At 41.5% G+C, this 144,179-nt stretch overlaps 1 protein-coding gene across 5 annotated transcripts; it reads left to right on the plus strand.

Moving 5' to 3' along the window:
* Positions 1–39,669: 39,669 nt before the first annotated feature.
* GPATCH2L (G-patch domain containing 2 like) lies at positions 39,670–91,862 on the plus strand. Of its 5 annotated transcripts, XR_004057266.1 has the most exons (11): positions 39,670–39,776; positions 42,131–42,802; positions 54,979–55,043; positions 60,164–60,340; positions 61,827–61,906; positions 64,947–65,014; positions 66,297–66,351; positions 69,117–69,202; positions 84,468–84,562; positions 87,101–87,217; positions 90,339–90,471. XR_004057266.1 is itself a non-coding variant. In XM_010382691.2 (10 exons), the coding sequence occupies exons 2-10, from the start codon at positions 42,141–42,143 to the stop codon at positions 90,494–90,496; spliced, it is 1,431 nt and encodes a 476-aa protein (XP_010380993.1). In that variant the 5' UTR covers positions 39,670–39,776; positions 42,131–42,140; the 3' UTR covers positions 90,497–91,862. The 5 variants fall into 5 exon arrangements, 4 of the variants coding, with proteins under 4 accessions (XP_010380993.1, XP_010380992.1, XP_030786186.1 ...); XM_010382691.2 differs by lacking the exons at positions 66,297–66,351; positions 87,101–87,217 and adding an exon at positions 66,201–66,240 and having other exon boundaries at positions 90,339–91,862; XM_010382690.2 differs by lacking the exon at positions 87,101–87,217 and having other exon boundaries at positions 90,339–91,862.
* The last annotated feature ends 52,317 nt before the right edge of the window (positions 91,863–144,179 follow it).

Raw genomic sequence — 144,179 nt, forward strand, 5'->3', positions numbered from 1 at the left:
TCATGGGTCAAAAATCTCCTCTCCCTGGCTTCTGATGTTGCCTAGCATGGACTGAGATGAGCAAGATGTGCCTTGGGGTTGTTCTCCAGCTAGTCCGGTGTTTTTCAATTTTTATATATTTTTAAGCAGTGGCACCCTTTGGTAAATTCTTTTTGCACAGCTCCAGTGTTGGGTTGGAAAAGGAGAGCTGCACAACTGGGGAGCAAGGAGCCCAGCCCTGTCCCCATTGCATATGTATGCATGCACACACGCACATGCATGCACGCACACACGCACATGCATGCACGCACACACGCACATGCATGCACACACACGCGCACATGCATGCACACACACATGCACGCACACACATGCACATGCATGCACACACGCATGCACACACACGCACATGCATGCACACACACATGCATGCACACACACGCACATGCATGCACACACACATGCATGCACACACGCACATGCATGCACACACATGCACGCACACACATGCACACACACATGCATGCACACACGCACATGCATGCACACACACACACGCACATGCATGTGCACGCACAGCACACAAACACTCTGCCTCTTCAGACAGGAATTCTGGAAAACTCTGGGTTCCATGGAGGGAGCTGGAAACCCTTGCCCTGTGGGAGGCCCCTCCTCATGGAGAGTCCTGAAGAATCTCTGGCTCCCTGTGAACAAGGAAACGCCACGTGTGGACACAATTCACTGGGCTCCAGGAAGGCAAGGTAGGGCCTCTGCCTGAAGACGCCTCAACATCATCATGGGCAGGCTGGGCAGCCAGAGGCCTGAATCGAAGCCAAAAGGAAAGTGGGCCATGGGTCCCCCATATTCCTTTGTCTTGAGTCCTCACAAAACACCTTTCCTCACTTCCAGAAAGGAAACACACCTTCAAAAGCAGGTCTCTGATGGTGAGTCTCAGGTCACCTGCCGGAGCTGAGGACAGTGTGTTTCTAGCGTCGTGATGAAGCCAGCCAGATAAAGGGGTTTGTCAGATGTGGGTGGATGAACGTGCATGTGCCTGTGCAGGTAGCTGTGGGCATTGTGTGTCTGTGTGCATGTCTGTGCATGTGTGTGTGTGCAGCTGTGCATGTGTATATCCATGCACTGTGTGCATGTCTATACGTGCATGTGTTTGTGTGTATATGTGTATATATCTGTGCATGAGTATGTGTGTTTGTGTGTGAATCTCAGACTTCTCAGAAAGGCCCTCCCACTTCCTCATGTTCCCCTGCAAGACTTTTTGTGAATTCACTGATTCACCCACTCATCCATTTGTAACTTCCTTCCATAGACTAAATAAGGAATCATAAAATGATGAATTGTAATTTTGTTAAATGCCATGGTGTCTTGAGACCATATAATGGGGGCACCTAATTGCCCATCATTTTATGATGTCACAAGCAAACAAGGTTTCTAGGAACTGTGTCTCCCAGATCGCCAATACCGTCGACTGCATCGTCACCTTGTTCCTGGCACTTTCCCAGGCACCTCTGCCTGTGCTCTCTGAGTTCTAGGCCCTTGCCCTCACACACAACTGCCTGCATTTATGCATATAACCTATGGCACTGGGCCACCCTCGAGGGCATGGCAGCACGAGGGGCTTTGTTCCTCTTCCTGCTTTTTTGCCACATCAGGCATACATGAGTCCCATCAGAGCATTCCTGTGTCAACTCCAGACGTGTGTGTGTGTGTGTGTGTGTGTGTGTGTCTGGATAGGTGTGTATATACCTCGTGGATATGGGTAGGTATGTTCTTGGTCTGAGGTCTGGGGGCAATACTGATGTCCTTCTGGGGAGCAGTGTGAGCAACTCCAGGTGTGTGGGTATGTCTCTGAGCATGCCCTGGGCCTCGACTCATTCTCAGCCCATCCCCAGAAGCCCCCACTGTGTTGTCCTGCCAGTAATTACAGCAGATAAACTGCTCCAGTCCAGGGCTGCTGTCCCCGGCTGGCTGCCAGCCGTGCGGCCCCAGGCTGCGCCGTGGGAGTCCATTCATTTTAATAAGAGGTACACCCTGTGTTATTAAGAAGAGTGTTTATTACTGTCGCCACACACTGACAGCAACTTCCATCATCGTTAAACGGCAGATGCGGGGAGAGTAGGGGGGCTGCGCACTGCAGCTTTGCAGAGGCACAGGCACAGCTGGTGAGGCTGGGGAGGGAGGAGCTGTCTCTCTCCCTCTCTTACCCCAGGACTGCCTGGCACCCCCTTTCCCAGACAGAATGGAGCTTCTGCTGAGCCTGACCCTGTTTGGGGTGAGGGTTGGGGCCAGCAAAGGGATGCAGGAGGGGACTCTGCTTGGCGTCTGCATGCTCCCCCAGAGAGGGCAAGGGAGTCCAGAGTTGGAGCTTGCTTCCCTGGGCCTGCTGACCCTACTCCTCCTGATGTCACCAAAGGCAGGCCAGACTTTTATTCTGCCTGGAATGTTCTGTCCTCCATAGGGATCTTGCAGTTTCAGCTCAATCTAAAGTAGCGCCACACCTGCCCCAACCAGCCTTGGGTTGGTCGAGGTTGCAGTGAGCTGAACTGAGATCACACCATTGCACTCCAGCCTGGGTGACAAAGTGAGACCTGTCTCAAAAAAAAAAAAAAAAAAAAATCAAGCCCAAACCTGGGTGGTGGGCTCCCTTCCCCTCGCTAGGGCACATGTGGATGCCAACCAGCCAAGGCTGATTGGTTCTTTCCATGCCACTGAGGAACGCTCCATGAAGAAGGGTGCCACTTCGGGCTCATTCACTGCTCTGTCCCAAGCGCAGAAAACAGGGTCTGCTGCACAAAGGTATCTCACAGACCTGTGTTCAACCACTGGATAAATGAAGCCCCTTTGACCTTACCCTTCCTGTTGTCTTTCAGGATGTCTGGGTGTGGACTGGGTTTATATACCTTAAGGACAAGTGTTGTAGAGTAGAAGAAACAACAGGGGATCTCAAACTTTCTCAGTTCTTAGCATCGTGGTAATTTTTTCATGGTGCCGTAAGTTTAAAGAAACTCCTGGCTGAGAGTAGTGGCTCACACCTGTAATCCCAGCACTTTGGGAGGTCAAGGTGGGAGGATTGCTTGGACTGGGGAGGTGGAGGCTGCAGTGAGCTAGGATTATGTCACTGCAACTCCAGCCTGGGCGACAGAGCAAGACCCTGTCTCAAAAAGAAAAATAAGAGAAATGCCTGAACATTATTATTATTATTATTATTATTATTATTATTACAAGTAACTAGGTCCAAACAACTTAAGTATTCATAACAATGAATTAGCCCTTTGAAAAAACAGCATCCACATTTGCCCCAGAGAGGGGAAGGGACCCCACCACCCAGGTTTGGGTTTGATTTTTTTTTTTTTTTTTTTTTTTGAGACAGGGTCTCACTTTGATGCCCAGGCTGGAGTGCAGTGCTGTGATCTCAACTTGGCTCACTGCAACCTCGACCTCCTAGGCTCAAGTGATCCTCCTACCTCAGCCTCCCGAGTAGCGGGGACTACAGGCATGTGCCACCATACCCAGCTAATTTTTGTATTTTTAGTAGAGACAGAGTTTCTCCATGCTGCCCAGGCTGGTCTTGAACTCCTGGGCTCAAGGGATCCACCCACCTTGGCCTCCCAAAGTGCCGGGATTATAGGCATGAGCAGCTGCGCTCAACTGAGCTTGATTTTTTAAAAAAAATTTAATTTAATTTAATTTAATTTAATTTAATTTAATTTTTTTTTTTTTGATACGGAGGCTCCCTCTGTCACCCAGGTTGGAGTGCAGTGGTGTGATCTCGGCTCACTGCAAGCTCTTCCTCCTGGGTTCACGCCATTCATCTTTCCCCAGCCTCCTGAGTAGCTGGGACTACAGGCGCCTGCCTCCACGCCCAGCTAGTGTTTTTTGTATTTTTAGTAGAGACGGGGTTTCACCGTGTTAGTCAGGATGGTCTTCGATCTCCTGACCTCGTGATCCGCCTGCCTTGGCCTCCCAAAGTGCTGGGATTACAGGCGTGAGCCACCGCACCCGGCCCCTAATTTTATCCTTTACTGTAATTACATAGCAATGAGACGTGTGAATCTGTTGAGACACAACCTTTCAGATTGGGCACTGCCACCCTCATTTTGGGTTCCATGTTGATTTCTATTACAACAGCCACCAGAAAACCACCTTCTCGAAGATATGGTATCACTGAAAAAAAAAATGTAGCAAGATCTGGTATTAACTTGTGAACTACCTTGAGCTAGTAGTGCCTGTGGTATTCAATGGCTGTTGAGTATTCCTGTGTTTGCCTGGAAAATTTAAGACATTCTAAATATCTCTGTGTGTGTGCTGCAGTGCCTAGGGTACCTTGGTACCTAGTTTGGAAACCATAGTGGTAGAAGGCCTGGTTCCAGTCCCTGCTTTTGTTAGCTTGTTGACATATTTATTTATGTAGGAAACACTTTAATAGTACTGATTCTGTGCCAGGCCTTGTTCTGAGAGCTGTACAAGCATTAACTCATTTGATCATCATAACAACCTCCTGAGACAAGTGCTACTCTGTGATGGTTAACTTCATGTGTCAACTTGGCAAGGCTACGCTACCCAGTTGTTTGGTCAAGCACCAGTCTGGATGTTGCTGTGAAGCTCTGTATTAAGATGTGGTTGACATGTAAATCAGTGGACTCTGAGTAACTCAGATTGCTGTCTCTAATGTAGATGGACCTCATCCAATCAGGTGAAGGCCTTAAGACTGTGGTTTCCTGAAGAAGAAACTCTCAAAACTGCAATGTAGAAATCCTGCCTGAGTTTTCAGCGTGCTGCCCTGCAGAATTCAGACTCAAGACAGCAACATCCACTCTTACCTGAAACTCCAGCTTGCTAATCTGCCCTACAGATTTCAGACTTGCCAACCTCCACAATTGCATGAGTTAATTCCTTAAAATCAATCAAAATCTCTCTCTCTCTCCTTTCTCTCTCTCTCTCTCTGTCTCTCTCTCTCCCTGTAGATATAGATATAGATAGCTCCTGTTGGTTCTGTTTCTCTAAAGAACCCCCACCTGACTAATACGTATTATTATCCTCATTTCTAGGTAAAGACAATGTTCAACTCTAACTAGCAGTATGGCCTTGGACAAGCCTTTTTCCCTTTAGGCCTCTGTTTTACCATGGCCAAATGTGGGCCTTAGGTAAGATGAATTCAAGGTTACTTCCAGGGCTAACATCTGCTTCCTCAGCCCTGGAGCTCGGCTGGCCTTTGCTGGGTCTCCGACCAAGACTGCAATCTTGCCAAGGATGCTGCAGTGGGCCTTGCATGTTGGCCATCTAGCAGCCATTCCTAGCCCATTTCTCCCTTGCCACCACTTACAAATTAGCCTAGATACTCTCGTTTCTAGCCACCCAAGTAATTAGGGGAAGTTGTGTGAACTTCTTCTGGCTAATGATATATTAGCTAATGATGTAAGTCTACTGGGGGTTTCTAGAAAAGATATTTTGTTTCCCAGCAGAAAAGTTTAGACAGAAGAATTCACTGGTTCTGATCTTTCCCCTTTCTTTGTGCCTCAAGGAAGGCCACGAGCCTTAGACCTGCAGCAGTTGGCTTGTGACTATGGGGCACAAACCAGCTGCTTAGGATGGCAAAACAGAGACAAGCACAAAGGTCCTTGATATATGCTTGAACTGCCAAACCAATCCTAAGACCTGCTGCCTCTGTACTTCTTGGTGTTCAGGCTGCACAAATCCTTATGGTTGAGCCACCATGGCTAAGTCCGTGCTACTTGTACTTGTTACTTGCAAGTAAGTCACAGTATTGTAAACTGATACCAGACCCTTCAAATACTGCTAGAGACCAAGGCTCAGCTTGGTGAGTGATCTAGGGAAGGGTCCTGACTGGGGAATGTTCCTTTCGGCCTTAAGAGAACTGAATTTACTCATTTTGATTGAGTCATGACTTTGACCCCAAAGAGAGAGCCACTAATACTATGATTTTCCAAATTCCCAATAGGTGGTGCCACATATTCTTGATCAGTAAGATTGATGCTCCGCAGGCAGTTTCAGAACAGTGTGCTTATCAGATAGATGGCTTTGGAGCTCATAGAAAAGTATGTGGGTCAAAGGGGCCTGCATTGCTCATCCCAGCCAAGCCTCACTTTCCTGTTTCGGAAGATTGATAAGGGGAATGTCAGAGACTTCACATTCTTATATTTTAGAGTGTTTGATAAAACCTATCATAATGGACTTGGGGCCTCATACAGAAACGTGGGTTAAATAATAACAGTTTCAGTTCACAGCTCTTTATTTATTTATTTATTTATTTATTTATTTATTTATTTATTTATTTTTGAGATGGAGACTTGCTCTGTCACTCAGGCTGGAGTGCAGTGGCACAATCTTGGCTCACTGCAAGCTCCGTCTCCTGGGTTCACACCATTCTCCTGCCTCAGCCTCCCGAGTAGCTGGGACTACAGGCGCCTGCCACCACGCCAGTTAATTTTTGTATTTTTAGTAGAGATGGGGTTTCACTGTGTTGGCTAGGATGGTCTTGATCCCCTGACCTCGTGATCCACCTGCCTCGGCCTCCCAAAGTGCTGGGATTACAGCACTGGGTGAGCCGCTGCACCCAGCCTCAGTTCACAGCTCTTGATCTATCAAATCCCAGTTTGTTTACCAAATATTTTCATATTACTTGCTGTGTGCTAGGCCTAAGAGCTTTACAAATATTAACTCATTTAATTGTCACGTCCATCTTATGAGATAGGTGCTATTACTATTCTCACTAAAGAGGGCTGATCATTGGATTGATGTGAGCCTAGGTGAAGTGTCTAGAGGCAAGCCACAGGACTCTGCTCTTAACCCTGTTCTGTTCAACCCATTTTTAAAATCAAAGACTTGGGGCTGGGTATAGTGGCTCATGCCTGTAAACCCAGCACTCTGGGAGGCCGAGGCCGGTGGATCACCTGAGGTCAGGAGTTTGAGACCAACCTGGCCAAAATGGTGAAATCCTGACTCTACTAAAAATACAAAAATTAGCCGGGCATGATGGTGCGCGCCTGTAATCCCAGATTTCCTGGAGCTGAGGCAGGAGAATCACTTGAACCCAGGAGGCAGAGGTTGCAGTGAGCCAAGATTGCTCTACTGCACTCCAGACTGGGTGACAGAGCGAGACTCTGCCTCAAAAATAAAATAAAATAAATAAAATAAAAGACTTGGATAGTAAGCATCTGGCATTTTGATCACAATTTTAGGACTGCCAACGCTGTCCTGTGTTAGATGATTCCAGTGGGCCGGAATGAGGCAGCTGAAACCATCAAGCTGAAATTGAATAGGGTTACATATAAAGCCATTCATTCTTGCTTAAAAATTCGTACCTTAAAAACACAGAAAAGGAGATGGTGGCTAACTGCAGCACACAGGAAGGAAGACATGGGTGTGTTAGTTGCCTGTGGATTCAGGGAGTCAAAGCTTCAGTGTAGTCACATCATATCAAATGGGACACCTGTTTCTGTGATGAAATGGGGTGCCCGGGGGTGGAGTGGGTAGACCCAGCCCCCAGTCTTTGCTGTTGACAGCACACATGAGATATTGGGTTCCAGTATCTGAACTACACTCCACAGATAAAGACTAACACATTAGAGAATGGTCAGAAAGAATCACCAGGATGGACAGGCCTCAAAACCATGGGAACTACGATGGGCAGTGGTCGTTTTGGCTCGAACCCCATTCCCCTTTGTTCTGGAAATAACTGTATGACTTCCCTTAGGAGATCCACTCCGGCCCTCTTTCCATGTCATATAAGTGTGGTCAATCCCAGGGGATGGGCGCATGACCCAGGCCTGGCTACTCAGAGACTTGTGACTTCCTGGCCACAGGGATTGGTTCAGGGGTAGACACGTAACCTAAGGCAAGCCAAAGAGAGCCCTACCCGTGGCTTCTGCTGGATTTACTGGGAAACAGGAGTTCTCTTCCTGCTGTGTTTGGTGAGCTGGCAGGATTTAGGCTGGGTCTCCCAGGGCTACCACATTAGGAGTGCCTGCCTGAGAATAGGGTCAATGCAGAGGAGGGTGGGGACCAAGAAAGGGGAGCAGGTTTCTGAAAAAGTTGTTTATACCCTTGCATGCCACAGTCCCTAACTCTGGATTTTCCCAGTTTCATGAGCACTAAGTTCCTTTTTTGAGTTGGCTTTTGGCCCCTGTGACTCTGACTGGCACAGCAGCTGAGCCTGTCTGGTCCGACAAAAGGGCTTCAAATTCTTAAAAGTGAAGTGACTTGCACAGGATGAGACTTGTCCGTGTGGATCCCAAGAGCCAGTGGTAACAGAGATGGAACCTCATGGACTGGGCTCCAGAGAGGTGAGAAAGAGTTTTCTAAGAAAAGAGCGCCAGCAGGTGCTGCAACACCCCATATTGAGGTTATCATGAAGGTCACTTGTGTGTAAGGTAGAGAATAGGACCCTATGGTCCTTGAACTCTGAGTTATGATGATTCAACTGTAAGTTTGCAGCTTGGTGTGGTGGGGAACATGATTCCCTAGACTCTTCTGGTGGAAAGAGGCAGATCTAGAATCAGAATCTCTGGGTTCTATCCCTTTCTTTCACTAGCCAGCTCCATGGGCTAAAGCAAGTCAGTTAACCCTTCAGACTCACACTCTCCCTCTGCCCAGGTTAGGGGAGTGCTCTCTGCTGGGGGTTATTGTGAGACTCAAAAGTAGTAAAAGCTGTAAATGGTTTGAGGCAGTTAATGCATGGGCAGACAGATGTTAGAGTCTGGCAAGAGGGAGTGAGGTGGAAAAGGAGATGCCAGAAGAATGAAGGGCTGAGTGGGACCACCCAGAAGTCAGACCTGGGCTTCAGGGGCTTTCTTGGGGTCATGCTTCTTGTGGAGAAGAGGTGAGTGATGTCAATGACTAGAGCTTGGAGGGAGGGTGAGATGGCAGGTATCTGTGGAGCACGGATTGTTGAAAACTTGCCCTGTCTGAGTATCTGCTCATTCTAATCTGATAAAACCACTACAGATCAAATATAGACAGACACTTGTGGGGCTATGTTTGGCTTATGGGCCCTAGTTTGCACCTCCTAGGCTAGACTCAGGGAGTAGGTAAAGAAGCACTTGGAAGCCTGCTGGTGTCTTGCAAACGAGTGTGTTTAAGGATAATCATCAACTCATGCCAACTCAAGGGTACACCCACAGAGGGGGATATGACTGCCCAGGCCAGGGTTCCAGGCCAACAACATTCCATTCTTTGCACCTTGGTGGAGACAGGTCTCTTCATTGTAATCAGTGAAGCTTAGAGAAAGGCCCCGATGAGTGCTGCACACAACCTGTGACATCATCCTCATCAGTGCCCTCTGTCCAGCTGGCTTCTCACCATGTAGGAAGCATCACACCCATGCCTGATTCTCCTGCCCTGTCTCCTACTTGGAAGAAGTTCCTGATTGAGCTCTTCAGAGAACCCCATCCAAGGAGGGGCTAGGCCAGGGATTGCTTTGCATAAGGCTGGTTCTCCTTCCTTCCCTCCCCTCTGTGATACAATAAAGCTGCCTAGGAGCCAGCATCTGTAGTCCTGCTGCCCTTCCCCATTCCACCCTCCCCAGGGACATTGGAGTGGACGTGACATTGGAACTCCTGTAGAGGCTGCCGGCTTTGGCAAGGTTGATTGGGACCCACATGTCAGCCTGGGCCACTTCCTCATCACCGTAACTCTGTGCCAAATAACAAGACCACGGGAATCTGCTAGCACAGGCCTGGGGAACGCACTCCATTACTCTCTTTTATTCTCTCGGGAGATTTATGTGGCCTATCTCCCTTCCCTTTGTCCACCTGCGAGGCCCTATAAGTCATGTCTTGGGGCTGACAGGTCACAGGGCCTGTGCTGCTGCTCTGTCAGAGTGAGTGATGCTGAGGGGTGATTAAAAGAGAGGAAGGGTGAGAGGTCAGCAGCAGACGGCATGATGGGAGTTTGGGATGTAATTATCACTCCTGTGACATACTGCTGGGCTGTTCTCCCCCTTCTTATAATAGATATACACACTTGGGTGCAGCTCAGAGAGAGGAGGAGGGCAGTGATGCCGAGAGATGCCGAGGACCTGCTGGAATGGGCTTTGTGTACTGGGCGTCACCGGTGAAGTTAGAGCACCAAGGGACCCAGCAGCATCTGTGGCCTCACTGGAGAGCAGCACCCTCCATACAATGAGATGTTCCCCAAAGCCCTCAGCACAAAGCCTGAGACACAGGAAGCACAGGTTACTGCTGTTACTGTTAATTATCAATTAGATCTGAGGGAGATTATTGGGGAAGACAGAGATGGGGCAAGCTCAGGAGGTAGCTGGGTGGGGCAGATGGGTCACACCTCTCTGACTTTACACTTTCGTGTGGTTTCCTCCCACAGTGAATCAGAACTGACCTATGACTTGCAGCCAAAGTGAGATTGTGCAAGGTCTGCAGATGGTGCCTAGGTCTGAAGAAACCTTACAACTTCTGCCTTCTTTCTTGAGTTCTAAGCCTCCATATAAAGAGGTCCGGGTCATCCTGCTGGAGAAGTCATGTGGCGAAAAAAGACCTGGAGGATGAAAGACTGCAAGGAAAGAGGAGTCCTAGTGTTCCAGCCATCCCAAGGGAAGGGGGCAGGCATGAGAAGGAGGACACTGGGGATCTTCAAGCCCAAATTGTAAGCCACACACTAAGTCCAGTCAAGCTGCATGGAGCAGAGATGAGCCATCCCAGCTGAGCCCTGCCCTGCCTTACCAACCCACAGAATCATATGCAATAAAATGGCGGTTGTTGTAAACCATGTGTTTTGGGAAGGGTTGCTATGCAGTAATGGAGTTCTCTTATCTGTGGTCCCTAGACCCATTCCTCCCTCTGTTCTTTGCCTCCTGCTAGGGTCCAGGGCTAGGACTCCTTTCTGGAGTAGATGTACCTGTACCAAATAGAACTCCCGCCTAGGGGTGTACCAAGGATAAGTTGGGGGTTAATCGTCTACCCTGACTGCAGGCATTTGGAACTTAGAGTAACAAAATATTTTTTCAGGGAGGAGAATTTTATCACTGGCATGGTTTAGAATTACTAGCAAATGGTAATAATAAAAAGCAGACTTTCAGTTAGTACTATAATTTTTTAAAGTTCCTTAAGGCAATGGACCCACTTATTGCCAGATCCTGGGGCAGACGGTGCTCACTGCTTCACCCTTGGGACACCACTGTTCTTAGTTCTTCCTCATGACCATATGAGCTTTGAGAAGAGAGAATTGGGACGAGGCCAAATCTGAAAATGGCCCCAAAGTCCAAGGTAAGAAAGACAGTAAGGGTTTTGGGGGCCCCTGTTCTATGCAGGGCTTTTGCAGGCATTGTTGCTTTTAACACTCAAGGAGACCCTGCCTGCATTTTAACCAAGGAAGACAGGGAGGCTTGCCTGAGTTGACAGAGCAATGAAGTGGTGGAGCTGGGGTGTAGACACAAGGCTTTTGGACTCTGGACTCCATGACTAGCAAGAATGGAGGGAAGTATGTTCCAAAGGCTGGGACATGCTGTACAAGGCTGGGGTTATGATGCCCTCTTCCTGGTGCTTTTCTGAACCAGCTAAGAGGTTTATCCCACTTTTCACAGTTACCACAAAATGTGAAATCTGGCTCCCCTCCCCTCCCTTTTAACAATACATAGTGCAGTGATTAAATGGTGTTGAATGACCTGAGTTGAAATCCTAGGTCTGCCTGTATGGTTGTGTGACCTTAGACTAGTTTTTCAACCTTTTTTTGCCCCAATTTCTTTTTCCATAAAGTGGGATTAACAAGAGTATTTATTGCATCAGAACTGATGGGGGACTCAAATGAATCAATATACATAAAGAACATAGATGCTGGCATATATCTGTAGTTACCTACAAATATGAATATCCACTACAGTGGGCACTTGAAAACTCTACAAATACTGTATTAGTCTCTGCTCATGCTGCTAATAGAGTCATACCTGAGACTGAGTAATTTAAAAAGGAAAGAGGTTTAATTGAGTCACAGGTCCACATGGCTTGGGAGGCCTCACAATCATGGTGGAAGGTGAATGAGGAGCAAAGTCACGTCCTACACGGTGGCAGGCAAGAAAGCGTGTGCAGGGGAGCTCCCCTTTATGAAACCATCAGATCTTGTGAGACTTACTCACTATCATGAGAACAGCATGGGAAAGACACGCCTCCATGAATCAATTACCTCCCACCAGGTCCCTCCCAAAACATGTGATCTACAATTCAAGATGAGATTTGGGTGAGGACATAGCCAAACTGTATCAAATACTAACTCCTTTAATTTTTCCAATGATCCTATAAGGTGGTTATTATCATCCTCATTTAATAGAAGGGGAGCCAGGACTCATAAAGGTTAATGACTCCCGCAGTGTCACACAGTTAGAAAGTGGCAAGACCAGGATTCAAACCCAAGTATACCTGCCCCCCAGACATGTGCTTAACATCTACACAGGGTTGTGCTCAGTAAATGTCAGCTGTTATGATTTTATCCAGTTTCCCTGAATACACGCCAGGGGTTGCTCTGTCTCTCTCCACTTTTCTTCCATGGGAATTATACTAGGGACCCCTTTGCATAAGTAATCACAGGAGAAGAAAAAGCAGAAAAGTTAAAGTGGGCACCATTTTCCACTCATCAAGTAAGTAAAATTTAAAAACTATGGTATCATCAAGTATTATCAAGAGTGTGAGGAAGTAGTACTTTCATACGTTGCTGGTGGTACTGTAAACTGTAAATCCTCTTTGAAGGGATTGTTTGGAAGGACAATTAAAGTTAAAACTGTGTATTCCTATGATCCAACAATGTCACTTATGGGTGTCTATCCTAGAGAACCACATGCACAAGCACACAAGACAACACAGATATTTTTATTGCTATCATAGTTGCCACTGCACTGTGATGTGATAGCAATAAACCAGGAACAGCCTAAGTCCATTAATAGGGATGGCTTAGCCTCAAATGGAGTGAAAACCATGTAGTGGTAAACAGAATTCTGAACGAAGAAAGTCAGTTGCAGGCCAGGTGCAGTGGCTCACACCAGTAATCCCAGCACTTTGGGAGGCTGAGGAGGGAAGATCACTTGAGGTAAGGAGTTTGAGACTAGCCTGGCCAACATGGCGAAACCCTGTCTCTACTGAAAATACAAAAATTAGCTGGGTGTGGTGGCACACACCTGTAATCCCAGCTACTTGGGAAGCTGAGGCAGGAGAATCACTTGAACCCAGGAGGCAGACGTTGCAGTCAGCCGAGATCGTGCCACTGCACTCTAGCCTGGGTGACAGAGTGAAACTCCGTCTCAAAAAAGAAAAAAAAAAGAAAGAAAGTCAAACAACACATAGAAAGTCATTTACATAAGAATAAAATGACACTGCAGCACAATAATATGTCTTTCCCTAAAGGGTATGCACATATGTATGTAAGGACATAGAAAAATCACTGGAAGGTTACGCACCAACTTGCTCACAGTGATAACCTCTGGGAGAACAGGAGGAGACCAAGACTTAAGGTTGGTCAAACATTATCGTTTTATTTACGTTTTATTTTTTAAATGATAATTTATTTTACTATTACTTTTATAATTAAATTTTAATATTAAAATGGGAAAAATCAATCAGGGACTGTGGTTTTCTGCAGCGTAGACATCAAAATTAGACAAGCCTGATGTCTTAGCCCATTTGGGCTACCATAACAAAATGCCATGGCCTGGGTGCCTTAAATGCCAGCCAGACATTTATTTCTCACAGTGCTGTAGGATAAGGCCCAGATCAAGGCATTAGCGTCTGTCTGGTGAGGGCCTTCGTGCTGTGTCCTCACATGGTAGAAGGTGGATGGGCAGGGCAAGAGAGAAACCAACTCCCTTCACCAAGCCTCTTTATAAAGGCAGCTAATCCCCTTGACAAGGCAGGAGCCCTCCTGGCCTAATCACTCCTTGAAGGCCCCACCAGTTAATGCTGTCACATTGGCAACACCTGAATTTTGGAGAAGACACATTCAAACTGTAACAAAGAGGATGACCCTAACCAAGGTTCCCTCCCTTCTGTCTTTCTACCTGTGCCCAGGAAAACTCCAGCAACCCCTTCCTCTAGTAGTAGTTTTTCAAGGAGGTAGGGAACCCAAAGGGCAGGAATTTGGGTTCGTCTCAGCAGCTCCAAGGCAGATCGGCCTGGAGTCAGAACTGGAGTGTGTGTGGGTTGGCAGTAGAGAATGTGCTCTGTTGAGAAGGTGAGAGCTTTATTCCCAGCACAGTGTGAGGCTCAGTGAAAGTGGGAAGGAGTGAACAAGGGTCTGCAGTGAGAGAGAGTGGTCACACAATCCACACATGTTAGTGCTGCAGAGGCCATGTGGCACAACAAGGAGAGCAGAGAGTATTTCCACCACAGAACTTTTCTTTCCAATAAAATCCTGCAGAGAAGCCCAGTGAATGACACAGACATAGGTGGAACAACTGAGGCTGCCCACTCCACCTCCTAGAGACCCTCATCAGTGACCCTTGCAGCATCTTGAGAGAACTCTCTAACAGTAGCACGGCTAAAATCCCTCCTCTCACTCGACAGTGCACTTTCCAGAAGCCTAGAAAAGAATAGCTCATTATCCAAGGAACTCTCCCCCTTTCCCACCAACCTTCTGGGTCCTTCATGGCCTGAGAAGTTTTGCTCGTATCTCACCCAGGTCTTCCTCTGATGAGATTTTGACCCTCAAAAGCCTCACCTGGACACTGGACACTTCTGGGTTGTTGGAACTGCTCTGTATCTTGATCTGAGTGGTGGTTGCACAAGTTTATTCTACAATGTACAGAGCAGTGCTGGATCCAGCTTACCCTGGTTCTCATCCACTCACATCTCTTCTAAACTCTGCATTTGGTGAGGCTATGTTGAGGTTTAGAATCAGCCATGATGGGAGTACCTACACCATGGAAATGGGCAAATGTTACATTTGGAGCTTTCTTCCCCATGAAGAGCCAGTTAAACATTTACCAGCACACTGCTGGATATACACATATATAATTATTCATTAAGCTGTGCACCGATATTTGCATACTTTTCTGCATGCACATCGTACCTCAATAAAAAGATCTGGGATCTCCAGACTGCAAGGTCCATGGCTGCAACCTAAAATTATTTATCGTCTGCCTTCTTTCTCTCAGTTCTGGGAGAGCAGGGGCCTCATCTGCCTCGTTCACTACCCAATAATTAGCAATTGCATGAAAAAGGAATATCTGTGATGCGAAGGAAGCATGGACCATCCTAAAGGTGTGCTCATTCATGACATGCCTAGGTTTGTGCTGCTGAGGGCCTAGGCTGCCCATGGGGGTGCCCACCATTGGTGCCTCTGCAGCCTAGAACTGTAAGGTTGGCATAGCTTCTTATCCCCACTAAACCTCCATATTTGGAGAACACTAGTTCCTTTTTCAGTCTCTACCACCTGAAATTCTATCTATCATCACCTCACCCACAAAATAGATATAATTAACTACTGTTTCCTCTCAAACTCTTTGCCTGTTTCTCTATAGAGCACTTAGCCATGTTTAATAGAGTTAGGAGGTCATGTCTGTTTCCCCTGCAAGACTAGAGGTTAAGAAGGACCACGTTTTATTTATCCCTGCATAGATGGGACTGTGGGGCTTACATCCATCAGACCCTGAACAGAGGCCTGTGGAAAGAGTGAAATGGGCTTCAAGAGTAGCAAGTGGGTTGGGTATAGTGAATCATGCCTGTAATCCCAGCAGTTTGGGAGACTGAGGTGAGGTCAAAGTCAAGGCTCGTTTGAGCCTGGGAGGTCAAGTTTAGGCTGCAGTGAGGTTGCAGCACTGCATTCCAGCTTGGGCCACAGAGCAGAATCCTGTCTGAAAATGTGTGTGTGTGTGTGTGTGTGTGAGAGAGAGAGAGAGAGAGAGAGAGAGAGAGAGAGAGAGAGAGAGTAGCAAGCAAGAGTAGGTTTGGAGGAAGAATAAACTGCCCCACTGACAAGGTCACACATTGTTGAAACAAGAGTGACCCTCCAGAAACAGGCCAGGCCAGTGTGCTTCAGGTTATGGACTTGCGTGGTGGTGGTGGCCAAGCAGCCTTTTGAACTCTTCTCCACTTCTGGGGCCCTACTACTCCAAAGCAGAGGATATGTGTGTGACTACTGAGCACAAGATCAGAAGCCACTTCACCACACGAGCTCAGACCTGAAGGATTTAGCCCACATCTCGTCTAGCTCTCCTTTCCAGAAGAGGTTTTGTTCTTAAACATCTCCCTGGTAAAGCGGAAAGCAATTAGAGGTGCTAGAAATGTTTTACATCTTGATTCAAGTGATGGCCACAGAGTGTGTATGTAAAATACCATTGAACTGTACACATAAGAATTGTGCATTTTGTGTGGGTTATACCTCAATGAACAAGTGTTCCCTGGTGTTGAGGAAGGCACTAGTTCAATGAACATCGTTGAGGAAGGCACTAGCCCAGTGAACATCCCTCTGGCTCCTGCAGGGGATCCTGTGCAGGCAGCCAGTGGAGACTGAAGTTGCTCAGAGGCTAGGCTAACCAGGAGAGAGAAGATGGAGAAAGAAAAACCATCCAGGGATTCCAGGGAAGACAAAGATGCCTGGGCTTTTGGGAAACAGGGAGGGTCAGGCGGGAGGAAGGTGTTAGCATTGAGGAAGCCCTGGGGAATGTAGAGGGTGGAAGGGAGCCTTGCTTGCCCGTGGGTGGGCTGGGCGGGAGCGCTGACCATGGCGCCTCAGAGGAGGGAGGGGGCGGGCTGGGGAGGGGGAAGACAGCGTGACTGTGTCTGATCTACAGTGACGAGTACCAATGTTAACTGTCACCTCTCATCTCCAAACTAAATCACACCTGGAATTGGAGGAGCCGAGGAGCTGATAGAGTCAGCCTCGCAGAGGCGACAAGTCAATCAGCACGGAGATGCCCGCGGAGACACCGGCTCCACGGGCTGGGCGCCTCCATTCATTCTGGGATTTACACTTGTCAGGCTGCCGCCTCGGGTGGGCAAGAGGAGGGGTGGGCAGGAGGCCGGTTTCACTTCAGCTCCACTTAAAATGGGATGACAAGCGGCTCTTCCCCAGAGGCACCACAGCCTGGGCCCATCACTCTTGATGTCCCTCCATTTCTCTCTGTCCTGTGGGTCATTCCCCCAGGTCAGTGGACTTCAGCCTCAAGGAGTTGGAAGAAGCCCAGCAGTCAGCAGATAGGGACAGATTGGTGGTCTCTCGGGGCAAGGGGTATTGGCTGTTTGAGAAACCTTTGTCTGAGAGCTTGACAAGAATTCTTTCTTGGTTCCCAGGTCATCTGTTTGGGAAGGAGCAGTGGGGCTTTGTGCAAAAGGAAGGATGGAGTCAAACTACTTTGGAGCAATACTATCGGTGGTCAGATGAAATGGAAAAGATTGTTGCTTTTTCTTTCATTCATTTCTTTGCTCATTCAACAGATGGCATTCAGTCGGGCTGCAGTAGAGTGCTAGGGGTTTAGCAGCACTGAGCCTCCACATCCTGAAAAGGGGGAGAATTAAAACAATTAGAACTTCTCAGGTTGCCATCTGCCACTGTCTTAGAATTAGTGAATGAAACTGCAGCTCCCCCATCACTTTCCATCACTGACCACACCATCATAATCCTCTGCACAGTCATTTATAAAGTGCTTTTTCACCTATAAACATAACTGTGCTAAGTGTTGTGCCAAGGAAAATGCCTAGAGATATAAATTCCAGATGGAGAAAAGCATATTGAGGTCCCATTGCTGTTTGAACATCTATTTTATTTTTGTCACCATGAAAGTAAGAAAACTTCATTCCACAAAATACGGAGCAATGGGGGGGGGGGGGAATCCCCTAAATACAAAGTTAATATTTTGATGTGCTTCCTTCTTGACTTTTCTCCTATATCTCTTTAACTTATTTTCTCAAAAGCCCCCAGTCCAGACCATGTACTATGTCAATGAATGTGGGGTCAGGGTAGAAACCTCATTTTTCTCCTCTGACCCCCATTCAGAGTGGCCCCTGAGGCCTTGACTTCATTCTGCCTTGTGCCCGGACACAGCAATGGTGATACAGGCATTCGGTAGGCTGATCTCTTAATCCAGATTGGTGTAGTCATTTGAAACTGAAAGCAGCTCCTTTTTATGTCGCCTGCTTCTCAGCATTAACTTCTCTTTGATGTAATTTTTGCTTCCGATGCTCTCTCCCTTCATGGGTTAGATTAGTGTGAAATTGGCCTGGCTCCTCTAGAGACTGCAGTGTTAAGCTTCAAATACTTGGTCCTTATTGGAAATCCTTAACCCACATCAGGGGAGAAAAGTGGCAGTATTACTTGGGAATGAGAGAGTGTGTGTGTGTGCGCGCACACGCGCACGAGTGTGCATGTGCTTACAAACACATGTGCAGGGATGGGTGTAGACTAAGAAGGAGAGAAGTAAGGGGAAGGTAGGGAAGGGGAGGTTGAGATTCTTCTCCATTTATTGAGTGCTGAGAATCTGCTCATCTTAATCTTAGCAGGAAGAGATAGGAATCGGTCTTAGGGAACTTGAAAACGTGATAATAAGGGTAGAAATCATGTTTAATTTGCTGGCTCTCTGGGTGGAGCTGTCCAAAAGTCTTGGTGCTGAAGGGAAGAAAGAAAGGTGCCAGTGCTGGAGAAAGTAACAGGGCTGTTACATAACCTAACCTACTTCGCTGGGGTTATGTCTGCCTCTATGGGTGTGGCACCTGGTTCAGATGTGACCTTGAGTTGCACACAAGACCTGGTTACCAACATTCTGAGAGGACTGGCAGGAGCCACTAGTCCTGCTCTTATTTCTTGTTACTTGGGACAAGAAATTTGACTTGGGACAAAGAATGGCAACTAATTAGGCCAGACTGCTGGAGGGAGGTACTCAACTGCAGGGGAGACTCACCTGGACAGGTGACCCAGGAGAGGGTTTCCTTCCACTTTTAAGGTATAACTGGGGGACCTCCTCCCGTGAGCAATTCTGATCAGCCCAGAAGGAAGAGACTGCACCTCCAACTTGCTCCCCCAGTAACACAAGCTCAGACCATCTGCCCCCAAATTCAAGTTGCCACCTGAGGACATCACTGGAGAACAGAAGTTGCCAGAGGTGGTTCTGATGGCCTGGCCAACAGGCCAGAGCTGTTCATAGAGGATATAATTGCCAAACTGTATGACCACTGGAATGTTCTCAGCAAACTTCAGACTCCCCGTTCAAAAACAGTTTACCTCCAAATATTTCAAGCTTGTTACCAGCCAACCTATACTTTCTCTCCGCAATCCCCATCCAGCTTTCTCTGCTCCACTAGCCTTGGCCTTTTCTTGTACTCTCAGCTTCTGCCTCAGTTTCTTTTCTTTCCCACAATGCCCCTTTTTCCAGCCTCAGCCAGACACCATATATCTGTGACCTTTCTTTCCTTTGCTCTGTTCTCTGTTCATTTTTCCACTCACCTGGATCTTCCACTTTGCCCCCTTCTTCCCCTAGCTTTGTTCCACTCGCCCCACTGGGGTGCCCCAGCCCAGCCTCTGCCTGTGGAAGGGCCTTGGCCCACCATGGCTTAGCCTTGTGCCTCCTTGTGCATGGGCCCTCCTCTCCCCTTCTTGAGTCCGCAAATCACTTCTCCCAGTGTCAGCCAGCAAATTGGTTTATCCTCCCCCCAACCCGGCTTTCATTACCTTGCCGAAATGAAGCGATATCTCCTCGGCGGAGGCTTCCCGTCCGTGCCGCCGCTGGCATAATAAATGAAGACAAAGTGCCGGCGGCATAGACCATCTCTCCCACCGCACCACCGTCCGCTGCCAGCTTCATTATTCGCTTAAGTTGCCGGAGAGAATTACTTAACCCTGACCCGTGTATTAGGGGCCTGTATTAATGCCGCGACAGGCGCCTCTTACGGCAGAGAACAATTTATTAGTGCCGAAACAGGCTGCTTTTCTCTGTCATTTTTCCAATCTGAGCTTTGAACACACATCATTAAACTTGTCTGACTCTCTCCCCTTCTCCATCATTCCTTTTTCATTTTTTTTTAAACAGAAAGCACCGTAAAGAATGGAGATTGTTCTGAAAATCTCCAAGTGCCTCTCCCGCTCTTTTCTCTCCCTCTTTTCCCTTTCTTTCTTTCTTTTCTTCTTTCCTAATTTTTCCCAGGCCTCCTTTTGGTCTTGATGTCTCTGCTGGTGGCTCTCCTGTTTTTGGAGTCTGGATATATTGGGAGGGAACATTTGGTTCTTGGAGGAGAATTCAGTTGTCCTTTGGGTGTGAGGTTTGGGGACAGGATAACCACAGCCCCCTTCCCTTGAGTCCTACACCAGCTCTCTCTCCCTCATATTCCTCTGCTTCTGTCTCTTTTGTGCCTCCAGCTGGGAGCATCTTACTTTGAAAACGGACATTGGGAAGTATTCTGGGAGCTAGAAGAGCTGGGTGTGAAGAAGAACTGGGCATGGTTTCCGTTTGTCTTGGCGAATGTCTCAGGTCCACAGTTGGGAGAGGAGGTCAGGAGGATTTGGAAACACCTAGAGATGGCCATTTAGTATCTGGAGCACCCTGAGCCCAGGTGCAGTGTCTGGCCACATCCCGGGAAGCTGGCCATGCTGCTGTGGCTACGCCACCACAGGGCCACCTAACAGAGTGTCAGTTTCCCCAACAGAGTGTCAGTTTCCAGGAGTTGTCATCTCTGGCTCATGTGGTTTTGTCTCAGCACCGGAGCTCAACCTGTAGCTTCCCCATTCTCCTTGGCTCCTGATCTTGGCTCTTCTGCCCTGGTATATGCCTTTGTCTCTAGCACCTGCTGCTACCCAGAGCCATTCATTCTCTGATGTAGTGCTTGCCACTCTCCCTTGTGACCATCTCCTGCCCTTTGTACTAGGGACACATATGGCCAGTGTCTCAGTTTGTGTTTCCCTGAAAACAGAACTGAGCAGACTTGGGTACAGATAGTTTGAGAGGTGACACCAGGTAGCAGGAGTGAGGGTGGGGTAAGTGAGATACGCCGATACAGATGCCAGTGAAAGTGTGTGCTCCCAAGAGAGCTGCTGCAGGCAGCGGGGCTCGACTCCACCAGGCCCTCTGAGCTGGACACAGAAAGGCCCCCAGAATTATCCTTCCAGGGTATTTATTCACAGACGTCTGTCCCCGATTGGCTCAGGGGGCATAAATGCACCCAGACTTCTGCACTGTGCTTGGTGTGTGTGTGTGGAAGGGGCTGTGTTGGAGGGCTGAGCACCTTCTCCTTGGAGAAGTTCCTGGGGCAGAAAGCTTGAGAGAAATATGAGGTCCTGCTTGAGGCGAATTGGGTTGGAACATGTTCCCATGACACTGACCAGCATAGCTACAGCTGAAATCACAAGTGGGTGGGGAGCATGTGAGGTGGGTACCAACAACATCCACCCTTGGTACCATCCCACGTGCCCATCTCCTCTCACTGTGTCCTCCCTCTCAATCCCCAACCGCCTCCAGCAGTTCTGAGCTCTGCAGCCCCAGCCTGACCGAGCTGTACACACAAAGGATATCACAGACCAGGCAGGGACATAAACAAGTGAGGCAGGATGGGGGCAGTAAACAGGAACTGGTGGGGACTGGTAAATCAGGGAGTACAATCACATAATTAAAATAAACACACTGAGCCAGAGATGGTGGCCCACGCGCGTAGTTCCAGTTCCTCAGGAGGCTGAGGCAGGAGGATGACTTGAGCCCAGGAGGGGTTTGAGTCCAATCTGGGCAACACAGCGAGACCCCATTTCTAACAAATCAATCAATCAATCAAATTAATTACTTTTAAAAACCACACGTGCAGTCTCTTAGACAAACATATTTGGGGGCTAGAAAATTTGACCTGGAGGGGAAATGACTTTTGCGAAGTTTTCAGTCACTTTTTTGCATTCTTCCCAACTCTAGTTGCTAGTGTTGGGGACTGTTTGAAAGTGAGTCCTGGGGAGAGGGGCTGAGAGGGGGCAGGAAAGCCCATCTACAAGACCAGTGGCTTTTCCCCCAACCCAGCCCTTCCCAAATTCCCACAGCCTCCAGATCCCTGCAACCCTCCCTCCCGCTTAGCTCAATAGCTCTTGAAAGTTCTCTAATCACCTCTCTGCTTCCTGCATTAATGAGCCTCTCATCTCACTGATGGCAATCAGAATATTTGCTTATGAAAGGGACACGGTTAATAACACGATTGCTCCCCTCCGCCTCCTTCCTTCCTCTCCTTCCCCCTCCCCTTCCCTCGCCCTCCACACAATTCTCTCAATTAACGATAGGCAGAAATTAATTTTTCCCCTCGATCGAAACAATTGCAGGGAAGTGGATTGCCAGCGTGGCTTCAGATAGGGACGGCTCCCAGCAGAGTCAAGAGAAAGGAGCGAGATGCGGGAGATAAGCAAGCTCTATCTGCAGGCACAGGACAGAGTAATACAAATGTTATCCTTAGAAATGTACTTAAAGAGGATATGTTTATAATTCGGAGGGGATTTTCGGGGGCTCTCCTGCCCTCCCTCCCTCTCCAGGGCACTCCACTCAACTCACTTCTGCATAGCAGAACCCAGAGTTTGTTGGGAATTTTGATCCTGTTGCCTCGAAATGAGTGGCGTGGGCCTGTGGTGAGAAGGGAGATCAGGTTATGCAGGGGGTCTTGGCTATGGTCTGAGCTCAGGGCTTAGGCCACCATTGATAGGGCTGTCTTTGTGGCCAATTGCCAAACACCAGGTGTCAGGTCTGACTGTTGTGTGGGCTTTCCAGGTGAGGGCCTGGCTTTTCTGCCATCTTTACCATCCCTTCAGCACCAGCCTGCACTCCTGGCATGGGCCTCCCTCCCAGCCCACTCCACCATCCAGGTAGAGAAGCAGAGTCCTGTGTGGAAGCCAAGATCGCATCCCAGCAAAGTGGGCTTAAGAACACAGACACTGAAGCCCGAAAGCCTGAGTTTGAATCGCAGCTCTGCTGCTTCGCAGCTCTGTGATCACAGGCAAGTTGCTAACCCTCTCTGTGTCTTGGTTTCCTCATCAGTAAAACAGAAACCACATCTACCGAGCAGGGTTGTTATGAGGATTCAGTGAGTGAATATTAGTAAGTGCTTAGAACATATCTGCCATGCAGCAAGGGCAAATGCTATTTAAACGTCTGGCAAACATAGATAGATAGATAGATAGAGTCTCACTCTGTCACCTAGGCTGGAGTGTGGTGGCATGATCTCAGCTTACTGCAATCTCTGCCTCCTGGTTGGAGCGATTCTTCTGCCTCGGCCTCCTGAGTAGCTGGGATTACAGGGGCCTGCCACTGCGCCCGGTTAATTTTTTTGTAATTTTAGTAGAAAGGGGTTTTCACCATCTCGCCCAGGCTTGTCTTGAACTCCCGACCTCGTGATCAACCTGCCTCGGCCTCCCAAAGTGTTGGGATTACAGGCGTGAGCCTTTTTTTTTCTTCCTTTTTTAAAAAGCTTGTACTCTTGTGGTAGTCAGAAATGTGTTGATCCATTGATTCCACAAACATTTACTGTACACCGGTCCTAGGGAGGACACAGACGTTTTAAAGATTTGGTAGTTTCTACACTTGGCTTATAAGCCACCATAGCATGGGCAGAATTCGCCATAATCACAGTGTGTGAAGAGCGCTATGGGATTTTAGAGAGATTCAGCCCGGACAATCAGGGTCGGCTTCACGGAGGAGGTGGTATCTGAGCTGAGCTTTGATGGATAAGTCAGGTTTTGGGAAAAGGTTGCTGCTGGGTAGGGGGCAGGAAGAACGACGTATCTAGTTGTAACGCCAACAGGTCAGGGGGGAAAGTTGGAGAACGGGGTGGGGGGAGGAAGAATTAGAGTGGCCCCTTCCATCATCGCCACCCTTCTGTGTTCACCCACCCCCGCTCCGTCCCAACTCTCCCTTCCTCTCCACATCCAGGAAAGATTAACTTCTCTTGGTGCGAGAAAGTTATCATTAGCCAAGAATTAAAAGAGTGATTAATGATGCGCCCTTCCCCCCCCCCCCCCCCCGCCCTCTCCCCAAGGCCTTATCTGGTGGCGGTGAGCTGGACAATGCGGAGGGGTGGGAGGGGGAAGCGAGGGCGAGGGAGAAAATGGAAAACAATAAATATTAAGTGCAAGAAAAAAGGGAGCGCAGCGCCGTTCCCACTTGTTAGATTGAAGGCGCCTCTCCAGAGGGGGGAAGGCTCCAAATTGCTAATTAGTGCCTGTGAAAAGGCCTGGCTCTGATATGCGCGCTGCTGAAAGGCCGGCGTTAATGAAGCCGCGGCGCGCCCGCTTCCCTTTGACTGGCCTTCATCCCTCCTCCGCGCCCCGGGCCGGCCCGAACAATGCGGCGGGGAGCGCAGGCTCCCCCAGGCCTCGCCGGGACGGCCGGGGCAGCGCGCGCGGGGGGCGGCGCGGCGCCGGCGAAATGTGGAGGGGGAGATAAGGCAGAGCGCAGGGAAGAGGCTCACTCCCAGGGGCCCAGGGAAAATTTGCAGTTATTATGAAGGAGATGAGACAGATTAAAAGCCCTTGTGTTCGCCGCTTTGCCCCTTTATTTAGTGGCTTCATCTACGAGATGAAAGAAGTTGGAAATGACTTTCTCTGCTTTGCGCGGCAAGAAGCTTCATGGCACATTTCTTGACTTTATTTCTTCTTTTGTTTCTCTCTTTCTTGCCTTTAACCCCTGAAAGGCTTCACTTTTCGGCCACAGGTACTTAAGGCTGGGAGGCAGGGACTGGCAGGGGCCTTTGCCGGTCTTTGACTTTTGTCTCCGAGGTCAATGGCTGAGGCAGGCAGGTGGTGAGCTTGCCCTTCTTGGAGGGCTCCAAGAGGAGGCTGGATGACCCATTTTCCAGATGGGTTGGAGGCTCCTGGAATGCCCTGGGCCTGTCCCTAGAGGGAGGTAGAGCGCTGTGCTTGAAAGCACAGGGACTCCAGAGCCACATCACCTGGGTTCAAAGCTACCCCTTTGGTAAGATCTTGGGCAAGACATTTAACTTCGCGGTGCCTCAGTTTCCCATCTGTAAAATGGGGATGATGATAATAATTCTAATACCCACTTCACAGGTGGAGTAGACACTGTGTGAATGTCCCTGATTTTTCATGCCTCTCTGTATCTATGCCTCTTGCTACTGCCTTTCCATACTGACTCTGGGCTTGGCCACTTGACTTGCTTTGGCCAATGTCAGTTACAAGGCTGATTCAAGCAGAGACTTGAAGAAGTGCTGTGTGTTTCTGCCTCCTCTCTTAGAATCCTACAACGGTTGTGAGAATATACTAGGGCTGCCCTCTGGTCATGAGAAAATGACTATGCCATCTATCTCAGGCGTGTGGGAGACATGAGGAAGAGAGTTAAGTTGTCCCAGACTAGGACATCCTAGAACATCCAGTCCCCAGCTGACTGCAGATGCAGGAGCAAGCCCAGCTAAGATCAGCCAAGCCTAGGCCAGGTAAGCAGAACTTCCCAGCCAGTATATGAACTTACGAGAAGTCATAAGTGAGCGCTGTTTTAAGCAACTAAATTTTAGGGTGACTTGTTATGCAGCATTAAATTGATGCCTAAAAATCAGGCATTGCTATAAACCAAACCAAAACCAAAATCAACTCTAACACATATAGTACTAGCTTTGGGATTAGAAAGCAAGTAGAGGCTAGAAAAGATGATAAAGAAACTGGCTAGGTGCAGGGGCCCACACCTGTAATCCCAATACTTTGAGAGGCCGAGGTGGGGGGATTGCTTGAGGCCAGGAGTTTGAGACCGGCCTGGACAACAGAGTGAGACCCCCACCTTTAAAATAAATAAAAAATTAGCCAGCCAGGCACAGTGGTATACACCTGTAGTCCCAGCTACTCTACTCAGGAGGCTGAGGTGGGAGGATCTCTTCAGCCCAGGAGGTCAAGGCTGTAGTGAACTGTGATCATGCCACTCATAGAGTGAGACCCTGTCTCAGAAAGAAAGAAAGACAGAAAGAGAGAAAGAAAGAAAGAAAGAAAGAAAGAAAGAAAGAAAGAAAGAAAGAAAGAAAGAAAGAAAGAAAGATAAAAGAAGGAAAGAAGAAAGAAAGGAAGGAAGGGAGGAAGGAAGAAGGAAAACTACTATAGTAGCCTAGAAAAGAAGGTGACCCATATTATGTCTAACAAAATAATAGGCAAAACTGTTGTCTGTGGTAATTCAGAAGATAGAATTACTTAATGAACTTGTAGATTTGAGCAATGAGATTTCCAGGTAGAAGGCTGAAAGGATCAAATGGCTCTTACTAACCAAATTTGATAAGGTACTCGGAGAAAGATGAGCTGAAGAAGAAAATGACCAGTTCGTTAACATAATTTAGAGGGAAAATAAAAGGCCCAGAACTTGCTGAATTGGAGCAATTTCGCCATCCTTATCCCCAGTTGTTCCAGCCAGTAAAAGACTCTCAGTGTACTATAAGACCTAAGACTTTCACTTTAGGCATTAATGGAATAACAGGGACTGTGTTTACCCTCTCACCTAAACAATTAAAGGAATACAAAAATTTCCAGCATCCTACAAGGAAAATTAATAATATATGGAAAACAATAAAAATTATGAGACACAGAGAAGCAGGAAAATACACTTATACAGAAAAATCAATCAATAAAACTGAACCAGAAATCACACAGATGACAGAACTAGTAGTCAAGATTAGTAGTTTATTAGTACGAACAGTAGATGATTGACTTGTAGAAAATTAAATTATAGCAATTATAACTATATTTTATATGTTTAATAAGGTAGAAAAATCCATGAGCATACTAAGGAGAGACAGGGAAGATATAAAAAAGCTCCAAATCCTGGGCACGATGGCTCCTGCCTATAATCCCAGCACTTTGGGAGGCTGAGGCAGGTGGATCATCTGAGGTCAGGAGTTCAATATCAGCCTGACCAACATGGAGAAACTCTGTCTCTACTAAAAATACAAAATTAGCCTGGCTTGGTGGTACTTGCCTATAATCCCAGCTACTCGGGAGGCTGAGGCAGGAGAATCACTTGAACTGGGGAAGTGGAGGTTGTGGTGAGCCGAGATCATGCCATTGTACTCCAGCCTGGGCAACAAGAGTGAAACTCTGTCTCAAAAAAAAAAAAAAAAAAACTCCAAATCTAACTTCTATATGAATACAATGTCTGAGATGGATAAACGTATTGGATGTGATAAATAACAGGTTATATACTGTGGAAGAAAAGGCTGGTGATTTTGATTTTGAAGATACAGCAGTATAAACTATCTAAAATGAAACAGAGAAAAAGAAAAATCCCTAAAAAACAAAAAAGAAAAAAAAAAAAAAAAGACAATAAGGAAGGAAGGAAAGAAGCAAGGAAGGGCAGATGAACAACTTAAAGTGACCTAATATATGTGTAATTGGAGTTCCAGAAGCACAGCCATACATTGGAGATATTGTGGTTTCAGTTCCGGACCACTGCAATGAGTAGTGGTCTATTTCAGTAGACCACTAGTGAAATAGTGGTCTAAATAATATTTAGAGATCAAAATAGCTTTTTTGATCTCTCAGTGCATATAAATGTTTGTTTGCTTTTTTGTTTTTGTTTTGTTTTATTTGTTTTTTTGAGACAGGGTCTCGCTCTGTCTCTGAGACTGGAGTGCAGTGGCAGGGTCACAGCTCAGTCTCAGCCTCCTGGGCTCAAGAGATCCTCCCACCTCAGCCTCCTGAGTAGCTAAGGCCACAGGCATGTACCAGCATGCCTGGCTACTATTTCTGTTTTGTAGCGGCAGGGTTTCACCATGTTGCGCTTGCTGGTCTTGAACTCCTGAGCTCAATCTGCTCACCTCAGGCCTACCAAAGTGCTGGGATTAAAGGCGTGAGCCACTGTGCCTGGCCGTGCATATAAAAGTTTTGTTGGCTGGGCACCTTGGCTAAAAAAGTTTTGTTTACACTATAGTGTAGTCTATTAAGTTTGCAACAGCATTATTTAAAAATGCAATGTACATACCTTAATTATAAAATATTTTATTGCTGCTGGGTGTGGTGGGGCATGCCTAAAACCCCAGCTACTCAGGAGGCTAAGACAGGAGGATCACTTGAGTCCAGGAGTTTGAGTCCAGCCTGGGCAACATAGTGAGACCTTGTCTCAGAAAAATACCACAAAACCTTTACTGCTAAAAAATGTTAATGATTATCTGAACCTTCAGGGAATTGTAATCTTTTTGCTGGGGGAGGGTCTTGCCTCAATGTTGATGGCTGCTGACTGATCAGGTTCAGGGTTCCTGAAGACTGGGGTGGCTGTGGCAATTTCTTAAAACAAGGTACCACAATGAAGTTTACCACATCAATTAACTTGTCCTTTCACAAAAAATTTCTCTGCAGGAGGTGATGCTATTTGATAGCATTTTAACCACAGCAGAACTTCTTTCAAAATTGGAGTCAAAATTCTCAAGCCCTGCCACTACTTTATCAACTGAGTTTATGTATTATTCTAAATCCTTCATTGTTATCTCAAAAATGTTATCAGCGTCGTTACCAGTAGTAGATTCTATCTCAAGAAACCACTTTCTTTGCTCATTCATAAGAAGCAACTTCTTATCCATTCATGTTTTCTCATGAGATTGTGGCAATTCTGTCACACTTGCAGGCTAGTTCTCTTGCTATTTTCACCACATCTGCAATTACTTCCTCTGTTGAAGTCTTGAACCACTCGAAGTCATCTATGAGGGTTGGAATAAAATTCTTCCAAACTCCTGTTAATGTTGATGTTTTTACCTCCCCCCATGAATCACAAATGTTCTTAATGGCATCTAGAATGATGAATCATTTCCAGAAAGTCCTCAATTGACTTTGCCCAGATCCATCAGAGGAATTACTATCTACGGCAGTTATAGCCTTACAAAATATGCTGCTTAGATAATAAGACTTGAATGTCACTTGAAATCACTTCTTAATCTATGGGCTGCAGGATAGATGTTGTGTTAGCAGGCATGTAAACAACATTAATCTTCTTGTATATGTCCATCAATGCTCTTGGTTGATCAGGTGCATTGTCAGAGCAGAGCAATAGTATTTTAAAAGGATTTTTAAAAATCTGAGCAGTAGGTCTCAACAGTTGGCTTAAAATATTCAATAAACCATGCTATAAAATAGATGTGCTATCATCTAGGCTTTGCTGTTCCACATGTAGAGCACATGCAGAGTAGATTTAGCATAATTCTTAAGGGCCCTAGGATTTTTAGAATGGTATATGAGCATTGGCTTCCATTGAAAGTCAAAAGCTGCATTAGCCCCTCACGAGAGAGTCAGCCTGTCTTTTGAAGTTCTGAAACCAGGGATTGATTTCTCTCTAGCTATGAAAGTCCTTAATGGCATCTTCTTCCAATAGAAGGCTGCTTTATTAACATTGAGTATCTATTATTTAGCACCACCTTCATCAATTATCTCAGCTAGATCTTCTGAATAACTTGCTGCTCTAGATCAGTACTTACTGTTTCACCTTGCGTTTTTACATTCTAGAGATGGCTTCTTTATCTAAACCTCATGAACCTACCTCTGTTGGCTTTCAGCTTTTCTTTTGCAGTATCCTCACCTCTCTCAGCCTTCACAGAGTTGAAGAGAGTTAGGGCCTTGCTCTAGATTTGACTTTGGCTTAAAGGAATGTTATGGCTAGTTTGATCTTCTAGGCAGAACACTAAAACCTTCTCCCTATCACCAATAAAGCTGTTTTGCTTTCTTATCATTCATTTGCTCACCAGAGTAGCACTTTTAATTTCCTTCAAGAACTTTTCCTTTGTATTCAAAAATTGGCTGTGTGGTGCAAGAGGCCTGGCTTTCATTTTGTCTTGGCTTTTGATATACCTTCCACACTAAGCTTAATCATTTCTAGCTTTTGATTTAAGGTGAGAGCTGTATGACTCTTCCTTTCACTTGAACACTTAGAGACCATTGTAAGATAATTAATTGGCCAAATTTCAATATTGTTGTGTCTGTGGGAATAGGGAGGTGTATTAGTCAGTTCTCACATTGCTATAAAGAAATACCTGAGACTGGGTAATTTATAAAGAAAAGAGATTTAATTGGCCCATGATTCTGCAGTCTGTGCAGGAGGCAAGGTGGCTTCTGCTTCTGGGGAGGCCTCAGGAAGCTTCCAATGGTGGAAGGCAAAGCGGGAGGGAGGCACTTCACATGGCTAGAGTGGAAGGAAGAGAGAGAAAGAGAGGGGCAGGGGAGGGAGGTACTATACACTTTAAAATAACCAGATTTCATGAGAACTCACTATCATGACAACAGCTCCAAGGGGGATGGTGTTAAACCATGAGAAACTGCCCCCATGATCCAATCACCCCAAGTAGGGCTCACTTTCAACATTGAGGATTACAAATGAACATGAGCTTGGGTAGCGAACCAGATACAAACCATATTAGGAAGCTTGAGAAAGGGGAGAGAGACAGGGAAATGGCCAGTCAGTGAAGCAGTCAGAACAGAAACAACATTTATTGATTAAGTTTGTCATCTTACATGGTCACAACTCATGGTGTCTCAAAACAGTTATAATAGTTATACCAAAGACCACTGATCAAAGATCACCACAACAGATGTAATAATGAAACATTTGCAATATAGTGAGAATCACCAAAATGTGACACAGAGACATAAAGTGAGCACATGCTGTTGGAAAAGCAGTGCTGATAGACTTGCTCAATACAGGCTTTACAGGGTTGCCACAAACCTTCAATTTGTAAGAAAAAAAAAAAAAGAAAAGAAAAGAAAAAAAAAAAAAAGAGTGAAGCACAATAAAATGAGGTATGCCCATACACAAAAAGTGGGAGAAGAAAAATATTTTAAGAAATAATAGCAAAAAGTATGAAAACTATAAACCCACAGATTAAAAAGCTCAATGATTCCAATGACAAGAATCATAATGAAACATTATGAAAATGACTCCAACACACATTATAAACAAATTGCTTGAAGCTAGTGATAAAGAGGAAATCTTTTTTTTTTTTTCCTTTTGAGATGGAGTCTTGCTCTGTCACCCAGGCTAGAGTGCAATGGTGAAATCTTGGCTCACTGCAACCTCCACTTCCTGGGTTCAAGCAATTCTCCTGTCTCAGCCTTCCAAGTAGCTGGGATTACAAGCATGTGCCACCATGCCCAGCTAATTTTCATATTTTTAATAGAGATGGGGTTTCACCATGTTGTCTAGGCTGGTCTTGAACTCTTGACCTCAGGTGATCCACCTGCCTTGGCCTCCCAAAGTGTTGGGGTTACAGGCGTGAGCCACCATGTCTGGCCAAAGAGGAAATCTTAACAGCAGCAAGAATACAAAGACAATATGTATAGAGGAACAAAGATAAGAAGAAAAACAGGCTTAATCTTTGTGATAATGTGAGCCGGAAGACAGCAGAGCAACATCTTTAAAGTGCAGTCACATGTTGCTTAACAATAGGGACAGATTCTGAGAAATGCGTCATTAGGTGATTTTGTTATACAAACATCATAGAATATAGTAATACAAGCCTAGGTGGTATAGCCTGCAACACATCAACATATAGCCTCTCCTCCTAGGCTGAAAACGTGTATAACATGTTACTGTACTGAACGCTGTAGGCAGTTGTAACAAAATGGTGTTTGTGTATCTAACTATGTCCAAATACAGAAAAAATACAATAAAAATGCAGTATTATAATCTTATGAAACCACCATTGTATATGCAGTCCATCGTTGACCAAAACGTCATTATGCAGCATATGACTGTCCTGAAAGAAAAACATTGTCAACATAGAATTCTATACCCAGCAAAGACGTCTTTCAAAAATGAAGACAATTATAAAGACTTTACAAGAAACCAAAGCTGACGGAATCATCACAAATGTACAAGAACTATATGAAACATTAAAAAAAAGTTTCAGACAGAAGGAAAATAATACCAAATAGAGATCAGAAGATAACAAAAGAATGAAAAGCACCAAAAGTGGTATTTATGAAACTATAAAATATATTTTCTTTAAAAAAATCTCTTTCAGTAATAATTGACTGTTTAAGAAATATAAATGTATTGCAGGATTTCTGTCATATGTAAAAGCAAAACATATGAAAACTGGTGGCGTTCAGGACACACTACTCCAAAATATAGCACTTTTGCTATAGAAGAAATAGCAGAAACAGGCCATAGAAACTAAAAAGAATTTCTCTCACTTCCTTTCCCCTGTAGTGGGCCATAAACCCAAGTTGACCTTCCCTGAAAATAGGTCAGAGGACCCTCATTCTAGAGGCATTCTCCCTATACCCGGAGAAAAAGAATGTCCTTATTCTCAAAGATGCAAAGACACCAAAAAGAATCTGAACAAATGGGCTTTGCTAAGTTTCCCCCAGTTTATTACCATTAGATCATATCCTTTTGTCTCCAGTCATACATCTGAATGACTGTCCATAAAAATACAGTTTTCCCTGTTTTGTGAGGTCTTCATTTCTGAATGCTCTTGTGTCAGGTAAAACTTATCTCATACATTTGTATGCTTTGCTTTTGTTAATCTGTCCTTTATTATAGGTGCCATAGCCACAAATGTCAAAATGATTATTGACAAGATTAAATGAAATACTGAATCTAGTCTTCAGCATGATTCTTGGCTTATAGTAAGATTTTAGTAAATGTTACTTCAACAAAACCCCCAAATTCAACAGAGTTGAGGAGGGTAAGTGAGAGAGCATGAGAGGCACGGCAAGGGAGGAGTTGGCGAACCTCTGTCCACTGCCACCTGCTTCTTGGCTGCTGCCGTGGGTCCCAGCACAGCCCCTCACTGTCCCCTCTCTTGATGTGCTTTATAGGAGATGTGTTTGTTATCACTGCTGCCAAGGAGTGCTCAGCATCTCTCCATCCCTGCATTCCTGTCTCCAGGGAAGGTTCCTATAATCCCAAAGAGAAGGCAGCAGGAGTACCAGGGGTAGGGGAAGAGGGCAAGTTGCCAGATGTCACTCATTTTCCAAGTAAACGCTAACACTTCCTGTCCTCCTTGGTGGACACTGTTTCTGTTAGTAACATCTCTCCAGTGGCTGCTGGAAAAACTTTCTGGAAAGCTTCCAGGATGTCTTGGATCTGTTCAGAGAAGATCTGAGCCAGGAAAAGGGGAAAATGGAAATAAATTATGGAGAGAGGATGAGGAATACATTCATTCATCAAATGTTTATTGAGCACCTACTATATGACAGGCACTGTTGTAGGTTCCAGGGGGATACAACGGTGAAAGGACAAATACCGTCCTTATTCTTATGAAACTTACGTCCTGGTGGGAGGCCACAGAGTACAAACAAATAAGTACCAAATAATAAGTGCCATAAGGGAAATATACAAGGTGCTACGGTTTAAATGTGTCCTTTCCAAACTTTAGGTGTTAGAACTTAATGGCCAATGCGATTTTATTAAGAGGTGGAGTCTTTAAGAGGTGATTAGGTCATGTGGGCTTCTCCCCTCATGAATGGAATTAAGGCTTAGATCAAAGAGGTTTTACAGAGTGTTAGCTCACTTGCCCTTCTGCCTTTCATCATGTGAGGATACGGCATTCCTCCCTTCCAAAGGATGCAGCAACAGGTCACCATCTTGGAAGGAAAGAGTGAACTTCATCAGACCACCAAACCTGCCAGCGCCTTGATCTTGGATTTCCTAGACTCCAGAAACTATGAGAAAATAAATTTTTATTCTTTATAAATCACCCAGTCTATGGTATTTTGTTATAGCTGCACAAAATGGATGATGGCATAGAAAGTACTTTAGATCATATTAGAAAAGGCCTCTCTGTGGAGGTGATATTTTAGCCAAGGCCTCAATGATGCTCTCAGGTGCAGGACAGCATATCAAAGCCCTGGGAAAGGTGGAAAAAGAGGATGGTGGTTTGGTACTGTGGGCACAGGGAAGAGAGTCAAGACCAGAGGCAGGCAGGACCCACATCACACCTAGTTGTGCAGGCCATGGTGAGGACTTTAGTTTTATTATAAGTGCAGGGAATGTAATAAATCAGCAGTGGAAGATTTTCATTTATTATTAATTATTTGTTTAAAAAATATATTGGGCTGGTCACAGTGGCTCATGCCTGTAATCCTAGCACTTTGGGAGCTGAGGTGGGCGAATCTCTTAAACCCAGGAGTTTGAGACCAGCCTGGGTAACATGGTGAAACCCTGTCTCTACAAAAAGTACAAAAATGGCCAAGTTTGGTGGCTCACGCCTATAATCCCACCACTGTAGGAGGCCAAGGCGGGCAGATCACTTGAGGTCAGGAGTTCGAGACCAGCCTAGCCAATATGCAAAACCCTATCTCTACTGAAAAATACAAAAATTAACTGGGTGTGGTGGTGTGTGCCTGTAATCCCAGCTACTAGGGAGGCTGAGGCACGAGAATCGCCTGAACCCAGGAGGTGGAGGTTGTGGTGAGCCGAGATAGCACCACTGCACTCCAGCCTGGGTGACAGAATGAGACTCTGTCTCAAAACAAACAAACAAACAACAACCCCCAAACAAGTAAACAAACAAAAGTACAAAAATTAACCGGGCATGGTTACGCATACCTGTAGTCCTAGCAACTCAGGAGGCTGCGGCGGGAGGATGACCTGAGCCCAGAGAAGTCGAGGCTGCGGTGAGCCATGATCGTGCCACTGCACTCCAGCCTGGGTGACAGAGTGAGACCCTATTTCAAAAAATATATATACATTTTTGTGGGGAGGAAAGAGGAGAGAAGTCTATTATTTCCTTCCAAGTGCAGGTTCTTTTTCAGCTGGGAATTTCCTCATTTCACTACGTTTGATGGTCAAAAAAGGGAAACTTCTGTTGACTACTCCCCTCTTTTCAGTAACTACTAATACTTTTGGAGCAGTTAATTTGTGTTGGGCTGTATACTAAACGCTTTACATCCATTATTTCATTTTGTCTCCATCCAAGAGACAGGTATGTACAAATATTGTCTCCATATTGCAGATGGGGAAGCGAAGGCTCAAAGAGGTGAAGGTGCTAGCTCTGGACACAGTCAGGCAGTTAGGGCTTCATCCTTCACCTCCTTCCCCCTCCTCCACTGCCGCCTGCTCGCAGCCTGCTCAAACCTTATTACCATCAGTGACCTCCTCAGTTGCCAAGTGTGGTGGTCTTTCCTTAGAACTGTTCATCCTCAAACTTCCTTTTGTTCTTCATTTTCTTAAAGCTCTCTCTCCTCTGGCTTTTAGGCACAGGTTGTCTTCAGATGCTCTCAGTCTCTTTGCAGCTGTCCTTTTCTTCCCCAACAGGCCACTTCTCTCGCCAGCCTCTTTCATTATGTGATTCTGCTCCTGGATTCCACCATCCCATGAAGGTGCAAGTTTCACTACAATTTTCTCATGGGACTGAGACAAACACTTCTAATGTCCCTGACCCAGCATTTAGTAAACAAGTATTCATTTAATTTTTAATCAACAATAACTATGGTGCACCTACCATGTGTAAGGCACTGTGCTAGGCACTGATGAGATACAACAAATAGGACAGGGTCTTCAGGGCCAAGCAAAAAGGGCTTTGGTTTTGTTCACACAATTATATATGTATAAGCACAGGGCAAGGCATACTGCAGATGCTTAGTAAATATTTGTTGAATGAGTGACTTAGTTGGGGAGGCAAACTTGCACATAATTGGCTCTAGTTCAGGTTGAATGAAGAGAGTGCAGTCATAAAGGTACTGGCAAGTACTGAGAGTGAGAGCCAAAGGAGTGGGCAAGCAAGGGTAAGTGTCTTTATTGAGGTGACATTGGAATTGAGCATTTAAATCACCCCAGATCCCAAGGGTGTTCAAGAACTAGCAAGTGATATGGTGTGCTCAAGCATGTTGCAGGAGGTAGTGGAAGATGGATGAAGTGACACAATTAAAATTGTGTTTTAGGAAACTCACTGTGGTGCCTGTGTAGAGGATGACATTTTGTGGGGAGAGACTGCAAGTGGGAAGACTAGTAAGGCAGCAGCTGCTGCATCATCCAGAAGAGTGGCTGCTTGCCCAGATGAGGCCAATGGCAGAGCAAAAACCAATGAGGGAGGACGGATGCAAGACTACTGCAGGAGTGCAATCTAGGATGCTTAGCACTTTACTAGATAAAGGGGTAAAAGAAGAAACAAGAACAAAAACTGGGTTTGAAGCTTCTCACCTGGGTAACTGCATGATGGTGGTGATATTTCCCAAAGAGTGAACAGTGGAGAAGGGGCAGGTTTGACAGAAACTATGGAAGAGGCTGGACAAGATGGCTCACACCTGTAATCCCAGCACTCTAGGAGGCTGAGGCAGGAAGATCATTTGATGGTAGGAGTTCAAGACCAGCCTGGGCAACATAGTGGAGATCCTATCTCTCTACCAAACATTTAAAAATTAGCTGGGCATGGTGGTGTGTGCCTGTAGTCCCAGCTACTTAGGGTGCTGAGGTGGGAGGATTACTTGAGCATAGGAGGTCAAGGCTGCAGTGAGGTAATGACCATGTCACGGTGTTCCGTCCATAGGTGTATCATCATTTATTTAACTACTCCCTGTTGTAGAATTTCTGACTTTTTCTAGTTTCCTCAGTCCTCCCTCAGAAATGCTGTAGAGAAGAATTTAACCTGTATTTAACATTTTTGAGACCATTTCCTTTTTTTTTTTTTTTGAGACAGTGTCTCACTCTGTCTTCCATTTCACAGAGACCCTGTCTGGGAAAAAGAAAAAAAAAAAAAAAAAAAAAAAGGAATGGAGAGAGGGAAGAAAGGAAGAAACTATGGAAGAAACTAAGATTTATTTTTATTTTTGACATTTTATTTTATTTATTCATTCATTTATTTTTGACACAGGGTTTCACTCCTGTCACTAGGCTGGAGTGGAACAGTGTGCTCTCAGCTCACTACAACCTCTGCCTCCCGGACTGAAGTGATCCTCCTGCCTCAGTCTTCCCAGTAGCTGGGATTACAGGCACATGCCACTACACCTGCCTAATTTTTTGTATTTTTAGTAAAGACAGGGTTTCACCATGTTGGCCAGGCTAGTCTCAAACTCCTGACCTCAAGTGATCCACCCGCCTCAGCCTCCCAAAGTGCTGGGATTACAGGCGTGAGCCACTACACCTGGCCTATTTTGACATTTTAAATTGGAAATGCTGGTGAGGTGAACAAGTGGAGATATCTAGTAGAAAGATGAAAATACAAGTTGGATTTCAAGAAATTTGGGAGCTTTCAGTGCTGATGCAGGCAACCAATACCGTGGGAACAGATGTGATTTGTGGGAGAGAATTTTCACTTATGCAGAAAAGAGGCCTGATGGCCGTGGACACCTGTTGAACATTTCCATATTTCTGTCCTGTGGGAGTCACAAATTCAGCATGTCCAAAATGGAATTAATCATCTTTCCACTAAACCCGTTTATCTTCTTGACTTCTCTAGCTATGCAGATGGCACTGACCATTGTCTTAGTCGCCCTAGCTCGAAACCTCAACTATCTTCGTCTCCTACATTGACTTTTTTTCACCTATAGAAAATTCTGAAAATCCACCAAAAAACAACAGATAGGAGATACAATAATTAATAATGAAATCATTTCCAATATTGTGTAGTGAATTCTTCTGGTCATACTCCTATGTGAGTACAGATTTAATTTCCTTTGTACGGAATCATACTCTACATTTTTAGAGCAATCTTTTTATTGAAGTATAACAGTCATGCAGAAATGTACACAATCATAAGTCGATGGCTTTTCATGTCATTAAATATTCTTTTGCAACATCAATTTTAAAAAGTGCAAGGTATTCCACCCATTGATGTACCATAATTTAGTTAACTAACCCCTGTTGTGGAACTTCTGGCTTTTTCTAGTTTCCTCATCTCTCCCTCAGAAATGCTACAGAGATGATTTACCTATATTTGACATTTTTGTGTCCATTTCCAATTTTTCCTTAGAATACAGTTCTTTGGTGCAAAATTTCTGGGTCCAAGGTATGTGCATATTTTTAAATAAACTTTTTATTTTAGGATAGTTTTAGGTTTAGAGAAAAATTATAGATACTACAGTTTCTGTATAATCCACAGCATTTCCCCTATTATTCACTTTTTTTTTTTTTTTTTTTTTTTTTTTTTTTTTTTTTTTTTTTTTTTTTTTTTTTTTGTGATGGAGTCTTGCTCTGTCGCCCAGGCTGGAGTGCAGTGGCTTGATCTCTGCTCACTGCAACCTCTACCTCCTGGACTCAGGTGATTCTCTTGCCTTAGCCTCCCGAGTAGGGACTGGGACTGCAGGCGTGTGCCACCATGCCCGGCTAATTTTTTGTATTTTTAGTAGAGACAGGGTTTCACCATGTTGGCCAGGATGGTCTCGAACTCCTGACCTCAGGTGATCTGCCCACCTCAACCTCCCAAAGTGCTGGGATTACAGGTGTGAGCCACCGCACCCGGCTATTCACTCTTACAGAAGTATAACACATGTCACGATTGCAACCAAAATTGATACATTATTATTATTATTTTGAGACGGAGTTTTGCTCTCATGACCCAGGCTGGAGTGTAATAGTGGGATCTGGGCTCACTACAACTTCTGCCTCCAGGGTTCAAGCAATTCTCCTGCCTCAGCCTCCCGAGTAGCTGGGATTACAGGCACGCACCACCATGCCCGTGTAATTTTTGCATTTTTAGCAGAGACGGGTTTTCGCCATGTTAGCCAGGATGGTCTCAATCCCCCGACCTCAGGTGATCCGCCCGACTTGGCCTCCCAAAGTGCTGGGATTACAGGCATGAGCCGCCTCGCCCGGCCCGATACGTTATTATTAACTAAAGTTGATACTTTATCCAGATTTCCTTAGTTTTTACCTAATGTTCTTTTTTTAATTGCAGTGTCACACCCAGGATACCGTATTACATTGTCATGCCTCCTCAGGCTCCTCCTGACTCTGAGTTTCTTATACTTCCCTTGCCTTTGCTGATCTTAACAATTTTGAAGAATACTGGTCATGTACTCTGCAGAATGTCCCTCAATTCGGGTTTGTCTGATTTGTTTCTTATAATTAGACTGGGTTATGAGATTTGGAAGGAAAGTAGCATAAAGTGCCATTCTCATCATATATCAGTCCACATACTATCAACATGATTTAGCACATAGTCTTGATCACCTGGCTGAATTACTGTTTGCCAGGTTTCCCCACTGTAAAATCACTCATTTTCCCCTTTACAGATGTTGTACTTTTGGGAAGGAAGTCACTATGCACAGTCCACATTTAAGGAGGTGGAAGTTGTGCTCCAGGATGGCTGTCTACATAAGTTATTTGAGATTTTTCTGTGGGGGATTTATCTCTTCTTCCTCATTCGTTAATTTATTCAATCACTTATTTATATCGGTATGGGCTCATGAATATTTCTTTTATACTTTGAGTTATAATCCAATATCACTTGTTTTATTGCCCAAGGCAATTTGTAATGTTCTGAGTAACTCAGTGAAGAACAGCCCCTCCCAAAGGTTGTGCCAGCTCACAGGGCAGACGTCATTAAGATCCTTTCCTTCTCAACTTCTCAGACCCATTAAAAAGGTCAGAAAGCAAGGGGGAAGCTGACACCCCTGCCTAGCGCCCAATTTCTGGACGCCCCTAAGGCAGATGAGGCCAGCATGCAGGGGTCTTTCCCCACATGGGCACCTCAACCCGTTAGACACTCTTTCCCGGCCAGACCTTACTCAGCACCCCTCCTTGTCCCCTGCCCCATCTCCTGGCTTTCTGTGGCTCCGCCCACCGCGGGGCGGAAGTGGGTGTGGCCACGGGCGGAAGCAACGGGTCAGGGGCCCAATCTTGCAACCAGCCGCTCCCACTTGCCGCCGCCCCGCTCCTCCGGCCCACACCGGAAATGAGGTCAGAGAGGGAAACCCTGGCGGTGAGAGTCGGCCCAAAAAGCGGCGGCCGTTCGAGGTGGCTACGGCAGCTGGTGAGGGGGAGGAGTGGGTTGAGAGTGTTGGGGTCCTGGGGGCTAGTACCAGAGGGGATCGGAGCGCCACGCGCCGGCGTCTTGGGGCTGCGGCAGCTGGCCGGAGGGTGAGGGTGGTGGGGCCTTGCTTTTCAGGGCCCTTGTCCCCATCCCTGGGGATGTGGGTCGGGCCGTCTTCGGGGCCACAGCCCCCTCTTCCTCTTTCTTCTTTCTGCCTCTCTGGGGCTGGCGGCAGCGTGAGGGCTTGGTGTCCCGAGCCATGGGCGCCCCAGCCCTCAGGGACGGGCCGGGGCGAGGTGGAGAGTCCTTCGAAACACAGTTTTTCTCACATATGTGGCCATGTTGCGACCCCTGATCCCGGAGGGAGCTCAGTCGCCACGACTTGCATTTTTTCAGTTTCTGCCCTAGAAGAGCCGACCCCCGCCCCTGGTGAGCCCAAATGAGAAGTTGCCTCCTGCCTCTCCCACCTCCTACTCCGCCCCTCACATCCACCCTGCTCCTGTTTCTCTTCTTACTTGCTGTCCACCAGCTACCCTACCCGTTCCTTCCTGTGCGTGACTCAGCCTCATCTCTACCCGGGTGCGTGCCTGGACGCCGGGTCCTCTCGAGAGTGTGCACCCGCGACTGGAGATGGGGAGCCCTAGGGTTCTTCTGTCACCTACTGTTCGAATTACAGGCTTTGAGGCAGGAAAGGATTCTGCACAAGCATTCGACTACCAGTTGTTTGGTGACTTCGTTCCGTGTTCAAGTTTGTGCTATTCTGCCTGAGGTTTTTATTTGTTATTTTGTTTTTGTTTTTTTTGTATTTTAGTTGCCTGAGTTTTTAAAGCAGTAATTCTTTATTAAGGAAGTAGATTTAGGCATGCTGTTCCCACTTGTTTCTTTATTTGGTCTTAGGGACAGTTGTCTCCCAAACCTCAATCGTGGCATTTTAATCCACTTTTTTTTTTCCATTTTTTCCCTTTCTTTTCACAGGTGTTAATAAATCACTTCTTAATGTTTAAAATAACTTGGTCTTGTTTAAACGTATGTGCCTTTGGACACTTTGAGAAGCTTCATTTGTATGGTAGTTTTGGAAGTAGGTGTCACCATTGCTCCTACAGGTGTGGCAGATAAGCCGGAGGACTGTTTTCCTGTCTTTAAATTCATTGGCATAAGCACAGCATGAAAACAGGTTTTAGAAAGCCCTTTGCAAAGTGAAAACTGAACGAATGGGAATATGGTGAGAGAGTGGCACCACAAAGAATTTAAGCTGATCTTGAAATACTTTGGGCATAGAGGCAAGGGAAAAGTGCTAAAAGTTTAATGTGTATTTAATTAGCTGCTATACAAATTAAACATTTCCCCTTAAGAGGGAACTTTGAAGATTGCTCCTACTACTCTCATTTCTTGAAATGTTTGCCTCTGAAGTGACTCCTGACGTGTGATGTTTGGTTTGAGGATAAACAGAAAAATAAGAAATTTTGGAAAGCAGTTCAGCCAGAAATCTTAGAAACTTCACCCTATCGCTGTCATTTCAGCTGCTATTGTATCCTATTTTTGTGTGATTGTGTGGCACTGAAGCACATAACTAGGACGGACATTTATTTTCTGAAGAGTAGGAGAGGGGCTTAAAAATTGTTAATTATTCAAAAATATATGACCTACTGTATAAGGTTCTGTACCTGGTAGCTTCCAGGTGATAGTTGGTACCAGAATGGGTGTAAACTTAGTCTCTTCTCCATTCTAACTTCAAACCTGGGTCACTACAATTTCTTGAATCATGAAAACTGCATTCTTCCTTAAAGGATATCACTAAGTTGTCTTTCTGTTTCTTTCTGCCATGGTCATTGTCAGCAGTGACCCCAGGCCAAAGAACAGTTTTTCATTCATTCTCAATACCTCAATGAGACCGTGTCCTGCTCTGTGTTTCTGCAACTCTAGTGTGATTTTGAAGTTGTATGTTTTTCTACTGTCTAGTGAGACAGTCTCTAATCCTTCTGGATCTCATCATTAGGTAATTCAGTGACAAGTTTAATTGGGGAAAAGTGAGAAGGATCTAGTCCCCCGAATTTGTTTTGGGTCCTGTCCCAGTTGTCATCTGGTGAGTAGGTTTTTGTGCTTAAGAATATGTTGACTTCAGGCGTTTAACAAAGGACAAAACATCTATTTTTAGTGGCTTTAGCAAGTGGTAGGAACAGAATCTAAGTGTAGCCAGATGAAAGGTGACTTATTTCATTTAGACAGGCAGAACTGTGGACTACCATGATCTGTTTCATCAAATTATTCCAAAACAACAGATCCTTTTCAGGCTTTCTTTTTCTTTTTCTTTTCTTTCTCCTCCCCGCCTCCACCACCAAACTTCCTTTTGGCAGATGTGGCCTCATGGATGAGCTGGTACACGACTTAGCCTCAGCCTTGGAGCAGACGTCTGAGCAGAATAAGCTTGGTGAGCTGTGGGAGGAGATGGCCCTGAGCCCCCGGCAGCAGAGGAGGCAGCTTCGGAAACGCCGAGGTCGGAAGCGTCGTTCTGACTTCACTCACCTGGCAGAGCATACCTGCTGCTACAGCGAGGCTTCTGAGTCAAGTCTGGATGAGGCCACTAAGGACTGTCGAGAAGTGGCTCCCGTGACCAATTTTAGTGACTCTGATGACACAATGGTGGCCAAACGACACCCAGCTCTCAATGCCATTGTTAAGAGTAAGCAGCATTCTTGGCATGAATCTGACTCCTTTACTGAAAATGCACCTTGTCGACCACTCAGGCGCAGGCGGAAGGTGAAGCGAGTGACATCAGAGGTGGCTGCTAGCCTTCAGCAGAAGCTGAAGGTGTCAGATTGGAGCTATGAGAGAGGCTGCAGGTTCAAATCTGCTAAGAAGCAGCGTCTGTCCCGCTGGAAGGAGAATACTCCCTGGACCTCATCAGGCCACGGATTGTGTGAATCAGCAGAAAACAGGACTTTCCTAAGCAAAGCAGGAAGGAAAGAAAGGATGGAGTGTGAAACAGATGAACAAAAACAGGGCTCTGATGAGAACATGTCAGAATGGTGAGATCTCCCTTACTAAGTCAAAGATTTTCCTGGTTAATGTTTCCCAAAGTACACATCCACAGTCTTGGTGGGTTCTGCCTTCTTTCAAACTAGCCACTCTGGTATTGACTTTGAAGGCTTCCTTGAATCAATCAGTAGCTTAGCTTTTTAAGGTACCATTCAAGTGTCTATTTCCCTCTGTTAGGAAGGCTATAGAAACACAGTTGTTTCTAAAAACTGTTTAAAACGTGTACCTCAAATGCACAAGTAATAATTTTAAAAAACAATTTGTTGCTTATTATGCCATGTAGTTTGTACATAAATATTGTTGTTTAGAACTCAGGTCTCAGCAGAGGTTGGTGTGTATGTGTGTGTGTATGCGCGCATGTGTGTGTGAGAAAGAGAAAATGTTAGCACCAGGCATATGGAGTTTATAAATGTTCCGTTAAGTTGCCTGTCCTCATTAAGAATCATGGCTTTAGATACTTTTTGGCTATAATTCTGTTTTCTGCTACTCGTGGTTTGACTATATTGAATTTTTTTTTTATGGCTGACATTCAAATTGTCTGAACACATGGTGGGCTTTGAAAATAACAGTACCGAGTCCCATTAGTCTTACATCAGATGTGATCAAGCCAGAAAAATTTGTCTCTAATGGGTACGTGTTTAAAAATGTAAGTGTAGTTTTGGTGAGTTTTTTTAGCTTTTACATCTCAGATAATCCTGGGAACATTGATACTCCCCAGCTTGATACTTGAATGTTATTAATGTTAATCTGTGATTATCTTTTACTTAATAGTGAGGATGCCATTGGTGTTTTGGATGGGACCATTCTTTATGGTGCATTGCAGAATATTTAGCATCTCTACATTGTTCACACCCCCTTTTCTTTTCTTTTTTTTTTTATTATACTTTAAGTTCTAGGGTACATGTGCATAACGTGCAGGTTTGTTACATATGTAGACTTGTGCCATGTTGGTGTGCTGCACCCATCAACTCGTCAGCACCCATCAATTCATCATTTATATCAGGTATAACTCCCAATGCAATCCCTCCCCCCTCCCCCCTCCCCATGATAGGCCCCGGTGTGTGATGTTCCCCTTCCCGAGTCCAAGTGATCCCATTGTTCAGTTCCCACCTATGAGTGAGAACATGCGCACACCCCCTTTTCATTGTATCAACCCAAAAGCCTCCAGGGGTGATCCCTAGGTGGATTGAGTACTCCCTGTTGAGAACCAGCGTATTCTATTATTGTTAATATTAGTTGACATTTATTAAGCACTTAACTATGGGCCAGGCACTGTACTATGGACTTAACATATACTCTAATGTTCACAATTCCACTATATGGTGGATACCACTATTTGTATTTATAGAAGGGAAGCTGAGGTTATAAGAGCTTAGATAATTTGCCTAAGGTCACCCAGTGCCAAAACGGGGAATCAAGCCTGATTCCAAAGCTCGTTTGTAACCACCACGTTCTGCTGCCCTTTGAGTTGTTCTGTCTCAATTTAACTTTCCCAGCTGTAGAACAGATGACCTTTCTGAAGTTTATCTTAAAAACAAAGACATCAATCTTAGGAACTCTGAGGTGAGGCTGTGTCAGTAACAGGAAAAGCTGCTTAGGTCTGTGTACCTGTACCTTTCATGGATGGTTTTTAATCCAGCTTTTAAACTTTTTCTTACTAAGTTTATATTTGCCAGTCTGCAGACTATATTGTGATAGGCTCATATTTTGACTTTCCTAATTTTCCTCTAATGCCTCATTCCTTCTAAGGTCTATTTACAGAATTTATATGTATATATTTGGATTATAAAGGTATTTTTTCCTCATCAGACTATTTTTAATCAAACAAGAAATGCTTAGTCAACTTGTAGCCTTTCACACTATTGAAACCCTCTACTGAGACATTCAAGTTTGTTTTAATATTGAGCATATATGCCAAATAGAATTCTTCTTAGTATTGAGAATGGTGATTTTAAAAGTAGCCTTTTGGGATAATAGCTTTGTGTATGTTTCTTCCCCATAATTTCTTGTTAAACTACGACATAACTGTATGTGAAAGAGAAACTGTTAACTCTGTCTGCTCTGAGATAACAGCTCAAGTGTGGCTCCAGATGCAGAGCCTATAATCTAGCATGAGATGCTTCACTCTTTTCTGTTCCCTCTTACTCCAGACACATCTATTGCACATTCTAGTCAGGATGTAATAATATAAATTCTCATTACCTGAGAGTCTGGATAAACTTAAGTGGATGGGAATTCTTGTGAAATTCTTCCTCTTTTCAAATTGAGGAGACCTCATTCACCCATTTGGGCTATTACCCTGGCCTCTCACTTCAGAGTTCTTTCAATATGTAGATGCTAAAGGGCTTGTAGCTGTGAAGGAATAATGGGCGGAGTGGTGGCGCACATGGCATGAGGAAAGTTCTTTAAAATCTTCTAGTTATTTAGGAGTTCTAAATTCCCCTTACTTGTCTCGATTCATCTGTAGTTACAAACAGAAGTGCTTTGTATTTTTTTCCTCTAAATCCATTCTGTGGGAGAGGGGGTGATTCTTACTCTTTGACCGCATGTTGTGTTCAGCCTCTCTTCAAGAGGAGAGTGGAACTAAAGTCTCCCTTAATTGTTAGGCACACCTTTAAAAAGGGCTAGCATTAGAGTGTAAGTAGATAATAGTTTATGATTTGGATATTATACTGTCTTGGTCAGTTGATTCTGTCAATAATTTTCTACTTTTTTGTTTCCCCTGCATTTTTAAAAGAAATACTTTCAAGAATCTTCTTGGTTACCCTTTCATAAATCTACTTGGATGTGCCACTGTTCGCATACAGATCAAAATGTAGACTTTTACTTTTTAGCAGTGATATTGAGAGTTGTCAGAGTAATGATCCACATTGTACGATTATTAAGATGAAGTTGATTGTTAAGCTTAGCTTAGCCTAGTCAATGGTAGAGTTTTTTGTTTTTTTTTTTAAAGCATGTATTAGGTGTTTTGGATTTGAAAATGTATGTCTCAATCAGCCTATTTCTAATTTCCTTAAACTCACTCTTTGTGAACTAAACATGGAGTAGTTATAGACTTCATCAATATTTGTTTGCTTTTCTGTTTCTGGTCTTCCTTTAATATTACACCAGCCAATCCCTCACAAGTTTTGAGGAACTAAAAATGGTTATAGTATAATAGTTTTTTCCTGCTTGCATAGAGATCAAACTTATTTTAATATTTTTCTGTGTATGTGTGTTTGTGAGTATTCTAAAGTAGAACAATTACTGTAAAATTATTTTCTACTGATCTTTATTTAAATTGTCTATATAGCAGCTATTAATAGCTATTAGCTATTAGGTGACTGTAGCCTAATTTTGCTCTATTCTTTACTAACACATCATTTGTTTGTTCCCCTTGAATATGGTTTAGCTTCTTTTTTTTTCATAAGTGAATTGGTTGGGTGATGGCCAGAAGTCACATTCAGGAGCCTTCCTAAGGTGATGTATTAGAGGCTGATCTCACAGGAAAGAAAATATTCTCCTCTCTTGGAAGGCAAGTGACAGAGATAGAGTGCTAAACCTACCCCCTCCTTCTCCAGCCCAGGCTGACCTTCTGCGGCCCCTTGGTGCCTCTTGTTTTCTTATTTTTATAGAAAATCAATATCCCTTCTGACACAAACAATAGCTCAGAAGCAAGAATAAATGGGAGAAAGCAGAGATCTCTGTCCATCACCTCTCACTTTAACTCCCCCAAACTCTTTAATTATGAGTGTGCTTTGCTCCAGGTGTTTGTGACAGTGAAATTGCTAAATGAGGACCGTTTTAACCAAAGATTGGGTGATCAATAACACTCTATAGCAGTAGCTTGTTGGATCAATAGCATTCATTATTTCATGATTAAGGTAAGTAGCCTCCTTTGCAAGTGGAGGTGATTAATCAGGGGTTCCAGGAGCTGTGTAAAAGAATATGTATGGTAGGTGGGGGTGTTCTGATTTCTATTCTGTGAGTAGGGATGCTGACCAAGAGTGTATTTACTATTGTAAATAGTGGTAGTATTGCATGTGAGATTCTCGAATCTAGCATAGTGTGCTTATATGGATATATTCGCAGTTCTGCTAGTATCCTTAGGGACAACTAAAAAACACACCTTGGGAGGCAGATATGATACTATTGTACTTGAAGGTCTATATCTTGAAAGAAACATCCATCTCTTGAAAGAGTCTACCTCTTAAAAGAAATATTGGGATTATTCCATGTGGCTCCACAGGGCAGAACTCAGGAATAAAAAGTACAGAGTGTTACATGTTGCTGCGGATAAAAAATAGCATTCTAAAAATTAGGACTCTGTAAAAATGAAGTGAATTGTTTCACCATGTAATGCGTAATGACTTCTAGATAAGTCGGGGGGATTCAAACATGGGCGTGATGACTGCTTACTTAGTTGCTGTGGAGTTGAGAGGGTTGAACGGAAGACTTCTGAAATCCCTTGTAACACTGAGATGCCATGATTCTTTTCAGTCATAGTCTACCTCCCACCATTGTAACATCTTAACTGGTGAGTAGCCTTAACTGCCCACTTGAGTTCTTGTAGTTTCCACTGGCAGTCATCTTCAAAGATTTGTTCTTTCTCTGAACTTTTAGAATGATACTCCCTTTTCTCTTATTTTGCAGAATTTGTTCAAAGGCCTCTTGGTATTTGCCAGCAAGGGTGCATAGATTACCATTGGTCCCCTTTTCTACTCTCATGGACATAGGTAACATGCCATTCTCAGATCTACCGCTGGCCAAGAGAATATGCAGAGCCCCTAGCCCAGTGCTCCCAGTGCTACTGGGAAGCTTTTATCTCATACAGCTGTGCTGGGCTGAGATAGGATCATCCAACTCTCACTGCCTGATTCTGACCCCATTCTAGGAGTGTGCCATAAATGAAGGTGTGGAAAACACAACAGTCCCCAGAATGTACTATCTCCAGAATGCACTTCTCTACCCATGTCAACTGGAGTCTTTGTTCTTGAAGACTGTGCTTTCTAGGACTCAATACCCTAAAACTGCTCCTTACCCTCAAACACAGATACACACAGAAAACACTAGGCTTCCCTATCTAAGTGTATTCTGGGAGTTAGAGTGACCAAATAGAAACTGAAAGATACTCAGGCCAGGTGTGATGGCTCACGCCTGTAATCCCAGCAGTTTGGGAAGCCAAGGCGGGTGGATCACAAGGTCAGAAGATCAAGACCATCCTGGCTAACATGGTGAAACCCCGACTCTACTAAAAATACAGAAAAATTAGCCAGGTGCGGTGGTGGGCACCTGTAGTCCCAGCTGCTCGGGAGGCTCAGGCAGGAGAATGGTGTGAACCTGGGAGGTGGAGCTTGCAATGAGCCGAGATCACGCCACTGCCCTGGAGCCTGGGTGACAGAGTGAGACTCTGTCTCAAAAAAAAAAAAAAAAAAACAAACCAGAAACTGAAAGATACTCATTGAGAAGAGAAGGATGGAACCACACCCTGCCTCAAACTGTAGCTGCCTGATTTTCTGACTGAAACTGGCCTTGCATTTCTGAACCTCGAGGTGACTGTAGAGAAAGGATGCAGAGGTTTGCTGTCTACCTTCAGGGCAGGCCCAGCACTTCTCATGTGGGCCTCCCATTTCATTGTTGAGTGCAGTTCTATCAGCCTTGTAGTTTGAGGAAACCTTGGCAATAGGCCATCTGTATTCTCTATTGCTACAGAAAAATTCACCCTAAAACTTAGTAGCTCTAAAGAGGCCAAGTCTGTGAGTGTGTAAATATTCCCAAGGAAGAAACTTGCTGGAGAAGAAGAAGATACAACTGAAGAGAAAAAAGTGTTCTTGAGTTGAAAAATTAAGTCTAAAGATTAAAAGAGAAAATTAATGAAAAGAGACCTCTACTGAGATGGATCTTTTTAAAAAGTATTTTATTTTAGTTTTTCTTTTTTTCACATATGCTCAGGACTAAGGAAAGAAAAATCTTTAAAGGGATTGAAGGCTGGGTGCAGTGACTCAGACCCGTATTCCTAACACTTTGGGACGCTGAGGCGGGAGGATCCCTTGAGCCCAGGAGTTCAAGACTGCACTGAGCTGTGATTACAACACTGCACTCCAGAGCTTGGGTGGCAGAGTGAGATACCGTCTCTTAAAAAAACGGTTGGGGGTGGGACATGAAAATAAAACTGACATTCATCCCTACAATATAGTAAGTGTTAAGGGCTACATTTGCCCATAGAGTTTTGAGAGGGAAAAAGTGACTCACTTCACCTTGCATTTTATATACAGTAAAGGTATATTTTATATGGAAAGGCAGCAGAAAGACATTCTTAGATATGCAGGCCCCAGAATCCATGCTCTTTAAAAATTTACTCTGAGAAGATGTTTCATCTACCTGAAGGTGAATAACTTAGCTCTAAGAAAAGGGATGTCTTGAGGCACAGCCCCCAGCTCAATAGCAGAGTCCTGAGGAAAATTGTATCTGGAAAATGTACCTGATTTTACAGGTCATAGTATCGAACCTGTCAACCTGGGGAGGTTGCTGCCTTTCGTGTCACCGTCTGAATGAAACTGAAAAACAAATGCTTCTATTATATATTCTCATTACTTATAGGAATAATTTCGGAACTGATGTGAGATATTTCTCTGAATAACCTCTCCCTCAGTCTTGTTTACTACTAGATTCAGAAGTCTGATTACAAAGGGTTACAATGTGCCACCTCTACCCTGGAAAATAATAGAGCAAAAATACCTTTGGGCAGTAGATCTAAGAGTGACTTTTTCCCACGTTTTTCTAAATTCCGAAACAACTTTTATTTTTGTTAAGCGCATTATTATTTACTAAGAAAAGTTTTTTAGAAATGATGTAAGCCATAAACTTTATTTTAAGATATCTATTAATTAGATGCAAAAAACACCTCTTATTAAGCTACTTGGTTAATAAGCTCTTAAATGGGGAGAAACAAACCCAGATGGTAACTTATTAACACCAACTTTTGATTATAGGTGATAAACTAATTCTGTAGCTCCTTATTATAATTGGAACAGGTATAAGTTACTTTTTCAGTTCTCACTTTATAGTCTTCTGTGGTTAGGAGTATGAAAGAATTAGCAAGCTCTCAGATCAGAGGGTGAGCCTTGCTTTTTTCTGCCCCCTGCTCCCCCCGGCAATAGTGGGAATTCAGAGGTGGGGTTTGTTTTGTTGAAACTAGAAGCTACTGTTTAGGAAGAAGGGAATTAGTTTCGACAAAGAGTTTATAAAGATTCTGTATTATCTGTTGCTGCAGAAAAATTTGCCCTAAAACTTATTAGCTCTAGGCTGGGCACAGTGGCTCATGCTTGTAATCCCAGCACTTTGGGAGGCTTAGGCGGGTGCATCACCTAAGATCAGGAGTTTGAGACCAGCCTGACCAATATGGTGAAACCTTGTTTCTACTAAAAATATGAAAATTAGCCAGGCGTGGTAGCATAGTCCTGTAATCTTAGCTACTCGGGAGACTGATACAGGAGAATTGCCTGAACCTGGGAAGTGGAGGTTGTGGTAAGCCAAGATCGCGCCACTGCACTCCACCCTGGGCGACAGAGGGAGACTCGATCTCAAAAAAAATAAACAAACAAAAAAAATTACTAGCGCTAAACAATGAACATTTTATCACTTGGAATCTGAAAGTGACTTAGCTGGATGGTTCTGGTTGAGTCTTCTCACGAGATTATAGTCTAACTGTTGGCAGGGACCTCAGTTATGTCAAGGCTCTACTAGGGCCGAAGGATTTGTTTCCAAGCTCACTCACATGACTGTTGGCAGAGCTCATTTCCTCATAAAGCTGTTGGACTTAGAGTCTCAGTCCGTTTTCACATGGGCCCCTCCGCATGCCCATCAGCATCCTCAGGACATGATAGTTGGCTTCCCCTTGAGTAAGTGATCTGAGAGGGATGAGGAGAGTCAGAAAAGAGAGCCCACGATGAAAGCCACAGTCTTGTATAACCTAATCTCAGAAGTGGCAACCTATTGCTTCTGCTTTGTGTGATCAGTTTTACAGACCAGACCCTGTGCAGTGTGAGAAGTACTACACTGGGGTGTGCATTAATAGGAGGTTGGGTAATTGGGAGTCATCTTGGGAGTCTGGTTACCGCAGATGACTACTGGCCTGAAACATTGCTTTCCTAGCCTTGTGTGATGCTAAAGTCAGGAATAGCATTCTCAGACTCTGCTATTTCCCCTGAACTCATTAAGAGAATGTTTTTACTTTGATTTCAAAGGAAGAGCATTCAGGAACCATAAAGGCAAGGAGGTATGGGTCCCTGAGAATATATTTTGGTGTATTTTATGTCAGCATACCGAAAATGAGTGTTAATTGAATTCAAGATACAGCATTAAGAAGGAGAGCTTCTTTCCAAAGTGAGTTTATAATTAGTTTTCTTAGGGTTCAGCATATATGATGTATTATTTGCTGATAAGGGATAGTAGTCAAGGCACAGCTGCAGTTTCAGCTGTGCCTGAAAGTTTTAAGTAGCTAAAAGCAAACAAATACTTCTTCCTTAGCTCAGTTAATCTGTTTGCATCTTCAGGAGAATGAAAAGTCCTGAAATTCAGAGGTATCTTCTGAATAGAGAAACACTTGATTGACTTTAGTGAATGAGTTGAGTATCTGTGCTTCTGTGTTGTAGTGGCCGCTCAGTGAATACATGGGCTTTAGACATACACTGCCCTGGCTCTGATGCTTCCTTGCTGTGCGATCTTGGGTAACTTGCATGCTTTCTCTAAGCCCCTTTCCATTTGTAACATGAGGTTGATGTATTTACCTTGTAGAGTTTGGGGGTAGAGGAAGCCTAATAATTAATAAAAAGTGCTTAGTATATTACCCGGCCTGCAGTCGAACTCAGTGAATGATATTTTTGGTATCATTAATAGTAGCCTTCTATATTAATAATTTTCTGAATAAACTCAGTTCAAGTACCAAACCCCTTCTGGAGGCACTTGTAGATCTTGGCCGAGAGTAGTGCCTCCTCTCTTTTGGATGAAACCCAGTGCAGGAAAAATAATAGATTTCATTGGCCATATTTTGTTTTTCCATTTAAAATGAAAATAGGTTTGCATCTTATAAAATGTAGAGTGCTGTTCTAATGAGAAGATTGTCAGTGAGGAAATTACTACTATTAACCTCTAAAATAATACTTAGACACAGACTTGGTGCCCTAGAAGTAGCTTTCTAATCTTTCATCGTTTGCATTTGTGTATTGCTTTAGAGTTCACAAAGCAGGGTCACATACCTCATACTGTCACATCCTTAATCATCCATCCACATTTTACATGTAGGGAAATAGGACTAAGAGTTGAAGTGACATGCCACAAGGCTGTATAAGGGCAGGCAACAGAGGTGTCTAGAACAAGTTCATTCCGTTTACATAACATTTACTGAATGTCTGATATGTGCCAGGCACTGTGCTAGGCATTGGGGACACTGAGATGAGCAAGATATTTTTTTTCCCTGGATCCATGGATCGTTCTCTTCTATGGTTACAGGATCTTCTTTCTGCCCCAGTTAGGCAAGGAAGGGTGAACTGTACGACTTGTGAGTAATTTCAGTTCTATCAGTTTGTCTGAAGGTCTGGCTGCCTTCTGATTGTTTCTGGATCTGGAGGCTTCAGATCATTTGAGGCCCTGGCCCAGCCGTGGCAAGGAAGTGGTATTGTTGCTTCTATGGGATGTTAACTACTGCATCCAGCTAACGTGCACAGGCTCCTCTCTTCTCAAGTAGTTTCCCTAAATGGGACAGCCTACGTCTTCCAGCCCTCTGCTTTGTTCATCACTGTGGATCAGGGTTTGCAACTTAGGCACTACTGGCATTTTGGGCCAGATAATTCTCTGTTGTGGGGCTGTGCTGTGCATTGAAGGATGTTGAGCAGCATCCCTGGCCTCCGCCCACTAAATGTCAGTAGTTCACCAACTCCTCCTTCTCTGCTTCAAGCCATGAGTATCAAAAATGTTTTTGGATATTGCCAAATTGGGAGAGGGGCTGCAAAATTGTCTCTAGTTGAGAACCATAGTTCTTGATGTTTCTGGTACTGAGATTGGGTTTTTACTTTATTGACTCTGCTTTTACCAATAAGTATGAATTTCAAATTGTAGAACATAATACAACCAAAATATTGATCTATAGATAGAATATAAAAATATAAAAAATATAGAATAAAAAACTATTGATCTACAGTTTTAAAACTAAGAATTTTTGCTAGTTTGAAAACCATACCCTTTAATTGCACCTTGAAAGGCAAACAGTTCGTCTTCAGAACTTGAAAAGAAAAGCAGTTGAGATGAAAGCATTTTCAAGTCAGTACCAAGTTTACAGTGTTTAGTTAACAGTGGACAAGAGGGCTCCATGGTGTTTTATTAGGCTCAATTCCTATGATAATATACTTGTCAGAAAGTAGATGCCATGCCCAATCATCTGGCTTACCTAGGGTGCCTCTGTTTTCAAAGACTCTCTGGTGGGAAGATTAGATAGAGAGATGTGTGAAAAAACAAGGAAAGCAAAATGTTACTTGCAGAATCTAAGTGATGAAAAATTTCCTAGTAAAGCGTTGAGAGCAGAAACATTTGGAGCTGCACGTTAAGATGACTTTCTTCACACTAACTCTGTTGTTTCACTTGGATGTGGTTCAGTTGCTTTTCTAGCAATGTTATAATAATTAGGTAATACAGTTGGAGGCCCAGCTTATACTAAGTACATAAGAAAATGAAATGAAAGAATCTATAAAGAAATAGGGTTTGGGCCGGGTGCGGTAGCTCAGCACTTCGGGAGGCCGTGGCGGGTGGATCACGAGGTCAGGAGTTCGAGACCAGCCTGACCAACATGGTGAAACCCCATCTCTACTAAAAATACAAAATTAGCCGGGCGTGGTGGTGCAGGCCTGTAATCCCAGTTACTCAGGAGGCTGAGACAGGATAATCACTTGAACCCGGGAGGTGGAGGTTGCAGTGAGCCAAGATCACACACTTTGGCAACAAGGGCGAAACTCTATCTCAAAAAAAAAAAAAGAAGAAGAAATAGGGTTTGTTCCACCATGGGACATGTATACCTATGTAACAAACCTGCATATTCTGCACATGTATCCCAGAACTTTAAAAAAAAAAAAAAGAAAAGAAATAGGGTTTGTTTGTTGACTATTTCTGTGACAGATCTTTTGCATCTGATATTCAGGGACAAGCTTGAGTAAGGAAAGCATTGCTCCTTAATTTAATTGGCATTTTTAAGATTTAGTGTTGGAAGGATGTTTGGAAATGTTGTAAAATACAAAATATTTTCAGATTTTTGATCCAGGAATATAGATTGGGATTTTGCCAAGCCTGTGTTTTCTATAGCATGGTGAAAATGCTTCTTCCTCGCTTTGGTTTCTTGCATCTTCTAGAGTAGGTGAAAAAAAATTTTGACTATCTTGGAAGGAAATACTCCCAATCAAAGAAATAGCTAATACTGTAGAGGATTGAGAAGTTTTTCTTGAACCAGAGAAATCAAATTTAGAAGCGCACCATCAGAAGAAACAGAATCAACTGTGAGCAATAGCTCAGAAAATGAAACAGATTGGGCAGAATTTCATGGGACAAAAGCTATATTTCAGTGAGTGCAAATGAAGTTTGTTTTTATATTTTTGTTTTTAACTTTAGTTCCTTTTTTCAGAATGAGTTTTGTGTATCTGCTCAACATGAAGGAGGACAGTAAATTCAGAAAAGAAGTTTTGCCATATTTTTTTTCTTGTTCATGGAGTTTTGTTTACTTTGTAAATGGGGGAAAACTTTAAAGATGCTAGACATCTTAAAATTACATAGCTTCATTGGAAACTGATAGTTGGCAATATTTAAGAATAAAATTGTTTGGTAAATTTGTAAATTTGTATTGTTGAATATATCAAACTAGGTTGAGATTATGTCTTTGAGCTTTATTAGCTTTCTAGTCCTTAACTAACAAAGTGACTTTAGATTTTTTTTAGTACTTTAAAATATAAGTGAAAATTTTAGAATTCTCCTTTTATATTTCTTTGTTTGGGGAGGAAAATAAAATTTTGTACCTTCCCAAAGAAATTTACGTATCTGATTGGCTAATAGGTTGGAGTGAAATTAGGGAAGCTTGAAAACCATAATAAACATACGGTGCTTATTGACTGGAGCTGATGAGTTCTCTTGTGTTTTACTCTTTTTACAGTGAAACCAGCAGTGTGTGTAGCAGCAGTGACACTGGGCTCTTTACCAATGATGAAGGGCGACAAGGTAATGTTGATCCCAGCTTTGGGATATTGGTTCCGTGTTTATGGAAATGTTTGAGTAATCATAGGAGTGACTCGTGGAGAACATGGTGACTGTCTATGGCAGTGGTTCTCAAACTTTAAGGCATATGAGAGCCACCTAGGGAACTGTTAAAACCGCACAGTCCTGAGCTCCTAGAAATAAATAGGTCGAGAGTTGGCCCCTGGAATCTGCATTTTTCACAAGCACCTGAACTGATTCTTATGCCGGTAGATCAGACATTGGGAATCGTTGGTCTAGGTGGTCAGAGTGTCGAGCCTGGGACACTAGGAAGTTTCTTTTTATTAGAATCAAGAAATAGCTTCATGTGTTACTGTCTTTTTTTAGGTGTTAAGACATTGTTTTCATATAGAGAAAATCTTGTCATTTTTATAGCCTTATTTATAATGATTATAGTGTTCTAGGTGAATATATTATATAAAACATCTTCCTCAAAGTAAAACTCCTGGAGTATAGAGTCCTGTGAATAAGGCTGGTATATGTTAATTACCAGTTCTTTATTTTTACTACCTAAACACTAATTTAAAACTTTGCCTGTATATCAGGGTATTTTAGAAAATGTTTGTCCTCTAAACTTGTGTGGGGCCACATGCCAATAAAAATTTTATGTAGCCCTTTTGGACTCTGGTTTTCTTAATCTAAGTAGGGGACTTAGGGATTTCTAAAGTCCCTTCTAGCTCCAAAGTCCAATAATTTTTCTCCATGGGTTAAGCAATTAAAGGACTGATGTAGTGGCTACATGTCTCGGTTGATCAGGTAGCTTCCCCAGTAACTGAAGGGATACTGGGGCTGTGAGACTTAACATCCAAGTCCTGATTTTTGGAGAAGGACTGTGGGGACAGCATCTTGTTCATGCCTCAAAGTTGTAGGCATAGAGGCAGTTTATCCTCCTGGAGTTGTTGAGCTTCCTACTATAATGGAGGTTGTTGTGAGTACATTTCTATCTTTTATTAGATTCTGAGGGAATTAGGTATCATTAGAGATTATGTGTGTGTGTGTACAGGTAGGCTCTAACTAGAGTTTTGATTTTATTATCTCATACCAGGAAAGTCTGATGTCTTTCCATGAATGAGTTATATATACTATTCAGAGTTACCAGTATTTGCTCTTTTTCTTTGCTTTTCTACAGTTCTAGGAATATCAAAATGCATCTCTTAAAGGTTATGATGCATAATTATAGAGATGGAAGAAAGTGTGGACCTGTTACAGCAGATTAAGTTTTTGGGCCTTTGGAAAGCCTTTTCACTGATAAGGATTCCTTAGTTTATCATGAGAGATTATAGAATATTCTGTAGACTCAACTTTCCTCTCTTTTCTCTGCTTCAACTTCACACATTCTGGTGACATTGATGCTTAGCGTTCTCAGTGTAAAGCTATGGAATTTCTTGCCTCTGTGCCTTTGTTTATGCTGATCTTTCTGCCTGAAATCTCATCCTCATCTTCCTTGAATGACTGGTCGTTTACCAAGAACAGTTTTCCTTTTGCCCCTGCAAGGGCATATTTATGAACTATATCAGTGGGTCTTCTTGGTTTCAATTTCTTGTTGGAGTTGGCCTGTAGGAGACATCAACAGAAGACCAAAGGGAGGGAGGTGAATGATATTGGATATATTGGTCAAGTATTTATTGTGGTAATGCTGCTTAAGAGCCCCCAAATTTTAGTGGCTTATCACAGTTTACCACACTCATTTTTTGCTATGGGGTTGTGGGTTGCCTATGGTTCCACTGATCTTGTCTGGGCTCCACTGGTCTCCAGGCTTCAAGTTAGGTTTACGTCTGCTCAGTGTGTTGTATTTTGGGACCTAGGATGGAGGAGCAATGGTGATAGGCAGCATGGACTTCCTGTGGCAGAGGATGTAAATGCCAGGTGACCAGGCTAGACCACATGTACATATTTAAAACCTTTGCTTGAATCATGTCTGTTAATTTTCTACTATGTAAAGCAAGTCATATGACCAAGCCCAGTGTCAGTAGAATGAGGAAGTGTGCTCTTCCTAAAAGGGAAGGTACTGTGGAATCCAATGGCAAAGAGCAAAAGGCATGGGTGAATGATTCTATTATGGAGAGGACTTGGAAATGCTAATGCAGTCCACCACATTAGATTATTGCTTTCCCTGACACCTTTTCTGTTGGATTGCTGGTTGGCAGTGGTTGTGTTCCTCTGCTGAGGGCCACCACTCTTGTTTGGCAGCCTTCTTTTATAACTGCAGTTCTTTGGACTCCGATAACCATTCTTTCCCTTGCCACTCCAGGTCTAGGAATGGTAAGGGCCTCCTGCTGTGCTGGCTCTACCTGATGTGCTTCACCATCCCTTGTGGGGTTCCTTGTTAGTACTGTCTACACCTTTGTGAATAGTCACTTCATTACATCTCTGCAATGACCCCATTTAAATGTGCCATGTGTTTGCTGAGGGGGTTCTGGCTAATAGCCCTTTCTCCTTTGTTCTCTGTGGCTCCTTGTATTATACTTACTGTTTCTTTTAGTACTCACTAGATTATGTTATTGTTTGTAGGTACACGTCTTTTCCCTTGAAGCTTTTCAAGGCAGGAGTTACTATGTGCAACTGCAGTACCTAGCACGTTCCTGGCATATAGTAAATACTTAATAAATAATTATTGATAATCCAATTAAGGGGAAAACTCTCCTTTTTTTCCCCCCAAAAAAATCATACATAGATTCTCAGATTGTAAAACAACTAAGCCTATTTGGTTTAAAGCAAAATTCTAGAGAAGCCAGAGGTCAGGAACCTGATCTACCCAGCTTCTTGCTTATTCCCTGGCAGCACTCTTTTAAGGAGCTCCTCTATTAGGTGTCTTAGTGAACCCTGATTGAAGACTACTGGTCTACATGATCTCACAATGTTCCTTCTAGTTCAGAGTCCCTTTTTGTATTATTAAAAATCTTGAATGAATGCTTGAGAACCAAAAAAAATCCATTATAGTTTGCCATTTGTCATCAGAAAACATGACCTAATTAAATATACTATTTCAATAAATGTCCTGAGGAATGCTTATGAATAAGAAAAGAATTAATATATTGAAGTACAGTGAAACTAATTATTATGCACTAATGCCTGTCTTCAGTTCATCTATGTATCTGATCTTGTGAGATGCTTTTAGAGTAGTGGTTCTCAAAACGTGGTCTCCAGGCCAGCTTAGCATCATGAAGGAACTTGTTAGAAATACACAATTTTGGTCTTGCCTAGACTAGAATCAGAAACTCTGGAGTTAGGTCTCAGCCGTCCTTGTTTTAACAAGCCCTTCTGGTGCTTCTGATGCATGCTCAAAGTTGAGAACTACTGTATCAGAGAGACAGCTGTTTGTGGTGTGTTTTTATAAGGGAACACTTTGAGTAACTTTCTTAGTTGTAATATCTGCTGCTTTTTACCAGAATGCAGTTTTCATTCCCCATTTTGGAGATCTCCACAGTGATTTAAGAGTTACTATCCTGGGTGTTAATGACCCATGGATCTCATACTTCATGGGATTGACATGTTCTGAGCAACTTCTCTGGAATCCAGTGTACATTAGAGAATGACTACATTGTGAACTCTTTTAGATATTCTTGTAATAGTTTCCTTCAACTTTGCTATTTTGAAAGGAGTATGGTGTGGCAGACATAAAATTATGTATTCTTTGTTGGCAGGGATAAACTCTAGTGGAAACTGAGATACTATCATTGCAGCCAGTAGAGAGAAGTTTTTACCGACAGTCTGGATATATGGATCTGGTTGTGACTTTGCTGTTAATTAACAATATGGTCTTGGAAAAATGGTATAACTTATTGAAAAGTCTTAGGGAATTATATTATTTGTTGCTGTGGTTTTTTTTTTTCCCCAGTAGCTTGGATTGCTAGTGTCAAGATGATTTCTGTCCCATTAATGAGATACCAAGGATAAAATGAAGTATGGACGTATATTCTTTATTCACCTTTTATGAGAGAGGCAAATATAGTAAGAAATCCCTCAGGAATAGCTAGCTTTGAATTGAGAAACATTTATGGGCTTTGAGCCCCCAAATTTATACCACTGAGAATGGTATAGGGGAGGCAGTTTGTTTTTGTAATAAAGATCTCAGGCTTTTGAGTTAGTCAGGCTTTGGGTTCAGATCCTGGCTTCGTTGTTTACTAAATTGACCTTGACTTCTCTAGGCATTAGTTGCCTTGTTTGTAAGTTGGAGTTAGTGTAGGGCTTGAAAGAGATGACATATTTACAGATTTTTAGCATGGATCCTGGTAGGTTGTAAGGGCCTAGTAAGTGGTAGCTTTATTTATTTATTTTTAACTGTTAAAGCAGTCCAGTTTAACACAGTATGACATTTATGTGAAATCAGGTTGACGTTTCAGTTTTCATTGCAATATGAATCAAGAAGAACCAGAACAATTTCTTTTTTGTGTGCCTTGATTTATTTAAAAGTATAATCAGCCTGTAATTCCAGCACTTTGGGAGGCTGAGGTGGAAGGATTGTTTGAGCCCAGGTGTTCAAGACCAGCCTGGGCAACATAAGGAGATCCAGTTTCTACAAAGAATTAAAAAAAAAAAAAAAAAAAAAAAGGCTGGGTGCGGTGGCTCATGCCTATAATCCCAGCACTTTGGGAGGCCAAGGCGGGCGGATCAGTTGAGCTCAGGAGTCCAAGACCAGCGTGGCCAACATGGCAAAAACCCCATCTCTACTAAAAAATACAAAAATTAGCCGGGCGTGGTGGCGGCGCCCGTAATGCCAGCTACTCAGGAGACTGAGTCAGGGAGAATTGCTTGAACTCGGGAGGGGAGGCAGAGGTTGCAGTGAGCTGAGATCATGCCACTGCACTCCAGCCTAGGCAACAGAGCAAGAATTCATAATAATAATAACCAGGCATAGTGGCATGAGCCTGTGGTTCCAGCCACTCGGGAGGCTGAGGTGGTAGGATTGCCTGAACATGTGATTATGCCACTGCATTCCAGCCTGGGTGACAGAGCAGGACTGTGTCTCAAAAAGGAAAAAAAAAGGATGATCAAAACTATAGCACTAAGAAATCATCCCTCTCATTTGTTTTTCTCAGACCTTGTTTAAAATTCTAGCTTATGATATGATCTCTTTACTTTAGGTGACGATGAGCAGAGTGATTGGTTCTATGAAGGAGAATGTGTCCCAGGATTCACTGTTGCTAATCTTCTGCCCAAGTGGGCTCCTGATCATTGTTCTGAAGTAGAAAGAATGGATTCTGGATTGGATAAATTTTCAGATTCCACTTTCCTTTTACCTTCTCGGCCAGCTCAAAGAGGTGAGTTCTGAGGAGACCAAGAACTTAATGCTTTTATGGTTCTCCTTGGGCAGAGCAATCATATCCTAGCAAGCATACTCTTGTCTTCAGTCACACATTTAACTATCTGAATTTTGGAGCTAGCTCAGGGATTTTCTAGAGGATTCAAAGTAAGTCTCAAAGCTTAAGGTTCTCTCCATTCCTTCCTAAACTAATCCATGGAAACTCTTGGGACATATATATTAGCAGGGCATTCCTTCAGCTTGCTATTGCTGTTTGTGCCAGATTTAGTGACAGCTGCTTATCCTGATGTGAAACTGTTAGGTTATTGATTATTGGATTTTGGAAGAGAACAGATTTCAATAAGAACATTCACATACACATTCTTATTTTCAGTAAGAGTATTCACATATAATGGTGTTTTAAAAATGGATGCTTTTAAAATAATTTAGTTCTATTTTAATGACCCTATTATTGGGGACTTTAACACAAATATGTTTCCTTTTCCCTTTGCTTTTTCTTCAATTATGATGTAGCAAAGTGGGTGGAAAGAACCTAGGACAGAAAAATGGAAATGTGGTGTTAATACTCTGGTACTCTCTACCAAGCTCTGTGATAGTTGCTTCATTTTCTTGGGATGACAGGGTCATCACTTAAGATATGTGACATTGGACAAAACCATTTCTTTTAGCACTATAAATTTATGATTCTAGGGTTCCCAGTAACCCATAATCAACCAGTTAATCAGTTGCCAAGAATTTGTTGAACATCTGTTGGTGATCAGAATCACACTACGAGATGTAAACTCATATTATGTAGGATTTTGTCATGGTGAACCAGCAGTTGGTTCTTGGTAAGGACTGACTGAGGCACACATTGCTTTATTGAACATTTTGATGAACATTTCTAAAAGTTTCTAATGGACCATTTAAAATATATACAAATAAGAATAGTAAGAAGAAACTTAAAATGGCCTATAATCTCATATCCAGAGACAATCTCATTAATAACATTTTGGTGTGGTTTCCTCCAGTTGTTCTTTCCTTGTGTAGAACACATGTAGCAGTGAGAAAAATTGGGTTATCTGATGCGTGCTATTTTCCCCATTATGTCATGAATTAGAATGTTTTTGACATAGAAACTAACATTTAATTTTAAATTAAAAATTGTTAATAGTACCTTATGTTTGTGTGGTGTTTTCAGTTTATAAAGTCCCTTCTACTTGCTATTTCATTGGGTCTTCAAAACAGCCCAGTAAGGTAGGACTGAGTGATTATCCCTCTTTTATAGATGGAGGATGCCTAGGTCAAAGGTAAATGGCATGCCTGTGATCATACTGCTAGTGACAAAGACCTGGGAATAATAAATCCTCGGCAGATAGCTCTGTGATACTAGTTTAAAGGTCAATCTAGTAAGATCCTGAGGTTAAGCCTTCAGTGTACTAGAAACATAGGATTGCATTTGGATTTTCTGCATTCGGTATCTGAGGCCTTCCTTCTTTTTTTAGGGTATCATGCTCGCTTGAATCGTCTGCCTGGAGCTGCAGCTCGGTGCCTCAGAAAGGGGCGAAGAAGGCTGGTTGGGAAGGTGATACCTCTCACAGTTTGCTGGGCTCAGTGGGGAGATAATATTTCCTATGGGAGTTGCATACCCTGTTAACAATCAGAGGTGCTACAGAATTCCCTGAAGTTAATGGAACCAACTGGAATGTGTTGGGAGTTTACAAGAGTGAACATTATATAGGATGTGAATGGATATATAAATAAAAGATGAAACGTAATTCATACAGAAGTTCTGACAAAGCAAACACTGTCATTACAGTGTCTGTTGCCTTTAAACCTACAAGCCTGAGCTGTGTCTTCTGTAACTTTTGATTAATGTTATGTTATTATTGTGTAAGTTAAAATATTCTTGGCTTCTTTATGACTCCTCTTGAATTCATGAATGCATCTTTGTTCTTTCCTAACTTTGGTCTTTCATCCTAGAATTCATAAAAAAGAAAAAAAAAAAACTGTTACTGAGTTTCAAGAGCCCCTCAGCCATGAGGGAGAACTATCTGCTGTTCATTCAGTTCTGCCTTTGCCAGGGATGATACCAGGGACTCAACTCTTTTAATCCTTCCAGCAACCTTGTAGGAAAAGGGCAAGCTCCTTCAGCAGATGAGGAAAACTTAGGTTCGAAGAAGTTAAGGAATGTCTGATGTTACCCGGATAGGAATGGTGGAATAGAGATTTGAACCCAGGTCTACTTTTGTCTTTTTACATTTTTATTGAATTTTATTTTTTACTCTACTTTGAGATTGAGAAATAAATTAAGACAGGGGCTCATCCTCAGTCAGAGAAGATGGTGGTGGGCAAAGAATAAGGAAAGGAGCGGCATTGAAGCATTAATTTGTTTGTTCTTGGTAAGAACAAACTTGGTAAGTTACAAGTAGTAACTTGGTAAGCATTTAGAATGCCTGCTAGATGGCACAATGTGTGCCACAGTCTGGCTTCCCTTAAGGGGATACTGTTTTATAGCCTGACTAGGGAACAGTTTTCTGAAGTTTTAGGCATACAAAAAAAAATGAGGCTGTTTATTTCCAGACGAGCCCAGGATACTTATTTCTTTTTATCTTTCAATTCGAGTTCAAATCTTTTTTCTTTTCTTGAGACGAAATCTCGCTCTGTGACCTAGGCTAGAATGCAGTGGTATTATCTCGGCTCACTGTAACTTCCCACCTCCCAGGTTCAAGCGATTCTCCTGCCTCAGCCTCCCCAGTAGCTGGGATTACAGGCACCCACCACCTTGCCTGGCAAATTTTTTTGTATTTTTACTACAGACAGGGTTTTACCATGTTGGCCAGGCTGGTCTCGAACCCCTGACCTCAGGTGATCCACCTGCCTCGGCCTCCCAAAGTGCTGGGATTATAGGCATGAGCCACCATGCCCGGCCTCAAGTTCAAGTCTTGAATTAGAAGACATTTGATTATTGGAAGACTGAAACCTTTCGAATTACTCATTTTACAGACAAAACGCTGCTTTTGCTGCTCCGGGAGCTTATTGTTAACAGGGATAGCTAGCAAAATAGCAGCACATGGGGTGGAGGAAGGAGAGGATTTTACTTTTATTGTTTAGGCTTGACAGATAATGTTCCCCCTGCCACCTATGTTACTTTCTTTCAGCTCTTATAAAATGAGAGCCATCCACGTCCATGGAGGCAAGTCACTTTGTCTTGAAGGTTTCCCTTTAGCTTGCCTGGAAGGGAATGAGGGCCTATTGGATGTGCCTTTAATGATGTCAAATGAGTAGGATAATATTTACTTGTTTAATTCATCTTCATCACCTCAAAGGGATATTTATCATTTCTAGCAGAGGTCACCGCTCTGCCCCCCTTCTTCCCCCTCCCCCATCTCGCTTCTGCTTTTCTAAATTGTAATCATAAATAATGAGTTTCATTCACAGCTCCCTGCCAGTGAGCTGCTAATTACACAAAGTACTGCTTGTAATTTACACAGTAATAAACTGTAAATTTAAACATTACGGCACTTTCAGTTAATAATTTTTCTGCTGTAACAAATAGCTCATTTTTCAACCATCTTTTCCCTTGGCCCCCCTACCATGTCTGTGTCTGTGACCAGGAGGCATAGCTATAAGAAATGCAGAATGTGAAGAATATAGTATATGAAAACTTCTCATTTAACTCCACTACTGCCCGGACTCTGACCTCAGAGTAATTTTTCTATAGTCAGTTCAGCTGAAATGTGTAGCCTGATGTTTAGGACAGTCCACACATATAGATGAATACAGGTAATAACATTTGTCCAGACACAAATGTGTTTGAAGAACAGCCTTGACATTCTTGACAGTCACGCCCGTGACTTGTGTTATCTCAACACAACAATTACTCAGATGTGTGTTGGCATGCTTTCCCAGGTGCCATGGTAGGTAAGCATTGGGAATGTACTCAAATGAAGAGTGAATTGCCATTTTCCAATTTTTTGGAAATGGTTGGCTTCTGAACTATTTGTGGTGATATGGGTAAGCTTTTACACTAATGATGTTGAGAACCCTGAATTTAGGAATCAATTTTATACAAATTTCTATTTTTATTTCTTGAGATGATGTTTGAGGGACAAAGTACAGAGTAACAATTTTTGCAAGTCACAAAACTCTTTTGATGTATTTATATTTAGTCAGCAGATACTTTTACCAGTGAGGATTTAGTAATGTCCCAGGATGAAGGCTGTTGGGACTATAATCACATAGCTCTAGGGAGCTTGGTGTGCTGGCCTGTTAAAAATTGGCTACTGTTGAATTTTCTAAAAAAGGATTTTTACTCCTATATACTGCAGTAGTTCCAGGAGGTATAGTACTTATTAAAATACCATATATGGTGAATAGTGTCTATAAAGTGTTGATAAAGACTTTTGGATCACTGGAGAATAATAAATGTAGGGTAACATGTAAGACTTTTAAGATGAATTCCAATAAAAAGAAATATAGTTGCTGTTTTATTTTAAGATTGATTTTTAACATGTGCCTTTTGAGGTTGCTTTAGCTGGCACAGTTATGGGAAGGATTGATATTGTACTTTATGTGTTTGTTTCTGTGGTTGGATGATACTCTTGTCTGCCTTGTCTTTTTAGGAGACCAGCATAAACACTTTGGGGACTGAGAGGATAAGCCATATCATTAGTGACCCTCGGCAGAAAGAGTAAGTGCTTACATATTTACTGGCTGTGCTAGTCTGCTCCTTGGAGGTGGAGGCAGAGGGGAGTTTTATGGAGCAACTTAGAAATCAGGCTTCAGAGCTCAAAGAGACCTTAAAGATTTGTACTTTATAACAGTTAAAGATGGCAACATCCTAAACCTGTGACAGTGATTTTCTTTTCCTTTCTAGACTAGTTTCATTGTATTGTTTTTTTATACCTGCAGATGCTGCATTAGTAGCCTCCAGTAAAGATGTTTATTTTAAACTAATTTTTCTATCTCTAAATTTTTTTTTCCAAAATGGATGATTGCCTCTATCCTTCTATATTCTCTTCCCATTTTTAGACCTTTTCATAGGGAAATACCTTTTTTTTGAGACAGGGTCTGACTGTGTCACCCAGGCTGGAGTGCAGTGGTGGAGTCATGGCTCACTGCAACCTATGCCTCCTAGGCTCAAGGAATCCTCCCACTTTGGCCTCCTGAATAGTTGGGACTACAGGCATGTGCCACTGCGCCTATCTAATTTTTGTATTTTTTGTAGAGACAGGGTTTTGCCATGTTGTTCAGGCTGGTCTTGAACTCCTGGGCTCAAGTGATTTGCACACCTTGGCCTCCCAAAGTGTTGGGATTACAGGTGTGAGCCACTGCGCCCAACCTGTGAAATATCTTGTTCTAATTACTGTGGTGAGTGCTGTAGGAAGCCTGTATGTAGCTACAGGAAAATAGTTCTGCAAATTCTCGTGACAGCCTTGTCCCCTAAAGTGGTTGGTTCTTTCATATATCTTGTATGCATCATGGTCAGTACCCAGTTATGATCCTATACACATCCAACCCGGGCTAATTTTAACATAGAAAATAAAGATGTGGGTGTGGTTTGTGCCCTTGTTGAGTTGAGGCTTCTGTTGTCACTGCACAACTGAGAGAGTATTGGTGTCACACTGTAATCTTGGGTTTATTTCTATTGTCCAGTCTTTTACATTCCATTACAAGCCTTTTTCCTTTGAAGAGGTTTTGTTTTTTTTTTCCAGAACCTTCACATGCATTTAATGTCTTCTCCTCTGATTGCATCTTTTCTCTATTCCCTGCTTTGTCTTTACTTCATTATTCCAACATCTTATCTTCTCCCTTCTGTAATTTTCCTATCACTTCTTTTATTGTTTTCTTTCCTGTTATTCTCTCCCTCTCTTTAGTTTCTGGTTACCATCAGCTGGGAAAAGAGAACGAAATCAGGTAAGATCATTTTTCTTTGTCATCTTTATTTTATCATTTGGTTTCCTTTTCTTTAGAAAGAATAAAGCGTTGGCTTCTGATTTTCCTCACATTTCTGCTTGTGCACATGAGGTAAGGTTTCCTCTTTCTTGTTATTTTGATTTTCTTGGAGAACTGTTTTCTAAGAGTAACCAATACTTACTGGTAAAAACTGCAGCTAATTCCTCTTTGTAGGTTCAACTGTGATCATTAGTTTCTTGTAGCATATATTTCATAGGAATCCTGTTTCTATTTTAGTTTTGAACTTTGCAGTAAGAAAGCGGAATGAATCTCATTTGCATATGGTTTAGTTCAACGTGAGAATCCTGCGTTGAGAAGTACTATGTTGAAGCCTAAACGTATGAAGCAGAAAGTAGAGCTGCTCTGGGTGAAGTGGGGTCAAAGCCTTAGAGCAGTGGTCCCCAACCTTATGGCACCAGGGACAAGTTTTGTGGAAGACAGTTTTTCCATGGACCCGGATTGGGGGCATGGTGAGGAGGGTGGTTTCAGGATGATTCAAGTGCATTACATTTGTTGTGCACTACATTTCTATTATTATTACATTATAATATATAATGAAATAATTATACAACTGACCATAATGTAGAATCAATGGGAGCCCTTAGCTTGTGTTCCTGCAACTAGACAGTCCCATCTAGGGGTGATGGGAAACAATGACAGATCATCAGGCATTAGGCTTTCATAAGGAGTCCACAACCAGGTCCCTTGCTGGCTCAGTTCACAGTAGGGTTTGTACTCCTATAAGACTCTAATGTGGCTGTTGATCTGACAGGAGGTAGAGCTCAGGCGGTAATGCCAGCGATGGAAAGCAGCTGCTTGCTGACAGCTCACCTCCTGCTGTGCGGCCCTGGGGTTGGGGACCCCTGCCTTAGAGCCTCTCTTTCTTAGTCTTTTCCCTACCAACCCCCTGAGGGGGGCCCTTGGCATATTTAGGCCCATGTGGAGGGCTCACAATTTAAAAATTAATTCATAGTAGTTGTTGATATGTTTCTTTATGTGTGAAGCTTTGTGATTTTTTTTGGAGGATTGCTCTATCTTGGTGATTAGTTGTAAAATAGATGAACACTGGCAGGTGAAAAGTTGTAGTTTTCCTGTTTGTCGTGTTTTTTTTTTAACTACTTAGTAGCTTATTGAGTTGATACACATGATCCACATTTTAGACTTGGAATCTTCATTATGAATCTGCTGTTTCAAAATGAACTAGAGTGGTGGAAGACATAACTGGTGTATGTGTATGAGATGATTTTAGATGGCATATGGATGCACAGTTTTTAAGTTTTGCATTATAGTTTACATTGGAAAAGATGTAATTATTATATCAAGCTTGTTATTTCACAGAAATGTAGTAAGGATAAAGCTGAGCAAAAATAATTGATATGAGGAAAAATAATAAGTAAACAGTAATACAGGTTTTAGGCAGCTAAGGAAAATCATGAAGGTGGTATGTGAGAGACTGCAGTTTGGAGAACACTAAGCTAGAGCACTAACCATGTTTGCATCAGAGGATCTAAAGGCAGAAGGGGACCTGTGGCAGTCACCTGGTCCAGATCTGTTATTTGCAAATGATGAACTGGAGATCTATAAGATTCAAACTATTTGCCCAAAGTCATACAGCTAGTAGAACCAAGATTGGAACCTCTGTGGCAGATAGAACAGTTGCTTAGTTTGTATTCTCATAAAACACGTTTGAAGTTATCATTCCAGGGTCTTCCAGTCTTTGTATGTCACAAGGTATTAAGTTCTAAACTTTTTGGAGAGGACTATTGGTTGTGGAAAAAGTCCAAAGAAAGCTAGCAAACATAAAGTGAGGGATCTCATTCCATCCTCACAGCCACCTTTTGAAGTCAAATAGATGTTTTTGCAGATGAGAAACTGAAATTATACTCTAAAAGCAATATGATAGCAATGAAAGTAAAATAGGTAGGGCAGGCCTGGTGCAGTGGCTCACGCCTATAATCCCAGCACTTTGGGAGGCTGAGGCAGGTGGATCACCTGAGGTGAGGGGTTCGAGACCAGCCTGGCCAACATGGCGAAACCCTGTCTCTGCTAAAAATACAACAACAACAACAACAAAAATTAGCAAGGCTTGGTGGTGGGTGCCTGTAATCTCACCTACGTGGGCGACTGAGACAGGAGAATTGCTTGAACTCAGGAGGTGGAGGCTGCTGTGAGCTGAGATCATACCACTGCACTCCAGCCTGGGTGATAGAACGACTGTCTGTCTCAAAAAAAAAAAAAAAAAAAAAAAAAATTAGGTAAGACAGATAGTGATATATTCATTTAACAGATGAGGATAGTAAAGCTCAGAGGTTATGTAATTTTTGACACCCAGCACATCAGTGGTAGATTGGAACTAAAAGGTGTTCTAATTCTTAGTCTAGTTCTCTTTCCACAATGCGATGCTGCTGTTATGTGCCAACCAGTTATTCTCGGAGACATTTGCCAGGGTAAGGAAATGAAAAGGTAATTTCATGCTAATCTTGGAAACAAGGGCTGATACAAAGTTGATAATCAGCAGCAGGCACAAGTTCCTGTTACATCATGTGGAAAAAACTGTCTTCTGCCATTTAAGTGACTATTGTATATCAAGTTTTTGAAAAAGTGTTGTTTAATAAGGATTAGTTTTTTTTTTTTTTTTTTGAGGTGTGCTAGATCAGGTTGGGTACATTCACAGGCACACTATTAAATATGCATGACTTTACTGAGCAGTGCCTGTGTTTGGTATGACAAAAGAGTTGGACAGTCAAAGGGGAAAAGTAATCAAAGTGTAGGTTACCCTTTAGGATCAGGTCCGTTTCATGTAAGCCGTACTAAAATAGTCTAATTCATTCCTGCAGTTCAATCCCCTGTCTCCCCTTTACTCACTGGACGTTCTTGCCGATGCTTCTCACCGAAGGTGTTCACCAGCACACTGCTCTGCCAGGTAATTGTCTTTTAGTAGCTGTTATTTGCTTCTGGACGGTACTATATTCCTTTCTGGTACTCCTGAAATTATAAAATATGTTTGTGTACAGTATCCAATTTGATCCTGACAATCCTCCTAATCCATAGGAATCTTTTGAGGTGAATAGATGTTTTACAGATATAGAAACTGAGGCAGAGCAGTGAAGTGTCTTTCCTGTGGTCCAAGGCTAGTATGTGATTAAGTCTCAACTTTAACCTAGGTCTTCTGGCTCATATTTCATTTTATTTCTGCTGCTAAAAGCCCCATCTTCAAAGAACATTATTAATGTTCCTTGCCATGACCCTGCAAAACCCTGCATAATCTGACTTCTTCCTACATGTACAGCCTCCTGTCGTATAATTTTCTCCCTCTGTCGGGGAGAGATCCAGCAGTACCAGGGAGCTCTGTTTTGTTCTTCAAAAATTGCAGCAGTCCTTTCCTGCCTCTGAACCTTTGCTCTTTTTCCCTTTGACTGGAAAACTGTCTTTGAGCTGCTGCTTGTCTCAGCTCAGGTGCCACCTTGTCAAGGAGACCACTCAGACCATCCCGTCTAAGGGGCCACCTCCAGCACTTCCTGCTCATTATCTGTTTGTTTCCTTTATTGCTCTATCACAGTCTGAAATGAATTTGCTTATTAGTTTATTTTAGTGGGTTTGGTTTTTCTTTTTCTTTTTTTTCTTTTTCACTTTATCCCTCAGTCTTTCCCACTAGAATATAAGCTTCAGAGTACTGGGATGTTGTCTTGTTCCCAATAACTCCCTAACACAGTATCTGGGACTTGTTAGGCATTAATATATATTAGTCAAACGAGTGACTCCTTACAAATATAAATTCTTTTAGGTGACGTGGGAAGTAAATATGGTTTTAATGGTAGCACCCCCTACAGGGCCGTTATGCAGAAGAGTAGCTAATGGGCTGGACCCTAGAAGTTTTATTGTTTCTGTTGTCACAAAGAATTTCTTTCCAAGGTTCTGATAACTCTTTTTTTCCCTAATAAGTTCTTAAATGGTTATGTTCATAGTTTTTGAGGTGCAGGCTGCATAAAGAAGTTACTCCTTCGTGGATACAGTTAGAACTTCTACTGTGGGCTATAATAATAAATTTTGCACCATAACCTACTGCCAGATCTTTCTACTGAAATATTGGTATTTCTGTACAGAATGTCTTTTGAAAAGAGAGACCATCACAAATGGTGTTATTAAGAATGTGGAACCAGTCTAGGCTATAACATTGTGAGACCTTGTTTCTATAGAAAATTTTTTAAAAAATGAGTTGTGTCAGCCAGGTGCAGTGGCTCAAGCCTGTAATCCCAGCACTTTGGGAGGCCGAGATGGGCGGATCACGAGGTCAGGAGATCGAGACCATCCTGGCTAACACGGTGAAACCCCGTCTCTACTAAAAAAATACAAAAAACTAGCTGGGCGAGGTGGTGGGCACCTGTAGTCCCAGCTACTCAGGAGGCTGAGGCAGGAGAATGGTGTGAACCTGGGAGGTGGAGCTTGCAGTGAGCTGAGATCCGGCCACTGCACTCCAGCCTGGGCGACAGAGCGAGACTCCGTCTCAAAAAAAAAAAAAAAAATCCGTTGTGTCTGGTGACGTACACCTGTAGTCTCAGCTACTTGGGAGGCTGAGGTGGGATGATTGCTTGAGCTCAGGAGGTCAAGGTTTTAGTGAGCTGTGATGATGCCACTGCACTCTAGCCTGGATGACAGAGTGAGACCCTGTCTCAAAAAAAAAAAAAGAATGTGGAAAATTGTGGAGTGATATAAACTATTAGTAGTAAGGCCTTTCCTTCGGTAGCATGATGTTTATTCATCATTAATTCATTTAGCATTTGCTGGGATCCTGCTGTGAGCCAGCCTCTTTGTTTAGATACCACCCTCAAGGAGCTTACGTTCTCGTGGGAAAGTCAGGTATGGAAGTTGACAATTACAATAAAGGTTTGAAAAAGCACAGAGGAGGGACCCCTAACTTCGAGGCTCAGGGAGATCTTTTTAGAGGTTGTGCTGAAGCTGTCAGAGAAGACAACAAGATTTTAATCCATAGGAAAACAGTCCTTCAGCTGTTTGTCTTAATACCAAATAAAATAATGTCTGTGTATACTGTTTGGGAAAATGATTTGAGTAGCATGATACCATGTCAGAATGCTGAAAGTGGATTACTTTCCCTCCTCTCTTTACCTCTGCTACCTAGAGCTGTGCTGTGCTGAGATCAGTATTCGTACTTTGGTTAGGCTTCCTGTTTCTTTTAAAAGCCTTATCCTACTGTGCTTCTATGTACTCAGCCCTAGGGTAATAATGCTTATTGTTTTGGACCATTGCTGAAAGCAAAGGAGAGAGAATGTGGACAATCATACATCCTCTTTGTCCTTCTAGACATCATACCCAGGGCAATAGATACCAAGTGGGTTGCATACATGAAGGTTTTTTGGGACAGGGGAAGTACATTTTTAAACTTACATTTATTTATAGCTGATCCTTCAAATTTTTTTTGTTTTAAATTGTACATATGTGTCTAGTAGCATGTATTTATATTTTATGTGTATGTACTACACATATCATATTTTTTCAGATTTTTTACTCTTGAGGGTACACATCAATAAAACCTGGCAACCACTGCTCCATAGGAAATGATCAGTGCAAGTGACTTCTATGCAATGTTTAGAAAATGTGAATGATGACATACTGAGCTCTCAGGGTAACTGGTCACTCCTTTGTAATAGTTCCTCCCCAGCAGGGGGTTAGTGAGGATGGAACCGTTTAGCTCCAGTGTGGCAGACTGATGAGACTGGATTCAGAACAGGGCAGTAGGCTTTGCAAAGACTGGATCATTTAGCAAAAGCCTGGCACCAAGGAGGAGTGTGAAGGAGTAAGTGGCAGAAGAAGCAGGTGAATGACTATACTAAAAACTGTTTCGAATGGAAATTGTATCTTTTTCTTGTCCCATTTTATTTGTAGTAGGGAAACATTTATTTCAAAGCATCTGGACAGCATTGGAAATTTCACATGCATCATTAGCATGGTGTGTGTGTGTCGGGGGGAGGGGGGTGACTATGTTATCATTAGTGGTATAATTTTATTTTGCAAAGAGAAGTGTTTCCTGTTTTATCACAGCTTTCCCTGAGGAGGGTTGGTGTATTAATTTGCTGTATTGCCTCCTGGCTGTTCCCAGGCTGTTTTTCCTCTTCATCATGGAATTTTTAATGGCCCTACTGCCTCTTGGGAAGCATGTGAGGAAGAGTTCCTCAGGGAGTGCTTCCCTTTTTTCACATGCCTATAATTACTCTCCTTTAAGAGCACAAAGAGTTCGATAATCATGCCTGAACTATGAAGGTTCTCTCCTGTCAGGTTACTGAGCTGAGGCTGCTTCTTGCCTGGACACTGCCAATTCCATTCTCCCAAGCAAGAGGAAGGGCTTTTCAACAGTTTCCTCCCTGCTAGAACCGTATGCTTTTCTGGTTCTCAGAATAGGTGGGGGCGGGGGGCGTTGGGAGGATGGCGCATGACCTAAAATCCTCTCTTGTTTAGTATTTCATTGCTATAAACAAATAAATAATTGGACCATAATCTTAAAATAACATTTTATTGATGTATCGTTTTAGTACAGCCCACATGACAGGTGCAGTGGATGGGAAGGTTTGTGGTCTTTGTACCATCTAATAGATTTATGGATTTCAGGAATACCACTCTGGAAATAGTTAACTTGGTGGTTTTCAACCCTGGCTGCAAGTGGAATCACCTAAGAAGCTTTAAGAAAATATATCCATGCTGGGCCCTACTTCCAGAGATTCTGATTTAACTGGTCTGGAATGAGGCCTAGACATTGGCATTATTTTAAAGCTCCCTAGGTGATTAATATGCAACCAGGGTTAAGAACTGTTGTCCTAAATGCATATGGTTTTGTGACTGGTGCTTTGTAATTTGCTTAATAGGGGCTCCCATTTCATAATTGGCATGAACTCTGTACTTTGGTATGGTATGCACCATTCCTTATAGGAGGTAGACCCCTGGACTTCTCTTAGTTTTGGAGAACCTACTGCAGGTAAAGAAGAGTGTTAGTATCTGCACAGTGCCCAGCACATAGTTCTTAATAAATGGAGGGGCAGAGTTTTGTCAGGTGGCTGTATGGATAGTTGGATTATTGGCTGGCCGTGTGGATGAAATCCATAAACCAACTGTTTTGGTTTGGTTGTTTTGGTTGCTAGTATTGGGATTTGCTGTTAAAGGTGTAATACTTGGTAGTGGTGTTAAGAATTGCTGCTGCTCAAACAGCAGATGGTGTGATTGGCGTTCTAGTAGAGGCAGTGGTATTGTTAAGGGCACAGTCACAAACTTGTAATAAGGAGACTAGTGCTGCAAGCAGTTTTTCCCAAAATGAGAGATTTGTTGATTGTGAAGGATAGTTTTTCTTACTGTTATTACCAAAGAAAATGATAAGTAGGATTTATCAATTGCTACATACAGGTCAGTTGCATCTGTGTGATGCATAAGTCACCAATTGCAGTTTTTGAGTGCCAAAACTTTTCATGGCAGTGTTTTAGTTTTCTCCAACTCAAAGGAAAGATCAACTTGTAGTGACCTTTCCTTTATTTTGGAAGATAATTTGGTCATGCATTACCATTTTAATTTATTCTTTCTTTAAGCTCTTGACATAGCAAAGTACTGATATCTCTTCTTTTCATATAGTCAGCTTCCTTTGTAAATAAACTATTTTTTCTTTGAGAAATCTTATTTTTAGTTGCAGTAAGGATGGCAGATATCAGCCTGGTATGCAAATATTGTACGTTTCTTAATGAATGGATGAAAAGTTTCATAGCTTCTACTTTCTTCATAGACCATTGGCATAGGTGGTAGGAGATTAAGAGTGTGGATATTAGTGTCAGGCAGACCTGGGTGAGAATCCTGGCTTTACCCAGGCAAATGACTTAATCTTCCCATACCTCAATTTCTACATCTTTAAAATGGAAATATCAATACTTTTTAAATTGGTTGAGTGGGGATCAAAATGAAATAATATATGTAAATATTTAGCATCCTGGTACATTTTTGTTATGTAGTTACTGCCCTACCCCGTCCTTAGGATAACTGCAATTTTAAAAACTTTGAGTTGGCTTCCAGAGTCATTTGCTAATTAGATGTAATACAGATTCTTGAGGTGCTTAAATGGCCTCAAATGGTCTATAAGAGGAGGCATTTGGACAGAGTTGGGATTAAAAGAAAAAGAGAGACAGAGAGACCTTCCTGCCCATTAGAGAGTTGAAATAGGATAGGCTGAGCTCATTTGTAATTCATTTTATGTGTTCACAAACGTTATGATCTACATATCAGAGTTGTGTGCCCAGCTGGCTGTGCCACTTGACAAGGAGTTTCAAAGAGTAAGAAGAAGACTCACTTCATGCTATTAATTTTGACCTTTGGAGCCATAATAAACAGCCTGAGGTTTTACCTCAGGGCTTGGGGGAAGGAACCTTTTATTAGTCCTGTATCTGTTGATGCTGTGAAGTACAGTATTGCTTTCTCACCTCTTTAGTACCTCAGTTTTGGCCATGTGTGAAGCAATGTTTCTGCTGTAGTATTGTCTATAAGGTTGCCCAAGCCTATTGGAACTGCCCATTGTATAGTACACAGTTCTTGAATCTTTTGTCCTCTATTGGAGGGTCTCATTGACAGTGGCTGTCAGCTGGCTGGCATCTTACTGCCTAAGTGGAATGATGAAAGCATTTTCTCTCTCTCTCTGTTTTTCCATTGTAACATACCCATCTTTCCAACTGATGTGAAATGATTAGACTCTTATGGGTGGCATGAAACAGCTTCATGATATGCCTACCTTAGCCCAGCTAAGGGAATTAGATTAGGGAGAATTTTCAGGTGCCAGTGAGCAGTTTGTCACAGACTACTGAGGGTTAGATTTAAGTGAAAACCATTAGTGGAATTGCTAGGATCGCTTCCTGTTAGATAAGCCGCCTCTGTTTCCTATGATAATTGTGAAGTGGTTTTTTTTTTCTTTTTTTTTCTTCCTAGCTGCTCCTAGTGCCATAGGCCTAGATCTTTTCCCAGGTGCAAGTCTGTGAAAATATTTCCCCCTCTGACTGCTTAATAAATGTCAGTAAACCCTAAAGGTAAAATCGCATGTGAGAAAGGAGTCTCACATTTAATCTAGGGATTAAATCCCTAGATTTAATCCTCCTTTTTCTCCTTTTACCCTAGCACTTACTTGTTCTCTGATTACAACTCAGTGTCTCGGAGTATTAATTCTTTCTTTAGAAACTGGCCTTCCTACTATGTTGTGAGCTCCTGGGGACAGGACCTCAGCTCAGTCATCTTTTTTCTTCCTCTGCACATCCAGCATAGTATGTTACATTGGGTAGGCCTCCATAAATTTTTGTTAAAAATAACTGAGGTGAACAGATTAGTAATTAAGGAGAATAATTGGAATATATGATATATATGACCTTTGGTCCCTAGAAACATCAAATTTTTTCCTGGTGTTACTTGTTTGTGTTAAAGAAAAAGTATAGAAAACAAATACCCTTTTTACATTGAAATTTATTAACTTTCTAATTTTTAATTTTTGTGGGTACATAGTAGGTGTATATACTTCTGGGGTACAAGAGACGGTTTGATATAGGCATGTAATGCATAATAATTACATCATGGAGAATGGGATATCCATCCCCTCAAGCATTTATCCTTTGTGTTACGAACAAACCAATTTTACTCTTTTATTTTAAAACATACAGTTAGATTATTATTGACTATAACCACCCTGTTGTGCTATCAAATAGTAGATCTTATTCATTCTTTCACTTTTTTTTGTACATATTAACCATCCACATTCCTCACCACCCTCATTACCCTTCCCAGCCTCTGGTAACCATCCTTCTACTCTCTATCTCCATTAGTTCAATTGTTTTGATTTTTAGATCCCACAAATAAGTGAGAACATGTAATTTTTGACTTTCTGTGCCTGGTCTATTTTGCTTATTATAATTATCTCCATTTTCGCCCATGTTGTTGCAAATAACAGGATCTCATTCTTTTTTATGGCTGAATAGTACTGCATTGTGTATATGCACCACATTTTCTTTATCCGTTCATCAGTTGATGGACACTTAGGTTGCTTCCAGATGTTGGCTATTGTGAACAGGGCTGCAGCAAACTTGTGGGTACAGATATCTCTTTGATATACTGATTTCCTTTCTTTTGGGTATTTACCCAGTAGTGGGATTGCTGGATCATAAAATAGAGTCAAAAAAGACTCTATTTTTAGTTTTTTTGAGGAACCTCCAAACTGTTCTCCATAGTGGTTGTACTAATTTACATTCCCACCAACAGCGTACGAAGGTTACCTTTTCACCGCATCCTCACCAGCATTATTAGTTCTATTTTGGATGTAAACCAATTTAACTGGGGTGAGATGATATCTCATTGTAGTTTTGATTTGCATTTCTCTGATGATCAGTGATATTGAGCACCTTTTCATATGCCTGTTTGCCACTTATATGTCTTTTGAGAAATATCTGTTCAAATCTTTTGCCCATTTTTTGATTGAATTATTAGATTTTTTTTCTATAGAGTTGTTTGAGCTCCTTATATATTCTCATTATTAACGCTTTGTCAGATGGGTAGTTTGCAGGTATTTTCTCCCATTCTGTGGGTTGTCTGTTCACTTTGTTGATTGTTTCCTTTGCTGTGCAGAAGGTTTTTAACTCAATGTGATCCCATTTGTCCATTTTTGCCTTGGTTGCTGTGATTGTGGGATATTACTAAAAAAATTTTTGCCCAGACCAATGTCCTGGAGATTTTTCCCAGTGTTTTCTTATAGTAGTTTCATAGTTTGAGATTTCAAATTTAAGTCTTTAATCTACTTGATTTGATTTTGTATATGCTGAGAGATAGGGGTCTAGTTTCATTCTTCTGCATATGGACATCCAGTTTTCCCTGCACCGTTTATTGAAGAGACTGTCTTTTCCCCAGTGTATGTTCTTGGCACCTTTGTTGAAAATGAGTTCACTCTGCATGTGTGGATTTGTTTCTGGGTTCTCTGTTCTGTTCCATTGGTCTGTGTGTCTGTTTTTATGCCAGTACAATGCTATTTCAGTTACTATAGCTTTGTAGTATAATTTGAAGCCAGGTAATGTGGTTCCTTCAGTTTTGTTCTTTTTGTTTAGGATAGCTTTGGCTATTCTGGGTCTCTTGTGGTTCCATATAAATTTTAGGATTCCTTTTTCTATTTCTGTGAAGAATGTCATTGGTATTTTGATAGGAATTGCATTGAATCTGTAGATTGTTTTGGGTAGTATGGACATTTTAAAAGTATTGATTCTTTCAATCCATGAACGTGGAGTATCTTTCCATTTTTTTGGTGTCTTCAATTTTTTTATCCATGTTTTATATGTTCATTATAGAGATCTTTTACTTCTTTAAGTTAATTTCTAGGTATTTAATTTTATTTGTGGCTACTATAAATGGGGTTAATTTTTAAATTTCTTTTTCAGATTGTTCACTCTTGGCATATAGAAATGCTACTGATTTTTTTGTGTTGATCTTGTATCTTGCAACTTTACTGAACTTGTTTATCACTACTAATAGTTTTGTGGTACAGTCTTTAGGTTTTTCCAAATATAAGTTCCTATCATCTACAAACAAGGATACTTTGACTCCTTCCTTTTCAGTTTGGATGCCCTTTAGTTCTTTTTCTTGTCTGATTATTCTAGCTAGGACTTTCAGTCCTAAATTGAATAACAGTGGTGAAGGCGGGTATCCTTACCATGTTTCTAATCTTAGAAGAGAGACTTTCAGTTTTTCCCCATTCAGTATGATACTAGCTGTGGGCCTGTCATGTATGACTTTTATTATGTTGAGGTATGTTCCTTCTATACCCAGTTTTTTGAGGATTTTTATTCTATATAAAAAAAATGAACTTTTCATTAACTTTAAAAATGAGTGATTTTTGAAGGTGAACTATTCCTTAAACTAGCTTGCCATTGGCAGACAGACTGTTTGCTCTCCATAGGAGTGACTCTAAACATCTTTATTCCAAATCTAAAGCAGTCACTTCAGTTATTTTTTTGCCAACATTGGTTCTATTAAACATGCATGTATTTCTCAAAGTATTTTTTTTCCCTAAAAGTACATTCCTGCCCCAAGGACATAGTGATCTGCCCAGTTTCCTAAGTAACACTGCAGTTTTAACAACTCACCTGATCTTTCAGTTACCTGCAGTAAAAAAGAAAACAGAAATGTGTTTATGCTTGGATAGAAAGAATCCTCTTTCCATTAATTGTTAATCTTCAGCATTCACCTTCACACTTGTAATAAGAATTTAGTGACTTTTTCTGCGATAAGAATTTTTTTAAAAAGAGTGTACTTTTTGCTTTTAGTGCTCTTTCTTCCAACTCTGCCCTGGCAAATGCCACCACAGTGGGGAAACTATCACACTCTTAGGGGAAGTACTGATCCCACACTTACACTGTGAAAGAAGCATATGCCCCAGGTTTTACTGGCCTGAGTGAAGATTGTCCCTGAGGCCCTGATCAGATGAAACAGAAAAGGCATAGCCTGTCTTTTCTCTAATTGCGTATGTACTGGGGAATAGTATTTTTATCTAAGTGTATATTAATTTAATCATTCTATTATTCTTTAGGTTGAATAGTTAGATCTGTATTATTGACTAGGTTGACTCTGGGAATTTGGTAGATTTTTCAATTCAGTAATTTTCAAAGTAGGTAGGTGCTTATCAGAATTACCCAGGGAAAAATTTAAAAATAAGTATGTTACTGATTCTCCTCCCACTCCTGCCCAGCCTACTAAATTAGGATCTTGATAGGGACATGTGTATTTAGTAAAAGCTCCTTATATAATTCTGATAACCATTTGCCACTCCAGTTGAGAGTTAAGTTTTAACTTGGTGGAGACTTTAACTTAATACTTAGCCTTTTATACACTATGCCTAATTGAAAGATCACTTCCCCTAGCATATTACATGGTTTGCAACCCAAGAACAACCATATACTACTCTTGAAAAATAGTTTTGAAGTATCTCGTTAATCTTTTACCCTTTCTACTTGCAGGAAGCGTCTCTGTGTTGATGAGAAAGAGAAACTTAGACTCTTTTATCCTTTTTGTTACCGCATTTGTGCTTTTGTCCCTCTTTTAGTTTCCATTTTGAGAGTAAACAGTGATGCTTTCAAAGTAAAATAACACACATTAAATAAATAACACGTTAAAAAGAAAAGGAGCCAAGTGGTTGTTAAGTACCCATAAATGAAAATGGGGTTGGGGAAGTGGTCAACCTCTTTATTTTTCCTTCCCTTCTCTAATTTTTTATGTCTGCAACCCTTGATGATCTGGAATTATTTGGGGATAAACAAAAAACTGGAACTACCTCTTCGATAGGAAGCCGAAGCTGTAGCAGTTGCCTTAGCCACATGCTAAGGTTCCCCAAAATAATACAGGCGGCCCTGCCAGCCCCACACGTAGTAGTATTCTTTATTCCTGAGCAGGGCTGTGCTAATGTTCTGGATGTGCCATGCTGCATGACAGCTTCTGTTTCCTGCCTCTAAATCCTCTTGCTCTAAGCACCCAACTTCCTTCTTCTTTTCCCCAGACTTGTTCTTTTTTTTTAGTTCTTCTTTTTAAATTTTTATTTTATTTTTAAAAAACTGACACATAATGGTTGTACGTATTTATGGGGTACACAGTGGCATTTCAATACATACAATATGTAGTGATCAAATCAGGGTCATTAGCATATACATCTGCTCAAACATTTATCATTTCTTTTTGTTAGAAGCATTCAATATCCTCCTAGCTATTTGAAACTGTGTAATATATAATTGTTAACTGTAGTCACCGTACAGTACTGTAGAGCTAGAATTTATTCCTCCTATCTAGCTCTAAGTTTATATCTTTTAACAAATCCTTTTCTATCCCTCCCTTCCCATACCCCAGCCGGAAGTATCCTCTGTTCTACTTTTTCCTTCTATGAGATCAACTTTTTTAAGCTTCCACTTATGAGTGAGAACTGATGGTGTTTAACTTTCTGTTCCTGGCTTGTTTTCACTTAACCTAATATCCTCTGGTTCCATCCATGTGGCTGTGAATGACTGGATTTACTCTTTTTTTTTTTTTAATGCCTGAATAGTATCCCATTGTGTAGCAGGCTTGTTCTGGGTCCTCTTCCTTCTTTGTCCTCTAGGGTTCTTTCCAAGTAGATGGGGCTTTCACATAAGAAAATAGATTTTCCTAAGCTGTGAACTCTAGCAGTACTAATGTTCACTTAAAACCAAGAAAGAAGCAAAATGTCTTACTGTCCTATTATAACAGTTTGATCGTTTTTCTTCTTCCCTCCCCGAATCTTGTCTAGGAAGGGACATAGAGAAAAATGTCCTCGTATACTGACTGCTAAGATATGATGTTATTCTACCTCCTATGAAATAGCTCTCCAACCTCGAAATGTGTCTTAAGAGAAATGTTTTTTTTGTTTGTTTGTTTTTTTGTTTTTTTTTTTTGAGACGGAGTCTCGCTCTGCCGCCCAGGCTGGAGTGCAGTGGCCGGATCTCAGCTCACTGCAAGCTCCGCCTCGCGGGTTCACGCCATTCTCCTGCCTCAGCCTCCCGAGTAGCTGGGACTACAGGCGCCCGCCACGTCGCCCGGCTAGTTTTTGTATTTTTTAGTAGAGACGGGGTTTCACCGTGTTAGCCAGGATGGTCTCGATCTCCTGACCTCGTGATCCGCCCGTCTCGGCCTCCCAAAGTGCTGGGATTACAGGCTTGAGCCACCGCGCCCGGCCCTAAGAGAAATGTTTTAAGAGGGAAGGATCATTTAAACTGAGTTTTAAAAATGAACATACCTTCTCTTTATTGATACCCTAGTTTCTTTGTTATTTGTATTCTGTAACCTGAAAAGCTGCACAGCTGCAGGTAGAACTTGGCTATAAGATCCATCAAGGCAGAGATTGTCTCTTGTTTATCACTATATTCCTAGTGTTTAGTACAGTGCTTGGCAAGAGTAGGTGCTCAGTAAAAATTTAGTGAACAATGAAAGAAGCAGCAAAACTGCTTAGTAGAAAGGAAATAGTCCACAAAAGTACATACTTTTACAATAAAATAATTCACTTAACAAGCTTCATTACTTGATTTCCTTAGAAAGTCTTCAGTTCTTTCCTGTTATAACCAGAGGAATTTACAAAATCTGAAGGATTTAGGATATTCAAGACGACAGTTAGATTTAGGAATGGGGTGGTAGAAGTAGACCATTTACCACAGAGAGAAGTAATATGCTGGAGGCATAACAGTCAAGGATCACTTAATGTAGAGACAATTGACCTGAAGGCTAAACAATATCGCCTAGAGGAGCAGGGTGGTGGAAGGACCGCCTGAGCCATTGAACCCACAATAACACCCTAAGAGTTGCAGTGTAATAACCTGTGTGTGTAATAATAGGTAAGTAATACTTACTCTCAGTTTGCTAAAGTAAATAAGCATTTCCATTAAAAGTTGTTAAAAACTTAAACATTTTAGTGCATAATTTTTTTTTTTTACTTCCAAAATGACACTATCATTCCTTGAAAGTGTGAGATAAGTAGTACTGACTAGATCCATAAAAGAGTTGATAATATGGGCCTTTTCCCATGTTACCGACATATGTCAAACATACAAAATGGTAAAAATGATGGATGGGGGCAAATAAAAGGCAGTATTTGTGTAGCTCAAGTTGATACTCCAAGAATTAATATCTTAATATACTTCTTGAGTACTTATGCTTCTCATTTTGCATCTATCTCATGAAACTCAGCATATTGTAAACTGTGATCTTGAAGAGGCAGTGTTTTTAATTAACTTTTTATTGAAGGATAAACATACAGGGAAGAGTACAAAGAAATATACACTCAATGAACAGTCATAAAGTTACAGTCAAGTAACAAGCATCCAGATGAAGACAAAGAGCATTATCAGAAAGAACCCCAGAAGCTCCCTGTGCCTCTTTCTCTGCCTGTCTTCCTCTCGCCACTGCTGTAGAGCGTCACCATCCTGATGTCTAACAGTAACATGGTTTAGCTTGAAGCAATGGTGTCAACATTTTTTCTGAAAAGCTTTGGAGGTTCCTTTAATGAGCTTCAGATAAAGAGGAAAGAAGTATGACTATACACTGTTAGCCTTTGTTTGACTTTGTTTCTCCTTCTGAATCATGCCTGAGGATAAGGATGATTGAATAAGATCAGAGTGCTTGGATAGTCTCAGTTTAGGTCTGTACTCAAGTCCCACGTTTGTGGAAAAGATGGATGCTGTATGTGTTCCACATTTCTCTGTTTTGAGGAGAAAAACAATTTTGTCATGTCAACTTTATTTTCTGCTTGTGTCTGGACTTCAAAGGGAATTACCACCACTCCATTCAGACTGAAGTCCTGTCTGCCTTTGATGTTGTCATCTATGTTAATTTGTTATTAAATCAGCATGCTGCCTAGACTTATTCCCAGGATTTATGCAAGGTATGAAAAAGGAAGTGTTTTCTCTACTTTACACATTTATAATTAGCTGTTTAGAATTAACTATTTGGGCTTTCAGAATTAATTATTCATGAGGTATTTGACTTAATTTTCTGTACAGGACAGAGTGATCAATAAAAGGCGCTTTGGATGGAATTTTCCAAACCACTGGCTTTGTATTATAAATCTCAGCCTGTAACATTCTTCACATTCCTAGTTTCTTAGGATTTTAGTCAAATTCTTATGTTTTCCTATTTATAAATTGAATTGACTCTTAAACTTTTGCTATTTAGAGAAGTGAAAGTGTGTGTGTGTGTGCGCGCGCGCGGTGCGTGCATGCACCCCTTTCAACTGTGCAAGTTATTTTGGGGGCTTTCTGAGTCAAAAAATTTGTCCATTCAACAGCTGTCTTGTTGCCTTGCTAACCAGGTTTTCTTAGGTTTGTCTGAGGTTCCAGTTTTAAGACTACTAAGGGTCTTGATCCTCAGCTGGGACTACTGATTAGGAGTTTATCTGGTATAATTTTATATGTTATTTACTTTGGCTAGTTTTTTAAAATTGTGAAATGTACATAATATAAAATTTACTATTTTAACCATTTTTAAGTGTTCAGTTGGCCATTTGATTTTTAGAATTTGTATTCATTCATAGCAGTTTTAATCAACAGCTAATGAGGATCGCCTGTGTGCCTTGAGCCAAAGTTGGTAGATCATTGGAAAATTATCAAAGAAGTGTAAATAAAGTTTGTTCTCTAGATCCCTGTTCTTAAAGAGATTAAGCCTTCTTGTTTCATCAGAGAAGCAAGATATATGCACACCAGTTAAACATTGCTTCATGGTAGATGAGGCCCCACATGTTCAAGGGAACACTTTGTGTAAAGGTGAGACTCATTTTGGTCTTTAATCAGGGGCAGGATCTGTCCAGTTTGAGAGGGACAAAATCTTTACATACATAAAGAGTTTTTTTAGTGCTTTCTGCATGGCCAGGCCCTGAGCTAAACACTTTGTAACATACATAAAGATTTTTATTTTACTTCTTAATTTGCATACAGTACAATACATTCTTGGGGAACAGTGGTGAACTAAAATAGCATACCAGCTAGTTCAGTGTTAAGCCCATTGTCTTTCACAGAATCATTTGCTTTTAAAATAAGCTGAATATTCAGATGAAGGAACATATTGTCACATAATTAGAAAAAAAAAAAAAAGAAAATATTTTTATTTTCTTTTTTTGCCTGTAAAATAAAAAACATAATTAGTATTTTTAGAAGTCACAGAAGCCAAACTTACTTAACTTGTGATGTAGACAGTATTAAAAATTCAGATTTACATGGCAGGAGGTTAAACTTCCTATTAAAATTCTGTGCAAATATCTGTGTTCATGCAGCATTAAACTTTTCAATGTATTACCTCTTGGGAGTAAGTATTTCATTAGTGAGTTTAGAACAATTGTGGTTGTAGTTTTTATGAAAAATAATTGTATAAAAATAAGCATGTAATGCAACACATATTTATTGAAATTAGTCTTGAATATCTCCTACGCTGAAATCAGGTAAAAAGTTTAGAATGGGTGTATATTGTGGATAAAGAGTGAGTTATTATTAATTCTGAATAATGTTGTCCCAATGCTTAATGGCAAAAGATGGTGCCCATTTTATTTATGTCTGTAATGGGTTAAGGATTTAAACTGGGCTACATGTAATGTCTTACAATAAGAATTAAAAAGTTCAAACCTTTTTTCTCTTCTTAATCTGCAGACAGGCAAATGTACATTGGGGACCACCATGTTCACGTGACATCAAGAGGAAGCGGAAACCAGTGGCCACAGCATCTTTGTCTAGCCCCAGTGCAGGTGATTACATGCAGTTATCATTTATTGAGCATGTACCGTGTGTCAGGCACTAAATTATGTGTTTCGTATACCTTTTCATGTAATGTTTGTGATAGTGTAGATCATTTTATTCCCACTTTACATGGGAAAACTGAGACTACAAGAAATAATTAGCCTAGTTCTCGCTGATTCTGAAGTCTGTGCTTTTTCACTGTTACATGACTGTCTAGAGTTTGAAACCCTATATTCCACTATCAGCAATCTCCAGTCATCTGAGCTTTTGTTTTAGCACAGACAGGAAATTAGGTCCATGTTAATGAAAGTCCAAGTGAGGTGGCAGTTCAGTCAGCAGTCAGGCAGTCACACGGGGTTATTTACTTTCTTATTTTGCATACCGTACAGTACATTCTCACTGCTTTTATAAGTGGACTGCTAATATTTTACTGGTCATGACATTCCTAATTAAAAACAATTTTTTAGGCTAAAACTTTTCATTTTTTTTTTTTTTTTAAACAAAACTAACACTAATTGGTAGAAGCCAAAATAGTGCTTATCTTTGGTGGGAGGAGGGGGGCAGTGACCAAGAGAGGGCACAAAGAAGCCTTCGGGGCTGTTGGCAGTGCTCCATATGATGAACTTGGTGTGGTGTATGGCTGCTTACATAGGTAGAATCTGGAGCTGTGCACTTAGGATTGATGTCCTTCACTGTGTGTATGTTATCCTTCAATGAAAAAAAGGGGAGAGTTATGTATTTATTAATATTTCAGTGAGAAAACTGGATATTGAATATGTCATTGAATATTTTATTTTCTTTAGAAAATGCTACCTATTGTATAGATCAGAGCAGTTGATAGCTGAATAGAGAGTAAACCTCAGACAGATGGGGAGGGAGCCCTATCCTCTACCTTGACTTAGTAAGTTTTGGTGAACTGTGAAATTGTCCTCTTTGAGCTTCTGTTTGTGATGTCTGCTTGATGGTGGTTCATACTGGACAGTCTTCATCACAGGTCTGATGATTATAGTACTTTATTTATTTATTTATTTTTTTTAGTGCTTTCCACATGGCCAGGCCCTGAGCTGAACACTTTGTAAACATTATTTCACCTAATCTTTGCAACAGCCTTGTAAGGTAGACGCTGTTTTTATTCCCAATTTACACATGAGAAAACCAAGGCTTAAATCACTTCCCTGAGGCCACGTGGTTGATAAATTGCAGAGCCAAGATCAGACCAGTTTCCCTGTGACTCTAGAGCTGTCCTCTCGAGCACTGCAGGTGTTCTTCTTTTTGTATACAACAGGATCAAGTCCAGACTGTGACCCCACATCAAAACTCAGATCCTCATTCAGTCTGTGGTATTGGAAGCATTAAAAGAAACCCACCCTTCTTTTATCTTTCTGTTCTTTTTTTTTCTCCTTAATATCTAGCTTCTAGTTTTAGCTTTTAATTGCTTATAAGAGAGGAACGAACCATTGGGAAGAGTTGAAAATCCTTATTCCATATTCAGGTTGGGAAATGTACGTGTGTGGGGTTGGGTGTTAAACAAGACTTGAGCATTAAACATTTCCCCTCCTGAGCCCAGCTCCTCTCCTCTCACTTGTTGGCTAAGCCCTGCTTCACTGAGCATTTTCTTTTTTTTCTACCCACAACCTGAGTGCCCCATGGAGGTGAAGGACATAGCCTGAGTCTGTGCCATCAGTCAGTAGAACAAATGGGCTTGCTCTGCCTAACATCGGGCCATCTCGGATTCCACCTCTTTTATAGGAATGAGTGATGAAGAGAGGTGCGTTCCGCTTTGCCGCTGTATTAATACACATCAGGGGCCAGCTTCTGGCACTAAATCACGCTACTGCATACATCTGTTATCGGACTCCTCACCAGTGTGATGAACAAGACTGCAGATAGAGGCTTCCTTGTGTCATTCTTTATAGGATTTTCCTAAAAGAATAAATAGCTCAGATCTCTGCCAACACTCTCCCCTGTCACTGTGATGAATTCAGCTTCTTTCTTAAACATGCAGCCACAAATCTTTTCCCTTTTTCCCCTCCCCCACTGGTAGAAAGTTTTGAGTTGAAATTGACTGAATTTAAAGATATTAATAAGGGTAGAGAGGTGAAGAGCAGGAAGAAACAGTATGTCTTCCTTGTCTTTTTGTAGTAATAGTAACAAAAGGCCAAGGAAAAAGACCGTAAATGACCATAGGGTTGTTAAATAGACCCATTTTGAAAGTGTAGCACCTTTATTTTCTTTGTATCTTCATTCTCCCCTCCTTATGGCTTTCTAGCCTGCAGATGTCTAGTGCACGGAACCACATCCTGGATCTTAGTGAGCAAGCATGCTAACCTGCTTCTGAGACTTGATACACCAGAACAGGGATTTTCCCGCAAGTGTCTCCCTCATGCTGAAGTGAACTAGCTGAATATGCTCTTAAAGAATGTACTCAGAAAAGAAAAAAAAAATGGATTATCTTCTCCAAAATTTGAGACTAAGTAGCTGTAAAAAACATAATAAACCCAGATGAAAACCAGACTTCGTTTTCTTGAAATGATTTTCTTCATCAGAATGGTAGATCAGAGCCATCGGCATGCAGAGTCCAATCCTTCAAAAAGTAAACACATGGCTTTTGATAAAGCGGATTTGAGGTGATCAGAAATTCTGTTGAGAACCCAGCTATTTGTGTGAGTATATTTTAGCTATCCCCAAAACTTTTTCTGACCTTTCTCTTTCTGGGATAGGATATGTGTGCTTAGAGTATCATTCAGAAGGATACCTAATAGTTAATCTGCTAATTAGTTACATCAGGTTTCAAATACTAGGTCAGTGACATAAGAGAAAGAAAGAGAGAGAGAGATGTGAATTGTCAAATGGATTGTCAGATGCATTCACAAGAGCAGAACTGCTTATCTGTTTTGCTCACTACTGCACTCCTAGCATCTAAATGAATACCTAGCCCATGGAACAAACCCACTAGTTATTTGTTGTAAGAATAAATTATTAGAATCTTAAAGTTGAAACAGAGTGATTCCTGATGTACTCTAACCACATGGTTGGATTCAGTAGTTCCATTTTAGGATGTCCCTTTTCTCGGGAGTCATAGGGCAAATTCTTACTGCCCACTGTGTCTTTTTAAAGTTTAAATGTTTTTTAAAATTAAACATGTTTCTTAGTAAATATTGAATGGGTATAAAAGAACGTTTATAGCAGATATGTAAGGAGTAAAGAAAATACAGCAAATATCCATGTACCTACCATTCACTTTAAGAAAAAGTTAAAATTTTCTTTTTTAAAAAGTTAAAATCTTCTTTAAAAGTCTTCTCCCTGCTCTCCTCAGAGGTAAAAGTTATTCTGATTGTTTTTTATCGTTTGTCATTCTTTTTTTTTTTTTCAAGTAGTTTTAGCAGACATATGTATCTTCAAGCAATATATTGTCTAGTTTTGTGTTTTTGAACCCTTGTATATATGGAATCAAAGTATGTCATATTTTATGTTGCAGCTTTCACCCGGTTCTGTTTTTGAGATTCAGTCATGCTTTGTCCTGCCAAAATCTATTTTTCAGCTGCCATGTATATGGTATTCCATTGTATGAATATGATTAATATACTATAATTAAATGTTCTTGATGGACATTTGGACCGTATTCCTGTTTTATGCTATTATGGAAAATACTGCACTGTTCTCTGAGAGAACAAGTGCAAACATTCTTGGAGGCCACTTCCCGCTCGTTAGGATGGCTGTATCAAAAACAGAGAGCATCAGGTGTTGGTGAGGATGTGGAGAAATTGGAACCCTTGTGCAGTACTTGTGGGAAGGTAAAATTGTGCATTGCTGTGGAAAACAGTATGTAAAAAAAAATTCCTCAAAAAATTAAACATAAAACTACCATATGATCCAGCAATTCTGTTTCTGTGCATATACCCAAAAGAATGAAAAGCAGAGACTCAAAATAGATTTTTTGCACACGTCTGTTTACAGCAACATTATTTGCAATCGGCAAGATGGAAACAACTCACATGTCCATTGCTGGATGGACAAAATGTGCTGTATACATACAATGGAATATTATGTAGCTTGAAAGTCTTTCTTATTCAGAATGAAACTGCTACAAGCTACAAATTGGATGAAGACATTTGCTAAGTGAAATAAGTGAGACATAAAAGGAGAAATATTATATGATTCCACTTTTATAAGCTGCCTAGAATAGTCAAATTCATAGAAACAGAAAGACAAATAGTGGTTGCCAGGGGCCAGGGAAAGAGGGAAATGGGGAGAGTTATTGTTTAATGGGTATGGAGTTTCCATTTGAGATGATGAAAAAGTCCTGGTGATAAATAGTTGTGATAGTTACACAGCAGTGTGAATGTACTTAATGCGACTGAACTGTACACTTAAAAATGGGTAAGACAGCAAATTTTATATATATTTTACTGTAATAAAAAATAGCAAAAAAAAAAAAAGTTTTTCTAGGGTAGTGCTTTTTTCACTGCAGTTTGGTGACCATGTAGGTATAGTTTTTTGAAATTTATTACCAGTTAAATATGAGTGAGTATGTGTGCCTGAGTTTGTTGTGAGTGTGTGTGTGTATGAGAGAAAAAAAGAGAGAGAGAGAGATTTGAGTTGTCAAATGTATTTCCTCCTGCTCTGGTGAAGTTCCAAAATGTTTGAAAGCTTTTGCCCTCAAGAAACTCTTGTATCTGGAGTAACAGCTTTCAAGATATTTTTACATTAGCCCACAATAAGAAATTCATGTTTGAATATGTGTGTTGGTTGCACGTGTAAATCTGAAATAAATCCTGGGTGCATGCTGATACTTTCTATTTTTTTCATTGAGAAAAAAGAGTAATGGTCATGACCCACTAAATTGATTTTTTGACCCACAATTTGAAAATTACTGTTCTAGGTTACATTTCTGGGAGTGGAATTATTGGGTGACAGGGTAAAATCCAAACTTTCCTAGGTTTTGCCATATTTTAGTATATATTTGTTCTTAGCAGAGTGGGTGGAAATGATGGTTTGTGCCACTCCACTCAGGGGTGTTTGGAAATGTGAAGTAAATGTTTGTTTGTCACAATGACTGGGGAATGTTCCTGGCATTCGGCAGATAGGATCCAGATCGGTGAGTGTTCTGAAGTATACAGGACAGCCCTGCACAAGCCATGTCTCCTGTCCAGAATGTCTTTAGTGATCTTATTGAAAAATATTGGGCCTGATTGTGCTCTTTTTCTGCCATTTTCCTTGTTGTATGGTATATATTTATTGGTAACACTGCCCTGTCGGAGGCATGGGTTGTGGCAGGAAGAGCGTGGGGTTTAGAGTCCAGTATCTGTGTTTGAATCTTGATATTTAACCAGCTCTGTTTTATCCCTGAACAATTTGTCTGATCTCTCTATACCTCAGTTCCCTGATCTAGAAAGTGGAGATCACTATGAGTCATCTCTACGAGTATCTATGAGTAAGGGTTTGTATTAACAATTAAGATCATGAGTATTCATTGTTTAAGCAATAGGCACGTAAGTACTTTATAAGTGATTTTTACTACATTATGAATGCGTGCTACTGAATTTATTTATTTGTTCAATTGAACCCATTTTCTCAGATTAGGAAATACTATCTTACTTAAATCTTGTCTTTACTTTTTTGTAGAGAAAAAGAGATACCTTATGTGGCCACTCCTTAGGTTACTAGGACATGAAGTATAAGGATTAAGAAAATTTTGTTTCTAAGTGTCTCTCATTCTAATTTGTCTTATTCTAATTTATCTCCCCTTGATGTTTTTGCTCCCCTCTATTGTAACCTTACTAGTTCACATGGATGCAGTGGAGCCAACCACACCAGCGTCACAAACCCCCAAATCACCCAGCTCTGAGTGGTTGGTCAGGACCTCTGCAGCAGAGAAAGCCACAGATGCAACTACTACATTTTTTAAAATGCCACAAGAAAAGAGCCCTGGATACAGCTAGAGAGCAAGACTTCGCCCTGCAGGAGCTGACTGGGTGTTGCTGAAGCAAATGTTGGACTTTGTGTTAGATAGTCTTGCATATCTTAATCGACATTCCCAGTCCTTTCACCACCAGAACCAACTCCTCTTTGAAACACAGCAGTGGACTCTCTCTCAGAAGATCATGTTGTGGGAGTCTTTTTTTTTTTAATAGTAAAATATTGAGGCAGCAATTTTTTACAAAAAGGTCATCCTCTGCTCTATTTGTTACCTTGTTATTGCTGTCTCAACATTTACTACAGCTCCATTTACAGAGCTGTTGCTTTTTTGCAGTTGTCTTTGTTCTTGAAAAACCAGTAACTGCTTCTGCATACGTTTTGTGTAGAGCTTTTAATATCATTTGAGGAAGTTCCAAATTTGTAGCCAGTTTCAAACAAATTTAAATACTGAGTTGAGGCCTGTATGGAATTGTTTGCAGGAGATAAGGCTTGCCTTTGAGCCTACTCTTGATTCACGCAGAGTGCCAATAAGATAAATCAACGAGGTTCTCATTTTGGAGCCTCAAAAGAGACACCAGCAACTGGGCCTTGAGAACTTCCATTTTTTTGCAGATTGTCTGCAGAAACTCAGACAGCTCATCAGCAGCAGCAGCTGTATTGTATTTTACCTCATCTTCAGAGTTTATGTTCTACTGAAAGAGGACGTGTGTATACATGCACACGCACACACACAGCTTGGTGTAATGGAGAAGATGGTTTAGGTGTACAGCAAATTTAAAATAGTCAGTGAATTGTGTCTTACTACTTCATGTCCCAGTGTAAGCCTTTATGTCCTAAGCAGAACTTTATTGTTAGTATTATAGGTTAATAACCTGCAGCAGAAATTCATACTCTATTATAATAATGGCTTCTTGGGGCCATGCTTTGGGGAGGTAAAATGTCTTTTTGACATGCCTTTATATTTGGCGTGTTTATGATGGCTCAGCTGCATGTGGAGTTATATATACAGTCGTGCCTGAAGTTGGATGCTACTTTGTCAAAATGAGAAATAAGTGATGGCCTGGAGCTGCTGGAGAGAAGCCACGCTTTCTAAAAAGTATTATCAAGAGTGTCTGTCATTCATTCAGGGGCCTGGCTGACAGAAGGACTTTTTTTTAATACCAATGAGTGCATTTACTCTGAAATACACAGAAGCTCTTGGTGAATTGCTGCCTGCTGTGGTCACATTGTAGGGGGCCTCCCACTCATGCACCTGCTTATTTTCTGTCTTAAACAGGTGCTGGATGGGGCAGCACCTCCTTCCCCCAAAATGCGATTGCCTCTGTTTCCCATACAAAGTGTAATGATGGGTTGCTTTATCGTACTCCCTTTTAACAATTATAGTCCTTATCAATGGAAACTCCAGATTTCTTTATCGATGAAGTGGGGAGGTGGGTGGGCATGAATCTAGTTGGAAAAGGGGACTTGAAGCTAAGTTTACATGGCACTTTAAGATTGAGAACATGTCAGTTGTTCAAATCAGGAATATGGTAGAGGGAGAGCAGGTGGAGATGATGGGACGGGAAAGTGTTGAAACCAGCCCAGCATGCCTCTGAGTCGCCCTTGGTTCTCATGCAGCAGTGTGTGTGCTTACAGGGGTGTTCCACTCTTGGTTCTCATGCAGCAGTGTGGGAGAGTGCTGAAGCCGGCCCAGCATGCCCCTGAGTTGCCTCTGGTTCTCATGCAGCAGTGTGTGTGCTTAACAGGAGTGGAGATGATGGGACGGGAGAATGCTGAAACTGGCCCAGCAGACCTCAGAGTCACCCGTGGCTCTCATGCAGCAGTGTGCTTACAGGGATTTCCCAGGCTGCACTTCCTTTCCCTGTGGGCTGTACCCACAGAAGTATAGAAAATATGTCTGTTGAATATAAATTGGTACCGCTGAATTGTTTTAGTGATGAGGTTAGATTTTGTTGTCATGTGCATTGTCACCATAGTGACCTGTGGCATATATTTTTAACATACTTGGTTGGGTTTGAGAGAAATCTGTGGACATAATTTTTTGTTTGTGTCAAGCTGTATGACTCATGCAGTGATTGGTCCCATGATCATGGCCTATTAGTGAAAACTGCCAAAGGTCAGGTGGCCAAGGTGTTCCCACATTTTTTCTATATAACTTATTGCCTGATAGTCCACCTTTCTACCTATGATTAAAAATAATTTTTATATACAACATTATTTACATTTCAAACATCTCTACAAAGTCATGCCATTTTAAGGAGATGAAAACAGTCACAGAGTTGAGTGACTTGCTCCAAATCACAGAACTAAGCCAGGACTAGAATCCCAGACTTTCAGATTTTTTCTGCCCTGGGTTATAATCTCTTGTTTTTCAGTGATAGACCTGAGTCAGTCTGAGATGCTTATTTATGAAACAGTATACCGTGAATATTTATTATCTTCTTGGGCATGCTTTTCTACCCATTTTGAATACTTTCAACAGGGATTACCCAAGAATGCAACATCTACCTGTAATAAATGGGGAGAAAGTTAGTTGCCTGAGAGAACAGAATATTAAGCACACAAATACTTTCCAACACAGGGTTGTAAATTGTGCTCCTCATTTTAAGGTGCTGTATGTGCATGTTTAAGGAATTATTACTCAATGTATTCTGCTTGCTTTCTGTATTAACCAGTTCCAGAGGATAGCCTTGGAAATGAGTGTATTTTGAATCTTAAAACTTAAAGTTTCTTTATATGCGGCACAGTGTATAATGTCATAAGTTAAGAAAAATCTATTATCTTTCAAAGAAATTATCTAGTTTCAAAAATCAGGTTTTGTAATCAGTGTTGAAAAACTCTGAAACACGACTTACTTTGAGGATGATCCTTGAGCTCATGTATTTGATCTGCTCAAAAGTAATAACTAGACCGGGAGCGGTGGCTCACGCCTGTAATCCCAGCACTCTGGGAGGCCAAGACAGGCAGATCACAAGGTCAGGAGATCGAGACCATCCTGGCTAACACGGTGAAACCCGGTCTCTACTAAAAAAAAAAAAGTAATAACTAAAGCTGAGTTAAACAGTTTTTATTTATTTTAAGATTCTGATTTTTCCCAGCTGGCTACACAGATGGCTTGTCTGAATCCTAATTTTGTGTGTTTTGCACGATGGGCAGAAGTCAAAACATTATCTGCTTCTGTGAGGATCATTAATAAAAAGTTGGTTTTAATGACAAGTTTAAGGGAATTTTAGATGATTTTTCAGATGCAGTATTTGAAAGGAACAAAACTCTCATGTTGTTGCCTTTTGTTGTTGTTGTTGTTGTTGTTTCCTAGAGACAGGTTCTTGATCTGTCACTCAGGCTAGAGTGAAGTGATGTGTTCATAGCTCACTGTAACCTTGAACTCATAAGCTCAAGCCATCCTCCTGCCTCAGCCTCCTGAGTTGTGAGAACCTACAGAAGTGTGCCATCACACCTGGCTAATTTTTTAAGTTTTTGTAGAGATGGGGTCTTGCTCTGTTGCCTATGCTGATCTTGAACTCCTAACCTCAAGCAATCTACCTGCCTCGGCCTCCCTAAGTATTGTAGTAATAGGTGTGAGCCACCATGCCCAGCCTTGTGTTGCCTCTTGGTAAGAACTAATAAAAGGAAATTAGTAGCTTGTTTACCTGGTACCGGATTTGGAGGGGGCTGAGTATAGTTTTTACTGAGTGGTATGTGGTTGGAAAATAGGCCACATTAGCCTTGAATTGTTTAGAAATCAAATGCGATTCGAAATTTTAGAGGACATTGCGGGGCTATGAAATAGGCTCCTAACAAGACTATTTTTGTAGCAAAATGGCCAAAAGCTGAAATAAATCTTCTTAGTCTGTGATGCTTGTAGAGCATCCTTTGTTAAGTAAAGCACAACACCTAGGACAAGTAACTAAACTAGTTATGACTTCCAAATAGATTGATAGAGCCTTGCATTTTGGAGTTAGAGACACTGTAGCTGTATCTATATACCTGTAATATAGCCTGGGAAGTTCTGTTGCTGCAGAGTTATCATTAAAGTCACTTGGAATTGAAGAAGATACGGAGTGTTGAGACAAAGGAACTAGGCTGGCAAAGTCATTGCTGATGCGATGGGTTCTCCACTTTCGCTCCAGGCGTAGGCTCCTGGTGGTGATACATGATTCATTTCAGGTCTTTGTTTCATTTTGGCTTCATTACTGTGGTTCTGAGCCACACAGGTTTCTCCCCCTGGGGAGAAGACTGTAAAAACCTCAGCGTTAGCAGCTGTGTTCAGTGCCCTGTATGTCTTGTGAAGCTTATCTGAGCTGGACTGAGAGCAGAGTGGCTCACTCTAGCAGCTGTGGATGCAGTCTAGTTGGAAGCATGGCTTGGAGGACATCATGGTTCATGCGATGGTTGGAGGGATGGTAAAAGCAGTTAGCTCTTGTCAGCTGCTTCCCTCTGCTAGTGCTTGAGCTGCCAATTTTGTCTGTCAGTGTTTCCTTATCTCTCACTCCTGTTGTGAAAGGTCACAGAGTTACTGTCACTGGCAACAATTTCTCCCCCCTAGAAGAAATCTGGTACAGAGGGAAAGGGTGAGGAAAATGGTGAATTCCATCACTCAGAACTAAATGCAAGTGGCACAGAGACGCTTTCTCCTGTGTTAACGTCTCCAAAAGATGAACATCAAATGCCCAGAAACAGCAACATCAAAAAGAAGAAAGATGAGAAGTATTGTCGAAGAGTATGGACTACAGGGTTTTTAACAAGTCCAGCAAAACAAACTTATGGCCAAAAGAAGACATTTTTCTATCACTGCAAGTAGACATCATAATGCTTGGTAAAACTGCCAGATTTAGGGAATAAAAAATTTTTCAAGTACAGTATTGAAGAATGGGGGCATATCCTGAAGACATTCAGCAAAGAAGCAATCTTGGCAAGGTGGAGAAGTGGGAAGCAACGTGGAGAGAAAGGGAGCTGCCCAGCAGGAATTCTCAGCGTGTGGTCCCTAGGCCAACAACACCAGCATACCTTGCCCACACCAGACCTACTGAATCAGAAACTGCCAGCGCAAGGCCCAGCAGTCTTTCCATAAGCCCTCCAGGGGGCTCTGGTGCATGCTCAAGTTTGAGAACCGTAGACTTTGCCACAGTTAAAAAGATGTTTTAATGGACTGATCTCCTTCTAAGCTCTGAGATGCGCTCATATTCCCTCCATAAGTAAAGAGATTTTTTTTTTTTGTATAATTCTTTGCAGAAACTGTTAATGTCTTTATTTCTCATATTTTTTTCCCCTACAAGCTCCTGAAAGATCTTTTTGAAAAATTGACAAAGGATGCTATCAAGGGCTATGTTTAGATGGATGGAAATAACCTTGAAAATGGATAAAGCCTGGGTGTGGTGACTCACGCCCATAATCCCAACACTTTGGGAGGCCAGGGCAGGAGGATTGCTTTATCGCAGGATGTGAAAACCAGCCTATGCAGCATAGTGAGACCTTGTCTCTACACAAACTTTTAAAAATTAGCTGGCTGTGGTGGTGCATGCCTGTGGTCCCAGCTGCTTGGGAGGCAGAGGCAAGAGGATCACTCGAGCCCAGGAGGTTGAGGGTCCCGTGAGCCATGATCTGGCCGCTGCACTCCAGCCTGGGTGACAGAGCGAGACCCTGTATCAAAAAATGAATAATCAAATAAAAATGGATAAAAATGTAACAATGAATTGTTAGTCTATGAATGATAGTCATTTTTCACAATTGGCAGTAAAAATATGATTTGTGTAAGGTATGAGTTTACCACATTTGTTCGTAAGATCTTAGTTGCAAGGGAAAGTATCATGTATTTTCTAGCATGATAATGATGAATCATTTAAAGTATGGCTCATAAAAATGAAAAAAAAATATTGGAAGAAAAAACCACCTTGGGTGCATAGGTGTGTAATAAATAGCTGTTGAGTTATTGGTAATCTCTTGCTAGGACTGAATCTCAGTACTTCAGAGCATGTAAAAATCAATTTTCTGTGATCCCACTTAATCACACCATGTTCTCTTTTTTTTAGATTTCAGCTAGCGATTCTGCAGGGGTTGGAGACCAATAGCAATCTCATGCTTTGTTGTTGTTATTGTCTGACTCGTGGATTCAGCATTTCAGAATATGGTACTCTAATCTTAAGGCTTTGAAAAAAAAAACCGTGGCCATTTTTTCTTTATATTTTACTTGTGTTAATTGGGCTGGGTCCTAATTGGTTGCCAGAGCCCGGAAATCCAGGTTCTGTCTTTTCAGGGAATATGCATAGCTAAAGAGTTCATTGTATTTGCAAAGGTACACTAGGAGTTCTCATTTCCTCAGATGCTCATGTGTGTAGGCTGTTAAGCTCTCATTTCAATTTTTGCAGTCTTTTAAAACACCACACAATTTTTCTTTTCCATCTTAAAGACCAGTTAAAACTACCTCTGGCCACAAATGTTAGTGTTACTAGATATTATCAAGGTGTGAGACTAAAAAGTTAGAAGGCTTTAAGATGTAAATTATATAAGTTAATGTTTTATTTCTCTGAAAGTTCTGACCCTTACTGACCTCTCATTCAAATGTTTTTAATTGAAAGGGGTAAGAAAATATCAGAGAACTTAAAGATGGCCTTCGTGACTTTGACTCAAAATCAACACATTTCATTATGTATAGGTCCTACACCTTGCTTCCTCAAGCGGGCCATGAAAAAAAATCTCATGACCATGCAAACTGATGCCACCCCAAAATCATAGTAACGATTTGAATTGCTCTCAATATTGATCTCAAACTCCCTCCTGTTGTCAGCAGCTGCTGCAAACTGGCTATTATAAACCCTTTCTACCCCCACCTTCTCTCAATCTCAGCAGTTAATCTCAGCCCTCCCCCACCACGTAACAGCCTCGGGCAGAACTTCCCGCTTAGACACCCTCACACACACCCTTCCTTACCTTCTTGCCAGTGCCTGTCCTGCCCAAGACGTGCCCTAAGCCCTCTCCCTTGATAAATGACTTGATCTAGATACAGCCTCACACTCCTGGCACATACAGCTTTGCATTTAAACATGTTCAGATACTCCTGCTTCAAACAAAAATACCTTTCCTCAACCCTTTGAAATCCTAACTACCACTAAAGTATACTGCCCTTATCTGCACTCTGTCCATTCTGCAGTCCACTGAGGCAGTGGATTTTAACCCTGGCTGCATGTTAGCATCACCTGGGAAGCTTTAAAACATCCTAATTCTGGACTGGATGACAGACCCATTAAATCAGCATGGGGAGGTGGGACGGGTTTCAGTCTTTAAAAAGAAGTGTAGCTGAGGCTGAGAACCACCACTCTAAAACCTGGCTGCTACCCTTGCTACCATTAAAACTTCTTGCTGGATTCACCAGTGACTTCTACTGTCAAAATTTAGCCCATAGGTTGATTTTTATGATACTGATGCTATATAACCACTTCCTTCTTTGGAATGCTCCCTTTCCTGACCCTGCTTTCCTGATTTTTCTCCCACTTCTTCACCCTTTCTCAGTTTCTCTGGGTTGTTTGGTAGGTCAGTCTAGCACAGACTGGATGCCAGTCTCTGCCACCACCTCCGTTACTTAAGTGAACACCTGTGTGCCAGTGAGTTCCTTTGCCATACCACCTAAATGCACCAACTTAAAAGCACAGATTAGAGGGAAGCGTTCACATTCACTAATCACTGCAGGCTTCTAGGAAAGCATACTAAAAGACTCTGGTCCTTCTTTTACCTCCCTTGTTCCTCCTCCAAGCCCAGTGAGGTAGGAGGAATTGCTGATTAGATTAGTGAGACTCTAAGGTGGATCACTCCTGCTTACTTATGAGTTGCTGTTTATGAAAAGATGACCTGGACTGTGGTCCCTCTTCTGCTTTCTCCTCTTCGGGGTCTTGGCCTGGTAAGGGGGCCCGTGCCCAAAAGAGGCTCCTCCACCTAATGCTATCTTCAATCTGTGGCTTTCTGCTGCTGGTTAAGATTTTAATTGGGCTGCCTCATCCCTTTTTGACCTTGAGCTTCATGTTGATCTTTATCAAGGAACTTTTTATTGGGGCATCAGCACTAGCCCTATGAATACAGTGAAATTTGATTTCCCAGTCTACTGTTACCATTGCATGCTGCCCCTGGAACTGGATACATGGGTTCCACTTTCATCAGAAGTGATGCTGTGTGTTCCTGATGTCTTTGAATCACTAGTTTCTGATTCAAAATATGGGGTAGGTGGATCTGATTAATACTCATATGCCTGTGTCCTGGCTAGGAAGTCAGAGTGAGGTTATCTGGAAAGTTGAGCTTCCTCACATGTGGGAAGGTACTTCAGATGCTGGACAACCAATAAGAATAACAAAGGTCCACCAGAGCCATTGCCTCAGTTACTGATTCAACAAACATTTACTGAACACTGATTAAGCCAAGTCTTCTTCAGGGACCTCTTAGGGAAGAGGATAACGGCCCTAAAGCAGGATACTCCTGGGCCCCTTAGATATATTATCCTTGAGACTATTAGGCCCCTGTCCAGAATAATAATAATAATAACGGCAAATATGTACTTAGTGGTCTGCCATTTGGAAACAACATCTCACTTATTCAACAACTCTAAGGGTAGGTACTTTTATCTCCATTTTAAAACAATGAAATACACTTACAGTTATAGACAAACTTGCTCAAGTCACGTATCTATTAAGCGTCAGTGACGATTCAGATTCAAGTCTATTTGATGTTAAAGAGTGTCTGTTCCCAACCAATACCTCTGCTGCCTCCTTTGACGAACTGTCAGAGGGCATGTACGTATGCATAAGCTGTGGGCCACTAGGCCCTGGGCCAGTGTCTGATGAGACCTCTTTATTGCTTCTCTTGGTGGGCTGTTTCTCTACCAGGCAACTGAATGGGCTCATCCCTTCTCTGTGCATACATCATTGAATGGAGATAGCTGGTTTCTGTGACATCCTCTTATAACAACCTAGTTTTGTTCTTGAGAGTGACCAGAGCGAGAGGAAAGTCAAGATCTTGCAGATCTTGCAAACCTATGGCAATAAAAAGGTATCGTCCTTTGTGTACCAAGGCACAACTGATTTCTAAGCGAGGAGGATCTGTGTTATGAGATCATAATGTTAGTGATAGACTGTTTTCAACACCTTGGTAAACATTTCTTTGACTGTTAGCAAAAGCTGCCGCCGCAGTCTTGACTTTTAGAAATGTCCCTTCATTCAGTAGATGTGTATAGAACACATTTTATGCCAAGCGCTCTGCTAGGAGCTGGGTATACAGAGAAGAAAGGCATTCCTGCTCTCATGATGTTCATGGTCTTCTGAGGAAGAGACAAGAAAAGCAAGTATTACACTGTAGAATGAGATAAGAATGACAGGGTATTTTGGCAGCAAGGAAGAGGGCACTTTAATTCAAGCTGGGCAGTGGAAGAAGTAAAAAAAAAACACAGAACGAAATCCTGAAGGATGAGCAGGAGTTAAGAAGAGTGGATCAAGCCCTCCAAGGGTAAGAGCATGGTTTGTTCAGAGCACTGCAAGTGTTTTTGTATGGCCCACATATAAAGCTTATAGAGGAACAGACAGAGGAAGGCAGGAGACAGGAAGTGAAGGGTCCTGTGTATACTGGCTTACTTGTTGAGTTGGAGAACTATTGCAGTATTCCTCTGCTAAGCTCAGGGTGCGTTCATGGAAACCCTACTGCAACTTGCCCATTGTGCATACAAAGCTGGAACTGAGATGTGAACAGGTTTGCATTGCTTTGGTCACCTTCCGTGGGAAATATAGCTAGGCCCACTTATCGGTAGGAGCTACTGACATGTTAAAACTAGGTTAAACTGAATTGGAAGTAATGCTTTATTTGGAATCATGGCTGACTGATTCCATTACATGTTCTAGCATGATACCAGTCTGAGGTTATTCCCCTTGAACCACCGACTTAGTAGAGTTTAATGCACAATGTGATGGTCTTAGTTTCCTTGTACTGTTCTTCAGCAACAAAGTTGTTCAACTGCCAGTTAAGTTTTTTGGGCTTTGTTTCTCAGTAGTGACAGTAAATTTGTGTTGATCTGTTTACACCTTTTGGACTGAACACCTCAGCAATCTTTGATATTTTAAGCCTACAGAAAGTGCCCATGGGACAAAACCAATCTGCTGGCTCACACTAAGTTCTGATCCCATGATTTTGGTCTCATTAATACCATGCTATAAATAAAGTTAGCTAAACCTTTTGAAACTGCATAAAAGTGAAATAATTGCAAGTTTTGGGCCAACATTTTTCCTGAACAACTTCTGACTGACCAGCATTTTAAATTAGGTGATATAGTCTAGCTTTTGTACATAGAAATAAGAAAGTGACTTTTATGTTCCGTTATTAAAATAGTATAGGGAGGACAGGTAAATATACTAATTTTTCATTGCTCATACTAGAGAATTAAGGTATATTGACTAATGAAATAGAGGATTATGGGGATCATATGAAAATATGATTAAAGAGATTATCACTAGAAGAAAAATTCAGACTGCTAATTATGAGAAAAAACATGTATGCACAACCAAACAAATCCCAAAAATTAAAGATTTCTAAAACAATAGAATAGGAACAAATGTACCTGTCATATTAATAAAAGTAAACTTAGCTGTAGATAAAAGGCAAAAATGTCAGCAAACACTAATTTCATGTTATAAGATTCAGAAAGGTTGAGCAAAAGTAAGCCAAGCAAACACAAACAAGAAAATGAGTTGTAGTCTGCATATCAGGCAAGGTTGGACTTAGGGAAAAATAATTGAAAGAAAAAGAAAAACACTACATAATACTAAAGGGTGTGACTCACGAGATACAATGTTTTCTCGATATCTGTACCAAATAATGGAAAACCATTTATGTATTGGAAGCCATGGGAGACACAGGAAGAAACAGAAATACAGTGTTAGTTGGATATTTTAATTCAATTCTGTCAGTTCATGACAAATCAATGGATAAAACTTAGGACATGGGATGATTTAAATAAGATACAGAAGATCTAGTTGATACATATTAGACTTTACCCTAAAAATGGTAACTACACTTTACCCGTAAAACATTTCCCCATTTGACTGTGTATTAGAGCATACAGAAAACATAAGTTTCACAACAGAGGGAAGGAACAACAGATGGCATTTGCTGAAAAAAATGCAATAAACTTAGAATTTGAAGATAAGTGGTCAGAAAAAAAAGAATGCAATAAATTAAAGCCAGAAAACATTGCTCATCTGCAATCTAAAATGTTTTTAAGCTCTTCAACTATTCTTGGGTTGATTAGGACATGCAAAGCATTAAAAAAGCATTTCATATCTAGACTATAAACTTGTTCTTCTGAGATACACATAAAACTGCTCAGAGGAAAATTCATTGCCCTAAAATCTGTGTATTAAAAACTAAGATAAATGTTGTATAACTCAAAATATTAGGAAAAGGAATCTTTTAAAAGCAGACTAAAAGAATCCAGAAAAATTAATTAGAAAAATGGGGAAACAGAATTAAAGAGCTAATTTTTAAAATACATAGTAAAATATGTAACATTTTAGCTACCATTACAAGAGAAGACAAACACAAAATAAAAATTACCAGATAATATATAAGAGCCATAAAATATACTTTGCTCAACTGTATGCAAACAATTTAAATACTTGGATTAAATGGATAATTTCAATTAGCATGACTAAGTATTTTTAAAGACCCTACCAATGAAAACAAAGAAATGCATTTGGAGGATTAAAAACATTTTATAACACCAATTTTTTATTTTACATTTTAAGGCATGACATGGAATTTATTGAAAAGACATGTATTTTATAGAATCCAAGCAAAAGCTGACCAGCCAGAGATAAAGTGAGACCAACTCAGGGAATGTGAGCAGTGGTGATTTTTTCCCTCTGGTGTTCCATGTTAGCCTGACACAGAGCTCCTTTTCCACATTTTCAGGGGCTCTTGATCCAAAACCTTTAAAAAAAAAAAAATTAGACTTAACAGAAAAGCTGCAAAAATAGATTTCCTGTGTGCCCTTCTCTCAGCTTCTCCTAATGTTAACTTACATACCAATGGTACAATTATTGAAACTAGGAAATTAACATTGGCACAATCCTATTAACTACATACTTTATTTGAATTATAGCAGTTTTCTCAGTAATGTTGTTTTTCTGGTTTGGTATTCAATCCAGGATCCATATGTACTTGGGTCTTTCTGGGTTTTCTATTCTGTTCCACTGGTCTACTTGTGCATGGTACCACACTGTTTTAATTATAGAGACTTTATAGTATGTTTTAATGACTGGCAAGGCTAGTCCCCTTTATAATTTTTCCTATCTGTTGTGCTTCTACCTATTCAAACATGTTTGTTTTTCCATATGAACTTTAGTATCAACTTGTCTAAATTCATTTGTTAAGGTACATTGGTATTTTATTGATATTATATGATATTAACTGATTTAGGGAGAACTAACATCTTTAAAATGTGGAGTCATCCTATCCAAGAACAGAGGATGTATTTCCATTTATTCAAGTCTATTTTGTGCCTTTTCAGCAGTGTTTTAAAATTATCCTTGTGTAGGTTTTGTGCGTTTCTGGCTAAGCTTATCCCTCAGTATTTAATTTATTTGCTAGTAAGTGAGATTTCCTCTGCCATTATGTCTTCTAACTGGTTATTGCTCTATATATAAAAGCTACTGATTTTGTATGCTAATACATCTTGCTGCCTTACTTAATTTTTTTAAAAAATAAACAACAGAAATTTATTTCTTATGGTTTCACAGTCTGGGAAGTCCAGGATCAAGGTGCTGGCTGATTCAATGTCTGGTGAGAGCTTGCCTTCTGGTTCATAGATGTCACCTTCTAGTTGTGTCCTCACATGGTGAAGGGGACTAGTTAGCTCTCTGGGGTCTCTTGTATAAGGGCATAAATCCCAGTCAGTAGGGCTCCACCCTCCTAATCTAATGACCTCCCAAAGGCCCTGTCTCCAATACCAACACTTTGGGGATTAGGATTTCCACCTGTTTTCGGGGGACACAAGCATTTATACCATAGCAGTCAGTAGCAAACTCTTTTTGTTTTGCAGCCAAAGGTCAGTCAATTTTTATCTTCTTAGCTTAGTATAATCTAAGCCCTAAAGCCATGAAATGCATGGAAAAGGTTTTTTTTCTTTTTCTAACTTTTATTTTAGATTTGAGGGGTACATGTGCAGGTTTGTTACCTGGTATATTGCGTGATGCTGAGGTTTGGGGTATGAATGACCTGTCACCCAGGTACTGAGCATCCTTGCAGAATTCTTTTACTTTTGAAGTTAGTTTTATCATTGCTCCTCTAGAAAAACAAACAAACACAAAAAACAAAAATTGTTTCTAAATAACCAGAAGAATGATGAGAAATGAAAAAAATCTATAGAAGTAAAAAATGACATGAAAGCTTAAACCTAGGAAAGCAAGTAAGACAAAACTTTCCTGACTTTGGCCCTGGGTGAAGGAAAAGGTGTTCCTCTCCTACCAACCTACAATTGTTGAACAAATTGTCCCTTATATTGAGGGCTGGGGCTCAAATTTATACTACTTGTATGGTGCAGAATACTGCATGAGGAAATTTAATTTACCGTAGACCCAAGCCAATTGTAACCCCAGGTAACTACTAGAAGCAACCACAAATTCTCTCTGGAGGAATGAACCTTCAATCCAGTTATCAAAGAACTCTCACAGATAAAGTTATGAATATGTACAACTTAAGCCAATAAATTTGAAAGCTTAGACAAAATTCCTAGAGAAAATAATTTCACAAAACTCATTCAGGGGAAATAGAAAACTTGATCAGTTCTTTAACATTACATTTAGTAAGTAGTTTAAAATCTGGGCCTGTGTACTCTGCAGAAAGATGTTGTGGGACCCCCAAAATGCCATCAGTTTTTTTTCTGGAGCTTGACACATTGATTGTAAAGTTCATGTAGAAGAACAAATGCACAAGAGCAGCCCAAGGAAACCCTTTTAAGAGAGCACTTGGTAGGAGGAGGGCTAGTCCCACTACATATTAAAACATAAAGCCTCAACTCTGAAAGTGTGGTATAAGTGCATGCATAGGTCAATGGAACAATATAGAAAATTCTGAAACAGGCCCAATCGCATATGACAATTCAGGATACAATAAAGGTGGTGCCCCAAGTCAGTGGGGGGGAAAGATGGATTATAAAAATGAATGGTGTTGAGATAACTGGATATGGTTATATGGCTACATATAAATATGTAACCATACAGGAAAAAGTGGATCTGTTTCTCACACTATGCCAGGATAATTTTAAAATTGATGAGAGATTTAATTGTACAATTTAAACTATACAACTACTAGAAAAGAAAAAAAAAAAAGATGAAGTCCTCTGTGACAGGGGTCAGCAAGCTACATAGCCTGTAGGCCAAATCTGACTGACCCAAGGCCTAGTTTTGGGCTGCTGCAAGCTAAGAATGGTGTTTTGTTTTGTTTTTTCTTCTACCTTTAAAGTGTTCAATAACAAAAAGAGGAGACCTTGGAACAAAGACTTGATGCGGTCGCAAACTCTAAAATATTCACTATCCAAACTTTTATTAGAAAAGACTGTGGACCCTTGCTTTGTAACCTGGGTTAGCTATTGCATAATAATGCCACTGAACTCAGCTGGGGTATATCTGCTCTAAGTGTCTCTCATCTCCTTGGACCAGTACAAAAATACACTCCACTCCTTTGGTAGAAGGGAATATAAATCCACATGGCAAAGGATGGGGATATAGGGAACTGAAAAGTTTTGGAACCAATAATGTACTCTTCCACACTAACTACTACTAAAAATGTAGATGCAATAAGATATATTTGACTGTTTAAAACAAATCTTGTATGCATATACACAATAAGCAAACTAAAATACAAGTGATAACCCAGAAACATGGTTGCAACTTACATCACAGATTAAAGGCTAATACTCCTAATTTATAAATAACATAAAAATAGAGAATTTCCTGTAGACCACTGTGGAAGAGATATGAGCAGACGGTTCACCGAAAAAAATGCAAATGTCTCTCAAACATACGAAAAGATGCTCAACTTTCCATATAGTCAATTGATTTTCACAGCAACCTAATGAGTAGATATTCTTATCCCCATTTAAGAGACAAAGAAACTGAGTCATAAAGTTGTGAAGTATTATGCTTGAACACAAAAAGCCAAGAAGTAATGGTGCCGGGATTTGAACCCAGTCAGGCTGGCTCTAGATGAAAGACTAATTTACCATGACTAAATGAGGCTTATTTCAGGAATTCAAGGATCATTTAATATTAGGAATAGCTGGGTGTTTCCTTAATATGACAAAATATATTTATCTCAATCCAAAACCTGCGTCGTGCTTAATTGAGAATACCAGAAGCAATTTCATTAAAGTCAGGAACAAGAAAAAGATGTCCACTAATTAGCACTATGATTTAAAAATGTTCTGTAGGACGCAGACGAAACAATTAGACAAGTGAAAGAAAGATACAGAAATTAGAAGAGAAGAGAAAATTGTAATTTTCAGATGATGCTGAGTTTTTTACTTAGAAACTAAAGACTAACCAGACCTTACAAAATAAGAATAAATTAATTTTCAGAAATCAATAACTTTTATAGATACAATGTCTAATGTCAAGCTCTAAGGGAAGAAAAGACCCATTTTATAACAGCACAAAACATAAATGATAACACACTTAGGAATAAACACAAGACATGTTATTTGTAGAAAAGGTTAAAATGCTAATGAGAGATGAAACAAGACCCAAACAAATGGGAAGATATACCACGTTCTCGCATAGAAATACGCAGCATCATAAAGATACCACTTCTCTCAATTTACAAATCTAATGTGATCTTCAATAAAAATACCGATAGAATTGAAAAAAATCACATAAATTGATTCTAAAGTTCGTATTCAAAAACAATAGTGATAGAGGGAGATTACTAGATATTAAAATTTATACATCTACAGCAATTAAAACAGTGGTAGTAATTTGTGAGTAGTCATACAGATGAGTGGAACAGAACAGTTCAGAAATAGATCTAAATATGAGAATTGAGAAGATGATAAAGGTGGCTTTTCAATCAGTGGAAAAAAGATTAGTCAGCAAATGGGGTGGGAACTACTAGGTAGGGCTCTGTTGAAAAAAAATTAAGTTGGATCTATACTTCACGTCTTATACCAGGACAAATTACAGACAGTCTGAAGATTTAAACATTAAAAAAATACTTTTTCTAAAAGTAAAAAAAAAAAAAAAAGGAAGGTTATTTTATAACCTAAGAGTGGGGAAGGCCTTTCTAAGTATGACACAAAACCCAGAAGCCATAAAAGAAAAGACTGCTAGATTAGACTTCATAGACACAAAAAATTTCATCGTGACAGTAGCACCATAAGCAAATGCAAATGAGAACCTGGGCAAGAAATGTGTAACTCTGCCAAGATGAGGGACTAAGTTATCTAAAATAGAACGAGTCCCTATCAATAAAAAAGAGAACAGATTAGCAATCCAGTATAAAAATGGGCAAAGGAGATGAACAGAGACGTTTAATAGAAGAGAAAATACAAATGACTTTAAAGCATACAAAAATACTTAATAATAGAAGCTTTTCACCTACCAAAAATAATAAAGTTTGTTAATACACTATAATGGCAAGTGTGTAGTTAGATTGTCTCATACATTGTATAAACTAGTGCAAACTATAAAGGGTTGGCAGTATCTTATTAAAATTACAAAGGTGCATTACATTTTTAAACCCATCAATCCTAGGAATTTGTCCTACAGATAGAATTGTATCTATACATGCAAAATAACGTGTGTCAACATAAAAATGTATAGAACGATGAATCTCTAAGTAAAAAGGTTTTATTGGGGAATAATACACAAGATGTGGGATTGCAAACCAGGTCATACATACAGACCAAGGTGTCCTCCAGTATGTCCAGAGGAAAGGAAAATGTTAGGGTTTTATTGGGAAAAGAGGAGGTTATACAAGTCGTTTTGAAAGAAAGTCATTGGGGATAGTGTCTTTTGGGAGCTGGCAAGTGGTGATTTGTCAGTGGCCGCAGTTGTTGGCTGAAATTTGTAATCTTAAAATTATATTTTGTTCGATTGGCCTTGCATACGAGTCAGTGTGTCGGGCAAGTGTTCTTACAAAAGTGATTAGCTGTCCTGCTGTCTTTGTGTGACTTAAATGGTAAGCTTTGATTCGCTTCTGTTATCAGGCAAATCGTGCACAAAATCCCTCCTTTCATAGCCTTCCCTGGCTCCATTTTGTCAGGGTTTGACACAAGTGACTCCATTTTGCATGAGCAAAACTAACCATCAGAATTCACTAGAGGCTAGTCAGGTTCAGTCCTCACACAAGGAAGGTGATTACAAAAGGCTTTAATACCAAGAGGTTGGTCATTTGAGGTCATCTTAATGACCTCATTATTAGAGGTTAGAGGCTGCCTAACACATGGGTAAATATTTTAAAAACCTAACTATATGTGCCTTTCAAGAGGCATACTTTGAGTGTTAAGAGAAAGATTGAAAGTAAAAGGACGATAAAAACACACCAACCAAAAAAGGCTGATATAGCTATACAAATATCAGTTGAGATAAATCTAAGTCAAGAAGCATTACTAAGGACACAGAGGAACATTTCATAGAGATAAAAAGCTAAATTTACCAGAAAGATGTAGTTTGTATTTTAATGCAACTAATAATATAGCTTCCAAATATAGAAAACAAAATTACAGACCTAGAAGTACCAGATAGTACAAGTAGTCATTAATAATATGGACGATTACAACAAAATGAATAATAAATTTAACCTAACTGATGTCTGTAGAATACTATAACCAGCAGTGTCAGAAGAGGTATTCTTTCCAAGTACCCACTGAATTTTTACCAAAATTTATCATATGCTGGTCTTTAAGTCCCAACGAATTCCAAAGGGTAAATCATCTAAAATATGTTCTCTGACCAAAGTAAAATTACTCTAAAAATCAATTTTTTAAAAACCCCAGAAAAGCCTGAAATATTTAGAAATTAAGCATTATACTTCTAAATAACTGACAGTTCAAAAATAAATTACAATAGATGTTAGACAGTATTTTGAACTAGGGCAATTTTTAAATGACATCAAAACTTGTGTTAAAAAGTCTAAAGGCAGTCTAAGTACGCATCTCAAAAAGTATAAAAAAGATAGCAACAAACCCAGAGATTGGTTCTCTGAAAAGACTAATAATATTGATAAACCCCTAGCAAGACTGATCTAAAAAAAAAAAAAAAAAAAAAAAAAAAAAAAAAAGAGAACATAAGCCCCAGGCTGGGATAAAATGTTTACAAAAGACACATCTGACAAAGGACTGTTATCCAAACTGTAAAAAGAACTCTTAAAACTCAATAAGAAGAAAAAAAAAAAAAAGCACCCAATTAAAAAGTGGACAAAAGGTCTGAACAGACACCTCACCAAAGAAGATAGATATACAGATGGAAAATAAGCATATGAAAAGATGCTCATCATGTCATTAGGGAACTGCAGAATAAAATAATAACGAGATATCATGACATACCTATTACAATGGTGATTTTCCAAAACACTGACAACACTGAATGCTGGTGAGCATGTGGAGCAACGGGAACGCTAATGGGAATTAGCTAATGGGTATGAAAAATGGCACAGCTATGATGAAAGACAGTTTGGCAGTTTCTTGCAAAACTAAGCATACTCTTACCAGACAATCTAGCAACCATGCTTCCTGGTGTTTATCCAAATGAGCTGAATACTTATGTCCACAGAAAGACTGCAGACAGATGTTTATAGCAGACTTATTTGTAATTGCCCACGATGTCTTTCAGCAGGTAAATGGATAAACAATCTGGTACATACAGAAAATGGAATATTATTTTTAACTCTAAAAAGAAATGATCTATCCAGCCATGAAAAGACATAGAGGAAATTTAAATGCATATTGCTAAGTGAAAGAAGCCAATCTGAAAAGGAGACATATAGTATGATTTCATCTATATGAAAAGGCAAAATTATGGGGACAGTAAAAAGATGAATTGTTGCCAAGGGTTAGAGGGGAAGGAGAGATGAATAAGCAGAGCACAGAAGACTTTTAGGGCAGTGAAAATACTTTGTATGATACTACAATAATGGATAAATGCCATTATACATTTATCAAAACCCATAGAATGTACAACACTAATAGTGAACGTTAGGTTATCAACTATGGACTTTGGATGATAAAGATGTGTCACTGTGTTATGATAATGTATTGATTGTAACAAATGTATCACTCTGGTGAGGAAGGCTGTGCATGTGTGGGGGAAGAAGGTATATGGGAACTCTCTGCACCTTCTGCTCAATTTAGCTGTGAATCTAAAACTACTCTAAACTCTATTTTAAAAATAGAAAAAAGGCACAAATTACCAATATAAAACCCTAGAAAAAGCCCGGGGTTTTTAAAAACCCCAAATCTTGGTATTCTAAGAATATAATATGAAGAACTTTATGTCAGCAAATCAGAAAATCCACATGAAATGGAACGTCTAGGAAAATACAGTTTACCAGCTCATGAGTAAATAGAAGGCTGGGCATGGTGGCTCATGCCTGTAATCCCAGCTCTTTGGGAGGCCAAAGTGGGTGGCTCATTTAAGTCCAGGAGTTCAAGACCAGCCTGGCCAACATGTGAAACCCCGTCTCTACTAAAAATACAAATAATTAGCTGAGCGTGGTGGCGTGCACCTGTGATCCCAGCTACTCAGGAGGCTGAGGTGGGAGAATCACCTGAGCCCAGGAGGTCGAGACTGCAATAAGCTGAGATGCTGCCACTGCACTCCAGCCTGGGCAACCAGAGTGAGACCCTGTAACAACAACAACAACAACAACAACCCAAAAGAATAAATAGAAAATTTGAATTGTCTATATCTGTTTAAGAAGTTGAATCTGGGCTGGGCGCAGTGGCCCACCCTTGTAATCCCAGCACTTTGGGAGGCTGAGACAGGTGGATCACTTAAGGTCAGGAGCTCAAGACCAGCCTGGCCAACATGGTGAAACCCCATCTCTACTAAAATACAAAAATTAGCTGGTCGTGGTGGCATGCTCCTGTAATCCTAGCTACTCAGGAGGCTGAGGCATGAGAATCGCTTGAACCTGGGAGGTGAAGATTGCAGTGAGCCGAGATCACACCACTGCACTCCAGCCTGGGCGACAGAGTGAGACTGTGTTTCAGAAAAAAAAAGAGTAAAAAGAAAAAAAAAGTTGAATCTGTAACTATAACTTTCCCATAAACAAATCCCCAGTCCAGATTTTTGCTTCGCCAGCAAATTCTTTTAAACATTTAAAGAATTGACACTAGTCTTATACAAACTGTTTGAAATAACAGAAAAAGAAAAATAATTCCCAATTCACTTTGAGGCTACCATAATTTTAATACCAAAGGGTGGCAGGTTCATTACAAGAAAGGAAAATCATAGGTCACTATATCTAATGAACATACTTATAAATATTTCAAAGAAAATATTAGAAAGTAAAGTTAAGTGAACTATTTATTTTAGGAATGCAAGATTTTGGCTTAACATCACAAAATCAGTGTTTTAAACCCATTCAACTGGATTTATTTTCAACAAACTACCTGGGACAACTGGATATCCACATGCAAAATAATGAAGTTGGATCTCTCTTTATACAATATGCATAATTAACTCAAAACATATCAAAGACCTACATGTAAGGGCTAAAACTAGAAAACATTGAGAAGAAAACAAACGCATAAATCTTCATGACCTTGGATGAGGTAACGGTTTATTAGATATGACACCACACACACAAGCAATTGAAAAAAAAATAGATAAATAAGACTTTGTCAAAATTTAAAATTTTGTCCTTCAAAAAGACACTGTCAAGAAGATGAAACAATGACCACAGAATGGGAGAAAATATTTGCAAATCATATATCAGATAAGGGTCTGATATCCAGAATATATAAAGAACTCTTATGACTCAACAACCAAAAGGTAAACAATCCAATTTAAAAATGGGCAAAAAGACTCGAGTAAGCATTTCTCCAAAGAAGATGTATGCATGGCCAACAAGCACATGAAAAGATGCTGAACATCATTAGTCACTGAAGAAATACTAAAACTACAAGATGCCACTTTACACCCACTCCTAGATAGTTAAAAACTTATGTACCCCCAAAAGCTTGTACACAAATGTTCATTATAGCTTTATTTACAATAGACTAAAAGTGAAAACAACCCAAGTACCTATCAACTGATGAATGGTAAACAAAATGTGGTATATCTGTACAGTAAAACATCATTCTGCCATGAAAAGAACTGAAGTACTGATTCATGTGGCAACATGGATTAACTTTGAGAATATTATGCTAGTTGAAAACCGCCAGACACAAAAGGCCATATTCCACTCACATGAAATGTTCAGAATAGGCAAATCCATAGAGATAGATATTGGAGACAGACAGAAGATTAGTAGCTGCCAAGGGGAAAAGGGGAATGGGGAAGGACTGCTAGTAGGTATGAGGTTTCTTTCTGGAGTGATGAAAATGTTCTGGAGTTATATGATGGTAATAGTTCACAACTTTGTGAATATACTAAAAACCACTGAATTGTACTCTTTAAAATGATGATTTTAAGATATATGAATTATGTTTCCATTTAAATATTAGTGTATTTCACTATATTAGCATCATAAGGCAGAAAACATATCTCAGTAGAATGATGCAGAAAAAGCATTTGATAAAATCAAATACGTATTCATAGTTAACACTTAACACACCAGGACTGGAAGGAAACACCTTTAAATTGGTAAAGATCATCAGTAAAAATCTTACAGGAAATATCATAGTTAATAGTGAAATATTAAAAGCTTTCACCCTGAGATTAGGAATATTTCCTAATACTATTTCTATTAAACATTGTACTAGAGATCTTAACCATTGCAATAAGGCAAGGAAAAAAAGTTACAGACTGCAAAGCATATGATTGTTTATGTAGAACATCCAAAAGAATCTATGGTCAATAAATTTATTAGAAATAAGTAAATTTAGCAAGGCTACTGGATTCAAGTTTACTATATAAAAATCAATGATATTTTTACATATCTGCAATATTCAGTTCAAAAATGAAATTTTAAAATATTTACAATAGCATCAAAGACATAAACTGAGAATAAATCTAATGAAAGAGAGAAAAAAATCTTTATATGGAAAGCATTACAGAGGAAAAATAAATAAGGTCTAAATAAATGGAGAGATCTGCGGTGTTCGTGAATTAAAAGCCTCAGTATTGTAAAGATGTCAGTTATTTTCAAACTGGTCTACAGAGTTAATGCAAGTCCAGTCCAAATCACGGCAGATTTCTTGGGGGAAATTAAGCTGATTCTGAAACATATGGAAACATTAGAGACCAAGAATAGGGAAGAGAGTGTTTAAAGAACACAGCTGGAAGACATACTGCTAGCTATCAAGACGTCTTATAAAGTTACAGTAATTAATACCATGTGGTATTGGTGCAAGAATAAACAAACAAAACAGTGAAACAGAACAGAGTCTAGAAGCTGATCCAGACATGTAGTCACTTAACTAAGGACAAAGGTAATGATGTAGTGCAGCAAGGAATGGGTGAGCTGTTCGATATATGGTGCTGACTCAGTTGGATGTCCACAGGTAATATACATCTTGATCCCTGTTTTCACAGCTTGAAAAAAGCCAAGTCCATATAGATTGCATAATAAAGATCAAAGTATAAAAAAGTAAAGATTATGGTTAAAAAAAGGAAAGTATCTTCATTTACTTGAAGTAGGTAAAGATTTAAAAAATAAAATACCAAAAGCACTATCTAGGAAGAGAAAGAAAATGATTACTATAATTATTGAATTATATTAAAGTTGAAATGTTCTATATATCAAAAGACCCCATTAGTAAAAAGGCAAGCCATAAAAAAGGAGATTATACCTGTGACACAAATATTTGAGAAAGACTTGCATTCAGAATCTATTTTTAAAAGTACTACAAATCAATTAAAACAAACAGATGATCCAGTGAAATTATGAGCAAATGACTTGAAGAAAACATCACAAAAGAGAATATCCGAATGACCAATAGACACATCAAAAAGTGCTTAAACGTCATTAGTCATCCATGAAATGCAAATTAAAACCCAATGCGACATTACTACACACTCAACGGAAGGTCTAAAATTAAAAAGATAACACCAACTACTAAGTAAGGATCTGGAACAGTGAACACCCTCATAAACTACTGTCAGGGAGTAAATTCATGCAACCACTTTGGAAAGTTATTTGACAATGTTCATTAAAGCTGAACATACACAAACCCAATCTACCAGAAATTCCACTCTGAAGTACAAACCCCATAGAAATATATATATACATCCATATATGCATCAAAACATATGTACACAGCAGTGCTACATATAACAGTGAAAACTGGAAATGATACCAATTCCTAAGTGGTGTTATATTCATAGAACAGAACACTATACAGAAATGAGGATTAACAAACTGTACGCAGCAACATGTATGAATCTCAGAATTACATTGTTGAGCAAAAGAAGTCAAAGATGAGAATGCATTATGTGATTCCATTTATACAGGGTTGAGAAGAGGCAAAACTGAACTTTGCTGTTACAAGTCAGGATTGTGCTCGCTGTAGATGTGAGTAGTCACTGGAGGGAGTAGAAGGGCCTGTGGAAATTGTGGTCATGTTCTGTCTTTGTTTAGAGGATGTGTTCTTGCTATATCCCGATTCTATCATGAAACACTGAATGCATGGCCTGGTTTTGACAGCAAGCATAGCATCTAGCGTATCAGGGAATACCAATCCCCTACAAAACTCAGAGATTAAAGTTCACTGAAGGCTCGTGAATGAATTAATGATGCTATAAAAAGGGCTCGTGGGTGTGGGTTGACCCCCTTCCACCATCTGCTGTGTGAGAATGCAGCAAGAAGGTTCTCATCAGATTCTGAGGCCTTGATCTTGGACTTCCCAGCCTCCAGAACTGTGAAAAGTAAACCTCTCTTATTTGTAAATTATCCAGTCTCAGGTGTTCTGTTACAGCAGCATGAAATAAACTAAGACAGTTCTCTTTGTAAAAGAGAGTGTACATGGAGCTGTACACTTATGATTGTGCATTTTTCTGGAAGCGTATTGTATTCCATGAAACAAGGCAAATGAAAGCCCACAAAAGTGTATGAGCATGGAAAGGTGTTTCTGAGTGTAAGGGGATATCTGAGAGCCCAGGGGAGGGCATATGCAGTCCCAGCTCCCCTTTAAGCCCAGAGCCTCGGCAGGAAGTATTACACAGAGTCCCTCCCTCCTGGACTGTCTGTGAGCTCTAACCCTCCTGCAGTTTGGGGATCCTTGAGGGCCCATGGCATTTTCTTTTCCAATAGGCTGTCAGGCCATGTATATTCTCCACGTTGTTTGAAAAGAAACTTCCACAGCATCAGACACACTGGGATTCTGACCCTGAGTCTTTTGGCCAGCATCTGTTCTGATTAGGATACTCACCCTCCTACATGATATCACTGGTGTGGGACTAAGTGTCTGCCAGTGTTTGTTTCTCCCTCTTCTCCTAACCTCAAAAGACCTGAGCCCCTGACTGGCCAGTGTGGGGTGGAGGAGAGACCCCAGGCTGCAGGGAAATGAGAACAATGGAGTACCAGGGTCCAGGGGAGAGTGACTCAGGCAGGAATGACTGTGACCAGTCGATGGGGTAGAACCCAAAATGTGAAGTTGATTCCCTGTGGAGTGACGAATCGAGGGGGTGTGCAGCAACACTGTGTAGGATGTTTGCAACCCACAGCTTCAGTGGCAGCATCCTTGCAGGTCATTCGTGAATTGCATAACCGAAATGAATCATGCTCCTGTGAAGACACATGCTTTTAGTTTAAGATATTAAACAGTAGCTCCTGTGAGTAACACAGATACAATCCTATACATTTATGAATGCATTGGATAAAGTACTACTTACAAGAACTCCAGTAGAATTGATATCCACACTGCATAGGTATGTAAAACATGAGTTGCCCAATTCCCCCAACAGGCAGAAAACAGACTCCTTGGCTTAGGCCCATGAGTCTGTACCACAGGAACCCTACATAGAATCAGAGTTGGAAAAGCCCGTTGCAGGTCACCTGGTTCAGCCTCTCCCAGGCAGAGGGCTCAGTCCCTGATTCCTGTCCCCAGGGAGCAAGGAAAGCAGGGAAAACCATCTATTCACTTCTCCCAGGGCAACTCCTATGTGAAAGGGAAAAAGCAGTGAACAGCCTGGAGCTTTCCAGAAGCAACACTGCAAAATAAACTAAGCAGCACAAAATAAACTAACACAGTTTCTGGATCTGTGTGGCTACAGCGCTGATGAGGTTAAATGCTAACAAGATGCCTTGTCTGGAACCAAAGGGTGAGCATAGCTTTAAGTATCTGGATATTATTGTTTTGCATCCCCATTTAAAAGATAATAAAGTGGTGGTGTTTCCTCTTTACCCTGAAACCCCAGAAAGAACAAAAATTCCCCTTTCTGTTACATACAAGATTCATAAGAGTTTTGTTTTGAATGTTGGATTCCTTTGGGGGAGGGGGAACATAAATACTTGGCGTTTGATGTGTGTGTGCACGTGTGTGTACACAAAGAAAGAGGTTGCTTTCTCCCTCTCACTTCCCTGCATTACAAGTCTTTGCCTCTTGCTCTGAACTTGTAACTTTCCGCATTGTGCCAGGGGGCAGGCAGTTTCTAGGTTGTCGGTTTTCCAAGGTCATCCTTTGAGATTAGTGTTCTGTGGGTTGCATCTGTAATAAGTCAGACAAGAGTTTCTTCAGCTGACTTAGTAGGCTCTTCGCTTCTGATCTGATACTGCTGAGGAAGTCTCAGCACAGCCCGTAGACTGTTTTGTTGCTATACATTCCTAAAAGAAAACAAAAGCAGAGTTTAATCATTTTTGGTGCCCACTCCTCATCTGTCTCCTCCCTCTGTGTCCTTTGGTGACTGTGAAAGGAAGTGACAGTGTCTGGTAGAGTTGGTGGAGAGAGAAACAGTGGCCTGTGGGCTGGAGCTCAGAGAAAGAGGTTACCCTAGGATGAAATATCAAACCATATCGCATTGATTTTCCCTTTGGGGGGCCCGGATATCACATCCTTCCATTTCCCTCTAGTCCCTGCCCGCCATCGACAGGGAAGCATTAACAGGGAATAATCAATGACGCCCTGTCCTGAAAATAAAAGGCTTGTCATGTCTCTCCATTTGGTGGAATGGATGTGGGACCAGGGGTCATGTGGCCGCTTCCATCTGTCTCCTGACAGAGGCACTGACTCAGACATGCTTTCCATCCACAGGGCTGCAGCCCACAGCCAGGTGACTGCAAACTCTCTGTGGGCATCAAGAAAAACAAGACTTTAATTTCTTCGAACCCCTGTGTCAGGAGCTTGGCTGACTATGAAATATGGCAGCTTAGGAGTGGTGTGAGTGAACTTTAATTTCTGAGTTTTGTAAAGGATTGACATTCCCTCTTATGCTAGATGCTGCTCGTGCTGTCAAACCAGGCCATGCATTCACTGTTTCATGATAGAATCAGAAATTCAGAATTGACAGGGACTTTGCTCTGCGGTCCAGCCCCATTCCCATCTGATATATGAGTTCACTACAACTTTCCTGGTAAACCCAATGATTGTCTGAACGTCACTGCTGCCTCCTATAATTGCTCATCTGTTTGTCAGAAAGCTCAACTCTTAGAAAGTGTTTTCTTATACTTTACCAAAATCTAACATGGGCCCTGGAAACAGAGGTTCGTTCTCCCAAGAAGCTGCTCTCTACAGGCCCTGCGTAAGTGTCAATAAGGTGGCTCACTTGCCTTATTTCCAGCAATAACTCTGATTTTCTTTGGAGAATCTGCCTTCTTCCACTCTTATGTCATGAGGTTTAATGACATCTCTCTCCCTCCTTTCTCCAAGCTTGATTGGTAGGCACAATTTCTAAAGCTACGCAGTGGGACTCACTGTCCTGAACTTTCAATCTTGATTAGGTGGTAGAAGGACAGCCCCCCTGCCCCGAGACAACACTCAGAGGCCTGTATTCCAGCGAGAGTGCCCTGACAAGACAGTTCTGGCCACTCTTGCCTGGACCCTCCACCTTCCCATCAGTTTCATGAATTCTCCAGTCTTTTCCCAGGTAAGTCCAGTTTCCCTTCAACGTATGAGAGTTATAGTCTATTGCCTATAGCAATATAACTCTCAATGTAAAACAAAGTGCAGGTTTCAACAGTAACCAGGCTCTGAGGCCGGCCCGCCTTGACTCACGTTAGCCTCACTGACACAGCTCTCCTGGTTTCCTGGTGGGCACCTCATGCTTCAACTATCCATTAAGGAACAGCCTAGCCTTGTGCCTGACACAGAAGGGGAGTAAGAAGCCCTTTGCTGAAATGCAGATGGACCACATCCAAGAGTCTGATACGGCAAAGACAGAAATGATGTCAATTGAATGTAGCATGTGTGTGTTGTAAATGAACCCGTGCAGCATCACTGTGAGCACCACTTTGTTTTCTAGATGCTCAGAGGTTATTTAGGATCTGAGATTCTTGCTTGGCAGTCATGAGTAGCTCCTGTATTTGCAGAATGAATTCTTGGTGGGAGCTTCGGTGAGTCTAACTTGGGCCTCAACTTCCTCAACTGTAAAATGGACGGAATAATTTTATTGATCCCACTGATCATATCTGCAAGCCTCTGGGTGGGGCCTTACCACTTGTGGTCACATTGATCCTCTATACTTTGGCCCAACTATATTTGTTTCTTGGGAAGAACAAACAAGAATTTGTGTAAAAATACTTAGCAAAATGTAATGCTTTATTTCTAGGCTGTAGTTTGTTATAAGAGCACCAACACTCATCTTCTAAAATCTTCTGTTCTCTTGGTTGCCTCCAAGATCACTGACAATTTACCAGTCCCATTTTCAAGGGTTATCAGCATCTGGAAAGCAATTCATTGAGGTAAGCAGCTTTAATTCATTAGCATGGCTAGAGAGCAGGTGCACTTTTTATCACCTCTCCTCTTGGAGCTTTAATTCCCTCTTACCAACATTTGTATTACCCGTTTCATGGTAAAAGACTTTATTTGACAGAAATGACAAGTAAATTAAGGGTGGAGGGCTTCTGCCTTCTTTCTGATAATCACTACTGATCCTAAATTGTGGCCTGTGTTATCTTTTTTTATACTTGCCCTAAACTTAACTTTAAAAAGCAGGAGCCATTTGTGATGCCCTGGGCTCTTTTTGCAAGTCTCAACTCATTGCTGGCTTCGGCCTTCTGACACTCTTTAACCAAAAGTCAGCTTATTTATTAATTCACATTCCACTCTGCCAATAACAGAAGCCCATGAGAATAGAGGCAATATTTAGGAAAGTGTTTTGGGCATGGTATCAACTCAAGACCCCCTTGCCTGACTCAAGGAATGAAGCCCTCACTGTTGGTACTGACCGGGGAGTGATTCAAAGGGTTTGCCAGGCTGAAGCCCCCCATTACCGACTCACATCATCCATCATCACGACCCTCTCTTTCCTAGTGCTGCCTGGCACCCTGCTCAGGGCTTCATGTGACCTTCTGTGTAGGTCCTCGCTTTCTGTTTCTTCTTCCCACCCTTTATATTTGTCCTTCCCCCTTTTTAGTGGTGCCCATCAGAGTTCCTTCTGCGGCTACCTAGATTTCTTTACATCCCGTCTCCCTTTCTTTCCTTTTGATGACATTTTTAGTGACACAGTCAGATTTGAGGTTTTGAGGAATTCCTAGTCATGAACCATCTTTCTTTATGCTATGGAATTGCCCCTAGTATGGCTAAAATTAGAAACTACACACACACACATACACACACACACACACACACACACACACACACTCCTCTGGTTATCAAACTAAGCTATGCGTATCAGCATATTGTAGATCATTTGAAAAATATACAGAAGTAGAAAATGCAAAAATAAAATCATATGTATTACCACCCCCAAACAGATACTCATTTGCATTTTGTTATAATTTCTCTGGATGTTATTCTACATGTGTTTTGAATTCTACATGTATATAGTAATTATACTATGCCTCCAACATTTTGTGTTTCATGTGTTATGTAGCCATCCTCCCATATAAATATATATACAACAGGTTCTCACTTTGTCACCCAGGATAGAGTGCAGTGGGGCAAACACATCTCACTACAGCCTCAACCTCCCAGGTCAAGCAATCTTCCTGCTTCAGCCCCCCAAGTAGCTGGGACTATAGGCGTGCGCCACCACCCTAGGCTAATTTTTGTGTTTTTTGTAGCAATGGGGTCTCACCATGTTGCCTAGGCTGGTCTCGAACTCTTGGGCTCAAGCGATCCTCCTTCCTCAGCCTCCCAAAATGCTGAGATTACAGGCATGAGCCACCGCACCAGGCTTTCATGTTAGTATATATTTTTATAAGTGCTATATTTAATGGCTGTATGAAACGCACAGTGTTCCTCTTATTGAACATTGCAGTTGTTCCCAGGCCTTTTTTTTTTTTTTTTGAGACAGAGTCTCGCTCTGTCGCCCAGGCTGGAGTTCAATGGTGCCATCTCGGATCACAGCAACCTCTGCCTCTTGGGTTCAAGCAATTCTCCTGCCTCAGCCTCCTGAGTAGTTGGATTACAGGTGCCCGCCACTGCCCCTGGCCCTTTTTTCTTTTCTGAATAACTCTGCTCGAAGTTAGCGGGAGCACAGTGCACAAGACCACCTTCACTTCTGACACCAATTGCAAGTCTGGGGGCGTTCCAAAAACCATTGTGGGCTTTGATAATTCACTAGAAAGACTCACAGAACTCACTGATAGCTGTTATACTCACAGTTATGGGTTATTACAGCTAAAGGGCACACATTAAAAGCAGCCAAGGAAAGAGATGCAATTGGCAGAGTCCAGGAAGGTTGCAGGCATGGAGTTTCTAGTTGTCCTTTACCCATGGAGTCCTGGGCAGTGTCATTTTCCAGCACTGATGTGTAACAATGCACACGGAATATTGACAACCAGGGAAGCTCACTTGAGCCTTGGCGTCCTGAGTTTTTGTTGAGGCTCCACAGTTGACTGCCCGTGCAGCTGATCTTAAGTCTCCAGCCTCTCCAGAGGTAAAAATGGATACTGCATGGCCCAATGTCCCCATCATAAATCACTGTGAAACTGTCCAGTGGCCAAGGCCCCAGGCAAACAAAGACACTCTTATCAGGCAGGACATGCCAAGGGCCCAAAGCTCACCTTCCTGCAGCAGAGAACAAAGGCCAGACTGCTCTTTGGGTAAGGTGAATTCTTTACTACACAGCCTATGACAAATAGCTTTGTGCAGAAGCATTTTCCATTTTGAGGGTTAATTTTTAGGGTATCATCAGAAGTGGAATTATTGGAGCAAAGGACATAAATATTTTAAAGATTGTTGATACATATTGCCAAGATGCTTCCCAAGACTAGATCAATTTGTCTTCCATTCCTCTCCACCCCCACCCAGCAGGTATCAGAGCATCCATTTTATCACTCCCTCACGTGCAATGGGCGTTGCCATTTTTAAAGAAATTCTAGCAATTTGATAGATACAAAGGGGTGGTTTCAAATAATTTTCATGTGCATTTCTGATTACAAATGAGGGCAAATACTTGCCCATCTTTAAAAGTTTTCTTGTGGAGAATCTTGAACACCCATAAAAGCTGATAGAATAGTTTGATGAATTCCCACATGCCCATCATCCCAGCTCCACAACCATCAATCAGCTCCTAGGAATTCTACCTCATCCGTAGCCCCACCTTCTTCTCCCACTGTCATAGTGTTTTTGAAGAAAATCTCCTGGACACATAATTTTATTTGTAATATTTCAGTATGAATTTCTAAAAGATACGGACTCTTCATTAAAAATTCACAAACACAATGATCATACTTTAAAAATTAATGATAAGTCCTTAATGTCATCATATACCCAGCTAGTACTGAATTTCCAATTGTTTCATAAATAACAGGGTTTTTTTTTACATTAAAAACAATTACGGTCCAGGCCAGGTGTTGTGGCTCATGCCTGTAATCCCACCACATTGGGAGGCCAAGGCAGGAGGATCACTTGAGGACAGAAGTTTGAGACTAGTCTAGGCAACATAGCAAGACCTCCTCTCTACAAAAATAAGAAAAAGGAATAATTAGCCAGGCACAGTGGACACACCTGCGGTCCTAGGTACTTAAGAGGCTGAGGCAGGAGGATCAAACTCCTGCAGCCCAGGAGTTTGAGGCTGCAATGAGCTCTGATTGTGCCACTGCACTCCAACCTGGGCAACAGAACAAGAATCTCTCTCTAAAAAATAAAAAATAAATTAGAATCAAAATGAGGACCAGATATTGATTCATGGAGATTCATAGATATGTCTTTTAATGTAATATATGTTCTTTAATTCTTCAATCTATGGATTATTTATCTCTCTGTCTCTTTCTCTCTAGCTGCTTTCGTCAACAACATGGCTTAATGTTCACTGTTGTACCTCTGGTGCCTAAAACAGCAGGTGTGGCAGACAGACTTTAAGATGTCCCATGATTGCTGCCTCTTGGAGTCTACAGCTTTGTGTAATCCCCTCCCCTTGGCTGTGGCTTGCTTCTAGCCAATAGGATGTGGCAAAGGTGATGAGATGTCATGCCCATGGTTATGTTATAGAAGAGTCTGTCTTGTTATCACTCTCTCTTTCTCCCTCTCCCTGTTACTGGCTTTGAAGGAACAAGCTTCCATGAAATAAATGACCATGTTGGAGAAGCCCATGTGGCAAGGAACTGTCAGCAGTCTCTAAGAGCTGAGGGTGGACTTCAGCAAGAAACTGAAACCCTCAGTCTGGCGGCCACAAGGAAATAAATTCTGCCAACAACCTGAAGAAGCTTGGAGCAGATCTTTCCTCAGTTGAGCCTCTGATGAGATTGCAGCCCCAGCTGTCACCTGGATAGCAGCTGGTAAAACCCTTCAGCAGAGAAGCCAGCCAAGCTGTGTGTAAACTTCTGACCTGCAGAAACTATAGATAATGAGTGTGTGTTATTTAGAACTGCTAAGTTTGTGGTGGGTAGTTAAGCAGCACAGAAAATGAATAAAGTAGGCAGGAAGTGATGGCTCACGCCTGTAATCCCAGCACTTTGGGAGGCCGAGGCTGGCAGATCACCTGAGGTCGGGAGTTCGAGACCAGCCTGGCCAACATGGAGAAACTCTGTCTCTACTGAAAATACAAAATTAGCAGGGTATGCCTGTAATCCCAGCTACTTGGGAGGCTGAGGCAGAATTGCTTGAACCCCAGGATGTGGAGGTTACGGTGAGCCAAGATCACATCATTGCACTCCAGCCTGGGCAACAAGAGCAAAACTCCATCTCAAAAAAGAAAAATAAAAAAGAAAAAGAAAAGAAAAAAATGAATACAGTAGACATTCACTAAACTATATTGAATTGAATGACTGATATGGTTTGGCTGTGTCCCCACCCAAATCTCACCTTGAATTGTAATAATTTCCATGTGTTAAGGGTGGGGCCAGGTGGAGATAATTGAATCATGGGGACGGTTTTCCTCATACTGTTTTTGTGGTAGACTTAACTCGAATAAGTCTCATGAGATCTGATGGTTTTATAAATGGGAGTTCACCTGGACAAGTTCTCTTGCCTGCTGCCATGTAAGACATGTCTTTGCTTCTCCTTTGCTTTCTGCCATGATTGTGAGTCTTCCCCAGCCATGTGGAACTGTGAATCCATTAAATCTCTTTTTCTTTATAATTACCCAGTCTTGGCTATGTTTTTATTAGCAGTGTAAAAATGGACTAATACAATGACTAAACATGAAGGCTAGTTAAGACCTGATCAGACACTGTGCTTTTAGCTGAATGAGTCCTCCAGCCATTGACCAGATGGTTGAACCTCACTATCCTTTGCTTCTGAGGTGGTTTTGTGACCCATGTCAGCGCTAGTTGAGGTGGTCAGGCCCTCCTTCCAGCCAGGTTGATTGTGCCATTCTCTGACAATTGCTTCACCTCCTCTCACCTTCCCCCATGATCTCCTTGCAGCCTGCCCACACTAGCCTTAGGGTGATTTTCTGGAGAGGCAAGCATCTTCATGTGAGACCCACCAAAGGGTGTATACCTTCTCAACAGACCCTGCAGTTTCTTCTCCAATGTGGGCAACGCTGAGTATATGATCTTTGGGTGTCTATCTGCACTTTCTTTGCCCTGTGAATATTTCTGTTTATGGTGTAATTTACTTTCTCCTCTCCACATAGCTTCTCCAGTCTGATTTCTGAATGGTTGTAAATTGCTCCCGACAAAAAGCTTTAGAACATAAGCATTCAGCCTTGAGCTGAGCCTATGTGGTCACTGTGCAGATCTGTCCACCCTGGGACCCTCCCTTGTGCCCTCCCACCATGCAGGGACAGTTCTCCCTTTTTGTCTCCATGCCCCATGGCTCTGTTCTCTCTCTAGTGTTCTCTCTGTCACCTCTCCTTTCCTAGCCTGGGTGTTTGAAAACCATCATTGTCAGAATATGACATTTCATCTGTTTTCGTTTTTTATTCTAAAAAGAAGAAGCAAAGACTAGCAGTAAGATGCAGATGACTAATAAAAGAATTCCTCACAGCTGCTCAGGGATATATATTCTTTCTGCAGCGGAGCAAGACAGATTCCCATCACAGCTCGGGGACTTGTTCCTTGAAGCCCCTCATCTGTCGTGCTCCGGGGACGAAGGGGGCAGTGGAGAAATGTCATTATGGATGTAACTGGACTCAGAATGACTGGTCAAGGTTGGCACTGCAGTCCTGATGGAGCTGCTTATGGAAGTTTTCCTGGGAGGCACTGCTGGCCCATGGAAAGGGCAGCTCCAAACAGCCCCTGCTTGTGGTTGATTCCCAGGTTCTGAACAATTAGAACACCTTAGAGCTGAAATAAGTCCCTCCAACATAGCTATCCAAGGAAAATACCCTTCTACCCATTCCAAACCAGATAGGAAATCAAAACAAGTATTTTCTCAGGTTTTGCACCAGACCTGAACAGGTGCTGTAATCATCTGCTCTGATGCCACTGGCCCATCTCCCTGGGAACTCTGAGCAGAGTGGAACCAGGGTGGTCTGGATCTGTGCCTGGTGCATTACACTAACAGGGAGGAATGCTTGGATCCGCAGTGCCTGCATTAGGCTGACCAGTCCTGTGTGGATACTGACTTAGTCTCAAAGGGAGAAGGCTAAGGAAGACAGAGATCAGCTGATCTATAAGACACAGATTCTACTGGGCTCTGTGGCTCATGTCTGTAATCCTAGCACTTTGGGAGGCCAAGGTGGGTGGAATCACTTGAGGTCAGGAGTTTGAGACCAGCCTGGCCAATGTGGTGAAATCCTGTCTTTACTAAAAATACAAAAATTAGCCAGCTGTGGTGGTGGGCACCTGTAATCCCAGTTACTCAGGAGGCTGAAGCAGGGGAATCTCTTGAACCCGAGAGGCGGAGATTGCAGTGAGCTGAGATTGCACTGCTGCACTCCAGTCTGGGCGACAGAGCGAAACTCCGTCTCGAAAAAAAATAGAAAAAAGACACAAATTCCTTCTCCATACTCCCTTTTCCTAACCCCAGGAAACAACTTGAGCAAAGAGCTTTTCAGCCACTAATAGCTGTCCTTCCCCTTTCTGCTCCTGCCTTCAGGCTCGCCCATCCATCTTCCACCAGAGGCAAAGAACCTCCCCCGCCCCCACTGCCCACAGCATCAGCCAGCCCCCTTGGGCTTCTCCACCTGACTGGACCCATGGCTGTCACGCCTTGACTGCCCTTCCTCCCAGGTTTCGTGTTTGCTTGGGGAGAGAGCCTTTCTCTTTTCTCCCCCACTTTTAAATGTATTTCCTTATTGTCAGCCTCATTCCTAAAAGGATTTGAAATATCTGACAAAAACAAAAACAGTGCAGCAAAGGAGGACACTCAGGCAGGGGAAATAAAGGCAGGAAACATGAGGCAAAGCCACGTGAGGCTCTCATACCAAAGGCTGATTGATGTTCACTTGCTAATTTGAGTCTGCGTTTTCTGGAAGAAGGAAACATAATCAACAATTCCCTTCACAGTGTCCACGAGATAAAAGCAAACGAGCTGTTTGGGAGAAAGTTCTGAAGTGCCAGATGCATCTCTAGTGGGATGTTTATCCTTTCAAGGATGTGAGCAACACCCTCAGTCATGAAGAGTTTCATGAGCCCTACAATTATTAAAAATTTTTAACTGTCTTATTAAGATTCCTGTGAAGATCACTGGCATTTGAATTCTGATTGTCTTTCGAAACACTTTGTGTCTCATGAAATCGTGTTTGAAAATACACTATATTATATCCTTTTTCTTCCTCCTCCTTCTCCTATTTCTCTACTCTGTCTCTCCCCTTCTCCCCTTTCCCTTTCTCTTCCTCACCCTTCTTTCTTTTTTTTTGAGACAGGGACTCACTGTGTCACCCAGGCTGGAATGCAGTGGTGCTCACTGCAGCCTCTACCTCCCAGGTTCAAGTGATCCATCTCAGCCTCCCAAGTAGCTGGGACTATAGGAGTGCGCCACCATGCCCGGCTAATTTTTGTATTTTTTGTAGAGATGGGGTTTCACCATATTGCCCAGGCTGGTCTCGAACTCATGGGCTCAACGGATCTGCCTGCCTTGGCCTCCCAAAGGGCTGGGATTACAGGCATGAGCCACTGTGCCCAGCCCTTACCCTTCCTGAAAGGACACTAGACATTTTCCCCTCTCGGGGGTCAGGGAGTTTGGGCTCTGGTACTTACTCTATGAATGGTTGTCTATGCCATTCATTGTGCTATGTGTGTCCTGTGTCCTGATCTCTCTGTGCAGTTTCTGTGCTGGTGTGTTTATGCATGAACAATAATGAGTGAAAGTATCCAGCCCAGCTACTTTACTGAGTTATTATTAAATTACATGCAATGAGCTGTGTGTAGGACTTTTTTTTTTGAAGCAGTGTTTCTCAAACTCAAGCATGTTTTAGAAAAGTTTGTTAAAATACAGATTGCTGGGCCTCACCCTAGAGCTGCTGATTTCGTAGTTCCGGGTGGGACTGAGAATTTACATTTCTAACAGGGTTCTAGGTGGTGCTGTTGCTGTCGGTCTCAGTATCATTGAGAACCACTGTTCTAAAGAAACTTCCTTTCCTTTCCCTTAAACCGTCCTAGGTTGGACAACCAGTTGTGGTCCATTTGGGAGTTCCCATCTCATTAAAAACTGAGAACATCCTGAGCCAGGCAAATATGCTCTTTGTACTTTTAGTTTCATTCTGAACCCAAGCCAGAAATCTACCTAAGCAACTCACATGGGAGTCAAGAGGAAGCAAATATTTAGACTTTACGAGCATGTGCATTCTATACTGACCAATGTTGAATTTTTCCACAATTTTCATCTGGGCAAAATACTTTGTGTTACAATCAACCAGGTAGTACCTCTCAGATGCCTGATAATGTTCTGAAAATTAGAGATAAACATTATCCTCGTGTGACAAATACAGGCACATCAGTACAGGCTGGCTGAAGATCTGATTTGCTGGGCGAAAGCTCCTTTCCCAACTCTTTCACCTGAAACTAAAAGTTCTTGCTAGTGAGCATCCATTTTGGCCAGAGTGTGGCTACATCACCAACCCAAAAGTGTTTAGGGAGGACAGGGAACAAGATCTCATAGCTGCGTAATACCAGGCATTCCCAGAAGTGCTTTGCCACCTTTGCTGGTATATCTTCTGTGGCTTTACACGTGCCAGGTAAGTTGAGAGCAGAAAATCAGTATCCACCTGTTGTGGTTTTAAAATAGGTTCACATAAAAAGTTGAAAGCATTCCCCCTGAGAACTGGAACAAGACAAGGATGCCCCCTTTCTATTCAACATAGTGCTGGAAGTCCTAGCCAGAGCAATCAGATAAGAGAAAGAAATAAAGCTCATCCAAATTGGAACACAGGAAGTCAAACTGTTGCTGTCCACCAATGATATGATCATATACCTAAAAAACCCTAAAGACTCATCCAAAAAGCTCTTAGATCTGATAAATGAATTCAGTAAAGTCTCAGGATACAAAATCAGTGAATACAAATCAGTAGCACTGCTATACACCAACAATGACCAAGCTGAGAACCAAGTTAAGAACACAATCTCTTTTTATGACAGCTGCAAAAAATTAAAATACTTAGGAACTTATATATATATTTTTAATTTTTAATATGTATTGTGCGACTGCACTCCAGCCTGGACAAGAGAACAAGACTCTGCTAAGACAGAGTTAAGACTCTGTTGAGACACTGCTGGAGTGCAGTGGCACAATCTCAGCTCACTGCAACCTCTACCTCCTGGATTCAAGTGATTCTCATGCCTCAGCCTCCTGAGTAGCTAGACTACAGGCATACGCCACCACACCTGGCTAATTATTGTATTTTTAGTAGAGACTAGGTTTCACCATGTTGCCCCAGCTGGTCTCAAACTCCTGATCTCAAGTGATCTGCCTGCCTCAGCCTCCCAAAGTATTGGGATTACAGGCGTGAGCCACCATGCCCAGCCCCTGATTTAGGAATATACTTAACCAAGGAGGTGAAAGATCTCTACAAGGAAAACTATGACACACTGAAATCATAGATGATATAAACAAATGGAAATACATCCCAGGCTCATGGATGAGAAGAATCAATATTGTGAAAATGACTACACTGTCCAAAGCAATCTATGGATTCAATACAATTCCCATCAAAATAGTATCATCATTCTTCACAGAACTAGATAAAACAATTTTAAAATTCATATGGAACAAAAAAAGAGCCTGCATAGCCAAAGTAATACTAAGGAAAAAGAACAAATCTAGAGGCATCATACTACCTGATGTCAAATTATACTACAAGGCTATAGTTACCAAAACAGCATGGTACTGGCATAAAAATAGGCATATAGACAAATGGAACAGAATAGAGAGCCCAGAAATAAAGTCAAATACTTATATCCAACGGATCTTTGACAAAGCACACAAAAACATACATTGCGGAAAGGACACCCTATTCAATAAATGGTGCTGGGAAAACTGGCAAGCTACATGTAGAACAATGAAACTGGATTCCCATCTCTCACCTTATAGAAAACTCAACTCAGGATGGATCAAAGACTTAAATCTAAGACCCGAGACCATAAGAATTCTAGGTTATAACATCAGAAAAACTCTTTTGGACATTGGCTTAGGCAAAAAAATTCATGGCTAACCCCCCAAAAGCAAGTGCAACAAAAATTAAAAATAAATAAATGGCACCTAACTAAGCTAAAAAGCTTGTGCACAGCAAAAGAAATAATTAGCAGTGTAAATGAACAACCCACAGAATGGGAGAAAATATTCACAAACTATTAATCTGACAAAGGGCTAGTATCTGAAATCTACAAGGAACTCAAACAAATCACCAAAACCCTTCCCAAATCATCCCATCAAAAAGTGGGCAAAGGGCATGAATACATTTCTCAAAAGAAGATATATAAACAGCCAACAACTATATGAAAAAATGTTCAACATCGCTCTTCACTAGGGAGGTGAGAATTAAAGCCACAATGAGATACCGCCTTACTCCTACAAGAATGACCATAATTAAAAAGTCAAAAAACAATAGATGTTGGCATGGATGTGGCAAAAAGGGAATACTTTTAAACTGCTGGTGGGAATGTAAATTAGTACAACTACTATCGAAAACAGTGTGGAGCTTCCTTAAAGAACTAAAAGTAGATCTAGCATTCAATTCAGCCATCCCACTACTGAGTATATACCCAAAGGAAAAGAAGTCATTATATGAAAAAGACACAAGCACAGGTGTGTTTATAGCAAGCAAAATTTGCAATTGCAAAAGGAACCAGCCTAAGTGCCCATCAACCAAGGAGTGGATAAAGAAAATGTGGTATATATACACTATGGAATACTACTCAGACACAAAAAGGAATGAAATTATGTCTTTTGCAGCAACTTGGATGGAGCTGGAGGCCATTATTCTAAGTGAATTAACTCAGGAATGGAAAACCAAATGTTGTGTGTTCTCACTTGTAAGTGGGAGCTAAACTATGAGAATGCAAAGGCATAAGAATGATATAATGAACTTTGGGGACTTGAGGGGGAAGGTTGGAATGGGGTGAGGGATAAAAGACTACATATTGGGTATAGCGTACACTGCTCTGGTGACAGGTGCACTAAAATCTCAGAAATCACCACTAACCACTAACCATGGTTATCTAGACCATGTAACCAAAGTCTATACAAATTAAAACCATGAGATATCACCTCACACCTGTTAGGATGGCTATTACCAAAATGATTATTATCAATATGAACCCCTGCACACTGCTGGTGGGAACGTAAATTAGTACAGCCATTATGGAAAACAGTGTGAAAGTTTCTCAAACAATTGAAAATAGAATTACCATATGATCCAGCAGTCTCACTACTGGGTATATATTCACAGGAAATGGAGTCAGTATGTTGAAGAGATATCTGCACTCTCATGTTTACCGCAGCATTATTCATAATAGCCAAAATACGGACTTAACCTAAGTGTCTATCAAAGGATTAATGGATGAAGAAAATGTGGCATATATACACAATGAAATACCATTCAGCCATACAAAAGAAAGAAATCTTGTCACCTGCAACAACATGGATGAACTTAGAGGATATTATGTTAAATGAAATAAGCCAGGCACAGAAAGACAAATACCACACAAACTTATTCATCTGTAGAATCTAGGGGGATTGCTTTCATGAAAATATGGAGTAGAATGGTGGTTACCAGGGGCTGGGGTGGTTGTGGGCTGGTGGGATTTGGGGAAGAAAAACAATATGTTCACAAATTATTTGATATTACTCCTTTTGAAAGGTGGTACTTATTTTCCTATCCCTTGAGTGTAGGTTCTACTGAGTCTCTCTTATAATGAACAGAATATGGCAGAAGTCATATTTTAACCAAAACTTGATCACTTCTGAAGGGAAGTCATAAAAGGCATTGTAGTTTCCTCTTTTTCCACTTCCTGGTATCACTCACTCCGGAGGAAACATCTGCCATGTTGCGAGGAAGATCAAGCAGCCAAGGCCGGGCGCAGTGGCTCATGCCTGTAATCCTGGCACTTTGGGAGGCCGAGGCAGTTAGATCACCTGAGGTCAGGAGTTCGAGACCAGCCTGCCCAACCAGGTGAAACCCCATCTCTACTAAAAATACAAAAATTAGCTGGGCGTGGTGGCAGGTGCCTGTAATCCCAGCTACTCGGGAGGCTGAGGCAGGAGAATTGCTTGAACCCAGGAGACAGAGGTTGCAGTGAGCTGAGACTGTGCCACTGCACTCTAGCCCAGACAACAAGAGTGAAACTCCATCTCAAAAAAGAAAATAAAAAAAAGAAGGTCAAGCAACCCTATGTTGAGACCCATGTGGCAAGGATCTAAAGCCTCCTTCCAGCAGCCCTAGAGTGAGCCACCTCGGAATTGGATCATTCAGTCCCAGTCATATCTGCAAACCTGGAAAATACCTTCACTACAACCTCATGAAAGACCATGAGACAGAATGGCCCAAGTAAGTGACTCCCAAATTCTTGACCCACAGAAACTTTGAGATAATAAAAGTTCGTTATTTTAAGCCACTAAGTTGGGATAATTTGTTACACCGTAATTGATAACTAATACATTACAATAAAACAAACCTTTATACCACCACTGCTAAGTCTCTGTTCATGTGACATTCCTTCTAAGAAGCTTTCAGTCATTTTAGTACCTCAAATTAAGTGCTCACTCTACAGTTAAGTCCCCAAGATGCTCCTACATATAGCCCTGAACAGACCCAACTGGACTAGTATTTGCTGTGCCCTGAACCCCCGTCAGACTTCCACACCTTGGCCAGCCAGCCTGAAATTATACCCCAAGTCCCAACTCCACCTTATAAAATCCTTGCATCCTCCAGGTCCTATCCCCAAAGCCACCTTCTCTGTGACGTCATTTTTGAGTCTTTCAGTCAGATGCTCCCCTCTTCATCCAAACCCACATTATACTTTGTGTGCCTGCTTGTTGCTCACCCAATAGCCCTTCCCCTTTTGCTTCTTTATGGCAGAGCTCTGGTTTAGTTTGAGTTAGGTCAAATCCTGTTTAGTTCAAGTCATTCATAGTGGCCCCAATTCCCTTGGCAATGACTGGTGCAGGAGTGGTTATGTGATATATTTCTGGCCAATGACTTATGAGATGATGTCTGCTAGACAAGAGCATAGCATTCTGGGAAATGCTTTTAGAAAGATATTATGGAAGAAAGAGGACTGCTGAATATTATCTGCATAGATATGATTTTTAGAATCATGGCAGCCACCTTATAAATCAAAGGGAGCCCAAGGATGGGTGGATGGATGAGCAGAAGATAGAAAGAACCAGAGTTCTTGGCCAGGTGCTGTGGCTCACACCTGTAATCTCAGCACTTTGGAGACCGAGGTGGGTGGATCATGAAGTCAGGAGTTTGAGACCAGCCTGGCCAACATGGTGAAACCCTGTCTCTACTTTAAAAAAAAATTACAAAAATTAGCTGGGTGTGGTGACGCATGCCTATAATCCCAGCTACTCAGGAGGCTGAGGCAGGAGAATCACTTGAACTCGGGAGGAGGAGGTTGCAGTGAGCTGAGACTGCACCACTGTACTCCAGCCTGGGCGATAGAGCGAGACTCCATCTCAAAAAAAAAGAACCAGCGTTCTTTGTGATTTTGTTGGACCATGAATTAGTCAATCCTGTTATTGCCCTGGACTTCATAGTATGTGAAGCCCTTTCTTAGCTGTTCTAGATTAAGCCAGTTAAGTTGATTTTGCTGTTACTTGAAGCTGAAAGGCTTCTAATTAGCTAAAAACCCCGGTGATGGTTTTTAGATTCATTAAAGTTATCCTTGTGCTCATTTTTCTTTGTATCCAGTTATAATCTGAAGGATAGTGATTGTATTTTGATTAAAGTAAGTTGTACATACTGAAAAATATGTAACCTTCAAGTTTTGGTTTGGTGAATGTTCACAAAGCAGCACAAATATATAAATAGCACCCAGATCAAGAAATAGAACATTACCAGCACACACAAGCCATTCTTCTACCTGCCCTGCTTTTAGTCACTATCCCCTTCCAAGGGTAACCACTCTCAGTACTTATAAAGACCTAGATCAGGTTTGCCTGTTTTTAAACTTCACGCTAATGGAACCACCATGGCGTGTACTCTTTTGGTCTGGCTTCTTTCGCTCATTATCATGTCTGTGAGATTCGCCCAGTCTGTTGTATGTGTCTGTAATTTGCTCATTCTCATTGAGACAAACTCTTCCATTGTATAAATATACCACAATTAGATGTTCTGTCTACCATTGATGGACTGTTTGTTTCCAGTTTGGGGCTATTACAAAGAGTGTTGCTAGGAATGCTCTTGTGCATTCTTTTGGTGAGTTTATGTACACAGAGCAAGGGGCTGGATGGATGGGTCATAGTCTAGGCATTTGCTCAGTTTTGGTGTGCATATTGCCAAATGATTTTTCAGGTGTTGTCTTTTTATTCATCTTTGTATTTCTACACACACACTCACATTTCTTACCCTCTTGTCTCTTTTTACCCTAAGAAAATACTTTGCACATAGTGAGTACTTGACAAAGGATGTAACAAAGAGTGTACATATATACACATGTATATGTGTTTGTAAATGCATGCATGTATGTATGCACATATACAAATAAATCCCCGTGTTGTGTATAATAGCTCAAATATAACAACAACCCTAGTCAACAATCAAACAGGCTATGCTTGGGTTTAAAGGTGTGAAGTTGGTAGGGGAATGGCTGGGGACCTCCATTCCCATCTGATATTTGGCTCATCTGCAGGTGAATTTCAGTTGCCTTTGGTCTGAATTCTGGAAGTTGCTCCAACTTACGTCTTTCTTGTGGTAGTTGACAAAATAGAAGCAGGCCTTTGTAAGGAAAGGGTGTTACTAAAGAAAGAGGTCATCCTTCTTCATGGAGAATGGGGGAGAGATGAGCCTGTTAGAATGCTTGGTGCAGAGAACAAGGCTTTTGGAGAGAGGATTGTCCAGTACAACTGCCAGGCTAAGGCTCTTAGATTCAGTATTGATTTTCTTAGATCATTTAGTTTTCAACAAACTACCTTTTCCTGCACGCTTTTTCCTCATTCAACCTTTAGAAGGGACTTGGGCTGCACATGATATGGGCGCAGCTCTTCTGTGAACCGTCTCACAAGACTGGAACAACTTTCAGAATTTCTATAAAAGAAAACATTACAGTATTGGGGATTTTTTTTTTTTTAATCACAGGAGGACTCTAAAATGTGTACTGCAATTTTCCATAATCTTGATTGACTTCATGGGAAAATTTGATGCCACGAAGAAATATATAATTTCCCACAGATGTTATATCTCTGCCATTTGATGTCCCAGAACCCTGTGTGTTTGTAGAAAGGTCTAGAATCCATGACTTTGGCTAATCACCTACTGTTCACAGTTTCTAATGGAAAAAAAGAGCTCAGTGATTGCAATCCAGGGTCTCTGTATAAGGACATTGTGTGTGTGTGTGTTGAGGGTGATGGTGATGAGGGGGTCATGAATATATCTTTTACCATGAGGGGTATGAATGATTACCATTTGAATAGCAAAAATACAGGTCTTTAAGTCAAGTAATTAGAGAAATGCTTAGAAATCCTACCAAACAGATCTGCAACTAGGCATCAGAAGACATTACAGGATTCATAACAAACTAAGTTGATATTTTTGAAGCCAAACCAACAGTAACTCACAATTCAAAGGGAAAAATGACAATGATTGAAAACCTGACTGACTCTAAGACACTGGTGCACTTGGCAGGACACTGTCCTTTTGGAAAGCTGGGGGAATCCTGCCTCTGAGCAAGCATGTTCAGGAGTGGCTGTGCCTTTTGGCCAAGGACTGCACAGATGCCAGATGGCTTTGGAGATCCCAGAGTAGAAGTTCTTAGTGAACTCTGGGAATATGCTAATGCAAGCTTATGAATATAGATTTCAGTAATCCTTAACCTTCTCAAGAGGTTACTAGCATGAACCTCTTAGTCATATGGAGGAAAAAAAAAAAAAGTCCTTGTAGTTGCTCATCATTTGCCCTGGAGAACCAAGAAAGGACTCAACAAGTATTGGGCCCATACTTCTTGGCCCAACAGACAGTCAACACAGCTCAACAGTAGGACACTGAGAAACAGAGTCCCTCACTAATAGAATGTCGTAAGAGTCAAGCTCCTAATGCCCTCAGTGCAAATGTTTCAATCTTCCTGCAGGTCTTGGGATGGATGGGGTGAGTTAATAGGGCATGCCCTGGAGGAGTAACCACAGAATGAAGTACTAGTCTTGGCAATACAGAACCCCAAGTAATAGCCGCTGAGGGGGTTTAGTTGAGAGGAGGGTGTGCAGTGATCAATTGCTATGTGGTATATGACATGTGTTATGGTGGGGGATGATGGTGGGTGTTGGAGGTAGCCTGGGTTGGGCAAGTCCAGGTCAGCCCATTGTCTGATTATTTCTAGTCTTTTCTTTTATCACAAAATGATTTTCAATCATCTCTTGTGACTGATTTCCACTTAATTTTCAGATAATTTCCTTAAAAAAGTAATCAGTAAGCCAGGAATTGATTTATAGCTGAAGTCAGTTTCTATGTATGTTGTGTGGTTCCAAATATATATTTCAAAGCTCTGTGTGATACACAGAACCATAGAGAGATCAGAAAACATACAAAGAATAGATCTTGTCATTTGTGAATTTGGTGAATTAGACCATTTGAATCACCACTTGAAGGTTTGCTGTCCTGCAAGTCTTATGTATTTCTCAAAATAAAGGAGGTCTTCAGACACCCAGGTGTCCAACTACCTCCCATTTTCAGCCAGCTAATGTATTTTGTACTAATCTGCACTTTGCCTTTCTTAGTCCTCAATAGCTAAGCCTTACTCTAACCAGATTCTCAGTTGATTATTTTTTAAACGAGTGTTTCTCTGCTTGTGAAGTTTGCGTATAAAGATCGTTACACATCCTGAGCTCCTGTAGGATATCAAAGGACAGAATGCTCACCATGAAAATATTAAATAGGATAGAGGCATTAGGAAGGCATAAGAACACACACCTTTGTAGTTGCGTTTTTCTGCTGGAAGCTGCAGATCAGTCTTCATTTTGTGGAATATTTTTACAAATGTGTTTATTGACTGAGTTTTAGAAAGGTAGGTGTACCTGTGGCTTGTTCTGTTAGCTACTGGTAGCTTTAGGATTTCCTGCCTAATGTGTTAACTTGGTCACGGACCTGTCATGCCGAGTGAGCAATAAAAGCACCAGAACCTGAGGAGATGCCTAATGCATGGGAAACTCCACGATTGACTTGTTGACATGTCTAGTTTGGTCTTGAAATAAAAATGAACAAATTTAGAATGGCGGCTTTATTTCTGTGGTGTTCTACCAAACTCTGATTTTTAGCATTCCAACCTCTTATAATGGCATTCAAAGTTGCCAAATACCTCACAATTATTCATTCTACCCCATATAAATGGATCTTTTAAACAGAGCCACTTTCTAGGCTGGCAGAAGGACTTGAGAACTTTGCTATAATTACTTCTCTAAGGACTTCTGTCCTCCCAAATGCCCTGGGATGTTCCAAAGCTTGATGGAAAATATACTTGGTAAGATTGAAGAGTCTGCTGGGAAAGGCAGGTGGGAATGAGAATGTTTAGAGTTGGAGAAAGAAGGTGGAGAATTGAGTAGAGGATGCAGCTGCCACGGTGACTGGAGTCAAGTCCTTGGAAAACTGGAGAACAACTGTAGCTCAGAGAGTCAGGGCCAAGGAACTGACGGGCCTGGAAGCAGAGAGGACTCTCAGACTAACGCCCCTGGTAAAAGGCTTTCCCTTACTCTCCGTATGCTCATTTCGTCTGTCCAATGGGAAGGGTGCCTCTGGAATGCAGGGAAAGGGAAGAGCCACAATTATGCAATCAGAGCCAGTGTCTCCTCCTGAAGGCTTTTTCCACCCGAAGGAAGGTGGCTCCCAAGACTTTCTTTTGGAGCTCACTGTTCTAGAGCTGGTGACACTTAGAAAAGGGGGAAGGAAGGGGAGGGGACATCACTATTTCCATTTTCACTCAAATATCCTAATATCATATCTCTTCCTGTCATCTGAGTGACTCCTGTTTTGGTAAAGTGTGTTTGTTCACAGAAGGTCTTTACCTTTGTGCTTAAAAAAAATTTTTTTTTTTGGGATGGACTCTTGCTCTGTCGCCCAGACTGGAATGCAATGGCACGATCTCGGCTCACTGCAACCTCCATCTCCTGGGTTCAAGCAATTCTCCTGCCTCAGCCTCCCCAGTAGCTGGGACTACAGGCGCCCACCACCACATGTGGCTAAATTTTGTATTTTCAGTAGAGATGGGGTTTCACCACGTTGGCCACGCTGGTCTCGAACTCCTGATCTCAGGTAATCTGCCTCCCTCGGCCTCCCAAAGTGCTGGGATTACAGGCATGAGCCACCGTGCCCAGCCACCTTTGTGCTTCTTGCAGATGGAGCTTTCTACTTGTTTCTGACCACACTATTTACTGGCAAAGAATCCAAGAAAGTTGATGAATTAATTAGTGTTATTGACTTCCTAAAAGGGTGAGCAGTTCATCTTCCAGAGTTCGGTAATTTTCTAAAGTGAGAGGGCAGTGTTTGTGCACATAGAGATGTGCATGTAGAATGAACTTTCAAATGTAGAGGCTGTAACACACACTGGGACAATTTATTAAAAAATCGAATAGATTTTCATTTATATTTGTCACATATTCAATCAAGGCTGGAAAATGGCTGCTGACTGGTCAGTAGGCAAGTGCTAGTCCCAGTTCCAGACCCAATGTTCTGGTGGGTTTCTAAGGGATCTGAGACAATGAAACACACAAACAACCCGGAACTACACATCGCTTTAGCTAACAGGTTGAATTGTGTCTCTTCTTTTCCCTCCAGCCTGCCTACCCCAAGCAATGCCTCTCAACCCTTTAACTGGAGGCATTAACAATAACATTAACACATTTTGGCCTCGTTTCTCTCCCTATTTTGATCTACTCTTAAGTGGATATTCTAAGGAGTAAAGAAATAGCCAAAAGCAAAAAATCACGGGTGCTTTACAGAGAGAAAGAGATCCTTGGAAATCTAGTAAGGGTGCCTTTCATATTGGGAGTAGTCATCTGTACTTGGGCAATGTGGACTAACCCCTCACCTCCCTCCTTTCTCTGCAAACCCAACTGCACCCCACAGACTGACTTACTGTGGGTCATCTTAAAGTAGAAATTATGAGTGGAGAGGGGAGAGCCCACTGGTGCACATAGCTAGTTTTGACCTTGTTTGCTTCTGATGTGTGTGTTTGTGTGTGTGCACCTTCGTGTGTATTTCTTTATTCTCTTTGCATGTACCTCTAATTGATCTTGAAAAGAAGGGACAGTTAAAGAAGACGTTAAGGTGAAATGAAGCCATAACTGCAGCTGGAGACTTTTATTAAGTGTGGCAAAGTTCCCTGGGCTGCGCTGAAATTGTTTATTGATTTTGGTATGGCTGGGTGCTCGGGAGTAATCGCCCAGAATGCCACTAGAGAGAGCGTCTTGTTAGCTCACACTCAGCATCGCCTCAACCCAGCCGTTCACTCTGGAGCTTGCCTCTTTAACCTGTAAATAAATACCCCTTGTTAACTCTTGAGGTGCCTCTGCCTGGGACAAGCGCTGCTTCTGACCTGAATGTGCTCACCCCCAGCAGCATTTAAAGACTCAAGGGGTTTAATTTCTTCCATTAAAAAGATGTCTCGAGGGGGAGCAAAAACAGGGTTAGGTTTGAGATGAAAGATGCGTATCATTTTCCATCTTGAATGTGTATTTGGTTTGTTTTTCTCATTTCCCTTTTGGTAGTAAGGTTGGAAGTTTGAAGAAGCAAAGTAAATTGAGACTGTTTTCAATAGTGTTTTCACTATCTCATCCCTTTATCTTTCCTTGTGTGTGTGTGTCTGTTGTTGTTTTTTGTTTTTTTTTTTTTTTTGAGATGGAGTCTCGCTCTGTCGCCCAGGCTGGAGTGCAGTGGCCGGATCTTGGCTCAGTGCAAGCTCCGCCTCCTGGGTTAACGACATTCTCCTGCCTCAGCCTCCCCAGTAGCTGGGACTACAGGCGCCCGCCACCTCGCCCGGCTAGTTTTTTTGTATTTTTTTTTTAGTAGAGATGGGGTTTCACCAGATTAGCCAGGATGGTCTCGATCTCCTGACCTCGTGATACGCCCGTCTCGGCCTCCCAATCCTTGTGTGTTTTTAATCAGTGTCATGCCTTTGCCCATGTCTGGGTCTTCCTGGCTTTCCCACTGCTGTAACTAAACTTTCTCTGGGGTTGCGATAGGGGCAGACGTGAACCTGGGAACTGATCTTGTGTCTGCAGCCAGTGCTGCTCTCCAGCAAGTGATCCTGTGTTGGGGCAGCTGCATGGGGAAGATGGGGTGTGCACACAGTCAAGCTCAATAGGAGGTGGGAAGAGAAGCCTGGCTCCAGGATCATCCGAGGGAAGAACTGAGTGGTAGAAAGAGAGCCAGGAAGTTTGGGTCAGCTGAAAAAAGGCTGGTTTAACCTGGGGCATTCTACTTCAAAGGTAGGTAAGATTGGTATCTACTAGGGTCCCCAGGTTAACTCTGGAAGAGTCACATTCCTAAAGCTATTTTGCTTCAGAATTAGGGTTGCCAGTGATGGGGAGCTGACCGTCATTTGCTTTGTAGACTTTATTCCACATCATCCAATGAAATGCCCTCATGGTTGTTTTATTCTTTACCTTTTGAGATCCTTCTGCAATTCCCAGGCATCATTCTTTTCAAGCTTCATGACCATGCTGCTGTCAGGCTTCTCACAATGTGGTACAATATCACTCCAAAAGTATGGATCTACAAGGCACCCGGGGAAAAGGTCTTACATTGGAGTCCCAGGGAACTAGTAGCTGCTTGAAAATCACATTTCTATGAAGTGTCCCTCTAATTGTGCTTAAATAATCCCACTAGAGATGCTGATATCATGTCCTTTCGAAGTCTCTCTGTATTTGTCTCTTCACCCTATCTTATGTAGTGACTATTTTCTCCTGAAATCAAGCATTAGCGTATTTCCTCTTTTCATTCTGATCACAGTGAGTTTTTCCTGTGAGTGACACAAGAATCAGAGACACTTTGGAGAGTACTGCATTCTGAATATTTCTACAACTTCCCACCTCCCTCACCCTGAGTATTGTATCAGCCTTGCCCAGTGTCTTAGGGAATGGCTCTATTGCCAGGAAAGGGAGCGAAGATGAAAGACAAAGTCATAGAATCCTTGGGTTTTATCCCAAATTGCTATAGATTGTGTCTTGGCATTGCTTTTTCATGCCTCGTCTTAGCTTCCAATAAGAGAGTTTGTATTTGTTTCTCATCTAACTGGTCATTGTTCGTCAAAGCTAAGGAGCAAGTAGGAGTTCTCAAGATGAAATGAATGGTAAGTTAACTTTATGATGAATGGCATTGCCCTGAAATCTCAGTAGAACCAAATTAGTTCTAAACCTAAGATGGTATCTTCACCTCAAAAACTTCTCAAGAGAATGACATTTTGGCAAAACAGTAGGGTTTGGACCGCCTTTGGGCCAAATTTGACTGGTGTAGACATGATTTGTATAGGTGTTTGACTTTTGTAGGTAATATTATTAAGAGTGATCATAATATCTTCTCCTATGGAAAGTAGCACACATCTCAGGGAAAATTTTTGCATCAAGCAGACATGTATTCCAATCTCAATACCATCCTTGAACCTGATCTTGACCAAGTTTATTTAACCCTTATGAGTTAAACCTTCCTTATGTAAAATGAAGTTGTGAGAATTTACTAAGATCCTATAGACCATGGATCAGCAAACTTTTCTGTAACAGCCAGATAGTAAATATTTAAGGCTTCGCAGATCATATTTTCCCTTGTCACCACAACTCAACTCTACCATTGTAGCAAAACAGCCATAGATAAATGCGTAAATAAATGGGCATGACTGAGTTCCAATAAAACTTTATTTACAAAACAGCCAGTGGTTGGATTTGGTTGCAGTTGGATACAGCTGACCCCTACTATAGATAAAGTATTTGGCAAATGAGTGGACTTTCCTAGCTCTAAACATAGAGAGCTATAATTTTAATGGACTGAAGTTCTTAATTTTAATGAAGTACCTACCTCTTCCTTGATCATAGGATCACTGGCTAACACTTAGACTATATTCAGCAAACTGGTTTGGCCAGTATGAAAAACTAAGTTTTAAACATCTTCTAAAAGCTTGTACTGGGTGTTGATCCTAAGATGCAAATCCATTCTATCTTCCTAATTTTTCCTTTTTTCCCCTAAGCTTGTCTGTTGCAGACCTCATTCGGACCCTCCCTCCCACAGTCTCTAATTTGGGGTTGGGACACTCCACTCTTACATTGCCTCCCTGGCCCATGTCTTTTAGAGAATTTTAAATTCCTGTTATAATTTCTCAGTCTGTTGCCTCCACTGGAAAGAGTTATTTTTGACCTACCCTGACCCCGTCTTGAACAACAATAAAATGGGGATTGGGAGAAACGTGACACAAATCAATAGGTTATCCTAACAGACGTGATCTTTGAGGCTGTTTTTTCTTGGACACTCGCAGCAGTAACAAAGATAAATAGTGACTGTTACGTTGCCATCTGAGCAGTAGGTGGCTCAGCAGATCACTGCGTGGCCTCTAGTCTGGGTGGCCAGGAGGTTTGAGCAGGATGAGAAGCAGAGAAGAGCCAGGAATCTGGCCATGAGGATAGAAAAGGAGAAGGCTCAAGGACAGCCGGTGCCTCTGTTTCTGTTGATGGTTGTTGATAACACACGGGGTTCCTTTGTGCTACTCAGTTGGCTCTGCTCACTCACCCACTTTCTCACTTATCCTTATCCCCTTAGTCTACATGCATTCAATAAGCATATACAATAAGCACCTGCTGTATACAGGGCACTGGCATGGTAAGAGAACCTGGCCATTAGTAGTGGCTCTAGTGTTTCCTTTGCCAGGTTTTGAGCAAAATGTGAGAAGTGATTGAGAATTGAGAATTGATTGCTATGGCTGATGTGAGGACCCTGGGGGAAGAGAGGGGAAAGTAACTCAATGGTTTCCTCTTCCATCTTCCCAGGGACACCAGCTGGCTGGAGAGTGGTGAAGAGCAGATGTAAGAGATGCAGGGAACTCTACTCTCTCCTCCTTGAGTTCTTGTGGTGAAAGTGGTACTACTGGTGGTGGTAGTACTAATTAATGGAGGTGATACTAGTAATGATGGTACTCTTAGTGATAGTACTAGTAGTGGTGGTACTAATAATGATGATAGTAATAGCTAACAAAAATATTGATTGATTACCATATACAATGTATATTCTAGCTGTATTACTTCTGTTACCTCATTTAATTCTCACAGCCCCATGAGGCAGGTATGGTTATCATTCCCATTTTATGCAAGAAGAAAAGAAGGCTAAGAGAGTTTAAGTCACTTGCTACCACATGACTAGATTGGGGCAGAGCTGGGACAGGCTCATCATGGCATTGATTTCATTGTCTCATGAATGCCTGTTTTCTTTTCTCTTTTTTCCCCAAAAAGCTGTTAACTGGTCGATGGCATACACCATAATTTTTGTTGATTTTAAAAATATTATGAAGTATAGCACATACACATTATTCAAAGAAAAACTTCATCTGGGCTGGATTAACTTTAAAGGAGTTTAATTGAGCAATGAATGATTTGTGATTCGGGTAGCCCGCAGAATCACAGCAGATTCAGAGAGACTCCAGGGATGCCTCCTGGTCAGAACAAATTTATAGATCAAAATAAGGGAAGTGACGTACAGAAATCAGATGTGAGGTACAGAAACAGCTGGATTGGTTACAGGTTGGCATTTGCCTTATCTGGACACAATTTGAACACTCAGCAGTGTATGAGTGGTTGAAGTATGGCTGCTGGGATTGGCCAAGACTCAGCTATTGTTACAGGTGCATACTCCTAAATTAGATTTTCAATCCTGTCTACCTATTAAGTTAGGTTGCGGTTCATCCACAAGGACTCAAATATAGAAGTACGGAGTCCTTCTCAGGCCATTTTTAGTTTACTTTAACAACATAAAACTGCACATACAGTATAAAGTGCAGTGGATTATTATACAACAAAACACCTGTGTATTCATTACCCAGACATTGCCAGCATTCCAGAAAATTCCCCCAGGTCCCCTGTCAATTCTTATCCCTTTTCTTCCCTTCCAGGAACAGCTCCCATGAACTCTAGCCCTACAGTTAGTTCTATCTATTTCTTAGATTTGTGAGATTCATCCATGTGTGACATGTAGCTGTAATTTGTGTGTTTTCATTTTGGTATGTGATATAGTTTGGATGTGTGTGTATAATATTTTAACAATATTATAAAGTATAGCACATATACATTATTAAAAGAAAAACTTCATCTGGGCTGGATTAAATTTAAAGGAGTTTAATTGAGCAATGAATGATTCAAATCTCATATTGAAATGTAATCCACAATATTGGAGGTGGAACTTGGTGGGAGGTGGTTGGATCATGAGGGCGTTTCTCATGAATGGTTTGGCACCATCTCTTTGGCACTGATCTCATGATAGTGCATAAGTTCTTGTAAGATCTGGTCGTTTAAAAGTTCGTAGCACCTCCCCACTCACTCTCTTGCTCCTGCTTTTGCCACGTGACATGCATGCTCCCCCTTCACCTTCCGCCATGACTGTAAGTTTCCTGAGGCCTCCCCAGAAGCCAAGCAGATGGCCAGTATCATGCTTTCTGTACAGCCTGTGGAACCATGAGCCAATTAAACCTCTTTTCTTTATAAATTACCCAGTTTCAGGTGTTTCTTTATAGTAATGCAAGAATGGCCTAATCCAGTAGAGCACTCCATCGTGGGAGCATACCAAATGTATTTATGCAATCTATTGTTGACGGACATTCAGGTAATCTTTCGTTTTTGTTTATTATGAAGAGTACTACTATCAACATTGTTTTCCATGTCTCTTGGTCTTCCTGTACACATAGTTCTTTCTCTTAGAGAGAAACCTAGGAGTGGTCTTTCTGGGTCAAAGTATATTTCTATGTTTTATAATTTACCTTCCCACAAGAAGCGTCTGACAGTAACTGTTTCTTCACAGCTCACTGACACTGGGGATTGACAGATTTTTAAGGTAATTCATTCTGACCTTAATTTGAATCTCCCCAATTAGTAATTAGGTCAATATTTTCATATGTCTACTGGTCTTTGGAATCTCCTTTTTGAAGTGCCAATTCAAATCTCTTGCCCATTTTCATGTGTGTGTTTGCCTTAAAAAGAAAAAAAAAACAACTAATCTTTGGGAGTTATGTATTCCGAACACAAATCTTATGCTGGTTATGTGTTTGTCAAACAATCTTCTCTTATTATGTTGCTTGCTTTTGATTCTCTTGATGGTGTCTTTTGATAGACTGAAATTCTTAATTTTAATGAAGTTAAATTTATCTATCTCTTCATTTATGGGCAGTGCTTTTGCCTTATCTTCTAGAAGCTTTATTGTTCTGTTTTTCTTTATAGATCTATAGTCCACTAGGAATTGATTTTTGAATATGGCATAAGGT

The sequence above is a fragment of the Rhinopithecus roxellana genome, chromosome 5, assembly GCF_007565055.1.
Source record: "Rhinopithecus roxellana isolate Shanxi Qingling chromosome 5, ASM756505v1, whole genome shotgun sequence".
NCBI classification, from domain to species: domain Eukaryota; kingdom Metazoa; phylum Chordata; class Mammalia; order Primates; family Cercopithecidae; genus Rhinopithecus; species Rhinopithecus roxellana.

Coding starts and splice junctions, on each gene's coding strand:
- GPATCH2L (XM_010382690.2), top strand. CDS start 42,141: ATGGATGAGCTGGTACACGACTTAGCCTCAGCCTTGGAGCAGACGTCT. Junction 42,803..54,978: donor GATGAGAACATGTCAGAATG/GTGAGATCTCCC, acceptor CTCTTTTTACAG/TGAAACCAGCAGTGTGTGTA. Junction 65,015..66,296: donor AGTGACCCTCGGCAGAAAGA/GTAAGTGCTTAC, acceptor CCTTTTCTTTAG/AAAGAATAAAGCGTTGGCTT.